Source organism: Podarcis melisellensis (assembly GCF_964234715.1).
Source record: "Podarcis melisellensis genome assembly, chromosome: 13".
Classification (NCBI taxonomy): Eukaryota; Metazoa; Chordata; class Lepidosauria; order Squamata; family Lacertidae; genus Podarcis; species Podarcis melisellensis.
In genome coordinates, this window is record NC_138545.1 from 13726852 (window position 1) to 13869730 (window position 142879).

General features: G+C 41.4%; 8 protein-coding genes and 1 long non-coding RNA gene across 33 annotated transcripts; 8 read left to right on the forward strand and 1 right to left on the reverse strand.

Moving 5' to 3' along the window:
* The first annotated feature begins 356 nt into the window (after positions 1-356).
* Positions 357-59513, forward strand: LOC309354528 (vomeronasal type-2 receptor 26-like). The gene is made up of 7 exons (XM_081884714.1): positions 357-480; positions 9124-9174; positions 39213-39339; positions 44182-45039; positions 46382-46609; positions 57970-58096; positions 58220-59513. Exons 1-7 carry the CDS (start codon positions 449-451, stop codon positions 59119-59121), a joined length of 2325 nt encoding a protein of 774 aa, XP_081740840.1. The 5' UTR covers positions 357-448; the 3' UTR covers positions 59122-59513.
* Positions 1919-4510, forward strand: LOC309354522 (vomeronasal type-2 receptor 26-like). Its single transcript, XM_081884701.1, has one exon. It carries the CDS (start codon positions 2573-2575, stop codon positions 3473-3475), a length of 903 nt encoding a protein of 300 aa, XP_081740827.1. The 5' UTR covers positions 1919-2572; the 3' UTR covers positions 3476-4510.
* LOC309354495 (vomeronasal type-2 receptor 26-like) lies at positions 10855-31705 on the forward strand. Its single transcript, XM_081884651.1, has 6 exons — positions 10855-10985; positions 25288-25579; positions 26540-27400; positions 28391-28618; positions 29975-30101; positions 30584-31705. The coding sequence occupies exons 1-6, from the start codon at positions 10954-10956 to the stop codon at positions 31483-31485; spliced, it is 2442 nt and encodes an 813-aa protein (XP_081740777.1). The 5' UTR covers positions 10855-10953; the 3' UTR covers positions 31486-31705.
* On the reverse strand, positions 55444-58535 carry LOC309354535. 2 transcript variants are annotated; one of them, XR_014162345.1, is made up of 4 exons: positions 58440-58535; positions 57924-58049; positions 57536-57651; positions 55444-55902 (listed from the first exon to the last, which is right to left on the reverse strand). It is a non-coding gene; the product is annotated as an uncharacterized lncRNA (long non-coding RNA). The 2 variants fall into 2 exon arrangements; XR_014162346.1 differs by lacking the exon at positions 57924-58049 and having other exon boundaries at positions 57536-57655; positions 58440-58534.
* A 1371-nt stretch (positions 59514-60884) lies between the features above and the next one.
* Positions 60885-84998, forward strand: LOC309354494 (vomeronasal type-2 receptor 26-like; the record flags this gene model as incomplete). Of its 10 annotated transcripts, none has more annotated exons than XM_081884642.1 (7): positions 60885-62002; positions 65739-65789; positions 67118-67244; positions 73209-74069; positions 75071-75298; positions 77681-77807; positions 81066-81967. In XM_081884642.1, the coding sequence occupies exons 1-7, from the start codon at positions 61788-61790 to the stop codon at positions 81965-81967; spliced, it is 2511 nt and encodes an 836-aa protein (XP_081740768.1). In that variant the 5' UTR covers positions 60885-61787. The 10 variants fall into 10 exon arrangements, 9 of the variants coding, with proteins under 9 accessions (XP_081740768.1, XP_081740770.1, XP_081740774.1 ...); XM_081884644.1 differs by lacking the exon at positions 65739-65789 and adding an exon at positions 71995-72286 and having other exon boundaries at positions 60885-61617; XM_081884648.1 differs by lacking the exon at positions 65739-65789 and adding an exon at positions 65862-65966 and having other exon boundaries at positions 60886-61617.
* A 1623-nt stretch (positions 84999-86621) lies between these two features.
* Positions 86622-94826, forward strand: LOC309354499 (vomeronasal type-2 receptor 26-like). The gene is made up of 4 exons (XM_081884669.1): positions 86622-87535; positions 88284-88511; positions 91273-91399; positions 93865-94826. Exons 1-4 carry the CDS (start codon positions 86699-86701, stop codon positions 94764-94766), a joined length of 2094 nt encoding a protein of 697 aa, XP_081740795.1. The 5' UTR covers positions 86622-86698; the 3' UTR covers positions 94767-94826.
* A 2222-nt stretch (positions 94827-97048) lies between these two features.
* LOC309354497 (vomeronasal type-2 receptor 26-like) lies at positions 97049-108159 on the forward strand. The gene is made up of 5 exons (XM_081884667.1): positions 97049-97473; positions 98149-100509; positions 101258-101485; positions 105897-106023; positions 106506-108159. The coding sequence occupies exons 2-5, from the start codon at positions 99577-99579 to the stop codon at positions 107405-107407; spliced, it is 2190 nt and encodes a 729-aa protein (XP_081740793.1). The 5' UTR covers positions 97049-97473; positions 98149-99576; the 3' UTR covers positions 107408-108159.
* Positions 108160-111055: 2896 nt separating this feature from the next.
* Positions 111056-125887, forward strand: LOC309354496 (vomeronasal type-2 receptor 26-like). Of its 15 annotated transcripts, XM_081884660.1 has the most exons (8): positions 111056-111491; positions 112467-112672; positions 114177-114270; positions 114589-114715; positions 120488-121348; positions 122493-122720; positions 124245-124371; positions 124823-125887. In XM_081884660.1, the coding sequence occupies exons 2-8, from the start codon at positions 112666-112668 to the stop codon at positions 125722-125724; spliced, it is 2346 nt and encodes a 781-aa protein (XP_081740786.1). In that variant the 5' UTR covers positions 111056-111491; positions 112467-112665; the 3' UTR covers positions 125725-125887. The 15 variants fall into 15 exon arrangements, with proteins under 15 accessions (XP_081740786.1, XP_081740785.1, XP_081740790.1 ...); XM_081884659.1 differs by lacking the exons at positions 111056-111491; positions 112467-112672 and adding an exon at positions 112718-113435; XM_081884664.1 differs by lacking the exons at positions 111056-111491; positions 112467-112672 and adding an exon at positions 112718-113314.
* A 5448-nt stretch (positions 125888-131335) lies between these two features.
* LOC309354512 (vomeronasal type-2 receptor 26-like) lies at positions 131336-136717 on the forward strand. The gene is made up of 4 exons (XM_081884684.1): positions 131336-131907; positions 133186-133413; positions 133999-134125; positions 135412-136717. The coding sequence occupies exons 1-4, from the start codon at positions 131350-131352 to the stop codon at positions 135525-135527; spliced, it is 1029 nt and encodes a 342-aa protein (XP_081740810.1). The 5' UTR covers positions 131336-131349; the 3' UTR covers positions 135528-136717.
* Positions 136718-142879: the final 6162 nt, after the last annotated feature.

Here is a 142879-nt window from a genome sequence, read left to right on the forward strand (position 1 = left end):
AAACAGGTAGTAACTGTGCATATTTTGGGATCTATTGAATAATTTCCCTCAATGTTCAAAAAATCACATTGTCTCCAGATTTTGAAGTGGATGTTAGAATGCTGGAGACAAATGTACAGAATTCAAGCGACACTGTCATAATGCAAATTTTGTCTCATGTTTTCTTAATGTGGGTAAAGGACTCCAGTTATAGGGAAGTTCACCACATAAACACGATGTGCACTCAAGAATTCATTATATTTCCTTATGACAGTATCAAGCCATTCGTTCACTGCAGAGAAATAATAATGAAATAAAAGCTCCACAACCTATTTTTGGATTTTTTTAAAAACTACTTTATCATTTACTAACAGATATGCCCCATTTCCATATGCAATGATCACTGCAGTTCAGGTTATAGAAGAGCTAAAAAAGAAGGGAAGGCATTTTGCTGCTATGATTGCTTTCCATGTCCAGAAGGGAAGATTTCAAACCAGAAAGGTAAGGAAATGTTGTATGGTAAGGAATGTTGTATGTAGATGTGTTCTGTTTAACAGTTGCCACCTATTTAACAGATGGATACTATGTGGGTGGTGCTGTGGGTTAAACCACAGAGCCTAGGACTTGCTGATCAGAAGGTCGGCAGTTTGAATCCCCACAGCGGGGTGAGCTCCTGTTACTCGGCCTTCTCCTTCCAACCTAGCAGTTCAAAAGCACATCAAAGTGCAAGTAGATAAAAAGGTACCACTCCGGCGGGAAGGTAAACGGCAATTCCATGTGCTGCTCTGGTTTGCCAGAAGCAGCTTAGTCATGCTATCCACATGACCTGGAAGCTGTACCCTGGCTCCCTCAGCCAATAAAGCAAGATGAGCACCGCAACCCCAGAGTCTATCACGACTGGACCTAATGGTCAGGGGTCCCTTTACCTTACTATTTATTTTATAAATATATCAGCTACAATCCAGCTTGCTCCCATCAGCATTTTAAATGCTTAAACTAATTGCTCTAACATTCAAAATTGTGAAATGTTAGCACACACAAAGCATATGTAAAGGGTTAATGGCAAGAACCATAGAACTCTGTGATGTCTTACACTCTGTGGCAGTTATGGCAGTTAGCTGAACAGTCTTAACAGTTAGAACAGGTTTGTTGTGTGCTGCTGCTGTCTGCCTAAGAGTTATCTGAAGAAGTGTGCATGCACACAAAATCTTATACCCAGAACAAACTTAGTTGGTTTCTAAAGTGCTACTGGACAATTTTCTTATTATCTTATTTTACATAGATCAAACTGTTACAGTCTGTAACAGTTTAACCTATGTAAAAGCTATTAGCAATTTAAGTAGTTCCTACCGGCATTGTTTTTATAGGAGGGAAAGTAGAAATAATAAAAGGGTCAAACAATCCAGGGTTGTCTTCCACATATTTCACATGAGGTAACTTGGGTGACTGAAGAGAATATCAGACAAATACATAGATGATAAGAATATTAGTGGGTTGGATCAGTTGAAACAAAAAGACTGTGCAAGCTCCAGTCCCGAACACACAAATCACAATGTGTGACACCTTCAGCCGCTAGTGGGATGGCTGAGATTTGTTTATATTTCTGGATTTCTTGGGACCCATGAGAAAGCAGAATTTCTATTATAATTACAGTGATACCTCAGGTTAAGTACTTAATTGGTTCGGGAAGTCCGTTCTTAACCTGAAGTGTTCTTAACCTGAAGTGCACTTTCCCATTGAAAGTAATGGAAAAGTGGATTGATTCGTTCCAGACAATAAAAAACACCCCCTAAAACAGCAATTTAAGACGAATTTTAGTGTCTAACAAGACCATTGATCCATAAAATGAGGCAATAATCAATGTACTGTACTATAAAATAAATAAGACAGTATTGTAGATAAAAAAAAAATTCTTACATGCACTGATGATAGTCATTGTTTGGATGGGGGCTTTTATCCATTTCTGAAGTCACACAATCAACCAGTGGCTGAATTGGGCTCCACATGATCCTCAAAACAATGGCAGAAGGCAGAGTCCCCCAGAAGTCCCCCAAACAAAGGAACAAAGCAGAGACAAAGGCACAGGGCAGACTCACGTAAAAAAAACCCCAAACCTGGCTAGGTGCTACACCTGGGGATGGGGCAAGGGTTGGTAAAGGACTTTTCGGCCCAGACTCATCTTTCTTTTCTTAGCAGCTTCACTGTTCTTGGTCTTCATTAGGTAAGTGCTTCTTACCTAACTTTGGGGCTGGGATGCGACCTCCTGGGCATCCTCCTGATGTCAGGGCCTGGCTCCGGGCATTCGCAGAGGCCTCAGAGAGCTCTTGCTGCTGGAGCTCCAGTCACAGAGCCTCCGTAGGCCCCACGGATGTCTGGGCTTGCTCTGGGTGAGGCCTCCAAGAGCTTGGAACACTTACTTCTGGGTTAAAAACGTTCATAACCCAAAAAACCGTAACTCAAGGCATTTGTAACCAGAGGTACCACTGTACTACAAAATTAACATTTGATATTTCAAGTTCACTACCCACATTCAGGAACATAATGCCATACTTAAATATCATATTATATCTATTTTTCATATTTGATTTCAGACATGGATGATTGTTTTCAATGTTCAGAAGATCATTATCCAAACATTGGCCAAGATGGATGCCTCCCAAAATACATAAGCTTCCTGACTTACAATGAGCCTTTGGGGATTATATTGACCACATTTGCAGTTTTATTTTCTTTAATCACAACTTTGGTTCTTGGAATATTCCTCAAGCACCAGGACAGTCCCATAGTCAAAGCCAATAATCGGAACCTCACCTATGTTCTCCTGTCCTCTCTCCTCCTCTCCTTTCTTTGTGCTTTGCTATTCATTGGCAAACCAGATGAAGTGACATGTCTCCTACGACAAACTACTTTTGGTGCAATCTTCTCAGTGGCAGTTTCCTCTGTGTTAGCCAAAACCACAATAGTAGTTCTAGCTTTCAAGGCTATCAAGCCAGGCTCTAGGATGAGGAGATGGGTGGGAAAACAACTGGCAACCTTTATTGTTCTTTCCAGCTTCCTTGTTCAGACTGTTTTTATTACTGTGTGGCTGGCAACCTGTCCCCCATTCCCAGATGTTGACATGCACTCAATCAATGAAGAAATTGTACTAGAATGCAATGAAGGGTCAAATACCATGTTTTACTCTGTTTTGAGCTTCATGGGTTTCCTGGCCATTGCCAGCTTAACTTTGGCTTTCCTAGCTAGGAAGTTGCCCGATAGTTTTAATGAAGCCAAGTTTCTCACTTTCAGCATGTTGGTCTTCTGCAGTGTGTGGTTGTCTTTTGTCCCAACTTACTTGAGCACAAAAGGGAAACACATGGTGGCTGTGGAGATCTTCTCCATCTTGGCCTCTAGTGGTGGCTTACTGTGCTGCATCTTTTTCCCAAAATGCTTTGTCATTTTGCTGAGGCCAGAACTGAACAGCAGGGGACAACTAACAAGAAGAAATAAAGAATAATCAAGTACCTCATCAAGTCAACCAACACACCTGTAATTAAATCGTATTGATTTCAATTGCATCAAAATAATTGATGATTGACAGATACATTCCAATTCACAAATGATGTTTCTTGAGTTGCAACGAGTGATATAAATATGCAGTTCTCAACACACTGGGTGATAACCGTTGTTATTCATACTCAGAGTGCATCCACATAAATATAACCCATAACTTCCTTGAATTTAATGGGCATGCTCTGAGTATGACTTGGCTTAGACATTACCCTTTCAGAATAATATGGGAGTACATTATAATTATTATTGCTTTGAAGTACTTCCGTTTTCTAAAGTTTTCTAAATATCAATAGCTCACTAAAAAGAATAAAAGAAGGGGCCTAGCATCTGTCTCTCCCACTTAAGAAAAGGCTTTGGCTGAGATATGATAAACATGTTTTCTTTAAAATATTGCACAGCATCTGTGATTCAAAGCAAGTGATTACCTCTCCTGTAATTATTCAGAATTACATCTTCTATCCTGCCCTAGGGTCCTCTTCTGCCCACATGCAAACGATTAAACTAAGACTGGAGGGTCTTATTAATAACTATGAACTCTATTTGGTTGGGTCTATAGACATACAGAGACTCATGAGTCTGTCTTTGAATCAGCTGTGTGAGTGACTATTCAAGTTAGGCTTTGCTGCTCAGTATCACGGGAATGGCAGTAACAGAAGAGGTGAACTTGTGCCTAAATAAAGAGTACCTTTCAAGATGGTAGTGTTTCAATTGCTAGTGCTCTTACTGTTGGTGCATGGGATGTGCAAGTTTCATCATATTCCTCAATGTTCCATCAGGGTACCCGTCCCTATTCTTCACAAATATTATCAGTCAGGAGACCTCATCATTGCTGGCATTATTTCTCAGATCTACATATTTTCAGATACCCTATCCTTTGAGAAACACCCATCTCAGGAATTTTCAGATGACCATATGTAAGTAGGTTCACGTTTCATCCAGATTTACTAGAAGTCAGAATAAATAAAAACACCTTATTGAATTTTGTCTTCCGTAGTTGTATTTAAAAAAATGATTTACCCATTTCAAACACTCATTTCTTTTAATCCAAATTTTATTGAAGAATTTTAAAACATTTACGAAGCATAAAATATTGGCTTACAGGGCAAACACTTGTACAAATGTCAAGTCTTGCCTGCAGACATCCACATGGCATCAAAACAGGCTTGAAACATGTTTTACATTACAAATTAAAATTCAAAAATTCATGAACCAGTTTACTTTTACAGATCTGTGAGATGTGAGATTACAACCTGTTTTTGTACAGTATCTGAAATATCTGAACTGATAAGTAGTCAATGTTCTAATCTGAAGTAGATTACCTTTGATGCAGCATCTAACTCTCAATACAGGGTGCTGACTCACCTCTACCAGCACATCCTGGCCTTGCCATTTGCTGTAAAGGAGATCAATGAAATGCCCCAGATCTTGCCCAACGTCACCCTGGGCTTCCACATTTATAACAGCCATTTCAGTGCAAGCTGGACCTGTGAAGCCTCAATGGAGCTTCTCTCAAGAAGGGCCAAGGTCATCCCTAACTATAAATGTGATGCTGAGAGCACTCCAATAGCAGTCATTGGGGGACCTAACTCTAATGTCTGTCTTCACATGGCACCCATCCTGTCTACCTACAAGATACCACAAGTAAGATCTGAATACATTCACACCTGAATTTCACCAAATTCATGCTTTCAGAAGCAATACATGAAATGCAGCCATTCTTTGAAAGTCCCACTTCTCCGGATTTTGCAAAGCAGTTCTCAAATCAAAAAATGTGTCCAAAAATGCACAGATTAAGGTAAAGTGTGCATAAAAATGCACATTAGTAAAAATATCCTTCAAATGCATTGTATTAGTGAATATTGCTTTGCAAAGATGTGCCTATTACGCAAAATTTGCATACAACAAGTTTTGTGTTTTAGAAAAAATTTTCATGAAGCTTTTAAATAAACGCCTAATTCATGCGGTTAAATAACTTAAATAGGACTCACCAGCCCTAGAAAGAGGTGTGAAGGCCACTCCCTGCTAGGCCCTACTGAAGAGACTCCTCATGAGGCCAGAGGAACATTGCCTGGCTGTTGTTTTATTCATTTGATATGCTGTAAACCGCTTTGAGATTCTTATTAAAAATATAAAGCGGTATAGAAATAAATAAATAAGAAACTGAAGAGAAATATTGAGAAATATTGACAAATCCTCCCAATCTTAAAACACATACACAGGGAAAGGGAAAGGTAAAGGTAAAGGTACCCCTGCCCGTATGGGCCAGTCTTGCCAGACTCTGGGGTTGTGCGCCCATCTCACTCAAGAGGCCAGGGGCCAGCGCTGTCCGGAGACACTTCCGGGTCACCTGGCCAGCGTGACATCGCTGCTCTGGCGAGCCAGAGCTGCACACGGAAACGCCGTTTACCTTCCCGCTAGAAAGCGGTCCCTATTTATCTACTTGCACCCGGAGGTGCTTTCGAACTGCTAGGTTGGCAGGCGCTGGGACCGAGCAGCGGGAGCGCACCCCGCAGCAGGGATTCGAACCGCCGACCTTTAGATCGGCAAGTCCTAGGCGCTGAGGCTTTAACCCACAGCGCCACCTGTGTCCCATTCACACAGGGAAAGAGAAATCAGTAAAAAGCTGCAAGGGTTGGGGGTCAGATTTTGCAAAAGCTCAAATCCTGAGTTGGACAAATTTGGGTGGAACTAGATGAATTAGTTAGAAACAGTCCCAGATTTGGTCTGGCCTGCAGGAGTGATCTGGGGTTGTTGGGGCGCGGTCTTGATAGGAAGAATGAGATTTGTTTTCACATGGCTGTACAAACCAGCGGATTGAAGCACACTGTAAAACTGAGCAATTATATACCCGAGACTCAGTATCTGGTGAGTTGAGGTTTCAATCCTGCTAGTTGCAGGGGCCTGCTTCCTCAGAGTGTTCTTTGCAGTAAATGCACAGGGAAAGTAGACTCCAATAGGTGAACAGATAATTCAATCCTACTATCTGCAGGATCTACTTAACCGTTATGGTCCCAGCCAGAAATGTGCAGAAGAAAGAAAACACAAGTACATACAATTATTTCATATTGAAAACCATTCTTCTTTTTCTCTCTCTTTTTAATATAAAAAAAACCCTTAGCTCATATATGGCTCTTCCCCAGTCATGAATAAAAAGTCTCAAGGAGTTTTCTTCCAGAAGATGTTCCCGAATGGGGACCATCAATATAGAGGAATTATCCAGTTACTGCTGCATCTCCAGTGGACATGGATTGGAGTGGTTTCTCAAGATGGGGAAAATACAGAAGGTTTTATAGACAATGTACTTCCAATGTTTTCCCAGAGTGGCATCTGCTTTGATTTCATAGAAACATTCCCAAAGCTAACATCTTCCAGTGGTGTCACGGACATGGTGGGGGAGGGCTTTCACTGTGTCAGTGTTATTATGGGAAGCACTACGAATGTTGTGGTTGTACATGAAGAAATTCAGACGATGATGGTATTGAAAATGGTGCCCCAGATTGTAAAATTTGAGCATATACCAATGAGGACTAAGGGTAAAGTCTGGTTCATGACAGCCCAGATGGATATCACATCATTTCCATTCCAAAGAAATTGGGACATAAGTTTCCTTCATGGTTCTCTGTCCCTTGGAATTCACTCAGTGGATCTGTTAGCTTTCCAGAAGTTCCTTCAGATCAAGAACCCAAGCACAGAAAAAGAAGATGGTTTTATCAAGGACTTCTGGGAAGAGTCATTTAACTGTTCATTCCCCAGTTCAGTGGCAGATAATATAGGTGGGTAAATCTGCACTGGGGTAGAGGAGTTGGAGGCACTTCCTGTGTCTGTTTTTGAAATGAGAATGACAGCTCATAGCTACACCATCTACAATGCAGTCTATGCCGTGGCACATGCTTTGCACATCAGACATCCATCCCAATTAAAGCTCAGGGGAATGGCAGAGGGAGCAAGATGGGAGCTTCCAAAACCACAACCGTGGCAGGTAATGTCCTGAAGATACCTCCATGTATTTTGGTGAGGAAATATGGGCAAGCTTTCTCAACCTTCCATGAGATTAACAAGAAATTTATTTTTGGAGAAAAACTTTACAATATATCTAGCATTTGGTTTTCTCCCCTCTGCAGCACCCCACCCCAGAGATTGACAAATCTCCCCGTAGTTTGTTAAAGAATTTTTTACCATCCCTTCACTTGTGGACCTGTGCATTTTGGGGGGAAGGAGTTTCATAACTTGGTGCTGCTCTGAAATTTTGTCCAGTATTTAATTCAACCATTCATTGAGGGGAATGGGAATGGTACCATTTATCTGATCAAATCTTTGATTAGCTATAAATTAATCTGTTCTTTGGTAGAGAAGGGCATGACTGACATATTGGATCTGTTTGACTTTTGTTGTTGGTTTTTTAATGTTTTATTCAGCTATTTCATGTAGGTCTGATTATGTATTGCACTTCACGCTAGGATTTTGAAGTGTAGAGTGGGCTTGAAATACATTTTTTTAAAGCAAAAGAAAAGAAATAACCAAGATGGGGCTAGGGTTTCAAAGGTTTATTTAGAGTGTCTTATATTACAAAGAAAATCAGCTTCTACCGAGTACTGACATACAGTCCATGCAGATCAGTGTTGTCTACACTAACTGGCAATACTTCCACAGGATATCAGGCAAAAGCCCTTCCCAGCCCTACTTGGAGTTGCCCAGGATTGAACCTGGGATCTTTTGCATTCAAAGCATGTACCATCAGTCTCAGAGCAACATGCTCTGGCACCGGGAGTGGCGAACAGGTGGGGGATGACTGTTGGAGGTCGCGAGGGCGTAGTGCATGTCACGGTGTGTGCACAATGAGCTTCAGGGGGGTTGGTGAGCGGCACACGTTCCCAGGGGTGGCGCGAATGGCAGCCAGGGCAGCCCGCTGCCCCTGCCCATGTCCCACCTTCGTCCTCAGGTGTGTACCATACCACTGAGCCAAAGCTCTTCCCAAGGTGCCTTACTGGTTAAGTATCTCCTTCTACAGTGGTACCTCGGGTTAAGTACTTAATTTGTTCTGGAGGTCCGTTCTTAACCTGAAACTGTTCTTAGCCTGAAGCACCACTTTAGCTAATGGGGCCTCCTGCTGCCGCCGCGCCGCCTGAGCACGATTTCTGTTCTCATCCTGAAGCAAAGTTCTTAACCCGAGGCACTGTTTCTGGGTTAGCGGAGTCTGTAACCTGAAGCGTATGTAACCCAAGGTACCACTGTATTCTCATTAGCTTTGCCAATATCACAAGCAGCAACAGCATCAGAATTGCTAATCTATAATCAATTAAAAACAGCAAATCACAATGCATAAAAGTGTTCCTGAACTCTTCTCTTTCCTGCTGCTGCTCTCAAAGTCATGTTCTGGGAAAGACTCCCAGGGCTGGAAGGTGATAGTGCTGCAGATGTAGACAATATTCCTTGATGTTTTAAGTTTTAAGTGACCTTTTGCTTTTTCTAACATTAGCTTGCAAAAAGCTTTCATGGAATCATAATCCCGTGCCTTTGTTGTACTTTCACCCTGTCTATGATAACATAGCTTGAACTTTTATATGTGTCTTCCATCTTATTTTCATTATTTAGCTCCATCAGATTCTCAGAAGTATTTCATTTAACAACAGTGCAGGAGAAAAGGTGCATTTTGACGCATATGGTGAATTAATTGCTGGCTTTGATATTATAAACTGGCTCATGTTTCCAAATCAGTCCTTTTGTAGAGTCAAAGTTGGGAAGATAGACTCCCTGGGTATCCAGGAAAAACCGTTGACCATTCATGAGGATGTCATTGTATGGCCCAACCCATTTAACCAGGTGGGTTCTATGCACCTTTCAGAGTTTTTCCATCACTTGTCCCATAGTTGTTTCTCAGCATTCTGTAAATTTATTGACCCAATTCAAACTATGGCTTTCAATCTGAACATTCACATTGTAGTTGAATAATAATGTGCCACTTTATGTTCATTCTGGGGGTGGCAGGGGAGACTTTTGCAATTCCACCTACCATTGAATTCCATGTGTTCTCACTATATGCAAAATGTATATATGTATGTATCCCCAAAATGTAACCCTCTCATAATTTGAGTGTGGACTTCATACATATCAATGAAACAGGTGAAGACACACTTCTTCCAGGATGCTTTGACTTTTCTAATTAAATTTTGTAATTAAATTAATTTATTTTTTATTAAATAATCATTTTAAGTGTTTGAGTCACACAGTTACAGTTTTGTGTTATTTATAAGATTATTTAGGTTCAACATATCTTGACTCTTTCCATACATAAGCTTTTAATTATTAATATTCCCTCTTGGTACTTCTGCCACCCTCAGAAACCTGGCGGATGGTAGTCTAGGAAAGGGAATTATCTGTGGCAGTTCCCAAAATAATAATAATAATAATAATAATAATAATAATAATAATAATAATAATATCTTTATTGTCATTGCCCCCTCTCAGGGACAACGAAATTACTTGGCTGCTCCATCCACCCAGATAGGGCACTCCACTCAAAATCAGAACAACTATAAAAACACTAATTAAAACAATATAATATAATACAGCAAGGAAGATTAGATGACTTTCAAAGTCCAGGTTTCCCATTCAGGGCCGAGATCACTCTGGAGAAGAAGCTGTTCTTGAGACGGCTCGTTCTTGTCATCATCGTCCCGACGGCAGGAGCTCAAAGAGACAGTGACCAGGATGCGATGGATCTTTTACTATGTCCAGTGCCTTCCTATGGCACCTTGTGGCATAAATCTGCTCTAAGGTGGAGAGTGGGCAGCCAACAATGCTCTCTGCTGCCTTAACAACTCTGCACAACGCCATCCTGTCCTGGGTAGTACAGCTTCCGTACCACACACATAAGCCATAAGTGAGCACGCTCTCAATGGCACAGTGATAGAAGGCAAGCAGCAGTTTCTGTGGAAGATGGTTTTATGTCCCCTTCCCCACAGTGGGATGTCAAACAACCTCATTTATAGTTACTATGGATTGGTGAAGATGCACTGCTTTACCCTGGCCACTGTTAACAATTTTTGAGTCAAACCACTTCTATTGTTCGACGCACATTCCTTTGTTTTGTTTTTAAATATTTTATTGATTTTAATGACTTTTATGTTTTGATTTAATGACATATATATGGACTATATATATGTTGCTCACTGTTTTTTGGCCTTTGATCTAAAAAGTGTTATATAAATAAACCATACCATACCATAATATGAGCCAAGGACCCAAGTTCTAAAAGCCCACTGCATTTGTAATACTTTCTAGTGTTTGCGATATTTCCTAAAACATTATATTTTAATATTATGGACAGACTCGGCCCGTTTCTATATGTAATGATCATTGCGGTTCAGGTTATAGTCAGACCAAGAAGGAAGGGAAGCCATTTTGTTGCTATGATTGCATTCCATGTGCAGAAGGAAAGATTTCCAACCAGGAAGGTAAGAAAGGTTAAAAAATGCACACAGATTCACCCTTAAAATGAGCTGAGTAACAGCTGCAGAATCAGAAAGTGTGGAACCACCCATTTGGGTCAGCGGTTATTCTATTGAATTCCATCAAAATACTGAAGTAGTTAACAAAGTGCACAAGTATTTGCATTATTTCACAGAAATGACATTGAGTCAGAAATGATAAAATGTGTGTGGGGGGGGAGCGGTGTGGCCTTGTCTTTGTGAGCCAACAGAGACTTTGGCGAGTCAAATAAAAAAGAGGGATATAAAGCAAAAAGTCTGTGGAAGCCTTCCGACCACCTCTGACTCTCTTTAAGAGCATGTAATTAATATCTTCCTTCCTTCCCTCCCTCCCTCCCTCCTTCCTTCCTTCCTTCCTTCCTTCCTTCCTTCCTTCCTTCCTTCCTTCCTTCCTTCCTTCCTTTCTTCAGACATGGATGACTGTTTTCAATGTCCAGAAGATCAGTATTCAAACATTGGCCAGGATAAATGTCTGCCAAAAGATATAAGTTTCCTGTCTTACGGGGAACCTCTGGGAATCAGTTTAGTCACGTTTGCTCTTTTACTGACTTTCACTACAACTTTGGTGCTTAGGATCTTCATCAAGCACAGAGAGACTCCTATCGTGAAAGCCAACAATTAGACCCTCACCTATGTTCTCCTCATAGCCCTCATTCTCTCCTTCCTTTGTCCTTTGCTATTCATTGGCCAGCCCACAAAAATAACCTGCCTCCTTCGACAAACTGCTTTTGCAGTGATCTTCTCAGTAGCAGTGTCTTGCATCTTGGCAAAAACAGCTATAGTGGTTCTAGCTTTCATGGCTATCAAGCCAGGCTCCAGAATGAGGAGATGGGTGGGGGGAAATCTGGCCATCTCCATTGTTCTTTTCAGCTTCCTCATTCAAATGATGATGTGTAGTGCCTGTGAAATATACTCAGTCGCAAAGTGATTTCATGCTCTTTATTCAGCTCATAGTGGTGAGGAGGAATGAATGAAAGTCCCCTCAAAGTATCTGCTTTATATACATTATTTACACAATGGGCTGCACATGATTGGCTAATTCTGGAATTCTACTGTAAGCCAATCAGGTTGTGGATTCACTTCTATCTGGAGCATGATTGGGTGGTTCCTGCCAACCAATCATATTGCTGCATTGTTCTAGGACCAATCAGACTGCTGCATTCTGAATCCTATTGTTCTAGGACCAATCAGACTGCTGCCTTTTGGATCCTATTGTTCTAGGACCAATCAGACTGTTGCAGTTTGGATTCTATTCAACACAGTACATAACACCCCTCCTCTCTAAGTTCCAGTCCTGCCCGGGAGGTCGCATTCATAGTTCTCAAGGTACCCCAGCGGCCTACGTGTGCGTTGTGGCCTGGGGTGTTCCCTGGTCCGGGGTTCAGGTTCTGGCTCGTGTTCCAAGGATGCTGGCTGTGATGGGGCTGTTTGGTCTGGTGCAACCTGCTCGCTCAGTCGTAGTTCTGGTTCTGGTGTCCTTTCGGCCTCACGGGTCCTCTCTGTATTTACTGATTCTGCCTCTCCTGCTTGCCCTTGCTGCTCTATGGGCCTCACTGCCCCACTGTTCCCTTGGGACTCCCTTGACCTGTCCTCCTCCTCCTGGTTTTCTCCCGGGAATCGTCGCCGTATCTGGTCTCAGTGGCGGCGCCAGCATTGCCCCCCATCTGTTAGCACCTCGTACGACACGGGGCCAGTGACCCTGGTGACTGTGGCGGGTACCCATGCAGGGCCTGCCCCAAAATTCTTTGCATACACTGGGTCCTGGGCCTCGAAGGTCCGGGGGTTCCTGCCTTCCCCCAGCCCTACCTCATCCTGAGCTCTATCGGGGTGAAGGCGGTCCAATCTGATTGCAAGGCGCCGACCCATTAGTAGTTCAGCGGGGCTCCGGCCAGTCGTTGAGCTGGGGGTGCTGTGCTGTGCTAGAAGGAATGTGGCAAGGCGGTACTCCCAATCCCCTTGCGTCATGCGGCGAAGGGTGTCCTTGGTGGTCCGCACCATGCGTTCTGCTTGGCCATTGGTGGCTGGGTAGAATGGCGCCGAACGGATGTGGCGGATGGCGTTCTGCGCTGTGAAGGTTTGGAATTCTCCTGATGTAAATGCAGTCCCGTTGTCTGAGACGAGAGTGTCAGGGAGCCCGTGGGTTGCAAACAGCCTGCGTAGTACCCGGATGGCTGCGGACGTAGAAGTGAACGGTACCAGTGCGACTTCCAGCCATTTGGTGTAGGAGTCCACCACTATGAAGAATGTTTTCCCCTGAAAGGGGCCAGCGAAGTCCACATGCAGGCGTGACCATGGTGCTCGGGTGGACTCCCAGGACTGGATTGGGGCCCTTGGGGGATCCGGGTGGGATTCTTGGCAGGCCTGGCAGTGTTTGACCCAGGCCTCTATCTCTCCGTCGATCCCCGGCCACCACACATAACTCCTGGCAAGGGCTTTCATTCTTACTACCCCTGGGTGTGTCTCGTGTAGGGCTGTGAGGACCCTTTTGCGGAGGGGCTGGGGAACAACGACCCTGCTTCCCCATAACAGGCACCCCTTGTGGGCTGACAGTTCATGTTTGCGGGTTGTGTAGCCGGCGAATTCTGGCCCGGGGCTGCTGCTGGGCCATCCCCTCCACACCTAGTCCAGGACCCGGGAGATGACCCTATCTTTCTTGGAATGGTGTGCAACTTCTTGTGCCTGAATGGGGCAGTCGGGAAGCAGCTACAGGCTCATAACCTCTTGTGCAGGTGCTGGGTCGGGGCCTGTTTCCGGTAGTGGTAGCCTGCTGAGGGCGTCCGCATGGCCCATCGCCTTCCCAGGGCGGTGAATCAGTGCATACTGGTAGCTGGCAAGGAAAATTGACCACCTGAGGACGCGAGGAGACAGCACGTGGGGGGTCTGCTTTTCGGGGGCAAACAAGCCCAGCAACGGCTTGTGGTCAGTCACCACAGTGAAGGGCCGCCCGTACAAGAAATCATGGAATTTTTTTACTCCCTTCACGATTGCCAGACCCTCCTTGTCGATTTGCGAGTAGTTCCGCTCGGTTTCGTTGAGTGTCTGGGAAAAGTATGCCACCAGTACCTCTCTTCCATCCGGGAGTTGGTGTCCCAGGACAGTGCCAATGCCATAGGGTGAGGCGTCGCATGCTAGCACAACTGGCAGCCTCTCGTCGAAGTGTGCCAAGACCGAGTTTGAGACAAGCAAGTCCTTGACTGCCTGGAATGCGGCCTCCTGGCGCTGGCCCCACACCCAAGGAGCCCACTTGTCCAGGAGTCTGTGTAGGGGCTCCGCTACCGCCGCCTTGTGGGGAAGGAAGGAATGGTAAAAGTTCAATAGTCCCAAGAAGGCCTGAAGTTCAGTCTTGTTCTTGGGCGCTGGGGCATCACAAATGGCCCGTACCTTGTCCCCAGTTGGGTGGACCCCTTCTGCATCCACCATAAATCCCAGAAAGTCCACCTGAGGCACTCCTAGTAGACATTGTTCCCGCTTCACCTTGAGACCCGCCGTCTGGAAATGGTGCAGAACGGTGCGGAGGCGGTCCTCAAACTCCTCGGGTGTGGGCCCGGCAATCAACACATCATCGAAGAAGGGGGTGACACCAGGAATCCCTCTAAGGAGAGAGTCCATTAGATTCTGGAATATGCCTGGTGCCACGCTGACCCCGAATTGCAGCCGCTTTACCCTGAACGCTCCTCTGTGCGTCACAATCATCTGTGCCTCTGCTGTAGCCTCATCTACTGGCAGCTTTTGATATGCTTGGGCCAAGCCCAGCTTGCCAAAAATTTTCGACCCAGCCAGGGTGGCAAGGACATGGCTGACCACTGGCACTGGGTATTCATGGGCCGTGAGGGCCTTGTTTATGGTACATTTGTAGTCTGCACAGATGCGGACCGAACCATTAGGCTTGACAGGTGTGATGATTGGGGTTTCCCAGGGGGCATTAGGCACCGGCTCCAGCACTCCTTGCTCCACGAGTCGATCCAAACCATGCCAATCCCAGTAAGCTAATGTAGGGGCCCTTGACCACAAGCAAGTCCAGTTGCCGCGTCCGCCCTCTGTATTGCACCCTGAAGGTCCCCACCCCCATTGTGGGGACCTTACGTTTCTGGAAGTCCCGGAGGGTGAATGGGGCCGGCCTGAGTTTGGGACCCCCAGTAGGGCACAGTTTCCTTAAGGTCCTTGCCGAGATTATGGATAGAGTTGAACCCGTGTCAAGCTCCATGCGGCATGGGGCCCCCTCTATCTGTGCCTCTACATAAATTTTCTCTACGTTGGGGTGGGGCAACTGGTATACCTGGAAGTCCATGAGCTCCATTGAGTTGCCTTGGTGCGTTGGGCCCCGGGACCTGGGGCTCTTGGATTGGTCATCTGATGCCTGGTGTCGGGTGGGCCGAGCCCGACACACCCGTGCGATGTGTCCCAATTTTCTGCACTGCCTGCACTCTGCGTTGTGGAAATGGCAGGTCCTCCTCTCGTGACTTTCTCCACAGCTTGCGCAGTTCCCTCCTCATCGAGGCAGCTGTGGTATGTGGGCTGCTTGAGTGCGCTGCTGTACTCGGTGCACCTCCTCCCTGTCGGATCCTGAGTCGTTGGTGAGGTCTTCGTGGTGGACCCTCGGTTGGGACGGCTGGCTCGGCCGTGCCTCTTGCGTCGACCTCTCGGCAGCTTCCATTGCCAGGGCCTCCTCCAGAGCGACCCGGAACGTTAGGTTCTTCTTAGCGTAGAGGCGTCGTTGCAGCTTCTCATCCTTCAGGCCACCGACGAGGCGGTCACGAAGCATGTTCTCCAGCTCTGAGAAGTTGCAGAACCGGGCAGCTTGGCGGAGAGAGGTCACAAACACAGTTATGGTTTCCCCAGGGGCTTGCCGCTTTGTGTAGAAGGCATTTCGACGAGCCACCACTGAGGGCTGTGGTGAAAAGTGCCCCTTCAGCTGTTCCATTATTGTTTTGTATGGAACAGTAGCGACGTCTTCAGGTGCAAGGAGAGCCCGGGCGATTTCAAACGTCTCCTCTCCGCAGACGCTGAAGAATATTGCCCTCTTCTTGGCGTCTTCTTCCTCGGTGACCCCTTTGGCTTCTAGGAGGAAGGTGAAACGGGAGGCGTACGCTTCCCAGTCTCCAGATGCTGGGTTGAACGGCGAGAAGCTGCTGTCGGTTGCCATTCTGAGTTCCTTGGGTCCCGGAGCTGAACCTTGATACATGGTGCGAGGCAGCGGTGCGGCAGGTGGCGGTGCTGCGGTGCTGTGTGTGGCAGTCAGCTCAGCGGGATCCCACCTTCGTCGCCAGTGAAATATACTCAGAGTCGCAAAGTGATTTCATGCTCTTTATTCAGCTCATAGTGGACTTCCGGAGGCGGCGCGAACGGCAATGGCTGCCAGCTCCTGAACGGGAGAGGGTAGCTCCGTTGAAACGGGTCGCCCGCTACGGCGAAGCGGGGACCCATCCAGAAAAACCACAGGCAGCAGAAGCCTGTGGTCCTGAGACCCGGCGGGCGCCAAAAGCAGCCCCTAAAACGAAGAAGGGACCCCGTAAGGGGCTCCGGACCGCGGAGGGGGTAGCGGCGCTGTGGGTCGTTGCGCGATCAACGGAGCGAAGCCGCGTCGCTGTTGCCGGTGAGCGCTGACCTTTCTTCTTGAAACTGCTAACTTTGGAAAACAACAACCCGTGAGTAATCTGGACAATATACTTCTAAAGCCTCTAAAAATTGTGAATTTGGCTGAAAGCGGAGTGACGAAAAACAGGAAGTCCGTCTTCCGCTGACACTGAACTTGAAAGTAAAGAGCAGGAGGAGTGGAGACAAAGAGTAACGTTTTGCATTGACTGATCTGGCATCTATTTAAACTGTTGTTTCTGGCTGATTTAAAGACTTTAAGTGGCTGATTTTTGGACCTTCATTGAGACAAGGGTACCTGTCTTCTGTTGATCTATTGGATTACAAATAAAAGTAAGAAACCCAGGTACTGGAGCTGCCTGAGCAACTGAGCAGTCAGTCTGCAGGCTTTGGATACTTTGAATCTGAACTTTGGAACATACTGAGTTTGAATTTGTTACTTTGAAACACTTGTGGTCTAAGCACTTTTGGAAACAATGTTTGGCTTTAAGTTTTAACTCTGCTAAAATTTATCTTTGTGAAGATCTTTGGAGATCAATTCAGACTTACTAATTTTAATTGGATTGGACTTCCTCCCCAAAGACATTCTAAGCTCCACCTAGAGGATTTTTGGATTTACAGCAGTGACTTTGTTTTACTTTCTCTTTCCCGGCCTCCTGTTTGAGTGTTACCATCTGGGCTCTTACTTTCTCATGGGAACAATTCAGTTTGACCTTGGTTTTTAGATAACTTTGGAATGAGTGGAACAAGAAAAAGGGGAAGAACCAGACAAACAACGTTAACTTTACCGACAGTCTCACAGCGTAGATCATCTGTGCCTGCTTTGCCTACTACTTTGCCTCCTGAGGCAGAAGCGGCCTCCCTGCTACAATCAGGGGAGGGAGAAACTGAGGAATTACAACTGGAAGATATGGCCTCAGGAGCAAGTGGCACTATTTTGGAGAAAATTTTTGAAAAATTGGAGGCTCTGGACAGAAAGGCTGACCAGCAATCAGCTAAAATTGACTTAAACACAGAAAGTTTAAATAGACTAACTGGACAAGTTGCACAGAATGTTCAATCTATTGGAGAATTGAAGGAGGCTGTAGGTGAAAATCGGAAACTGGCGGAAGACACTAGCCAAAGATTGGGACAGCTTGAAAAAGAAGTAAGACCACTCAGCAAACAAGTAGGAGAACACCAGATCTACTTTTCCATGACAGAACTTCGGAACAGGGAGGCCAATTTAAGGATACGCTCAATTCCAGAAGTGGAAGAAGGTAACTTAACTGAGTTCCTTACCAAAGAATTTTCCAAGTTTTGGAACTTAGAAGAAAAAGACTTTAAAATACTATCTGCTTTTAGGCTTGGAAGACTTATAAAGAAGGAGAAGCCCAGAGACTGTTTGATAATATTGAGATCAAAGGAGGAAAGGGACAAGATTCTAGGCCTGCACTACGGAAAGTCACTGGATATTTTGGACAAAAGAATTGAAATTTATAAGGATATTCCTAAACAGCTGTTGGATCTTCGAGCAGACTACTCGGAATTAGTAAAATTGCTAAGGAGCAACTCAATCATCTTCAGGTGGGAGTTTCCCCAAGGTTTATCGTTTACTTTCAGAGGGAGGAAGATCAAAATTAGAACGCCGGAGGATAGAGACAAGTTTTTGGTGGCACACGGAGAAGATCTCCATAAGGGACTTGGATTACCCCCAGGGCCTGAACCTCCGGGGGTTCCTGCACCCTCGGACCCCCAAAAATCTGAGAATAAGGTACCCCCACAGCAAGAATAACCAGATATATTCAGGATGTCTCTGCAACTTTTGAGCTGGAACATAAATGGCTGTAACATTCCAGGAAAAAGGAGAAAAATCTTTCACATTTTAAAAAAGGAACATTTGGACATTATTTGCTTACAGGAAACACATGTGACCAGGCTCCACAGAAAAGTGTTAACAAACAAAAGACTTGGTCAGGAATTTATATCTTCGGATACAGTTAAAAAGAGAGGTGTGGTAATTTATGCAAAAGAGAGCCTTTCACCTAAATTTCTGTTTAAAGATGAGCATGGAAGAATTTTGGCGATAGAAATACAACATCAAGGGGAAAAAATACTGATATTAGGAATTTATGCTCCAAATGAAGGAAAATCGGAATTCTATAAGAAGTTGCATGAGACTATGCTGGACTATCTGGACTACAACAACATCATTATGATGGGAGATATGAATGGAGTTGTATCAACCAACATGGATAAGTCACAGAGCCAAAAAATTTCTAAAGATGGGAGACTACCAAAGACCTTCTTTGAAATGACAGACAATATGGACTGGATTGACATTTGGAGAGTGAGAAACCCCTTGGGAAGGGAAGGAACATTTTTCTCTGAAGCCCAACTGACTTGGACAAGAATCGACCAGATATGGATAACTAGAGGTCTGGCACCTAAGATCAGAAAGGTGGAAATCTGCCCAAAGACATGCTCCGACCATAACGCACTGAGAATGGACATGACATTGATTCCAACCGGTTCCTTCAGATGGAAGATGAATGATGGCCTGTTTAGAGATCAGGAGATTACTAAGAAGGCCCAAAAAGCCCTAAAGGATTATTTTGAGATCAATATGAACACCACAGTGGAAAAAAGAACTATCTGGGACGCAAGTAAGGCCGTGATGAGGGGGTTCCTGATACAACAGAACACAGTAAAGAAAAGGAAACAAAACGAAAGGAAAGATAAAATTTTGGAAAAAATCAAGGAGTTGGAGAAGAAGTTAAGACTTAATCCGAAGTCCCAGCCGATTCTGAGAGAAATCAAACTTTACCAAGCACAATATTGTAAACTGATAAATCAGGAAATAGAATGGAAAATCAAACTAATGAAACAAAAAACTTTTGAGTCGGCTAATAAATGTGGAAAACTGCTAGCTTGGCAGTTGAAGAGGAGACAAAAGTTAAACACAGTGACAAACTTAGAGATTGAAGGAAGATGTATCCAGAACCCCGGAGAGATTAGAAAGTGTTTCCAGAGATATTTCAAAAAATTATACACTCAAGGGCCACAAGATGAAGCAGCGATTAAACAATTTTTAAAGACAAATGGACTGGCAAAGTTGTTAGAAGAAAATAGATCAATTCTGAATGGCAAAATAACACGACAAGAGATTGAGCAGGCCATCCAAAACATGAAACAGGGCAAATCACCAGGACCAGATGGGCTGACCTCCAAGTACTATAAGACATTGAAAGACTATTTGATACAACCACTGATGGAGGTCAGCAATGAAATTTTAGAGGGGAAGAAGGCGCCAGAATCGTGGAAAGAAGCTTTCATCACATTGATACCAAAATCGGAAACTGAAAAGACACAGCTTAAGAACTACCGTCCCATCTCCCTTTTAAATGTGGATTACAAAATATTTGCAGACGTTTTGGCAAGTAGATTCAAGAGGGTTTTAAACAAAGTAATCCATAAAGACCAGGCAGGCTTTCTCCCAGGTAGACATATGTCTGCCAATACAAGGAACATTATAGATATATTGGAGCTTTTACAAACAGACATAAATACTAAAGCTGTTTTAATTTTTATAGACGCGGAGAAGGCCTTTGATAACATATCCTGGAAGTTTATGAAAGGGAATTTAAAAGAAATGGGAGTGGGCCGGGGGTTTGAGAATGGGATTGATGCAATATATTCAGAACAAAAGGCTAAACTGATAGTTAACAATGTGGTTACAGAAGAGTTTAAAATTGAAAAAGGAACACGACAAGGCTGTCCGATTTCCCCGTTATTATTTATCTCGGTCCTGGAGGTGCTCTTGAACACGATTAGAGGGGACAGGTTGGTGGAAGGGATACAGGTCGGAGCGAAACAATACAAACTTAAAGCGTTTGCAGATGACTTAGTTCTGACATTACAGGAGCCAGAATCCAGTACGAAAAGAGTACTACAACTAATCCAAGATTTTGGTCGGGTGGCGGGATTTAAACTAAATAAGCAAAAAACCAAGGTGTTGGGAAAAAACTTGACAGATATTGAGTCGGAACGGTTTCAGAGAGAGACAGAGTTAACTGTGGTTAAGAAAGTTAAATACCTAGGGGTAAACATAACAGCAAAGAATTTGAGTCTGTTTAAAGATAATTATGAAAAATGTTGGTCTGAAATTAAGAGAGACTTGGATAGCTGGTCAAAATTGAAACTTTCATTGTTAGGTCGAATAGCTGCTATTAAGATGAATGTATTGCCAAAAATGTTATTTTTGTTTCAGACATTGCAGATTGTAGATAAAACGGAGTGCTTCCGGAAGTGGCAGAAAGATATCTCTAAATTTGTCTGGCAGGGCAAAAAGCCTAGAATTAAGTTTAAGATATTAACGGACGCAAAAGAAAGAGGGGGCTTTGCCCTGCCAGACTTAAAGTTGTATTATGAAGCCGCAGCTTTCTGCTGGCTAAAAGACTGGCTACTTCTGGAGGACACGGATGTGCTGGATTTGGAAGGTTTTAACAATGCATTTGGATGGCATGCATATTTATGGTACGACAAGGTTAAGATCAACAAGGTTTTTAAGAACCATATTGTCAGAAAAGCAATTTTTAATGTCTGGACAAGATACAAAGACTTATTAGAAAACAAAACACCGAGGTGGCTGTCACCTTTGGAGGCTAAGGCCCGAAAAAGACCCAATATGGAGGCCAATTGGCCAAAATATTGGGAAATACTAGAAAGGGATGGAGACAATTGGAAACTGCAGAGTTTAGAGAAAATGAAAGATAAAGTGCGAGACTGGTTACACTATGCTCAGCTTAAGGAAGTGTTTAAGATTGATAAAAAGTTAGGATTCCAGGTGGAGAAATCGAAACTGGAGACAGAACTGCTAGAACTTAAGACCAAGGTACTTTCAAAAATGTATAACTTGCTGCTGAAATGGAACACACAAGACGAATTGGTTAAATCGGCTATGATAAAGTGGGCCCAGGATATTGGGCACAACATTATGTTTGAGGACTGGGAAAGGTTATGGACCACCGGGCTGAACTTCACAGCATGTAATGCTCTGAAGGAAAATGTAATGAAAATGATATATAGATGGTACATGACCCCAGTGAAATTGGCTAAAATATACCATTCGTCTGATAACAAATGTTGGAAATGTAAGGAAAATGAAGGAACATTCTTTCACCTCTGGTGGACCTGCCCTAAAGTGAAGGCCTTTTGGGAAATGATATACAATGAGTTAAAAAAGGTATTTAAGTATACCTTCACCAAGAAACCAGAGGCCTTCCTTCTGGGCATGGTCGGCCAGAACGTGTTAAAGAAGGACAGAACATTTTTTATGTACGCTACAACGGCGGCAAGGATACTTATTGCTAAGAGCTGGAAAACCCAAGATCTACCAACACTGGAAGAATGGCAGATGCAGCTGATGGACTATATGCAACTGGCTGAGATGACTGGCAGAATCCGCGACCTGGGAGAGGAGAGGGTTGAAGAAGACTGGAAGAAATTTAAGATTTATTTACAAAAGTACTGTAATTTGGTTGAATCCTAACAAGGAAGCCAGAGCAGAAATAACTGTCTACCATTAAATTATAATTTTTTATTTGAGTTTAACCTAAATATTGTATTTAAGAGCATAAACAAGATGATAATTTGCTTGGAAAAATTCGTTTTTAATGATGAAAGTGGGAGCGGGAGATGTGAGGGAGTCCGCAATAGAATGAAAGGATGTTATGAAACCTATTCTGTTTGTTAAATATGTATCTGTAAAAAATCTTAATAAAAATTTTTATATAAAAAAAAAAAAAAATATTCAGCTCATAGTGGTGAGGAGGAATGAATGAAAGTCCCCTCAAAGTATCTGCTTTATATACATTATTTACACAATGGGCTGCACATAATTGGCTAATTCTGGAATTCTACTGTAAGCCAATCAGGTTGTGGATTCACTTCTATCTGGAGCATGATTGGGTGGTTCCTGCCAACCAATCATATTGCTGCATTGTTCTAGGACCAATCAGACTGCTGCATTCTGAATCCTATTGTTCTAGGACCAATCAGACTGCTGCCTTTTGGATCCTATTGTTCTAGGACCAATCAGACTGTTGCAGTTTGGATCCTATTCAACACAGTACATAACAGCCTGGCTGATAGTTGCTCCCCCACTCCCTGATTTAGACAAGCACTCAATGACTAAAGAAATTGTACTGCAATGTAATGAAGGATCAGTCACCATGTTCTACTGTGTCCTAGGCTTCATGGGAATGCTGGCCATGGTCAGTTTCACTGTGGCTTTCCTAACTAGGAAGTTACCAGACAGTTTTAATGAAGCCAAGTTTATCACTTTCAGCATGTTGGTCTTTTGCAGTGTGTGGCTGTCCTTTGTTCCTACCAACCTGAGTACCAAGGGAAAGTACATGGTGGCTGTGGAGATCTTTTCTATTTTGGCCTCTAGTTTTGGATTACTGGGCTGCATCTTCTTCCCGAAATGTTATATTGTTTTTCTGAGGCCAGAGTTAAACAGCAGGGGAAAGCTTATTATAAGAAAGAATTAAGCATGAACAAGTCTATTTCACAAAACTGTTCCCCAAAGCCAACAGAGGAGCCCATGTAGCTGTTCTCCCTGGACTTTCCCCTGACAAAGTACTTTGATTAAGGGAAGCAGTGGTTCATGTATTCTAGACTCATAGAGCTGGAAGGGACCCTAATTCCAGGATGCTGACTACACATTTTGGAAACTACATTGGTTACATTGGTCTTCCATAATCAGCTTCTAACGTCTTCCTTCCCCAATACAACAGTGGTCCCTTATTATCAAGTGAAAGGGAAATTAAAATAACAGTTCTGAATATGGGACAAATACATTTTCTTCAACCATTCCAGAGGGAATTCTAAGCACTGAATGAATAATTACATTGCTTCTTGATCATTAACAGGGCTATAATTTGAGCAGCTGCTTCTCAAAAAACAATGGGGACTTACAGTGGCCACTGGTAAACCTAATGCAAAGTATATTAAAATTAATCAGAATTAAACAGACTTGTGATCCACAAGTCTGATTTTGGATCCTCCGACATTGCATCGTCTCAGGAAAATAAACTACCATTCAAATAAGACAATTTTTATCTTAGAGAAGATAAAACAAAGTTTTTGCATAGAACAACCAGTTGCCTTTGTATTGAGAATGGTGGTTTTAGTATTCTTGCTGATGGAACTGATTTCTTACAATGTATGTGAGGCTCACATAGCAAAATGCAAGCTCCAAAGTCCACACCGTCCACTTCACATGTATCATCAGCCAGGAGAGTTCCTCATTGGTGGCATTGTTTCCCATGGTGGCTTCATCTCCTCTCCAGCAAAATTCACTGAGGAACCCCCACCAGCGCTGCCTGAAGAGCTTGTGTAAGAACTAAGCCACTCATTTATCACAGTACAGGAATGATCAAACCAAGAGTTTCAGCCTCAGGATATTGACTGAGGCTGCAAACCTCTACCCATTTACCTACAGATAACCACTTTTCATTTCAGTGGGGCATAAGTTGATGTAAAATCCATAAGAATCTCGTGTGAATTAAAAGAATACTGTAGAAGCTCCCATTTCTCAACAGGGAAATGAATATACCGGTAAATGTATTGAAATGTGTGTGTGTGAGAGAGAGAGGGGGGGGAGAGAGAGAGAGAGAGAGAGAGAGAGAGCCCTTTTGAACAGCTGATTTTGATAGACTTTATCTGAATAGGAGTGTTAGTGAGAATGCATTAAAAAAACTTGTTCTGAACCTAAATGCTCATATGGTTTCATTTCCTGATCTTAGGCTAAATTTTTTTTTTCACAATAATGGCATATAATATTAAGTATAGAATTCTGTGAATTACAACCACCATCTCTGCCTCATGAGTAAGGAAGGGGTCATTACAGGAGAGAGCTCAGAAACTTTTTAAATGTTACGAAAAGACTTCAGATGTTTCAGGGAAAGACCCCAGGGGTTCCAATGTTCCTATGGGCACCACATTAGCAATCCCCTGGTCTAGATACCATTGGCCTTAATAGAATGGCGAACTGAGGCAAAAAAAAATGCATTTCTATAGGGACAAATGTCAGGTTCTGCACTTAGGCAGGAAATACCAGCTGTACAAATATAAGATGGAGAACACCTGGATTGCCAGTGCTATGTCTGAAAAGGATCAAGGAGTCAAGAGAAGTATAGTGCCAGAATCAAAAGAAGTAATAGAACAGCTCTATTCTGCCATGCTCAAACCACACCTGGAGTACTGTGTTCAGTTATGTTCAGGATATTGACAAGCTGCAACATATGCGGAGGAGGGTGACACGTATTATCAAGGGTCTGGAAGCCAAACCTTATGAGGGAACATTGAGGGGGTTGGGTATTTTTAGCTATGAAAATAGAAGATTGAGGTGATGTAGGATAACCATTTTCAAATATCTCAAGGGCTGTCACCAGGAAGTTGGAGCAAGCTTGTTTTCTCTTGCTCCAGAGGGTAGGACCAGAACCAATGGATTCAAGTTGCAAGATAGGAGATTCTGTGTAAACATCTGGAAGAACCTGCTGATTATAAGAATTGTTTGGCAATAGAATGGACTGGACGTTAACTCCCCTGAAGTCAATATGATTAACTACTGTGTTGATATGTAAAATGATATATCAGTTCCTTCTGATATTGTTTGCAACTCTCATTCTAGGGTGGTGCCTAAGGGTTACCAGCACATCGTGACCTTGGCATTTGCTGTAAAGGAGATCAATGAAGACCCTCACATCCTACCCAATATCACCTTGGGCTTTCACTTATATGACAGCTATAACAATGCAAGAAACACATATTTTGCGACACTGCTGCTTTTATCCAGAGTGGAGAAATTTGTTCCTAACTATATATGTGATGTTGAAAATAATCTGGCTGGGGTCATAGGAGGACTTGATTCTGAAATCTCCTTTTATATGGCAACTGTTTTGGATATCTATAAGATTCCGCAGGTAGGGCACCCATGTACAATACCTCTCTTAGCTTGCATAGTGAAAGAGGGTGAATTCACAGCACTAGCAGAGTGTATCACTAGCTTAGGGCAAGGATGAAATTGGAAGCAGAACCATATTCACCACCTTCAGATCCTTGGGAAATAAAGGTGGTACAGAATTAATATAAAATATAATAACCTAAATGATGGGAAAGAAATTCTGCAATAGCAGAAAAAAATATGTCACCCCCCTCAATCTCTTACACACACCTCAAGGCAATCCCAAAGACCAATGATGGGAGAGTGGGTTTCTTCATCACCAGCCATGACACCATACCCAATATGTGAATGTTTAGGTGGAAAGACTTTCAGATTAAACACACTCTGAAGGTATGACAAATTGCAGATATAATCCACTTATGCAGGAGAACAGTAATAGTACTGAGAAACTGGTTCCAAAGTGAAATAAATGTTCATAAATAATGTCCGAGGAGTTTTGAAAAACAAGAGGCAGAAATGGCAGTTCTGCTGTGTCTTGGGGTATGAGCATCGTGAAGATGAAAGAAGCTAGAGAGAAGAAATATGCATCCAACCCAAGTTGCAATTCTGACATGGCTAAAGTAAATAATGTCCAATGCAGGGGTAGGCAATCCTCTGTTTGAGGCATGGTGTGTCCCTCTAATCAGTTTTGTTCATCGTAGAAGACGCTGCCAAATTTTGCAAGTATAAAAATAAACTTGGAACATTGCCCCTCTCTGGCCAACAGAACAAATGCTTAACAAACTGGAATGGGAGATGACCCCAATTTTCAGCTCATCTGCATTTGTGTCTTTAGTATAAATGAGAAAGGAATGCAACCCCTGGTGGGTGGCAAAGGGCATGTCTGACTAAGAGGATTCATCAAATAATGTATATGAAAAGTTCAAAAAAACTCTGCAAATATTACTTTGCCTCTTCTCTTCCTCCATTCCCTCTTTAGCTCATATATGGCTCTGCTCCAGTGATGAATGATAAAAGCCCAGGGCTTCCCTTCTACCAGATGGCAGTCCCGGAAGCCCTTCAGTATGAGGGAATTCTCTCTTTGCTTCTGCATTTCAGGTGGACATGGATTGGAGTCATTGCAACAGAAAATGACAATGGAGAAAGATTTGTGCAAACCATTTCCCCAATGTTTACCAAGAGTGGTGTCTGCTTTGCATTCATAGAAAGGATCCCCAATTTTAGTTTTATTTCTGAAGTTGATGACATGCTACGTCAGGGGGCAATAATAAGCCAGAAAATTTTTAGTAGCAAAGCTAACGTAGTGGTTGCCTCTGGAGAATCTTATTCTATGGCAACTTTGAGATTGCTTTCATACTTTTCAGAACATGATGACAAGACAAAGAATGTAGAAAGTAAAGTATGGATAATAACAGCCCAGGTTGAGTTTGCTTCATTTGTCTTTCAAAGGTACTGGGATGCAGGAATATTCAATGGCGCTTTAGCCTTTGAAATTCAGATTAGAAACCCACCAGGATTTCATCAGTATGTTCTGCACAGAAACCCTTCCAGCACAGATGGGGACAGATTTATCAGGGACTTCTGGCAACAGGCCTTTGAATGTGTGTTCCCAGATATCACTGCAGACAAGGCAGAGGGGGATATTTGCACCGGAGAAGAGAAGCTGGAGAACCTTCCTGGATCACTTTTTGAAGTGAGCATGACAGGCCACAGTTACAGCATCCACAGTGCTGTCTACGCCATGGCCCATGCTTTACATGCCATGTCCACATCCAGACTCAGACATAGAAGAATTGCATACAAAGAGAGAGGGAAGAATCCGAATCCACAGTTTTGGCAGGTAAAGACTGAACATCCTTAACTGCAAAAGCCCTGTTACTTCCTGACACTCTTTGGGTTGCCAAAATCCTATTAGCTTGCTCTTTTCTCTCAGAGTCCAAACTCTTGGGAAGGTGTATTAGGAAGAACCCAGAACTGAATTTATAATTCTGCTGACAGAGTAGGAGGTGGCAGGGATATGGTGGTATCCTAGATAATTCCCCACATATTGTGCTGCTGGCAAATGGCAGCAGACCCTATACAAAAGGGCCATGGTGGTTGTGTCTTTCTGTGAGTAGGTACCGCCCTTTGTTTCAGGAGAAAGTATTTGTATGATGGAAGCTTTGCAGCCAAATGAGATGCCACTGCATTTGTATATAGCAGGCACATCCAACAGATAGATCACGACCTACCAGTAGCTCACTGGCCGTCTGTGGCAGATCACTGGTAGATCAGTGGCTCCCCTCCAAAAAGCTCAACAACTTTGGCTCCCCTAACAAAAGATTAACATTTTTTACCTTATCTGCCAAAAATGGTCCTTCGTCCTCCCTAAAAATGCTCAACAACTTTTACCTGAACCCCCCAAAAGGGGGTAGATCACTGCCAGTTTTTAACTCTGTGAGTAGATATATAGGAAGCAGTGGTAATGGCTGGGAGAGATGTTCAGCATTCCCTCTATCCCATATCAACCAAATCCTTCCTTAGAACAGGTGGTTGCACACCCCTGCATGTCTTCTGAGATTTTCTGGGAGACCAGGGTTGGGGACAAACCTCTCTACTCATACATATTTACTTGTGGACATTCAGAGAGAGAAGGATTGTAAGAAAGATTGAGAGAGATGCATGTGTCTGAAAGAAAATAGGTTGGCTCTCTCCATGCTTAGACCTGAATCCACTGACAGCTGAATGAATCATCCCCACTATTTGTTGTAGGCTATTCTCATAGGGAAGCTTCACCATGCATTAGACTGCAGTCTTTTCCAAACTGCTGTCTTTTCTGTTTTCAATCTAGCTCCATCACTTTCTGAGAAGCATCTCATTTAACAATACAGCTGGAGATGTGGTCTTCATCAACCAGAATGGGGAGGCAGCATCTAGCTTGGATATTAACAACTGGATCATATTCGCCAACCAAAGTTTTCACAGAGTGAGAGTTGGGAGGATAGATCCTCAGGCTCCACCAGACCAATCATTCATCCTTGATGCAGATGCCATAACATGGCACAGTTGGTTTAACCAGGTAGGGTTGCATTTTTTGCTAATTCAAAAGAGATTCAGTAGTGAATAAGCAATCATTATCCACCTGCAGGTCTTCTCACTGCCTTTAGAGCTGCAAGTTACTGAGCTGTGTATGACCAAAGCATCCAGCTACCAGATTAAGAGCCAAAAGATTACTGCTAGAAGCCATGCAAGGAATGGAGGCAAATATTTTATTAAGGAGGTTACAAAACTATATTTTAACTATAAAATGAAGTTAAGCAAGGCTAAAAGTGTAAATATGGCTTCGGGGAATCTTACTTCAGACGAAAATAGCAAAAGTTCAGTTGTCTCAGCCTAATTCCAACCATTAACAGTCCCCACTGCAAGCTGCATCCATGCAAATGTGATTTTGCATCACACAATCCTTCATTTGAATGTCGGTCATTCAGCCAATTAGAGCCTCTGGGTACATTTCTCCACCACAAGAGGGTGTGCACACTCACAGACATGAGAGTAAATGTGTGAAGAGCAAGAGACAGAGCATTAGGAATAGATGAATCAATTTATAAAAAGATGGATCTCAAAATAAGTTTTCAAAGGTATGTTTTTTTTTCTTAACATGCTGAGAATTGTATTACAACATTCCAAGAATTCTCATAGGCATTGCATTGCTTCAATCCAGTTCATGTATTTGTCCAGAATATTTTTAATGGAATTCAAAAAGATTGAATTTAACAACAACAACAAACAATAGCCCCACCTGGGTGGGTTTTCCTAGCCACTCTGGGTGGCACATTCAAAACTCTTCCTTAGGCAGCATCTACCTAGTATCTACCTAGAGTTGTCTACCTAGTGGACAACATACTCAAAAGTAACAATTATAACAAAATTAACAAGGAAACTAGAGTAACTTCAAAGTGTACATTAATGGACAGAGCAATCTTTGCAGAACAGATGGTGTACTGCACATGCCATAGCAATGTCAAGGGAATATCACATAACTTCAAAAATTACTATTACTAATACCAGAAGAAGCAATTGCTCTCTGTATAGCCATTACATATTACAGTGGTACCTCGGGTTACAAACGCTTCAGGTTACAAATTCCGCTAACCTGGAAGTAGTACCTTTAAGGGTACTACTTTACTTTATTTCAAGATGAGAACAGAAATCTAGTGGCAGCCATGAGAGGCCCCATTAGCTAAAGTGGTCCTCAAGTTAAGAACGGTTTCTGGTTAAGAACGGACCTCTGGAATGAATGACATTCTTAACCAGAGGTACCACTGTACTGAAATGCTGTGTCAGTTTAGTAAAGTAGAGAAAGGCCCGATTACTTAAAGGATTCCAAACTCATTGTTCTCTTGCTGAGCCTTCTGTTCTTTCATTTACGGAATAGACTCAGCCTCTTTCTCTCTGTACTGAGAGATGTCTTCCAGGATCCAGCAAGAAAGTGAAGGAGGGACAGCCCCCTTGCTGCTACGATTGCATCCCGTGTCCAGAGGGGAAGATTGCAAACCAGGATGGTAGGAAAAATAAATAGATTAAATAGATCCAGACACAGTACTTAGGATTGACAGGTGTTGTAAGGATGGCTGAGTTAAATGTTCAAAGGAGGAGATGATCTACTGTGTGTGTGATCCTGCCTTTTTGTGATCATTGCTCTTCAGATAGTCTAAATATGCTAATCAAATGAGAATGACAATGATTTGACAGGAGCTGGGTGGTATGTGGTTCAACTTAAATCTACAAGGGGCCTTGTCACTCCTTCTGACTTACATAGACTGCACCTAGGCTAGTGTAATGATACGTTCCAAAATCATGAGGAACCATTTACAGACCAATAGCTCTGAACCAATTAAATTCAACAATACCAGACTACAGAGCATCAGACAGTATTAAACTTGTGTTTTCATTTGAACAGAGCTCTTTTCTTCTCAGACAGATAGTCAACATTTCAGGAAGCTGATGTAATATGAGCTAAAGGTCATTTCCTTATTTTTTCCAGATATGAATGACTGTTATAAATGCCCAGAAAAACAATATCCAAGCAAGTACCAGGATGCATGTCTACCCAAGGATATCAGCTTCTTGTCTTATGAAGAACCTTTGGGCATCAGTTTAGCCTGCTTCTCTCTTTTCCTTTCCCTGATCACAGCTCTGGTACTAGGTACATTTATGAAACACCACAACACACCCATTGTCATTGCAAACAACCGAAACCTCACCTACACTCTCCTCATCTGTCTCCTGCTCTGCTTCCTTTGTGCATTGCTTTTCATTGGCCAACCTGAGAAGGTGACGTGCCTCCTCCGACAAACAGCTTTTGGCATCATCTTCTCAACTGCTGTTTCTTGTGTCCTGGCAAAAACTTTCACAGTGGTTTTGGCCTTCATAGCTACAAAACCAGAATCCAGAATGAGGAAATGGGTGGGGAAAGGACTAGGCCACTCCATTCTTCTTTCCTGCTCCATTGTTCAAGCAGGGATATGTACTGTGTGGCTGGCAACCTCTCCCCCATACCCAGATGTGGACATGCACTCAATAACAGAAGAAATTATACTAGAATGCAATGAAGGATCTGTGACAATGTTTTACTGTGTCCTCATCTACATGAGTTGCCTGGCAACTATCAGTTTTGCTGTGGCTTTCCTCTCCAGGAAGTTACCAGACAGTTTCAACGAAGCCAAGTTTATCACTTTCAGCATGTTGGTCTTCTGCAGTGTTTGGCTGTCTTTTATTCCCTCCTATCTGAGCACCAAAGGAAAATATATGGTAGCTGTGGAGATCTTCTCCATCTTAGCCTCTGGTGTTGGGTTGCTGGGATGCATCTTTTCTCCCAAATGTTATATAATCATTCTGAGGCCTGAGCTGAACAATAGGGAACAGCTAATAAGGAAGAAAAATTAAAGAAATAATAACTGTCCTTTGTTGTATCTTGTGCTTTTTTCTTTGTGTACAGTAGAATATTTGCAAATACATGTTCAACAGCTGCCTTATATGGTTTTTTCTAGACGTGGTAACTAATGATTGCCCATCATAAATACAGGTATTGACTATTGAATTCACTCCAGAGAAAAGTGTGATCAGGGGAACTAACCTCTGATGCTCTGAAAAAGCTGCCTTAATGCTGTATTGTTTTTAACACTTGATTGGAAGCTGCCCAGAATGGCTGTGGAGACTCAGCCAGTTGGCAGAGTATAAATTATTATTATTATTATTATTATTATTATTATTATTATTATTATTATTATTATTTATGATGATGATGATGATGATGAGACCAAGAAGCTGTCAGCTCCCAGGAATCCAGACAAAGTTAAGTGACATGATTGGTTTGCAAAAGCCTCCCTTTTGTAATTATCTCAACTTTGGTTCTTGGAATATTCCTCAAGCACCAGGACACTCCCATAGTCAAAGCCAATAATCGGAACCTCACCTATGTTCTCCTGTCTTTCTCTCCTCCTCTCCTTTCTTTGTGCTTTGCTATTCATTGGCAAACCAGATGAAGTGACATGTCTCCTACGACAAAACTACTTTTGGTGCAATCTTCTCAGTGGCAGTTTCCTCTGTGTTAGCCAAAACCACAATAGTAGTTCTAGCTTTCACGGCTATCAAGCCAGGTTCTAGGATGAGGAGATGGGTGGGGAAACAACTGGCAACCTTTATTGTTCTTTCCAGCTTCCTTGTTCAGACTGTTTTTATTACTGTGTGGCTGGCAACCTGTCCCCCATTCCCAGATGTTGACTTGCACTCAATCAATGAAGAAATTGTACTAGAATGCAATGAAGGGTCAAATACCATGTTTTACTCTGTTTTGAGCTTCATGGGTTTCCTGGCCATTGCCAGCTTAACTTTGGCTTTCCTAGCTAGGAAGTTGCCCGATAGTTTTAATGAAGCCAAGTTTATCACTTTCAGCATGTTGGTCTTCTGCAGTGTGTGGTTGTCTTTTGTCCCCACTTACTTGAGCACAAAAGGGAAACACATGGTGGCTGTGGAGATCTTCTCCATCTTGGCCTCTAGTGGTGGCTTACTGTGCTGCATCTTTTCCCCAAAAATGTTTTGTCATATTGCTGAGGCCAGAATTGAACAGCAGGGGACAACTAATACTAAGAAATAAAGAATAATCAAGTACCTCATCAAGTCAATCCGCACAGATCTGCAATTAAATCATATTAATTTCAATTGCATCAAAATAATTGATGATTGAAAGATACATTACAATTCACAAATGTTGTGTTTGGAGTTGCAACAAGAGTGATATAAATATGGAGTTCTCAACACACTGGGTGCTAACTATTGTTATTCATACGCATTGTACATCCATATAAATATAGTCCATAGCACATTGATTTTAATGGAAAGAAAATTTTAAAAAATCATTCCAGTAGCACCTTAGAGACCAACTAAGTTTGTTATTGGTATGAGCTTTTGTGTGCATGCACACTTCTTCAGATACATGCACATGAAAGCTAATACCAATAATAAACTTAGTTGATCTCTAAGCTGGTACTGGAAGGAATTCTTTTATTTTGTTTCGACTACGGCAGACGAACACGGCTACCTAACTGTAACTGATTTTAATGGGCTTGCTCTGAGTATGACTTCGATTAGACATCACCCTTTAAGAATAAAATTTTCTAAAATTCAATATTACACTAAAAAGAAGAAAAGAAGAGGCCTAGCATCTATCTCTCCCACTTAAGAAATGACTTTGGCTGAGATATGATAAACATGTTTTCTTTAAAATATTGCACAGCATCTTTGATTCAAAGCAAATGATTACCTCACCTGTAATTACCAGATTATTCAGAATTACATCTTCTCCCCTTCCCCAGGGACCTCCTCTGCCCACATGCAGAATCATGAAACTAAGACTGGAGGCTCTTATTAATAACTATGAACTTCACTTGGTTGGGTCAATATACATACAGAGACTCATCTGTCTGGCTTTGAATCAGCTTATTGAGTCACCATTCAAGTTAGGCTTTCCTGCTTAGTATTGCTGGAAAGCGATACTAAGCAGAAGTGATAACAGAAGAGATGAACTTGTGCCTAAATGACCAATCACTTGCAAGATGGTAGTGTTTAGGTTGCTGGTGCTCTTACTGTCACTGCAGGGGATGTGCAAGTTTCTTCCTCTTCCTCAATGTTCCCTCAGGGAACCTGTCCCTATCCTTCACAAATATTATCAGTCAGGAGACCTCATCATTGCTGGCATTATTTCTCAGATCTACATATTTTCAGATACCCTATCCTTTGAGAAACACCCATCTCAGGAATTTTCAGATTACCATATGTAAGTAGTTGCATGTTTCTTTAGAAACATATTAGATGCTGATGAACTTCACAGTGAACCCAGCCCTGGGTGTTGGACTTAACTGCAGTGGACTGACAAATAATTGGAACTTCATTTCTTTACATCTACCCCATCTGACCTTGCGTTTACACAGGCAGTGATCGGATATCTAAACCCATCCTCTGCAGGATATGTAGACTCAAAACTGCAGTATACAGTGTACAGTGTATCCAAATCTTTAGGAGATTTGGCAGAATTCCTGGAACAGATTTAAATAGGGATATTGTAAACACTTCGTTGAATTTCAAGCTACTGTTCATATCCACATATAGAAGTTGGTATTTATTTATTTTTTCATGTCCTATTTCTTTGTTGTGAATGCAGTGAGAAACATTGCAAAGTACTTTTATTTGCTGCAAAATCAAGGAATGCACTGACTAAATGGCATTGCTTAATCAAATCTTTGGGGGGAAAGTGGGGGAATAAATCCAATTGCATCTTGTTTGATTTACTGCATTAAACAGGACAGAGGAGCCAAAACTTTTAAGTTGTTTCTATTAGAGAATGTTAGTAACCTGCTAAACCATGGGCCAAGTTCAACCATTATTTTCTTACCTGTCCCCCTTCACTAAAGCCTAATTAGTTGTAGCAGTGGATAAAAAGGCACATTCACTGCTGGGTAGAGTAATCCATTGAAGATTAAACAAAGATCATTTTTTCTTCTTCTTCTCGAGACAATGCAGGCTTGGTCACACTATACAGGTCAGTTGAAGAATGGGGAGAGGGCCTGTGCACATCTGCATGTGTGTGCATGATGTTTGTGGTGTGTGTGCATGTGCACACCTGCATGTGTAGGGTGCCCACATGTTCTTTATTAATGATCCACATACTGTTTTATGGCAAAACACACTGCTGATGCATAATGAAGTGATGCAGCCCTAAGTCTGAAAAGGGGTTAGCCACCCCTGTATCAGATATATGGGAACCAGTCTGTGTCTGGTCTGCTCACTTTTGCATTTGTTCACTCCTAAATCTCTTTTCTCCTGTTTCGGCATTAATCTGCTCCTTTGTTTTTCAAAAAGAACAAACATCCCACAAAGAAAAATAAATTTAAGATTATTTTGATTTACCCACTTCGAATACTCATTTTCTTTTTAAACTTTATCGAAGAATTTTAAAACATTTACCAAGCCTAAAATATTGGCTTCCAGGGCTAATGCTTGTACAGATGTCGAGTAAGGCATGCAGAAATCCACATGGCATCAAAACAGGCTTGAAACTTATTTTACATTACTAATTAAGACCGCATCTTGAAACTAAAGATACTTAAAACTAGAGCTTGAAGATAATTTCTCCATCTTGGCTGCTATGAAACTAGGCATTTTTTATCCATTGGAAGAAAAACTCAAAGAAAAATGCTACACTGGTATTTCCTTATTAGGGTGTGTATTCTGTGTGAAAGAAGAACATGCAGACTACAAATAACTTTTGACCAGCAAATATTAAACATACAAAACACCTCATCCAGATTTCCTAGAGGTCAGAATAAATGAAAACCCCTTATTGAATTATGTCTTTTCTACATGTATTAAAACTACTGATTCACATACTGTTTCATGATCTAGTCTTTTACACCTGGGAAATGTGAGATTACAAACTATTTTTGAATTGGATACTGAACTGAAAAGAAGTCAATGTTATGATCTGAAGCAGATGAACTGTAATGTGGCATGTAACTCTCAATACAGGGTGCTGACTCACGTCTACCAACACATCCTGGCCTTGGCATTTGCTGTAAAGGAGATCAATGAAACTCCCCAGATCTTGCCCAACATCACGGTGGGCTTCCAAATTTATAACAGTCATTTCAGTGCAAGCTGGACCTATGAAGCCTCAATGGAGCTTCTCTCAAGAAGGGCCAAGGCCATCCCTAACTATAAATGTGATGCTGAGAGCACTCCAATAGCAGTCATTGGGGGACCTAATTCTAATGTCTGTCTTCATATGACAATCATCCTGTGTACCTACAAGATACCACAAGTAAGATGCAAATTCATTCACATCTGAATTTCAACTAATTCACACAATACATGAAATGCAGCCATTCTTTGAAATTCCTTCTCCAGATTTTGCAAAGCAGTTCTCCAATAAAATAATGTGTCCAAAAATGCACAGATTACGGTAAAGTGCATTAAAAAATGCACATTAGTAAAAATATCCTTAAAATGCATTGTATTAGTGATAATGCTTTTTAAAAATGTGCATATTGGGCAAAATTTGCACACATGTTTTGTGTTTTAGAAGAAATTTTCATGAGGCTTAAAAAGAAATCTAATTGATGTGGTTAAATAAGAAACTTAAGAGAAATATTGACAGATCCTTCCATTCCTAACACACTGATGGGTCAGATTTAGCCAAAGCCCAAATCCTGAATTGGACAAATTTGGGTGGAACTAGATGAGTGAGGTAGAAACAGTCCCAGATTGGGTCTGGCCTGCTAGAGTGATCTGGGGCTGTTGGGGCGTGGTCTTGGTAGGAAGAATGATATTTGTCTTCACATGGCTGTAGCAAGCAGTGCATTGAAGCACACAGTAAAACTGAGCAATTATATATCCTAGGCTGAGCATCTGGTGAGTTGAGGTTTAAATCCTGCTAGTTGCAGGGGCCTACTTCCTCAGCATGTTCTTTGCATGAAATGCACAGGGAAAGTAGACTCCAGTAGTTGAACACATAATTCAATCCTGCAGGATCTACTTAACCATTATGCTCCCGGCCAGAAATGAACAGAAGAAAGAAAACAAAACTACACACAAGTAATTGTTTTATATTGAAAACCATTCTTCTCTTCTCATCTTTTTTTATATATAAAAAAACCTTAGCTTATATATGGCTCTTCCCCAGTCATGAATAAAGAATCTCAAGGAGTTTTCTTCTACCAGATGTTCCCAAATGGGGACCGTCAATATAGAGGAATTATCCAGTTACTGCTGCATTTCAAGTGGACATGGATTGGAGTGGTTTCTCAAGATGGGGATAATACAGAAGGTTTTATAGACAATGTACTTCCAATGTTTTCCCAGAGTGGCATCTGCTTTGACTTCATAGAAACATTTCCAAAGCTAACATCTTCCAGTGGTACCACTGACATGGTGCAGGAGGGCTTTCACTGTGTCAGTGTTATTATGGGAAGCACTACGAATGTTGTGGTTGTACATGGAGAAATTCAGACAATGATAGTATTGAAAATGGTGCCCCAGATTGTAAAATTTGAGCATATACCAATGAGGACCAAGGGTAAAGTCTGGTTCATGACAGCCCAAATGGATATCACATCATTTCCATTCCAAAGAAATTGGGACATAAGTTTCCTTCATGGTTCTCTGTCTCTTGGAATTCACTCAGTGGATCTGTTAGCTTTCCAGAAGTTCCTTCAGATCAAGAACCCAAGCACAGAAAAAGAAGATGGTTTTATCAAGGACTTCTGGGAAGAGTCATTTAACTGTTCATTCCCCAGTTCAGTGGCAGATAATATAGGTGGGCAAGCTTGCACTGGAGAGGAGAAGATGGAGGCACTTCCTGTGTCTGTTTTTGAAATGAGAATGACAGCTCATAGCTACACCATCTACAATGCAGTCTATGCGGTGGCACATGCTTTGCACATCAGACATTCATCCCAATTCAAGCAGAGGGGAATGGCAGAGGGTGTAAGATGGGAGCTTGCAAATCCACAACCATGGCAGGTAATGTCCTGGAGATACCTCCATATGTTTTGGTGGGGAAATATGGGCGAGTTTTCTCAACCTTCCATGAGATTAACAAGAAATTTATTTTCGGAGAAAAGCTTTACAATACGTCTAGCATTTGGTTTCCCCCCCCCTCTGCAGCACCCCATCCCAGAGATTGACAAATCTCCCCATAGTTTATTAAAGAACTTCTTACCATCCCTTCACCTGTGTACCTGTGCACTTTTGGGGGTATGGAGTTTCATAACTTGGTGCTGCTCTGATATTTTGTCCAGTATTTAATTCAACCATTCGTTGAGGGGAACAGGAGAGGCGAATGGCACCATTTATTTCATCAAGACTTTGATTTGTTTTAAATTAATCTGTTCTTTGTTTGAGAAGGGCATGCCTGACACATTAGCTCGCCCAAAGCTTTCAAGAGATCATAATCCTGTCCCTTGAATGTATTTTCACTATATTGTATGATAACATAGTTTGAGCATTTATATGTATCTTCCATCTTATTTTCATTATTTAGCTCCATCACATCCTCAGAAGTATTTTATTTAACAACAGTGCAGGAGAAAATGTGTGTTTTGACACAAATGGTGAATTAATTGCTGGCTTTGACATTATAAACTGGCTCATGTTTCCAAATCAGTCCTTTCGTAGAGTCAAAATTGGGAAGATAGACTCCCTGGGCATCCAGGAAAAACCGTTCACCATTCATGAGGATGCCATTGTATGGCCCAACCAATTTAACCAGGTGGGTTCTCTGAATTTTTCAGGGTTCATTCCATCACTTGTCCCATGGTTGTTTCTCAGTATTCTGTAAATTTATTTAGCCCAATTCAAACTATGGCTTTCAATCTGAACATTCATGTTGTAGTTCCATAATAATGTGCCACTTAATGTTCATTCTTGGGGTGGCAGGGAGGACCTTGGCAATTCCACCCACCATTCAATTACATGCATTCTAACTGTAGGCAATTTTGGCTTCACACACTAACCCCAAAATGTAACCCTCTCATAATTTGAGTGTGGACTTCATACATATCAATGAAACAGGTTCATTTCTTCCAGGACACTTTGACTTTTGTAATGAATTTGAGTCGCACAGTTTTGTGTTATTTATAAGATTATTTAGGTTCAACATATCTTGCCTCTTTCCATACATAACCTTTTGAGTATTAAGATTCCCTCTTGGTACTTCTGCCACCCTCAGAAACCTGAGGGATGGCAGTCTAGGAAAGGGGATTATCTGTGGCAGTTCCCAAAACATGTCCCTTTCCCCAAAGTGTCACGTTAAACATCCTCATTTATAGTTACTATGGATTGGTGAAGATGCACCTCTTTACCCTGGGCACAGTTAACAATTTTGGGGTCAGACCACCTCTATTGTTTGATGCACATTCCTTTAGTTTGTTTTAAAATATGTCATTGATTTTAATGCTCACTGTTTTGGTGGCATTTGCTCTAAAAAGTGTTATATAAATAAATAATAGCATACCATAATATGAGCCAAGGACTCAAGTTCTAACAGCCCACTGCATTTGCAATACTTTCTAGTGTTCGTGATATTACCTAAAACATTATATTTTAATATTTATGGACAGACTCGGCCCGTTTCTATATGTAATGATCATTGCGGTTCAGGTTATAGTCGGACCAAGAAGGAAGGGAACCCATTTTGTTGCTATGACTGCATTCCATGTCCAGAAGGAAAGATTTCCAACCAGGAAGGTAAGAAAGGTTAAAAAATGTTTTCTATAGATGTATGCATAGCACCTATTTCATAGATGATTTTGATCTCGTTATGTATATCAATAGGTTTGTTTTTTAACAGTGATTTCCTTGATGTTTAAAATATTGCCCCAATTCATGGGCAATTGATTTGAAATCCATTACAAGTGAACTACAAGCCTTGTTGTATCACTATTATGTTTAGAGAGAACCATTTGAATAAATGGGAAATCACATAAACAAGTATCACTGATTTCAGTGGATCTTCAGTAAGCATTTCTAAATCTGAATCAGATCCATTGGCACTTGAAGCTGATCAGCTTCACCATGCACACAGATTCACCCTTAACAGTAACAGCTGCAGAATCAGAAAGTGTGGAAGCACCCATTCTGGTCAGCTGATATTCTATTGAATTAGATCAAAATACTGAAGTAGTTTACAAAGTGCACAACTATTTGCATTATTCCAAAGAAATGACATTGAGTCAGAAATGATCAAATGTGGGTGGGGGGAGAGAGGTGTGGCCTTGTCTTTGTGAGCCAACAGAGCCCACCACCTCTGACTCTCTTAAGAGTGTGCAATTAATATCGTTCGTTCGTTCTTTCTTTCTTTCTTTCTTTCTTTCTTGCTTGCTTGCTTGCTTGCTTGCTTTCTTCTTTCTTTCTTCAGACATGGATGACTGTTTTCAATGCACAGAAGATCAGTATCCAAACATTGGCCAGGATATATGTCTTCCAAAAGATATAAGCTTCCTGTCTTACGATGAACCTCTGGGGATCAGTTTAGTCACGTTAGCTCTTTTATTGACTTTCATTACAGCTTTGGTGCTTAGGATCTTCATCAAGCACAAAGAGACTCCCATAGTCAAAGCCAACAATCGGACCCTCACCTATGTTCTCCTCATAGCCCTCATTCTCTCCTTCCTTTGTCCTTTGCTATTCATTGGCCAGCCCACAAAAATAACCTGTCTCCTTCGACAAACTGCTTTTGGAGTCATCTTCTCAGTAGCAGTGTCTTGCATCTTAGCAAAAACAACTATAGTGGTTCTAGCTTTCATGGCTACTAAACCAGGCTCCAGAATGAGGAGATGGGTGAGGGGAAATCTGGCCATCTCCATTGTTCTTTTCAGTTTCCTCATTCAAATGATGATTTGTAGTGCCTGGCTGATAGTTGCTCCCCCACTCCCTGATTTAGACAAGCACTCAGTGACTAAAGAAATTGTACTGCAATGTAATGAAGGATCAGTCACCATGTTCTACTGTGCCCTAGGCTTCATGGGAATGCTGGCCCTTGTCAGTTTCACTATGGCTTTCCTATCTAGGAAGTTACCAGACAGTTTTAATGAAGCCAAGTTTATCACTTTCAGCATGTTGGTCTTTTGTAGTGTATGGCTGTCCTTTGTTCCGACCTACTTAAGTACCAAAGGAAAGTACATGGTGGCTGTGGAGATCTTTTCTATTTTGGCCTCTAGTTTTGGATTACTTGGCTGCATCTTTTCCCCCAAATGTTATATCATTTTGCTGAGGCCAGAGTTAAACAGCAGGGGACAGCTAATCATAAGAAAGAATTAAAGCATGAACAAGTCTATTAGATGTAGCAAATCATTACTGGACTACATCTCTTTGTATTCATTTTGCTTCTTCTCAGAATGCCTCAACCCAACAAAGCCAACAGAGGAGCCCATGTAGCTGTTCTCCCTGGACTTTCCCCTGACAAAGTACTCTGATTAAGGGAAGCAGTGGATCATGTATCCTAGATTCATAGACTGGGGAGGGACCTTAATTCCACGATGAAGACTACACATTTTGGAAACTACATTGGTTACAATGAGCTTCTAATTTCTTCCTTCCCCAATACAACAGTGATCCCTTATTATCAAGTCAAAGGGTAATAAAAATAACAGTTCTGAATATGTGACAAACACATTTTCTTCAACAATTCCAGAGGGAATTCTTAGCACTGAATGAGTAATTACATTGCTTCTTGATTATTAACAGGGCTATAATTTGAGCTGCTGCTTCTCAAAAAAAACAATGGGGACTTACAGTGACCACTGAGTTGTGATCCACAAGTCTGGTTTTGGATACTCCGACGTTGCATTGTCTCGGGAAAATAAACTACCCTTTAAACAAGGCAATTTTTATCTTGGAAAAGATAAAATGTAGATTTTGCATAGAACAACCAGTTGCCCTTGTATTAAGGATGGTGGTTTTACTGTCCTTGCTGCTGGAACTGATTTCTTACAATGTATGTCAGGCTCACATAGCAAAATGCAGGCTCCAAAGTCCACACCGTCCACTTCAAACCTACCATCAGCCAGGAGAGTTCCTGATTGGTGCCATTGTTTTCCATGGTGGCTTCATCTCCTCTCCAGCAACATTCACTGAGGAACCCCCACCAGTGCTGCCTGAAGAACTTGTGTAAGAACTAAGCCATTCATTTATTATAGCACAGGAATGATCAAACTTAGAGTTTCAGCCTCAGAATAATGACTGAGGCTGCAAACTTATACCTATTTACCTAGGGATAACCACTTTTCATTTCAGTGGGACATATGCTGATGTACAATCCATAAGAATCTTGTGTGAATTAAAAGAATACTGTAGAAGCTCCCATTTATCAATAGGGAAATGAATATAAATGTATTGAAATGTGTATATATTTTTATGTCTGAGATAGCCCTTTTGAACAGCCGTTTTTGATAGACTTTATCTGAACAGGAGTGTGAGAATCAATTAAAAAAAACCTGTTCTGAACCAAAATGCCCATATCATTTCATTTTCTGATCTTAGTCTAAGATTTGTTTCACAATGATAGTATATATTATGAAGTATATAAATCTGTGAATTACAACCACTATCACTGCCTCATGAGCAAGGAAGCTGTCATTGCATGACAGAACTGAGAAATACTGTAAATGTCAGGGAAAGACTTCAGATGTTTCAGGGAAAGACCCCAGGGGTTCCAATGTTCCAATGAGCACCACATTAGCAACCCCTGGTCTAGATACCATTAGCCTTTACAAATTGGAGAACTGGGGCAAAACTAACAAAATGAACTTCAGTCACGGCAAACGGCGGGTTCGGATCTTAGGCAGGAAATATCAGCTCCACAAATCTAAGATATGGAAAACCTGGCATGCCAGTAGCACATGTGAACAGGATCAAGGAGTCTGCATCAACAGAAGTATAATGAGCCAATCAAAAGAAATAATAGAGGAGTGTTATTCTGCCATGCTCAGACCACACCTGGTGTACTTTATTCAGTGTGTTCAGCACTATTTAAGAAGGATATCGACAAGCTTCAACGTGTGCTGAGAAAGGTGACACATATGGAAACCAAACCTTGTGAGGGAACGTTGAGGGGGTTGGGTATTTTTAGCTATGAAAATAGAAGACTGAGGGGAAGTAGGATAGCTATTCTCAAGTATCTCAAGGGCTGTCACCAGGAAAATGGAGCAAGTTTGTTTTCTAAAAATCTGGAAGAACTTGCTGATTATAATAGCTGTTCAACAATGGAATTGACAGGTAGTTAAATCCACTGAACACAAAATGATTAACAACTGTGTTGACATGTAATATACCTGATATATCAGTTCCTCCTGATGCTATTTGCAACTTTCATTCTAGGGTGCTGCCTAAGATTTACCAGCACATCGTGGCCTTGGCATTTGCAGTCAAGGAGATCAATGAAGACCCTCACATCCTACCCAATATCACCTTGGGCTTCCACTTATATGACAGCTATAACAATGCAAGGAGCACATATCTCGCCACACTGCTGCTTTTATCCAGGGTGGAAAAATTTGTTCCTAACTATATATGTGATGTTGAAAATAATCTGGCAGGGGTCATTGGGGGACTTGATTCTGAAATCTCCTTTTATGTAGCAACTGTTTTGGATATCTATAAGATTCCACAGGTAGGACAATACCTCGATTAGCTTACATAGAGAAAGAGGCTGAATTCACAGCACCAGTTCAAGGTGTATCACCAATTCAGGGTGAGAAATTTGGAGCAGAACCAGTTCCTTGGAAAATATGGAAGGTACAGAATTACAATAAAAAGTAAAATAAAATAAAAATACCTGAATAAGGGGAAAGAAAGGCTCCAATACCAGAAAAAAATATGTCACACCCCCAATCTCTTACACACACCTCAAGACACTGATATCCCAAAGGCCACTGAATGTTTAGGGGGGAAAGGCTTTCAAATTAAACATACTCTGCAGGTATGGCAAATTGCAGATACAATCCAATTGTGCAGAAGAACAGTAATAATACTGAGCAGCTAGTTCCAATGTGAAATAAATGTTCATAAGTGAAGTCTGAGAAGCCTTGAAAAAGAAAAGGCAAAAATGGAAGTTGTGGTAGTTGGGATTTGTGCATTGTGAAGACAAAAGAAGCTTCAGAGAAGGAATGCGTATCCGAACCATGTTGCAATTCTGACATGGCTACAGTAAATAATGCCTCAAGTAGGAATGGAGAATCCTCTATTAGGGAGGTGTGTCCCTCCTATCAGTTTTAGACATCGTACAAGACCCTGCAAGTATGCATAAGTTTTTGTATTGTTGCTTTTTTTAAAAAAAAATAGGAACAATGCCCCCCCCTTGTCAACAGAACAATTTTTTAACAAGCAGGAATGGGAGATGACCCCATTTTTAGGCCATTTGCATGTGTATCTTTTGTATAAATGAGAGAGGGCATGCAACCCCTGATGGGTGGCAAAGTGCAAAGGGCATGTCTGACTAACAGGATTCATAACATGATGTATATGAAAAGTTTGAAAGAACTCTGCAAATATTACTTTGTCTCTTCTCTTCCTTCATTTACTTATTTATAGCTCATTTATGGCTCTGCTCCAGTGATGAATGATAAAAGCCCAGGGCTTCCCTTCTACCAGATGGCAGCCTCAGAAGCCCTTCAGTATGAGGGAATTCTCTCTTTGCTTCTGCATTTCAGGTGGACGTGGATTGGAGTCATTGCAACAGACAATGACAATGGAGAAAGATTTGTGCAAACCATTTCCCCAATGTTTACCAAGAGTGGTGTCTGTTTTGCATTCATAGAAAGAATCCCCAATTTTAGTTTTATTTCTGAAATATATGGCATGCTACAACAGGGTGCAACAATAAGCCAGAAAATTTTTAGCAGCAAAGCTAACGTAGTGCTTGCCTCTGGAGAATCTTACTCCATGGCAACTTTTAGATGGCTTCCATACCTATCAGAACACGATGACATAAAAAATAATGTAAAAAGTAAAGTATGGATAATATCAGCCCAGGTTGAGTTTGCTTCATTTGTCTTTCAAAGGAACTGGGATTCAAGAGTATTCAATGGTGCTATATCCTTTGAAATTCACTTCCGAAACCCACCAGGATTTCATCAGTATGTTCTGCACAGAAACCCTTCCAGCACAGATGGGGATGGTTTTATCAGGGAATTCTGGCAACAGGCCTTTGGATGTGTATTTCCAGATATCACTGTAGACAAGGTGGAGGGGAATATTTGCACCAGAGAAGAGAAGCTGGAGAACCTTCCTGGATCACTTTTTGAAGTGAGCATGACAGGCCACAGTTATAGCATCCACAGTGCTGCCTACACCGTGGCCCATGCTTTACATGCCATGTCTTCCAGACTCAAGCACAGAGGAATGGCATTCAGAGTGAGAGGGAAGAATCCAAATCAACAGTCTTGGCAGGTAAAGGCTAAACATTCTCAATTGGCAAAGCCCTGTTACTTCCTGACACTTTTTGCGTTCCCAAAATGCTTTCAGCTTGATCTTTCCTCTCAGAGTTCAAACATTTGTGGTAGTGTATTAGGAAGAAGCCTGGCGTGCTCTGGTCCATGGGGTCACAAAGAGTCGGACATGACTAAACAACTAAACAACAACAGTTAGGAAAAAGACAGATCTTAAAAAGTAGAGACATCACTTTGCCAACAAAGGTCAGTATAGTAAAAGCTACGGTTTTCCCAGTAGTGATGTATGGAAGTGAAAGCTGGACCATAAAAAAGGCTGATCGCCCAAGAATTGATGCTTTTCAATTATGGTGAATTTGAATTATGGAGAATTTGAACTATGGTGAATTATGGTGCTCTCCATTCTGAAGGAAATCAGCCTGACTTCTCACTGGAAGGACAGATCCTGAAGCTGAGGCTCCAGTATTTTGGCCACCTCATGAGAAGAGAAGATTCCCTGGAGAAGACCCTGATGTTGGGAAAGATGGAGAGCACAAGGAGAAGGGGACGACAGAGGACGAGATGGTTGGACAGCGTTCTCGAAGCTACCAGCATGAGTGTGACCAAACTGCGGGAGGCAGTGGAAGACAGAAGTGCCTGGTGTGCTCTGGTCCATGGGGTCACGAAGAGTCGGACATGACTAAACGACTAAACAACAACAACAAATTAGGAAGAAGAACCCAGACATGAATTTATAACTCTGCAGGCAGAACAGGAGGTGGTACGAATATGATATCCTAGATGATTCCCCACATATTGCGCTGCTTGCAAATGGCAGTAGACCCTATAGGAAAGGGAAGTGATGGCTGCGTCCTTCTCTGAGCAGCTATTGCCCTGCACTTGAGGAGAAAACATTTTTATGAGGGAAGCTTTGCAGCCTACTGAGATGCCACTGCATTCACAGATAGGAAGCAGTGGAATGGTTTAGAAAGATGTTCAGCATTCCCTCTATCCCATATTAACCAAATCTTTCCTTAGAGCAGGTGGTCACACACCACTGGTGTGTCTTCTGAGATGTTCAGGGAGACAAGGGAAGGAGGGAGGGAGTGAGAGAAACCTCTCTACTCATACATATTTAACTCATGGGCTAAATGAAGGGTTGTAAGAAAGACTGAGAAAGAGGTATGTGTGAAAAAGAAAACCGATTGGCTCTCTCCTTGATTCGACCTGAATCCACTGAGAGGTGACTGAGCCACCCCCCACCACTTGCTGTAGGTTCTGCCCACGGGGGGGGGGGGGAATGCTCCACCCTGCATTAGACTGCAGTCTTTTCCAAACCCCTGTCTTTTCTGTTTTCAATCTAGCTCCATAACTTTCTGAGAAATATCTCATTTAACAATACGGCAGGAGATGTGGTATTCATCAACCAGAATGGAGAGGCAGCATCTAGCTTGGATATTGTCAACTGGATTATATTCTCCAACCAAAGTTTGCACAGAGTGAGAGTTGGGAGGATAGATCCGCAGGCTCCTCCAGACCAATCATTACTCCTTGATGAAGATGCCATCACATGGCACAGTTGGTTTAACCAGGTAGGGTTGCATTGTTTTCTAATTCAAAAGAGTTTAAGTATTGAATAAGCAATCATTATCCACCTGCAGGTGTACTCACTGTTCTTTGAGCCTCAAGTTGAGGAGTGGTGTATGACCAAACTATTGAAGTACCAGACTAAGAGCCAGAGGTTTACTGCTAGAAGCCACACATGCATTTGGCAAGGTGGCCGGGTTTATATTAAATAAGAAAAAAACCAAAGTAATGATTAAGAATATGGACCAGAGTGTAATAGAAGCAATGCAACGAGAAACAGGGATTGAAGTGGCGAAGAAGGTAAAATATTTGGGAATATGGTTAACTTCAAAAAATATTGATTTATTTCAAAACAATTATACACCGGTGTGGAATGGAATTAAAAAAGATGTGGAGGTATGGGAAAGGATGAAACTCTATTTTGGGGGTAGAATCTCAACGATCAAAATGAGCGTGCTTCCAAAGATGTTATTCTTATTTCAAATGATTCCTATAATCAAAGGGACAACGATCTTTAAAGAGTGGCAAAGAGTAATTTCAAGATATATTTGGCAGGGTAAAAAGCCTAGAATACAATTTAAGTTATTAACAGATGCGAAGGAAAGAGGAGGCTTTGCCCTGCCAGACTTGAAATTATATTACGAAGCGTCTTTTTTTAAAAAAAATAATTTTTATTCATTTTTCAAACACATAATAAAAAACAAACAAAACACAAAACAAAAACATACAAAACATTTAAACATGTAAAATTTCATAATCTTATTTTCATACACCTTCTTTCCTCCGACTTCCCCATACCTCCCTTTTGCTGCATCCTTATTTTGCAATTCTTTAGCAACCCTTTAGTCAATTTTTCTATTAGTTCCCTTTCATTAAATTTCATTAAATTTATTAGTTACAGCTGTAATTCTCTGCTTCTTACCCCTTGACATCTTAACACTCCTCAATTTTACAACAATTTTTAAGATATATTTTATTTTATTTTTTAAATATTTTTTATTAGTTTTCACAAACATAACAAAACACACAAGATAAAAACAACTAAACAAGACGAACTAACACATAATATGACTTCCCCAAACCTCCCCTTCACTGCATCCTTAGTTTTAAAATATCATTTTTTAACAATCCTTCATTCAGATTCAAAGCTATTTTCCCTTAGATTTTCTCATATTTCAAATTTAGCAGCTATAATTCTGTATTTCATACCCTTTGACATTTTAACATTCCAAAATTTTACAGTTGTTCTTAAGATATATTTTAAACTTTCTCCAGTCCTCTTCCACCGTCTCTCTCCTCTGGTCACGGATTCTGCCGGTCATCTCTGCCAATCCCATAAATTCTGTCACCTTGGTTTGCCATTCTTCCAGAGTAGGTATTTCTTGAGTCTTCCAATACTTTGCCAATAGAATTCTTGCCGCCGTGGTTGCATACATGAAGAATGTTCTATCTTCCCTTAATATCGTTTGGCCGACCATGCCCAAGAGAAAAGCCTCCGGTTTCTTAGCAAATGTCCGCTTAAGAATTTTCTTAATTTCATTATAGATCATCTCCCAGTAGGCCTTAATCTTTGGGCAGGTCCACCAAAGGTGATAAAAAGTTCCTTCACATTCATTGCATTTCCAGCAATTATTATTGGGCAAATGATAAATCTTTGCTAGTCTGGTTGGGGTCATGTACCACCTATAGATCATTTTCATTATGTTCTCCTTTAAGGCACTACACGCCGTGAATTTAATACCTGTGGTCCATAACCATTCCCAGTCTGCAAACATGATGTCATGACCAATGTCTTGTGCCCATTTAATCATTGCTGATTTTACTGTTTCATCCTGTGTATTCCATTTCAGCAGCAAACTATACATTCTAGACAGATTCTTAGTATTGGGTTCCAATAATTCTGTTTCTAACTTTGACCTCTCCTTCTGAAATCCTACTTTCCTGTCTTGCTTGAACGTTTCATTGATCTGCTGGTAATGTAACCAGTCTCGAACCTTGGGTTTTAATTTCTCCATACTCTGTAATTTAATCTTTTCACCATCATATTCTATAATTTCACCATATTTTGGCCAATCTGAATCCATATTAAGTTTTTTTACCGCCTTGGCTTCCAGGGGTGACAACCACCTGGGGGTTTTATTCTCCAACAAGTCTTTATAACGATTCCATACGTTGAACAGTGCTTTCCTAACGATATGGTTTTTAAAACCTCTATGCACCTTTACCTTGTCATACCATAAATATGCATGCCAGCCGAAGTTGTTATCATACCCTTCTAAATCTAAGATGTCTGTATTCTCAAGAAGTAGCCACTGTTTCAGCCAGCAAAAAGCTGCTGCTTCATAGTAAAGTCTTAAGTCCGGCAGGGCGAAGCCCCCTCTTTCCTTTGCATCAGTTAAAATTTTAAACTTAATTCTGGGCTTTTTGCCCTGCCAGACGAAATTAGATATGTCTTTCTGCCACTTCTTGAAACAGTCCATCTTATCCAAAATTTGCAATGTCTGAAACAAAAACAACAGTCTCGGCAACACATTCATCTTAATAACAGCCATTCGGCCTAACAAGGAAAGTCTCAACCTAGTCCATATGTCAAGATCTTTCTTCACTTCCAACCAACATTTCTCATAATTATCTTTAAATAAATTCACATTTTTAGATGTTAAATTCACCCCCAGGTATTTAACTTTTTTTGTTATTTCCAAACCAGTTTCCCTTTGAAAGTTCTCTTTTTCCCCCAACGTCAGATTTTTCCCCAGCACCTTTGTTTTTTGCTTATTCAATTTAAAACCTGCCACTTGACCAAATTCTTCAATAAGTTCTAAAACTCTTTTTGTGCTGGCTTCGGGTCTTTGCAAAGTCAAGACTAAATCGTCTGCAAATGCCCTCAGCTTATAGTGCTTAGTTCCCAATCGTATTCCTTCTACCTGCTGGTCCCTTCTTACCATGTTCAACAATACCTCCAGGGCTGATATAAACAATAGAGGGGACATTGGGCATCCCTGTCGTGTCCCTTTTTCTATTGGAATTTCGTCCATAACCATACCATTCACAATTAATTTAGCTTTTTGTTCAGAATATATAGCGCCTATACCGTTTTCAAAGTTTTGGCCTACCCCCATCCCTTGGAGATTCCTCTTCATAAAACTCCAACAAATATTGTCAAAGGCTTTCTCCGCATCCACAAAAATCAAGACTGCTTTTCTGTTTATGTCAGTCTCCAACAATTCCAAAATGTCTATAATGTTCCTCACGTTATCTGACATATGTCTCCCTGGGAGAAAGCCTGTTTGATCTCTGTGAATCTCCTCTTGCAACACTTTTTTGAATCTTTTTGCTAAAATGTCTGCAAAAATTTTATAATCCACATTTAAAAGTGATATAGGGCGGTAGTTCTTAACTTGATGTTTCTCAGTTTCTGTCTTCGGTATAAGTGAGATGAATGCTTCTTTCCACGACTCGGGAGCCTTTTTCCCCTCCAAGATTTGGTTGCAAACTTCTTTCAGTGGTTGTATCAGCCATTCCTTCAATGCTTTATAATATCTTGCAGTCAGCCCGTCTGGTCCTGGTGATTTCCCCAATTGCATGTTTTGAATGGCACCCTCTAATTCTTGGTCTGTAATTCTCTCATTTAAGATCCTCCTGTTCTTTTCCGAGATCTTTGATAGACCATATTTTTTAATAAAATCTTCAATTTCTTGTTCCTTCTTTGGCCCTTGAGCATATAACTTCTTGAAAAAGCTTTGAAAACAATTACTAATCTCATTTGGCTTATTTATAAATTTACCTTCTACTTCAAGTGATGTCACCGTGTTCAGCTTTTGTCTCTTTTTCAATTGCCATGACAGGAGCTTCCCACATTTATCTGCTGATTCAAAAGTTTTTTGCCTCATTTGTTTTATTTTCCATTCTATCTCTTCATTTACCAATTCCATATATTGAGTCTGGTAATACTTTATTTCCCTTAGAATCTCTTGGGATTTAGGTTTAGACCTCAGTTTCTTTTCTCCTTCCTTTATTTGTTTCCAAATTTTCTCTTTCTTCGCATTCTGTTGTTTCCTCTTTATGGAGTTTTGCTGAATCAGGAAGCCTCGCATCACGGCCTTGCTTGCGTCCCATATTGTTCTTCTTTCGACATCTGATCTTAAATTTATCTCGAAATAGTCTTTCAATGTCTTTTGGGCCTTTTTATAAATTATTTCATCTTTAAACAGGGTGTCATTCATTCTCCATCTGAAGGTTCCAGCAGTGGTCAGTTTCATTTCCATCTTTACTGCATTGTGATCTGAACAGGTTTTCGGGCAGATTTCTATTTTCTTAACCCTTGGTGCCAGATTGCTAGAGATCCATATTTGGTCAATCCTAGCCCATGTCATATTTGCTTCAGAGAAGAAGGTCCCCTCTCTTTCCAGAGGGTTCCTTGTTCTCCAGATATCAATCAAGTCCATGGTGTCGGTCAGTTCAAAAAAGGTCTTCGGCAGTCTCCCATTGTTTGATATTGTTTGCCTTTGTGCTTTATCCATATTTGTGGAGACTACTCCATTCAAGTCGCCCATCAATATTATTTTTAAGTCCATGAAGTCCATTAAAGTCTCATGCAACTTCTTAAAAAACTCGGCCTTCCCCTCATTAGGTGCATAAACTCCTACAATCAAAATTCTTTCTCCATACATTTGAATTTCCACTGCCAGGAATCTTCCTTGTTCATCTTTGAAAATCAGTTTAGGTTCCAATTTTTCTTTAACATAGATCACCACACCTCTTTTCTTAACTTTGTCTGAAGAGATGAATTCCGATCCTAATCTTTTATTTATCAAAAGTTTCCTGTTTATCCTGGCAATGTGGGTTTCTTGCAGACATATTATATCCAAATTTTCTTTTTTTAAAATATGAAACACCTGTCTTCTTTTTCGAGGGTGGTTCAAACCATTACAGTTCCAGCTCACAAGTTGCAGAGACATTTTTGTTATTGGGCTGCTTTCCCACCGACTGCTCCAAGTTCTTGTTCCTCGTCTGTAGGTACTGGGGGTAATCCAAATGGAAGATTTGCTACATCCGTTATTTCTCTCTCACTTGCAGTTCCTTTTTCGAAGTCCTCAAAGTTTCTCTCCAAAAACTGATCTTTTTCTTTGGTTGTTTTGATCTTGATTTTTTTCCCTTTAAAGTTGAAAGACAATCCTTGAGGGTATTCCCACCTAAATGGGATCTCGTGTTTTTTCAGCAAATCCGTTAGAGTCTTAAATTGGGACCTCACCTCTAGAAAGTACTTAGGAACATCCTTGAAGATCTGTATCTGGGAATTCTTTACAATCAAAGCCTTCTGGTAATGTAGATTCAGTATTTTATCCCTTTCTTCCTTGGATCTTAAACTAATTAAACAGTCCCTTGGTTTCTTACCTTGTTTTCTGCCGATCCTGAAGGCCGAAGTGATTACAAATTCGTCTTCTTCCCCTTCTAATTCATCAGTCTAAAATTCTTGAAACTTGTCTGTAAGAAATTCTCCCAGGTTGCCTTCTTCCTCCTCTGGTACAGATCTCAGTTTCAGATTTTTATTTTTCCTCTCTAGTTCCATAAAGGCCAAAGCTGCGTCATGTTCATGAACTTTCTTTGCAATGGGTACAAATTTTCCCTTAGTGTCCTCAGCCGTGCACCTTGCGCTCTCAGCTATTTTCCTCGTTTCTGTGCTTTCTTGCACAAGGCGATTTATAGAATCTGTGTTACTTGCTATTGCTGTTGTGTTCAGGTCTAGTCTTGTTGTTAACTCTGTCAACTTCTTAGAGTTATCTGTCAATTTCTTGGAGTTCTCTGTGGACTGCTTAGTTAATGCTTCTAAAGATTTATTTATTCTGAGCAGTGCTTGTGTCATAGAATCCATTGATGCTGTTGTTCCTTTTTCCTGTGCAGCTGCAGCTCCTGTGGAGCCTCTTCTTTGAGTCTGCTTTTGAGCCTGTTTTGTTTTGCTTCTTGTTGCTATTTTCTCCAGTGGAGTACTCATAACTCAAGGTCGTTCACACAGGAAAATTGCAAGTGGAAAATCCCACTTCTCTGTTTCTAGCACAATGCAACTGTCTCTCTCTTTTAGTCCTCTAGAGGGTGAAATTGTATCCAAACATTGGCAACAGCAGTAACCATCCAAAAAACAGGGAAAAAGTAACCAATGCAAAGTTCCATAGATCAAAGTCCAGCCAAAGCCCTGTTTGTTACAATCCTATAGATATATTTTAAATTTCTTCCAATCCTCTTCCACTGTCTCTTTCCCCTGGTCGCGGATTCTGCCAGTCATCTCTGCCAGTCCCATAAAGTCCGTCACCTTTGTCTGCCATTCTTCCAGAGTAGGTAGTTCTTGCATCTTCCAATACTTTGCCAGAAGAATTCTTGCTGCTGTGGTAGCGTACATAAAAAAGGTCCTATCCTTCTTTGGCACCAATTGGCCAACCATGCCCAGGAGAAAAGCCTCAGGTTTTTTAGGAAAAGTCCACTTAAGGACTTTCTTAATTTCATTATAGATCATTTACGAAGCGTCTTGGCTGGTTGTCTCCATTAGAGGTTATGAGTGTAAAGAAAATTAATATGAAAGGGAATTGGATTACTTACGGTGATTTAATAATTAAAGAAGGGGGGAAATGGAAAATGAAGCCATATGAGCAAGTAAAAGAACATGTGTTTGATTGGTTGCATTATTTCCAGGTAAATAAAATATTTAAAAAGAATTTTAAAGAGAGTGGATATACAGAAAAAGAATTGAAATTTCAAACAGAGATAATAAATAATGATTATAAGATAATGTATAAAATGTATAAAATGTTGTTGGAATGGCAAACGATGGATGAGGAGGTAAAGTCGGTTATGATACATTGGGCCAGAGACTTTGGTTATAATATACAATTGGTTGATTGGGGAAAAGTATGGAATGAAAATATGAAATTTGCTGCATGTACTTGTTAGGGTGTGAAACCTAAGACGCTGGCAAGTTAGCAATGTCATGTGACTTTAAGTAGTCAAGCTCGTTAAGTTGTTAAGTTGCTCAGTATATAAAGAGTGTTTGTTTTCTCTGCCTGCGGGGCGTGAAGCAAAAATGTCTGAAATCTTCGGAGGTGTTTCTGTTATCTTTCTGCAATAAACCTGTCTTTGGAAAGTCAGGCTTCCCTGTGTCGTTATTTCTTTGCTGCTGAGACTCTGAAGCTTGTACTGCAACAAGAATCTCTGCACTGGACTTAATTAATGCTCTGCAAAGAGAACTGTTGCTGGTTGCGCAGCGGAAGCGTTTACTGGACCAGAACACAGACTCTCTTAGGTTATGGCTCCTTCTACGTTTCTACAGCTGTATTGTGTGCAGAGAAAGTGAAAGCAGCTTTCGGATGAGAGAAGACCGGCTTGGTCGTAAATCCAGCTCTTAAAGGAACTGAGAGTCTGCAGAAAGCTGAGAGAGCTGCGTAAGTGAAGATTTACAGCTTCATTAGCTGCAAAAGGCTAGCTTGACCTCCCGTTGTGTTTTTGTTTTGTTAATAAAAACAGAAGACGGTGGTAGGTTGCTAGTGAAGAGACGGAGGGAAAAAGTTTAAAAGGCTTCAGAGGAGGTTGGAGGCGTCTGAAAAGTGAGTAAAACAAATCCCAAGGGGAAAGAGAAGCAAGGGCACACAGAGGGAGTAGCAGCAGACCCCAAGAATGGCAGTGGAAAATTTCCAGGTTCCCTTTACAAAGTTGAACTCTGCTAATTACGTGCAGTGGTCTAAGAGGGCTCAAGTCTGGTTGGAAGCCAAAGAAGTGTGGGCTGACTATGTCCAGAGGCGAAAGCCGTTTGTGGCTGTTGCAGCAGATGCCACAGCAGAGCAACAGGCTGCTGCACATGCTCAGAACAGGGAACATGATAAAATGGACACGAAAGCTAGATGCATGTTGATGGTATCGATAGACGATTCCCAATTACCTCATGTGGAAAATTTAAGGTCTGCATTTGAAATTTGGGAAGCTCTTAGGCGAATTCACCATAGAGCCACGCCCGGAGAGAAGGTGAACATTATACGTGCTTTGTATGAGTTGAAACTGAAGCCAGGGGATAGTGTGGTTGAACACACGTCACAGATGACTGAGTACTTCAAAGGAGTTAAAGGAGAATATTATGAAAATGGTATATAGATGGTATATTACACCGGTTAAGTTAGCAAAAATGTTTAAAACATGTAATAAGTGTTGGAAATGTAAGGAAAAAGAAGGATCGTTTTTCCATATGTGGTGGGAATGTAAGAAGGTAAAGGGTTTCTGGGAAATGATATATAATGAGTTGAAGAAGATGTTTAAATACACAATTGTAAAGAAACCGGAAGCCTTTTTGTTAGGAATAATAGGAAGAGAGATAAATAGAAGGGACCACAAACTTTTTCAATACGCAGTAACAGCGGCAAGAATATTAATGGCCCAAAAATGGAAACAAGAGGAGTTACCGACCCTTGAAGCATGGAGAATGAAACATATGGATTATGCAGAATTGGACAAATTGACTGGGAAGATCAGATATCAACGGGATCACAAGTTCATCAAGGACTGGGGAAAGTGTACAGATTATCTGAAAAGCATATGTGACAAACAGACAATGCTAGTGGGTTTTAAAGAGGCTCTGTGAAGGTTAAAGATGTATTGTAAAAAAGAAATAGAATTGAAAGGATAATATTAAATGGCAATACAAAATATAGAGAATGCGTAAAAATGGAAAATATGGATGATTGGTGGAGAAGCCGGTGGAAGTCCCAAAAGTTGAAATTTGTGAATAATGTTTGAGATGGCGAATTTGTAAAAGGAAAAATTTAATAAAAATTATTATAAAAAAGAAGCCACACATGGATTAAAGGCAAATATTTTATTAAGGAGGTTACAAAACAGAAGATACAATGTAAATATGCCTTAGGGGGATCCAAATTCTGACAAAAATAACAACAGCTAAATTGTCTCAGCCTAATCCCAACCATTCACAGACCACACTACAAGCTGCATCCATGCAAATGTGGTTATTGCACCACAGAATCCTCCATCTGAATGTGGGTCATTAGGTCCAGATCAAATATCAGTTTTTCTATGGAAAGGCCGGGAGACAGGAAGGAGGTTTTCTTTGAGTGAAATAGAGCCTCTGGATACATTTCCTCAGCACAAGAGTGTATACATGCTTAGAGACCATGAAGCTACAAAGTGGATTTCTTCGCAGTCATTGTGATCTTGAAGCAACCTTACATCTAACATTGCAGACAAGTGGTGAGTTGGACTAATGAAATGGATTATTATTTTCCGTTGGAAGACTTCAACCACAATCCTAAGTAAAAAAGAAAACTATTGTAAATTAAACAAAAACAATTGGGATTTCTTTACACTTATTAAATACTGATTTAATAAGTATTGAAAGATGATGTAAGAATTGAATAGCCCCAGAGTTTTGTCTTTCTTGCTAGAAAGGTGGGGAAATGAGGTGGTTGAGGAAAGGAGGCATAATAATACTAAAGGAAGAAATCAAGGACAGCAGCAGATGCAGGAGACCACTAGTCTTCTAAGGGGGCCAGTGGAAGAAATGGAAGCAGGAGAAGTGGTGAAGATTGAGAGAGTGAAGGAAGGACTGGTAAAGCTGGTAAAATGCGGTCTTGACTATGCTACCACTCAGTGGATTTGTAACTGGCTGACTGACTGAACCCAAAGGTGCTCATCAATGGTTCCTCTTCATCCTGGAGAAGAGTGACTAGTGGTGCCACAGAGTTCTGTCTTGGGCCCGGTCTTATTCAACATCTTTATCAATGACTTGGATGATGGACTCAAGGGCATCCTGATCAAATTTGCAGATGACACCGAACTGGGAGGGGTGGCTAACACCCCAGAGGACAGGATCACACTTCAAAATGACCTTGACAGATTAGAGAACTAGGCCAAAACAAACAAGATGAATTTTAACAGGGAGAAATGTAAAGTATTGCACTTGGGCAAAAAAAATGAGAGGCACAAATACAAGATGGGTGACACCTGGCTTGAGAGCAGTACATGTGAAAAGGATCTAGGAGTCTTGGTTGACCACAAACTTGACATGAGCCAACAGTGTGACGCGGCAGCTAAAAAAGCCAATGCATTTCTGGGCTGCATCCATAGGAGTATAGCATCTAGATCAAGGGAAGTAATAGTGCCACTGTATTCTGCTCTGGTCAGACCTCACCTGGAGTACTGTGTCCAGTTCTGGGCACCACAGTTCAAGAAGGACACTGACAAACTGGAACGTGTCCAGAGGAGGGCAACCAAAATGGTCAAAGGCCTGGAAACAATGCCTTATGAGGAACGGCTAAGGGAGCTGGGCATGTTTAGCCTGGAGAAGAGGAGGTTAAAGGGTGATATGATAGCCATGTTCAAATATATAAAAGGATGTCACATAGAGGAGGGAGAAAGGTTGTTTTCTGCTGCTCCAGAGAAGCAGACACGGAGCAATGGATCCAAACTACAAGAAAGAAGATTCCACCTAAACATTAGGAAGAACTTCCTGACAGTAAGAGCTGTTCGACAGTGGAATTTGCTGCCAAGGAGTGTGGTGGAGTCTCCTTCTTTGGAGGTCTTTAAGCAGAGGCTTGACAACCATATGTCAGGAGTGCTCTGATGGTGTTTCCTGCCTGGCAGGGGGTTGGACTCGATGGACCTTGTGGTCTCTTCCAACTCTATGATTCTAAGGACAAAAGAAGAAAGGTGTGAAGAGCAAGACACAGAGCATTAGGAATGTATGCATCAAACTTTTTAAAAGAGTGATCTCAGAATATTTTTAAAGGTACATTTTGTTTATAGCATGCTGAGAAAAGTTTTACAGCATTCCAGGGAGTGTCATAGGACTTGGATAGCTTCATTCTAATTCATGTCCAGAATATTGAATAATAATAATAATAATAATAATAATAATAATAATAATAATAATACTCCACAACCTGAGTAGGTTTTCCCAGCCACTCTGGATGTCTTATTCTGAACTCTTCCCCAGGCAGCATCTGATGGGTCCAAGTATAGGTGTAGCAACAGGCACCAAAATCAGTTCTAGAGCTGTCTACCTAGTGGACAGCGTACTCAACATTAACAAAATTAACAGGGAAACTAGAGTAACTTCAAAGTGTACTTTAATTGACAGGACAATCTTTGCAGAACAGATGGGGTACTGCACATACCAGAGCATTATCAAGGGCATATCACATAACTTCAAACATTACTACTAATAATACAAAAAGAAACAATTGCTCTCTGTATAGTGATTACATATTACTGAAGTGCTGTGTCAGATTAGTAACAGAGAAAGGCCCGAGAACATAAAGGATTTCAAACTCAGTAGACTCTTTATGAACCTTCTGTTCTTTCATTTATGGATTAGACTCAGGCTCTTTCAGTCTGTACTGAGAGATGCCTTCCAGGATCCAGCAAGAAAGTGAAGGAGGGACAGCCACCTTGCTGCTACGATTGCATCCCATGTGCTGAGGGGAAGATTGCAAACCAGGAAGGTAGGAGAAATAAATAGATTAAATAGATCTAAACTTAGTACTCAGATTAAATAGAACAATAAACATTTCAGTAAGCTGACATGATATGAGCTAAAGGTCTTTTCCTTAATATTATTTCCCCAGATATGAATGACTGTAATAAATGCCCAGACAAAGACTATCCAAGCAGAAACCGGGATGCATGTAAACCCAAGGATATCAGCTTCTTGTCTTATGAAGAACCTTTGGGCATCAGTTTAGCCTGCTGCTCTCTTTCCCTTTCCTTGATCACAGCTCTGGTACTAGGTACATTTATAAAACACCATGACACACCCATTGTCATTGCAAACAACCGAAACCTCACCTACACTCTCCTCATCTCTCTCCTGCTCTGCTTCCTTTGTGCATTGCTCTTCATTGGCCGACCTGAGAAGGTCACATGTCTCCTCCGGCAAACAGCTTTTGGCATCATCTTCTCAACTGCTGTTTCTTGTGTCCTGGCAAAAACCTTCACGGTGGTTTTGGCCTTCATGGCTACAAAACCAGAATCCAGGATGAGGAAATGGGTGGGGAAAGGACTTGGCCACTCCATTCTCCTTTCCTGCTCCATAGTCCAAGTAGGCATATGTACTGTGTGGCTGGCAACCTCTCCCCCATACCCAGATGTGGACATGCACTCAGTGACGGAAGAAATTATACTAGAATGTAATGAAGGGTCTGTAACAATGTTTTATTGTGTCCTCATATACATGAGCTGCCTGGCCACTGTAAGTTTTGCTGTGGCTTTCCTCGCCAGGAAGTTACCAGACAGTTTCAATGAAGCCAAGTTTATCACTTTCAGCATGTTGGTTTTCTGCTGTGTTTGGCTGTCCTTTATTCCTTCCTACCTGAGCACCAAAGGAAAATATATGGTAGCTGTGGAGATCTTCTCTATCTTAGGCTCCGGTGTTGGGTTGCTGGTTTGCATCTTCTTCCCCAAATGTTACATAATCACTCTGAGGCCTGAGCTGAACAATAGGGAACAGCTAATAAGGAAGAAAAGTTAAAGAAATAATACACTTGTCCTTTTCTGTATTTTGTGCTTTGCTCTGTGTGTACAGTGGAATATTTGCAAACACGTGTTCAGCAGCTGCCTTATATAATTTTTCCTAGACCTGGTGATTTTGACAGCTGTCCCTTTTCCATATGTAATGATCACTGCAGTTCAGGTTATAGAAGAGCTAAAAAAGAAGGGAAGGCATTTTGCTGCTATGATTGCTTTCCATGTCCAGAGGGGAAGATTTCAAACAAGAAAATTAAGGAATGTCATATGTAGATGTTTTCTATTTAACAGTTGCCGCCTATTTAATAGATGGATACCATTTATTTTATAAATCGATTGACTGCAATCCAGCTGGTTCCCATCAGTGTTTTAAATGCTTGAACTAATTTCTTTAACATTCAAGCAAATCCAGAAATATAAACAAATCAAAACCATCCTGCTAGCAGCTGAAAGTGTCAGAGGCCTCTGTGTCTATTGATTTGTGTGTTTGGGGGGTGGGCTCGCACAGTCTTTTTGTTTCAGCTGATCCAACCCACTAATATTCGAATCAGAAGTGTCGAATCATGACCCGCGCGTGCACAGACGCGGTGCTTTGGGTTGCGAACGCTGCGGGTTGCGAACGTGTCTCCAGTACGGATCACATTTGCAACCTGTGGTTCCACTGTACGTTTTACATAGATTAAACTGTTACAGACTGACTAACTCTTAGGCAGACGGCAGCAGCACAAAACAAACCTGCTGCTCTAAATTTTAAGACTGTTCAGCTAACTGCCATAACTGCCACAGAGGTTATGACATCCCAGAGTTCTACAGTCCTTGCCATTAACCCTTTACATATGTTTTGTGGATGCTAACATTTCACCATTCTGTGCAGGTTGCCAGAGGAGGGAGTCAGGCTGCGCCCTGACCAAAGGCCTGGTGGAACAACTCTGTCTTGCAGGCCCTGCAGAAAGATGTCAGGTCCCGCAGGGCCCTAGTCTCTTGTGACAGAGCGTTCCACCAGATTGGAGCCGCAGCCGAGAAGGCCCTGGCTTTAGTTGAGGCTAGCCTAACCTCTCTGAGGCCTGGGACCTTGAGGATGTTATTATTTGCAGACCGTAGGTTTCTCTGTGGGGCATACCAGGAGAGGCGGTCTCATAGGTACGAGGGTCCTAGGCCGTATAGGGCTTTAAAGGTTAAAACCAGCACCTTAAACCTGATCCTGTACTCTACCAGGAGCCAGTGCAGCTGGTATAGTACCGGATGAATGTGATCTCGCAGCGAAGACCCCATAAGGAGTCTTGCAGCGGCATTCTGCACCCGCTGGAGTTTCTGGGTCAGTCTCAAGGGCAGCCAATAATCAGAACCTATGTTCTCCCATCCTCTCTCCTCCTCTCCTTTCTTTGTGCTTCCTGCTTCTTGGGAGAAAAGCAATGACAAACCTAGACAGCATCTTAAAAAGTAGAGACATCACCTTGCCAACAAAGGTCCGTATAGTAAAAGCCATGGTCTTCCCAGTAGTGATATATGGAAGTGAAAGCTGGACCATAAAGAAGGCTGATCGCTGAAGAATTGATGCTTTTGAATTATGGTGCTGGAGGAGACTCTTGAGAGTCCCATGGACTGCAAGAAGATCAAACCTCTCCATTCTGAAGGAAATCAGCCCTAAGTGCTCACTGGAAGGTCAGATTGTGAAGCTGAGGCTCCAAGACTTTGGCCACCTCATGACAAGAGAAGACTCCCTGGAAAAGACCCTGATGTTGGGAAAGATAGAGGGCACAAGGAGAAGGGGACAACAGAGTACGAGATGGTTGGACAGTGTTCTCGAAGCTACCAGCATGAGTTTGACCAAACTGCGGGAGGCAGTGGAAGACAGAAGTGCCTGGCGTGCTCTGGTCCATGGGATCACGAAGAGTCGGACACGACTAAATGACTAAACAACAACAACATTCATTGGCAAACCAGATGAAGGGACATGTCTCCTACGACAAACTACTTTTGGTGCAATCTTCTCAGTGGCAGTTTCCTGTATATTAGCCAAAACCACAATAGTAGTTCTAGCTTTCATGGCTATCAAGGCAGGCTCTAGAATGAGGAGATGGGTGGGGGAAAAACTGGCAACCTTTATTGTTCTTTCCAGCTTCCTTGTTCAGACTCTTTTTATTACTGTGTGGCTGGCAACCTGTCCTCCATTTCCCAGGTGTTGACACGCACTCAATCACTGAAGAAATTGTACTAGAATGCAATGACATATCATGTTTTGCTCTATTTTGAGCTTCATGGGTTTCCTGCCCATTGCCAGCTTAACTTTGGCTTTCCTAGCTAGGAAGTTGCCTGATATTTTGCATGAGATATGATAATCCTGTTTTCCTTTAAATATTACACAGAATCCGTAATTCAAAGCAAGTGATTACCTCGCCTGTAATTACCAGATTATTCAGAATTACATCTTCTCCCCTTCCCTAGGGACCTCCTCTGCCCACATACAGAATGATGAAACTAAGACTGGAGGCTCTTATTAGTAAGTATGAAGTGAACATGGTTGGGTCTATAGATATACAGAGGCTCATCAGTATGGCTTTGAATCACCTAAGTGGGTCACCATTCAAGTTAGTCTCTACTGCTCACAGTCACTTGAATAACAGTAACAGAATAGGTGAAGTTGTGCCTAAATGAATAATCCCTTGCAAGATGGTAGTGTTTAGGTTGCTGGTGCTCTTACTGCCACTGCAGGGGATGTGTAAGTTTCTTCCTCAGTGTTCCATCAGAGAACCTGTCCCTATTCTTCACAAATATTATCAGTCAGGAGATCTCATCCTTGCTGGCATTATATCTCAGATCTACATATTTTCAGATACCCTATCCTTTGAAAAACAACCATCTCAGGAATTTTCAGATGACCATATGTAAGTAGCTGAATGTTTCTTTAAAAAAAAAGCATAGTATATGCTGATGAAATATGTCCTAAATCTCTTTCCCCCTCTTTCTGCATTAATCTGTTTCTTTGCTTTTCAAGAAGAACAAACATTCCACAAACAAAAATAAATAAAAAATTGTTTTAATTTCACCATTTCCAATACTCTTTTCTTCACACAAACTTTATTGAAGAATTTAAAAACATTTACCGAGCATAAAATATTGGCTTCCAGGACAACTGGCTTGAAACATATTTTACATTATAAATTAAGCTCACATCAAATGGTTATAGATAAAATTGGAGCATTAAGATAATTTCTCCATAGTGGCTGCTGTGACCCTATGTATTTTTTCACCCCTTCTAAGAAAAACCCAAACAAAAACGCTACATTGGTATTTGCTTATTAGGATGTGTATCCTGTGTGAATGAAGAACATGCAAACTACAAGTAACTATTGACCAGCAGATATTAAACATACAAAATACCTCATCCAGATTCCCTATAGGCCACAATAAATAAAAACACCTTATTGAATTATGTCTTCTGTAGATATATTAAGAGACTCTCTAAGAAGTCCTGGAATTTGAGATGCTTTTAAGAGACGTCATAGATTCGTGAGCCAGTTTACTTTTACACGCCTGTGAAATGTTAGATTACAACCTGTTTTTGTACAATATCTGAACTGATACTGAACTGAAAAGCAGTCTATGTTATGGTCTGAAGCAGATGAACCTTGATGCAGCATGTAACTCTCAATACAGGGTGCTGACTCACCTCTACCAGCACATCTTGGCCTTGGCATTTGCTGTAAAGGAGATCAATGAAACTCCCCAGATCTTGCCCAACGTCACCCTGGGCTTCCACATTTATAACAGCCATTTCAGTGCAAGCTGGACCTATGAAGCCTCAATGGAGCTTCTCTCAAGAAGGGCCAAGGCCATCCCTAACTATAAATGTGATGCTGAGAGCACTCCAATAGCAGTCATTGGGGGACCTAACTCTAATGTCTGTCTTCACATGACACCCATCCTGTCTACATACAAGATACCGCAAGTAAGATCTAAATACATTCACACCTCAATTTCACTGAATTCACACTTTCAGAACCAATACATGAAATGCAGCCATTCTTTGAAATCCCCCCTTTTCCGGATTTTGCAAAGCAGTTCTCCAGTCAAATAATGTGTCCAAAAATGCATAGATTAAGGTAAAGTGTGCATTAAAAATGCATGTTAGTAAAAATATACTTAAAATGCATTGTATTAGCAAATATTGCTTTGCAAAGATGTGCATATTAGGCAAAATTTGCATAAAGTTTTGTATTTTAGGAGAAATTTTCATGAGGCTTAAAAAGAAATCTAATTGATGTGGTTAAATAAGAAACTTAAGAGAAATATTGACAGATCCTCCCATTCCTAACATGCACAGTGAAAGAGCAATCAATAAGGAGCTGTAAGGGTTGTGGGTCAGATTTAGCCAAAGTCCAAATTCTGAATTGGGTGGAACTAGATGAATTAGGTGGAAACTAGGTGGAAGTAGATGAATTAGGTGGAAACATTCCCAGATTCGGTCTGGCCCGCAGGAGTGATCTGGGGCTGTTGGGGCATGGTCTTGGTAGGAAGAATGAGATTGTCTTCACATGGCTGTAACAAGCACACAGTAAAACTAAGCCATTATATACGCTAGGCTGACCATCTGGTGAGTTGAGGTTTCAGTCCTGCTAGTTGCAGGGACCTGCTTCCTCAGCGTGTTCTTTGCATGAAATGCACAGGGAAAGTAGACTCCAGTAGTTGAACACATAATTCAATCCTGCAGGATCTACTTAAACATTATGCTCCCGGCCAGAAATGAACAGAAGAAAGAAAACAAAACTACACACAAGTAATTGTTTTATATTGAAAACCATTCTTCTCATCTTTTTTTTTTTAAAAAAATCATAGCTCATATATGGCTCTTCCCCAGTCATGAATAAAGAGTCTCAAGGAGTCTTCTTCTACCAAATGTTCCCAAATGGGGACCATCAATATAGAGGAATCATCAAGTTACTGCTGCATTTCCAGTGGACGTGGATTGGAGTGGTTTCTCAAGTTAGGGAAAATACAGAAGGTTTTATAGAGAATGTACTTCCAGTGTTTTCCCAGAGTGGCATCTGCTTTGACTTCATAGAAACATTCCCAAAGCTAACATCTTCCAGTGGAATCACAGACATGGTGGGGGAGGGCTTTCACGCTATCAGTGTTATTATGAGGAGCACTACCAATGTTGTGGTTGTACATGGAGAAATTCATTCCATGATGGCATTGAAAATGGTGCCCCAGGTTTTAAACTTTGAGCATATACCAATGAGGACCAAGAGTAAAATCTGGTTCCTGACAGCCCAGATGGATATCACATCATTTCCATTCCAAAGAAATTGGGACATAAGTTTCCTTCATGGTTCTGTTTCCCTTGCCATTCACTCAGTGGATCTGTTAGCTTTCCAGAAGTTCCTTCAGATCAAGAACCCAAGCACAGAAAAAGAAGATGGTTTTATCAAGGACTTCTGGGAAGAGTCATTTAACTGTTCATTCTCCAGTTCTGTGGCAGATAATATAGGTGGGCAAATTTGCACAGGGGAGGAGAAGATGGAGACACTCACCGTGTCTGTTTTTGAAATGACATTGACAGCTCATAGCTACACCATCTACAATGCAGTCTATGCGGTGGCACATGCTTTGCACATCAGACATTCATCCCAATTCAAGCACAAAGGAATGGCAGAGGGAGTAAGATGGGAGCTTCCAAATCCACAACCATGGCAGGTAATGTCTTGGTCAGATGTAAGCTGAAGGTACCTACGTATCTTTTGGTGCAAAAATGATGGTCGAGCTTTATCAACCTTCCATGAAATTAACAAGAAAGTTAATCTCATAGGATAACTTTACCATACTTCAAGCCTTTTATTTTGCCTCCACAGCAGAGATGAACAGAACTCCTCTCAGTTTGTAAAATAATTTCTTTCCATCCCTTCACAATCAAGGTAGCAGGTGCAGCATTTTTAAAGCAAAACAAAATAAATGACCAAGTTCGGGCTAGGGTATCAAAGATTTCTTCAGAGTGTCTCACATTGCGTAGAATGCTGCTTTATACCATGTAGAGAACACTGGCAGCAACTCCCCAGTGTTTCAGGCAAAAGCCTTTCCCAGCCCTACATGGAGCTGTTGGGGATTGAACCTGGAACCTTCTGCATTTAAAGCATGAGTCACCACTGAGCCAAAGCCCTTCCCCAGCTGCCTTACTGGAGAAGCAGAAGAGGGTATCACTGCCCCTTTCCTTGCAGTTTTGAAAACATCAGAAGCAGCAACAGGGCTGGCAACCATATCGCTGGCAGTCGTGATATCTCACTCCACAATAGATACATCCATACCACAGACTTAAACCATGGGGATTGTGGTCTTTTAAAGATAGTAGAGGTCTCTTGATGGAAAAATCTTAGCCTCTATTGATAAGCCTACAATGCGGAAAGTTCTTTAGTGTAACACAAAAGAGTGAAAGTTAAAGTAGTGATGCAGATGTGGCCAATATTCCATGGTGTGGGATTTTAAGTGACCTTTAGCTGTTTCTAACATTAGCTTGCACAAAGATTTCATGGGATCATAATCCTGAGCTTTTGATGTATTTTCACCGTGTTGTATTATAACATAATAAGAGCATTTATATAAACCTTTCTTATTTTTATTATTTAGCTCCATCACATTCTCAGAAGTATTTCGTTTAACAACAGTGCAGGAGAAAAGGTGTGTTTTGACGCAAATGGTGAATTAATTGCTGGCTTTGACATTATAAACTGGCTCATGTTTCCAAATCAGTCCTTTCTTAGAGTCAAAGTTGGGAAGGTAGACTCTCTGGGTGCCCAGGAAAAATCGTTCACCATTCATGAGGATGCCATTGTATGGCCCAAACAATTTAACCAGGTGGGTTCTCTACATTTTTCAGGGTTCGTTCCATCACCTGCCCCATGGTCAGGAAGAAGATAGTTACTCAAATGGCTGTTTCTCAGTATTCTGTAAATACAGTGAGACTTGTTCAAACTTTCATGTGCCACTTAATGTTCCTTCTGCAATTACAAGGAATCATTCATTCAGAGCGGTAGCACCAACACTCTAGAACCCACTCCTGATTAATATTAAGCATGCTCCTTCACCTTTTTTTGTTTTTTGCTAAAACCCCTTTTCATTCGTTAAGCATGTGGTGGCAGGATAGGTAAGTATCAATATCTCTCCACATTGAACACTACTGTCAGCTGATTGAAGCGGGTGGTGCTGTGGTCTAAACCACTGAAACTCTTGGGCTTGCCGATCAAAACATCAGCGGTTCAAATCTGTGCAACGGGTGAGCTCCCATTGCTCTGTCCCAGCTTCTGCCAACCTAGCAGTTTGAAAGCATACCAGTGCAAGTAGATAAATAGTTACCACTGTGGTGGGAAGGTAAACAGCATTTTTGTGCGTTCTGGCTTCCGTCACGGTGTTACGTTGCACCAGAAGCGGTTTAGTCATGTAGGCCTAATAATAATAATAATAATAATACATTAAATACATACACATTGCCCGGAAAGCTGTCTGTGGAAAAGCGGCGGCTCCCTCGGCCTGAAGAGAGATGAGCACCACACCCCATAGTCACCTTTGACTGGATTTAACCACCCAGGGGTCATTTACCTTTACCTTTTTATCTACACAGATACATACGGGGGGAGAGAAAGAGATGGAGGGGGAGAGAGAGGCGGGGGGAGAGAGAGAGGAAGGGAGAGAGAGAACATTCAACTTGTGGGTACAGTGGTACCTTGGCTTACAGAAGCTTCAAGTTACAGATGCTTCAGTTTACAGACTCCGCTAACCCAGAAATAGTACCTCGGGTTAAGAACTTTGCTTCAGGATGAGAACAGAAATCGTGCTCCGGTGGTGCAGCGGCAGCGGGAGGCCCCATTAGCTAAGAACAGTTTCAGGTTAAAAACGGACATCCAGAACGAATTAAGTTCTTAACCTGAGGTACCACTGTACTGCATTCGTAATACACTCTAGTGTTCATGATATTACCTAAAACATTCTATTCTGATATTTATGGACAGACCCGGCCCATTTCTATATGCAATGATCATTGCAGTTCAGGTTACAGTCGAACCAAGAAGGAAGGGAAGCCATTTTGTTGCTATGATTGCTTTACATGTCCAGAAGGAAAGATTTCCAACCAGAAAGGTAAGAAAGGTTTTAAAATGTTATATATAGATGTATGTATGCCACCTATTTCAAAGATGATTTTGACCCTCCCTAGGGTATATAAATGTTCGAGAGGGCCACTCTGGGCTACTAATGAATTTTGTGTTTTATTTAATCTGTATATGCTCTCAGCTCAGCTAAAGCCTTACCAAGCAAACAGAGCCCTTTCTGTCATCAAAACATGCTTTCCAATCTGCTTAAACCATGAGCCAGAACTTTCTTGTCAAAATCTCTCCTCTATTTCACTGATCACCTTCATCATAACAGCTGCAGTAACAGCTGCAGTTCAGAAAGTGTAGAAACACCAATTCTAGTCTCATACCCTCCAACATTTCTCTGATCAAAATAGGGATGTCCTATACCATAATAGTAATAATAATAACTTTACTATTTATACCCCATCCATCTGACTGGGTTGCCACCCTGGGTGGCTTCTAACATATATAAAGCATGATAAAACATTAGACATTAAAAAAAACCTCCACACCCTACAACATTTCTCTGATGAAAATAGGGACATCTCACCATACCCTCCAACATTTCTCCTATGAAAATCGGGATGTCCTAAGGGAAAGTGGGGCATTCTGGGATCAAATCAGAAACCAGGATGGTGTTAAAAGGTAAAGGTACCCCTGCCCGTACGGGCCAGTCTTGACAGACTCTGGGGTTGTGCGCCTATCTCACTTAAGAGGCCAGGGGCCAGCGCTGTCCGGAGACACTTCCGGGTCACATGGCCAGCGTGACATCGCTGCTCTGGCGAGCCAGAGCTGCACACGGAAACGCTGTTTACCTTCCCGCTGGTAAGCGGTCCCTATTTATCTACTTGCACCCGGAGGTGCTTTCAAACTGCTAGGTTGGCAGGCGCTGGGACCAAGCGGCGGGAGCGCACCCCGCAGCAGGGATTCGAACCGCCGACCTTTCGATCAGCAAGTCCTAGGCGCTGAGGCTTTAACCCACAGCGCCACCTGAGTCCCCTAGGATGGTGTTAGGAATGTGTAAATTGATCTCTCTACGCACAGAGAAGCCTTGACAATGTGATGGTTTTATGGTCCTTATTTATTGCTGTTTATACAACCCGGGTGGGAACCCGAGTAAATCAGTCTTCCTTGGAGCTGTCAGTTGGGAGCACTGACTTCCTCTTCCGTCTAAAACACAGAAAGCGTGGAATCTTTATGACATTTTTCCTGCATTTCCAAAGTCTCCCAAGATGCCTTGAGTGCAGAGATTCATGCATCTGCTCCGCCTCTGACCCTGAACTTAACCCTTGCAACACCTGTAAATCTGCCTGTTCTCTCTCCTGTGTCTCTTCTTCCTGCGTTCCCTCCCAGACCAAGTCCTCCTCCGCCTGCATGGGCTGGGAATACCAGTAACCCCTGCTTACTCCATTGCCTCCTTCAGCTTCAGAAACTCCATCTTCAATCCCATCCTCCTGCCTCTCATACAGCTCAGTCTCACGGGTGTAGCTTATGTCAGAGTGCTCTGAGGGCACCCTGACAGATGGCTTCTGTAAAGCGAGGACATCCATGGAAAATAGAAACACTTGGAGGAACTGTAGCCTGCTGAAATTTAGTTGTATTCCACCAAAATACTGAAGTAGTTTATGAAGTGTGCAGCTATTTGCATTATTTCCACAAATATGACACTGAATCAGAGATGGTCAGATGTGAGGGGAGCAATATGGCCTAGTCTATATGAGCCAACAGACACTTACCTTTTGGGAAGAAAGGACAGAACAAGAAAGGCAATCAAAGACAACATCAGGGCCTAGTTCAGTTGGCTAAAGACAGGGCTAACTGAAGAAACAAACATCAGGTGTCTGCTGCTGGCTGGTTCAAGAGGCTGGTTGTTTGGCTTTGTGATTTGCTGTGTTTTCTAAATGTTGTTGACTGCTTTGAAGAGTCAAGTAAAGAAGTGGGATATAAAACAAAAGGTTGTGGAAGCCTTTCCCCCTAACACCAATGAACTCCAAAAGTCTGCAGTAAACATATTCTTTGTTTTGTTTTTTGTTTTTAGACATGGATGACTGTTTTCAATGTCCAGAAGATCAGTACCCAAACCTTGGCCAGGTTATATGTCTTCCAAAAGACATAAGCTTCCTGTTTTACGATGAACCTCTGGGGATCAGTTTGGTCACGCTTGCTCTTTTATTGACTTTCACTACAGCTTTGGTGCTTAGGATCTTCATCAAGCACAAAGAGACTCCCCTAGTCAAAGCCAACAATCAGACCCTCACCTATGTTCTCCTCCTAGCCCTCGTTCTCTCCTTCCTTTGTCCTTTGCTATTCATTGGCCAGCCCACAAAAATAACCTGTCTCCTTCGACAAACTGCTTTTGGAGTCATCTTCTCAGTAGCAGTGTCTTGCATCTTAGCAAAAACAACTATAGTGGTTCTAGCTTTCATGGCTACCAAGCCAGGCTCCAGAATGAGGAGATGGGTGGGGAAACAACAGGCTACCTCCATTGTTCTTTTCTGCTCCCTGATTCAAGCCATTATTTGTAGTGTGTGGCTGGCAACGTCTCCCCCATTCCCAGATTTGGATATGCACTCTGTGACTAAAGAAATTGTTTTGGAATGTAATGAAGGGTCAGTCACCATGTTCTACAGTGTCTTGGCTTTCATGGGCTTGCTAGCCATTGTCAGCTTCAGTGTAGCCTTCCTAGCCAGGAAGTTACCAGACAGTTTTAATGAAGCCAAGTTCATCACCTTCAGCATGTTGGTTTTTTGCATTGTGTGGCTGTCCTTTGTTCCAACCTACCTGAGTACCAAGGGAAAGTACATGGTGGCTGTGGAGATCTTTTCTATTTTGGCCTCTAGTTTTGGGTTACTGGGCTGCATCTTCTTCCCCAAATGTTATATCATTTTGCTGAGGCCAGAGTTAAACAGCAGGGGACAGCTTATTATAAGAAAGAGTTAAAGCATAAATAAGTCTATTTGATGTAGCAAATCATAACTGGACTAAATCTCCTTGAATTCATTTTTCTTCATCTCAGAATGCCTCAAGCCAACAAAACTGTTCTCCAAAGCCAGCAGAACAGCCCTGACAAATTAGAGTGGTACCTCGGTTGTCGAATGTAATCCGTTCTGGAAGACCTTTGACTTCCATTACACTAGACAACAAAGGTGCGGCTTCCAATTGCTTACAAGAGCTTCTAGCACTCAGCGGAAGCCACGTCAGACGTTAGACTTCTGAGGTACATTCAATAATGGAAAAAATTACTTCTGGGTTTTTGGCATTCGAGAACTGAAACAGTCAACAACAGAGGCATTTGGGAACCAAGGTACCACAGTACCTCATGTATCCTGGACTGAGAGAGCTGACTACATATTTTGGAAACTCCATTATTTACAAGGTCTTCTATTTCTTACTTCTAACTTCACCAATACACTACTGGTCCATTTTTATCTAATGAAAGGAAATTTAAAATTGCACTTCTGAGTATGTGACAAATACATTTTCTTCAGCAATTCCAGAGGGAATTCTTAGCACTGGATAAATAATTACATTGCTCCTTGATGATTAACAGGGCTATAATTTGAGTCTGATTTTGGATACTCCCAGATTGCGTCATTTTGGGAAAATAAACTACCATTTAAACAAGACAATTTTAACTCAGAAAAGAGAAAATGTGGTTTCTGCATAGAACAGTTGCCTTTATATTGAGAATGGTGGTTTTAGTGTCCTTGCTGCTGGAACTGATTTCTTACAATGTATGTCAGGCTCACATAGCAAAATGCAAGCTCCAAAGTCCACACCGTCCACTTCACACGTATCATCAGCCAGGAGATTTCCTCATTGGTGGCATTGTTTCCCATGGTGGTTTCATCTCCTCTCCAGCAAAATTCACTGAGGAACCCCCACCAGCACTGCCTGAAGAGCTTGTGTGAGAACTAAGTCAGTCATTCATTACAGGACAGGAATGATCAAACCAAGAGCTTCAGCCTCAGAATAATGACTGAGGCTGCAAACTTCAACCCATTTACCTTGAGATAACCACTTTTGATTTCAGTGGGACATATGCTGATGCAAAAATCCATAGGAATCTCTTGTGAATTAAGAGAATCCTGTTGAAGCTTCCATTTCTCAATAGGGAAATGAATATAAATGTATTGAAATGTATACATGTGTGTGTGTGTGTGTGTGTGTGTGTGTGAGAGAGAGAGAGAGAGAGAGAGAGAGAGAGAGAGAGAGAGAGAGAGAGAGAGAGAGAGAGAGAGAGAACCCTTTTGAAAAGCCAGTTTTGATAGACTTTATCTGAACAGGAGTGTTAGTGAGAATGAATTAAAAGAACCTGTTCTGAACCTGAATGCTCATATCATTTCATTTTCTGATCTTAGGCAAAAGTTTGTTTCACAATGATGGTATATATTATGAAGCATAGAATTCTGTGAATTACAACAACCATCACTGCTTCATGAATAGGAAAGGGGTCATTGCAGGAGAGAGCCATGGCAGCAGTGGGAGGCCCCATTAGCTAAAGTGGTACCTCAGATTAAGAACAGTTTCAGGTTAAGAACAGACCTCCAGGACAAATTAAGTTATTAACCTGAGGTACCACTGTACCTCAAGGGCTGTCACCAGGAAGATTAACTATTGTGCTGATATGTAAAATTATATATCCGTTCCTTCTGATATTGTTTGCAACTCTCATTCTAGGGTGGTGACTAAGATATGTAAAATGATATACCGGTATATCTTCCTTCTGATGCCATTTGCAACTCTCATTCTAGGGTGGTGCCTAAGGGTTACCAGCACATCGTGGCCTTGGCATTTGCAGTCAAGGAGATCAATGAAGACCCTCACATCTTACCCAATATCACCTTGGGCTTTCACTTATATGACAGCTATAACAATGCAAGGAGCACATATCTCGCCACACTGCTGCTTTTATCCAGGGTGGAAAAATTTGTTCCTAACTATATATGTGATGTTGAAAATAATCTGGTAGGGGTCATTGGAGGACTGGATTCTGAAATCTCTTTTTATGTGGCAACTGTTTTGGATATCTATAAGAGCCCGCAGGTAGGACACCCATGTACAATACCTCTATTAGCTTGCATAGAGAAAGAGCCTGAATTAACAGCACAATTTCAGGGAGCATCATGAGTTCAGGCTGAGGATAAAATTGGGGCAGAACCATGTACACCACTTTGAAATCCTTGAAAACTAAAGGTGGAACAGAATTAAAATAAAATAAAATAAAATGACCTTAATAAGGGGAAATAAAGGCTGCAATACCCCAAAAAAACTGTCACACCCCCAATCTCTTAAACACACCTCAAGGACACTGATATCCCAAAGGCCAGTGAATGTTTAGGGGGAAAGGGTTTTCAAATTAAACATACTCTGGAGGTATGACAAATTGCAAATACAGTTCAATTCTGCAGGAGAACAGTAATAGTATTGAGCAGCTGGTTCCAATGTGAAATAAATGTTCATAAGTGAAGTCTGAAAAGCCTTGAAAAGGAAAAGGCAGAAATGGAAGTTGTGGCAGTTGGGGTATGTGCATCGTAAAGACAAAAGCAGCTTCAGAGAAGGAATGTGTATCCGACCCATGTTGCAATTCTGACATGGCTCCATAAATAATGCCTCAAGTAGGGGTGGAGAATCCTCTATTTAGGGCATGGTGTGTCCCTCCAATTAGTTTCATACATGGTACAAGAACCTGCAAGTATGCATAATATGTTTTTGTTTTTTTTAAAAAGCAACAATTGCCCCCCCCCCCCATCAACAGAACAAATATTTAACAAGCAGGAATGGGAGATGGTCCCAGTTTAGGCCATTTGCATGTGTGTCTTTAGTATAATGAGAAATGAATGCAACACCTGGTGGGTGGCAAAAGGCATATCTGACTAACAGGATTCATCACATGATGTATATGAATAGTTTGAAAGAACTCTGCAAATATTACTTTGTCTCTTCCCTTCCTCCATTCCCTCTTCAGCTCATTTATGGCTCTGCTCCAGTGATGAATGATAAAAGCCCAGGGCTTCCCTTCTACCAGATGGCAGCCTCAGAAGCCCTTCAGTATGAGGGAATTCTCTCTTTGCTTCTGCATTTCAGGTGGACGTGGATTGGAGTCATTGCAATGGACAATGAAAATGGAGAAAGATTTGTGCAAACCATTTCCCCAATGTTTACCAAGAGTGGTGTCTGTTTTGCATTCATAGAAAGAATCCCCAATTTTAGTTTTATTTCTGAAATGTATGGCATGCTACAACAAGCAGCCCATATACAAGATCAAATTTTTAGCAGCAAAGCTAACGTAGTCATTGCCTCTGGAGAATCTTATTCCATGGCAACTTTTAGATGGCTTTCATACCTATCAGAACATGATGACATGACAAAGAAAGTAAAAAGTAAAGTATGGATAACAACAGCCCAGGTTGAGTTTGCTTCATTTGTCTTTCAAAGGAACTGGGATGCAGGAATATTCAATGGTGCTATAGCCTTTGAAATTCACTTCAGAAACCCACCAGGATTTCATCAGTATGTTGTGCACAGAAACCCTTCCAGCACAGATGGGGACGGTTTTATCAGGGACTTCTGGCAACAAGCCTTTGAATGTGTACTCCCAGATATCACTGCAGACAAGGCAGAGGGGAATATTTGCACAGGAAAAGAGAAGCTGGAGATCCTTCCTGGATCATTTTTTGAAGTGAGCATGACAGGCCACAGTTATAGCATCCACAGCGCTGTCTATGCCATGGCCCATGCTTTACATGCCATGTCCACTTCCAGATTCAGACATAGAAGAATGCCATACAAAGAGAGAGGGAAGAATCTGAATCAACAGTCTTGGCAGGTAAAGGCTGAATATTCTCAATTGGCAAAGCCCTGTTGCTTCCTGACACTTTTTGCATTCCCTAAAGCCTATCAACTTGTTCTTTCCTCTCAGAGTTCAAACGTTTGAGCAGGTGTATTAGAAAGAAGAACACAGAACTGAATTTATAATTCTGCAGGCAGAGTAGGAGGTGGCACTGATATGATAGTATCCTAGATAATTCCCCACATATTCTGCTGCTGCAAATGACAGTAGGCCCTATAGAAAAGGGAAATGATAGTGGTGTCCTTCCTTGAGTAGGTACTGCCCTGTGTTTGAGCAGAAAGCATTTGTATGAGAGAAGCTTTGCAGTCCACTGATATCCCATTCCATTCAAAGATTGGTTTCAGATCATCTCCGTTGCCAAATGTTTCGGCTCCGAAATGTCGAAAACCCAGAAATAAGTGTTCCGGTTTTCAAACTGGTATTGAAAGAGGTAACCGGAAGCCACACCTTGGAAATTGAACGTTTTAGAAGTCAAAAGTCCTTCCAGAATGGATTAAATTTTAATTCCAAGGTTTGACTGTACTGTCCTATGTTTGAAGAAAAAGCATTTGTATGAGGGAAGCTTTACAGCCCAGTGAGGTACCGCTGCATTCATATATAGGAAACTATGGTAACGGTTGAGAGAGATGTTCAGCATTCCCTCTATCCCATATCAACCAAATCCTTCCTTAGAACAGGTGTTCGCACACCACTGCCGTGTCTTCTGAGATGTTCAGGGGGACAAGGGAGGGGAGGGGAGGGGAGAGAGAGACCTCACTACATACACAGATTGGACTTATGGGCTAAATAAAGGGTTGTTAGAAAGATTGAGAGAGAGGCATGTGTGTGAAAGAAAACTGATAGGCTCTCTCCATGCTTGGACCTGAATCCACTGACAGTTCATTGAATCACCCCCCACCACTTGCTGTAGGTTCTGCTCCTAGGGGAAAATGGTGCAGTCTTTTCCAAAACCCCTGTCTTTTCTGTTTTCAATCTAGCTCCATCACTTTCTGAGAAGCATCTCATTTAACAATACTGCAGGAGATGTGGTCTTCATCAACCAGAATGGAGAGGCAGCATCTAGCTTGGATATTGTCAACTGGATTATATTCTCCAACCAAAGTTTGCACAGAGTGAGAGTTGGGAGGATAAATCCACAGGCTCCTCCAGACCAAAAATTAACCCTTGATGAAGATGCCATCACATGGCACAGTTGGTTTAACCAGGTAGGGTTGCATTGTTTGCTAATTCAAAAGAGATTCAGTATTGAATAAGCAATAATTATCCACCTGCAAGTCTACTCACTATCTTTTGAGTCGTAAATTGATGAGTGGTGTATGACCAAAGCATCCAGGTACCAGATTAAGAGCCAAAGGTTTGCTGCTAGAAGACCAATATTTTATTAAGCAGGTTACAAAACAGAACCCTTTTACTACAAAATAAAGTTAAGCATGGCTAACAGTGTAAATATGCCTTAGGGGGTTGCTAGTTCAGATGAAAATAACAAAAGCTAGGTTGTCTAAGCCTGATCCCAACCATTCACAGACCACACTACAAGCTGCATCCATGCAAATGTGGGTTTTGCACCACGCAATCCTTCACCTGAATGTGGGTCATTAGGTCCAGATCAAATATCAGTTTTTCTATGAAAGGGCCTGGAGACAGGAGGGCAAGTTTTATTTCAGTCAAATAGAGCCTCTCAGTACATTTCCCCAGCACAAGAGGGGATACATGCTCAGAGACCACGAAGCTACAAAGTGGATTTCTTCACAATCATTGTGACCTTGAAGCAACAATATATCAAACAATGCAGACAAGTGTTAAGTTGGACTAATTAAATGGATTATTTTTTCCACTGGAAGACTTCAACTAGAATCCTAAGTAGAAAAAGAAAATTATTGTAAAATAAACCAAAGCATTTTGGATTTCTTTACGCGTATTAAATACTGATTTCTGACAGAGTGAAACATGATGTAAAATTTGATAAGTCCCAGGATTTGGTCTTTATTGATAGAAAGGTGGGAAAAGGAGGCATAATAATACCAGAGGAAGAAACTGAGAGCAGACAGCAGCAGGTGCAGGAGAACACACAGGGTGTTCTCTAGCACCTCAGGGTGCAGGTGGAAGAGTGAAGGACTGATATGAGAAGAAAGGTATGAAGAGCAAGAGAGCATTAGGAATGGAAGCATCAATCTTTAAAAAAGGAGTGATCTCAAAATTAGTTTTTAAATGTATTATCAGGGACTGGGTAGAGGAGGAATGGTGGAGACCTCTTCCCCAGCCTGACCCTTCCAGAGAAGAAGAAGACAGTTCAGAATTACAACAGGGGTTTAATGGAGGTCACAGCTCAAAGGAAGATTGGGGGGGGAGTTGGGAAATATTGGGGGAAGAGGAGGAGGCAGAGCTGGAGCAGCTGGCTGACACTTTATCACCAGAAAGCATTCCAGGCCCACCATCTCCCAGATCCCGGCAAGCCTTAAAAGTATGAGAGCAAAGGGCTTGAAGACAGATGGCCCTAAGCGGCAACCATAGTCGGGGTGCTGTTGACAAAGGAGGATGTGGGAGAGAAGTGGCTGGAGATTTACTGAGGACAACGCCATTATCCCAAGAGGCTGCATTCCCAAGCCTCTCTCTGTAAATATTGAATAACAAGTAGATGGTAGGGACTTTTCCTTTTCTTATCCATTCCTGGCAACCTGCAGTGGGAGTTGGTTTCCCTGCTGCCTGACAGGTATATTTTGTTCTTAACATACTGAGAATTGTTTTGCAGCATTCCAGGGAGTGTCATAGGTTTTGGATATCTTCATTCCAATTCACGTATTTGTCCAGAATATTTTTGTATTGGAATTCACAATGATTGCATTCCTCAAAAATAATAATTATTATTGTTATGTTTATTCATTATTATTATTATTATTATTATTATTATTATTCATTCATTCATTCATTTTCCGTCCATCTGACTGGGTTTCCCCAGCCACTTTGGGCGGCTTCCAACAAAATCTTAAAACTTAATAGTCCGTTAAACATTAAAAGCATTTAATAATAATAACAATAACCACCCCCAATCTGGGTGGGTTTCCCCAGCCATTCTGCTTTCCTCAAAAAAAAATGATGATGATGATGATGATGATGATGATGATGATGATGATATCCCCTATCTGGGTAGGTTTTCCCAACCACTCTGGGTGGCATATTCAGAACTTTTCCCCAGGCAGCATCTGATGGCTCCAAGTATAGGTGTAGCAACAGGCACAAAAATCAGTTCTAGAGCTGTATGCCTAGTGGACAGCATACTCAAAAGTAAGAATTATAACAAAATTGCCAAGGAAATTAAAGTGACTTCAAAGTGTACTTTAATGGACAGGGCAATCTTTGCAGAACAAATGGGATACCGCACATCCCAGAACAATATTAAGGGAATATCACATAACTCCAAACATTACTACTACTACGAATATGAAAAAAGTAGTTGCTCTCTGTATGGCCATTACATATTACTGAAATTCTGTGCCAGTTTAGTAACATAGGGAAAGGCCCCAAAACATAAAGGATTCCAGAGTCATTAGTTTCTTGATGAACCTTCTGTTCTTTCATTTACGGAATAGACTCAGCCTCTTTCTGTCTGTACTGAGCGTTGTCTTCCAGGATCCAGCAAGAAAGTGAAGGAGGGACAGCCCCCTTGCTGCTACAATTGCATCCCATGTCCAGAGGGGAAGATTGCAAACCAGGATGGTAGGAGAAATAAATAGATTCAATAGATCCAGACTCAGTACTTGGGATTGAATGGTCCTGTAAGGAAGGCTGAGTTTAAGTTTCAAAAGAGGAGATGATCTGCTGTGTGTGTGATCCTACCTCTTTGTAATCATAGCCCTTCAGATAGTCTAAATATGCTAATCAAATGAGCATGACTATGCATTGAGAGTAGTTGGGTGGTATGTGTTTCGAATCATATCTAGATTGCCACTCCTTCATAGCTGTCAACCATCCCTTATTTGGCGGGAAACTCCGTTATACCAGCACCATGTCCCGCTGCTGTCCCAGATTGATAAGGTAAAGGGTAAAGGTACCCCTGCCCATACGGGCCAGTCGTGTCCGACTCTAGGGTTGGGCGCCCATCTCACTTAAGAGGCCGGGGGCCAGCGCTGTCTGGAGACACTTCTGGGTCATGTGGCCAGCGTGACGAAGCTGCTCTGGCGAGCCAGCACCAGTGCAGCACACGGAAACTCCGTTTACCTTCCCGCTAGAAAGCGGTACCTATTTATCTACTTGCACGTAAGGGTGCTTTCGAACTGCTAGGTGGGCAGGAGCTGGGACCGAAAGACGGGAGCTCACCCCGCCGTGGGGATTCGAACCGCCGACCATGTGATCGGCAAGCCCTAGGCGCTGAGGTTTTACCCACAGCGCCACCCGCGTCCTCCCAGATTGATAATGTCCCTTAAATTTCCTGGGTTTAAAAGGAAGCAGCTCCTCCCCCTCCCTCCCTCCCTGCCAGCCAGGGAGGAGGGAGGCTCCAGCTGTGTTGCTTGGCTGCGTTGCTCACCTCAGCTCAACTCACCTGAATTATCTAGAAGAGGTTGTTGGCCTCCACTCCGGGCGCCGGCTCAGAGGAGAAGGAGCGAGGCTGGCGCCACAACTGCTTGGGCCGCGAAGGGCTGTGCTAGCCCACCAGCACGGCAGCGAGGGTGGCCGCCAAGAGCCCGGCGGCTAAGCACAGCATTTTCCACCAGCTCGCTGTCATCCACGCGAGCACAAACCTCCACCGGTCCCTGCTGAGGCGAAGCGGGGCTGGAAATCCATCCGCTTCCGCCTCAGCCCACTTGAAGGGTAGGGCAGCTGCCCACCAGCTCCGCCGTGTTTGGTTAGGCCCTCCCTTCTTCAGCTCCATTGGAGAACTGCCTCCGCTGTCAGAGCTCGCGAGGTGAAGCAACAAGCGCCTGGCCAGGCCATGCAGAAGCCATAGTGGATGAATGGGCGCGCTTCCCGCACAGGTGCCTTCTTTCCTAAGCCAAGTGTCTCCCATACCTGACATCAGGACTCAACCCTCACTTGGGGGACGTGCTGCTGCTGCTGCTTAAGCAGCAACATACAGCAGGGGCGTAGCGAGGATTTGGGGAGGGGGCAGGACACCCACCTGCCATCATCCTGTGCAAATTCAGAAAGAAATTCCTCAGCAACAGTTGTTTAAAATTACTTCCTTTTGACCCTCAGTGCTCAGACAAATCTGTCAAAATCTTTCTACAATTTCTTTTAGTTAAATATTTGTATTTATTTACTTGATTTAGGGTTAGGCAGCTGCTGAGCCCCTGAGCTATAGCATACCTCTGAAAAACAAGCAAAAAAAACCATTTTCCGTTGTAGAAACGGTTTGCTTGCTTTTTTTATTATCTCGCTGTACACTGCTTTGATGGCTTCAGGCTGTGAATCAGTTTAAATTAAAGGAATAGCAGTAAATGTTGCAAGAGGAGAAGGCTTGAGGATATGGTGCCAAAGTGGCTGGAATCTGGAAAGCTTCTTGAAGGGTACCTGGTATTTGAATTTGAATAGCAGACCTCATCACAAATTAGTTTTGATATCTCTGTGAGCTTCAATACCAGGGAGGTGGGCAAAGTTCTCATTGCTCCTAGATTGTAGCTGGTAACTTCAATTTGAGTTGCTGGATAGACCAGTCACAAAACTCTTGACAGCACAATCTGGTCTATCACAAGTCCATCATAGTTAAGATTTATTTGGCAGAAAGACCCAATAAGCTCAATAAAGCCTACTTCCATGTAAATGGGTATAAGATTGCAGCTTCCAAGTTGAAGCCTCCAGAAAGGTGCCATTGAGGTTCCCAGCCTGTGTGTGTGCAGGCACACAAATGTGAATAATAATAATAATAATAATAATAATAATAATAATAATAATAATAATAATTTATACCCTGCTCATCTGGCTGGGTTTCCCCAGCCACTCTGGGCAGCTCCCAACAGAATATTAAAACACGATAAAACATCAGACATTAAAAACTTCCCTAAACAGGGTTGCCTTCAGATCTCTTCTAAAAGTCGGGTAGTTGTAGACATTTGATGGGAGGGCATTCTACAGAGTGAGCGCCACTACCGAGAAGGCCCTCTGCCTGGTTCCCTGTAACCTCACTTATAATAATAATATGCATAATAATAAATAGTTTATTATTTATACCACACCCATCTGACTGGGTTTCCCCAGCCACTCTGGGTGGCTTCCAACCGAATATTAAAAACACAATACAGCATTAAACATTAAAAACTTCCCTAAACAGGGCTGTCTTTTAAAAGTAAGACATGGGGGGGCGGGGTGCCAAACTGGGTCTTTGCCCCAGGTGAAAAAAAGGCTAGTTTCACTCCTGGGTTGGAGTAGGTGGCCCTTGAGGTCACTTCCCAACGCTGCAGATTCTATGATTCTAAGTTCAGTTGGCCTTTTCCCTTCAAACATAGGCAACTCCTAGGGACACTGGCCCCCTTCCAGGGCTGGATTCAGGTTTGATGAGGCCCTAAGCTACAGAAGGTAATGGGGCCCTTTCTATGTCCAGCTGTCCTTTGGCAACAACAAATTGTTGCTGTTTTTTGTGTTGAATATATGCTATATGGTAATTTATGGACCTAATACGTATCTAAAGCCATTTGAACAAAACAAAATATGTATTTTATCCAAGTAATTCTTGATCCCTTATTTTAACTGCTGATCCCTTATTTTCGAGGCTGCTGGACTCTTATTTTCAAATCTGTAAGTTGACAACTATGCACTCCTTCTGACTTGCGCAGGCTGCACCCAGGCTAGTGTGAATAAACATTCAGATGTCAGCCGCTCTGGCTGAACACATAGCTCTTCAACAACGCCACATTACAGAGTATCAGGCAGTATTCAACATGTGTTTTGATATGAGCAGAGCTCTTTTCTTCTGAGACAGAAAGTCAACATTGGACCCAACAAGGTGATATGAGCTAAAGGTCATTTCCTTATTTTCCCCAGATATGAATGACTGTAATAAATGTCCAGACAAAGACTATCCGAGCAAGAACCGGGATGCATGTCTACCCAAGGATATCAGCTTCTTGTCCTATGAAGAACCTTTGGGCATCAGTTTAGCCTGCTGCTCTCTTTCCCTTTCCCTGATCACAGCTCTGGTACTAGGTACATTTATAAAACACCACGATACACCCATTGTCATTGCAAACAACCGAAACATCACCTATGCTCTCCTCATCTCTCTCCTGCTCTGCTTCCTTTGTGCATTGCTCTTCATTGGCCGACCTGAGAAGGTGACGTGCCTCCTCCGACAAACAGCTTTTGGCATCATCTTCTCAACTGCTGTTTCTTGTGTCCTGGCAAAAACCTTCACGGTGGTTTTGGCCTTCATGGCTACAAAACCAGAGTCCAGGATGAGGAAATGGGTGGGGAAAGGACTAGGCCACTCCATTCTCCTTTCCTGCTCCATTGTTCAAGCAGGCATATGTACTGTGTGGCTGGCAACCTCTCCCCCATACCCAGATGTGGACATGCACTCAACGACTGAAGAAATTATACTAGAATGTAATGAAGGGTCTGTGGCAATGTTTTTCTGTGTCCTCATCTACATGAGTTGCCTGGCAACTGTAAGTTTTGCTGTGGCTTTCCTCGCCAGGAAGTTACCAGACAGTTTCAACGAAGCCAAGTTTATCACTTTTAGCATGTTGGTCTTCTGCAGTGTTTGGCTCTCCTTTATTCCTTCCTACCTGAGCACCAAGGGAAAATACATGGTGGCAGTGGAGGTCTTCTCTATCTTAGCCTCCGGTGTTGGGTTGCTGGTTTGCATCTTTTCCCCCAAATGTTACATAATCATTCTGAGGCCTGAACTGAACAATAGGGAACAGCTAATAAGGAAGAAAAATTAAAGACTTAAGAAACCTGTCTTTTCTGCATTTTGTGCTTTTCTCTGTCTGTACAAAAGAATATTTGCAAAGATGTTTTCAGCAGCTACCTTATATAATTTTTCCTAGAAATGGTGATTCATGATAGTTAGTCTTGTGTAGTTTTTTATAGGAGGCAAAATAGATAAGGTTACCAGACGTCCTCGTTTCCCGGGGACAGTTCCCAGATTTACAAATCAGTCCCCATACAAAATCCATTGAAGTTGAAAAGTGTCTCTGGATTAATCTGGAAAAAAATCTGGTAACCTTAAAGAAATAATAAAAGGGTCAAACGATCCAGGGCTGTCTTCCACATACTTCACATGAGGTAACCTGGGGGCTGAACAGAATATCAATTAAATTCATAGGGGATATGAATATCAGTAGTTTGGATCAGCTGAAACAAAAATATTGTGCAAGGTCCAACCCCAAACAAAGAAATGAATAGACACAGAGGCCTCTGACACCTTCAGCCGCTAGCAGGATGGTTTCAATTTGTTTATTTTTCTGGATTTCCTTGGAACCCATGAGAAAGCATGCTCTTGATGCCATTGAGCTCAGATTATGCAAGAGGTTGAAATTCCTACTATTCTTACTATAAGATCAACTTTTGATATTTCAAGTTCACTACGCTCATTCAGGAACAGAAAGCCATACTTAAAAACCATTTTATCTTTATTTTTCAATTTAATTTCAGTCATGGATGATTGTTTTCAATGTCCAGAAGATCAGTATCCAAATACTGGCCAGGATACATGTCTTCCAAAAGAAATAAGCTTCCTGACTTAAAATGAGCCTCTGGGAATCAGTTTGGTCACTTTTGCTCTTTTATTGACCTTCACTACAACTTTGGTGCTTAGGATCTTCATCAAGCACAAAGAAACTCCTATACTCAAAGCCAACAATCGGACCCTCACCTACGCTCTCCTACTAGCCCTCGTTCTCTCCTTCCTTTGTCCTTTGCTTTTCATTGGCGAGCCCACAAAAATAACCTGCCTCCTTCGAAAAACTGCTTTTGCAGTGATCTCATTGGCGAGCCCACAAAAATAACCTGCCTCCTTCGAAAAACTGCTTTTGCAGTGATCTTCTCAGTAGCAGTGTCTTGCATCTTAGCAAAAACAACTATAGTGGTTCTAGCTTTCATGGCTACCATGCCAGGCTCCAGAATGAGGAGATGGGTGGGGAAACATGTGGCCATCTCCATTGTTCTTTTCAGTTTCCTCATTCAAATGATTTGTAATGCCTTGCTGATAGTTGCTCCCCCACTCCCTGATTTAGACAAGCACTCAATGACTAAAGAAATTGTACTGGAATGTAACGAAGGATCAGTCACCATGTTCTACTGTGTCCTAGGCTTCATGGGAATGCTGGCCATGGTCAGTTTCACTGTGGCTTTCCTAGCTAGGAAGTTACCAGAAAGTTTTAATGAAGCCAAGTTTATCACCTTCAGCAGGTTGGTCTTTTGCAGTGTGTGGCTGTCCTTTGTTCCTTCCTACCTGAGTACCAAGGGAGAGTACATGGTGGCTGTGGAGATCTTTTCTGTTGTGGCCTCTAGTTTTGGGTTACTAGGCTGTATCTTCTTCCCTAAATGTTATATCATTTTGGTGAGGCCAGATTTAAACAGCAGGGGACAGCTTATCATAAGAAAGAAATAAAGCATGACCAAGTGTATTTGATGTGGCATATAACAGATGGACAAAATCTCCTTATATTCATTTTGCCACAACCCAACTAAACAGTCCTCCATAGCTCATAGAGCAGACCACGAAGCTCTTCTCCCTGGACTTTCCTCTTACATAATACTGTTATTAAGGGAAGCAGTGGCTCATGTAACCTAGACTCATGGAGCTGGAAGGGACCCCAATTCCAAGATGCTGACTACATATTTTGGAAACCCAATTGGTTACAAGGTCTTCTTTAATGAGCTTCTAACTTCTAACTTCATCAATACACTACTGGTCTTTTATTATCTAATGAAAGGGTAATAAAAATAACAGTTCTGAATAGGTGACAAAAACATTTTCTTCAGCAATTCCAGAGGGAATTCTTAGCATTGGGTGAATAACTACATTCCTGCTTGATAATTAACAGGGCTATAATTTGAGTCTGGTTTTGGATACTCCCAGATTACGTCGTTTTGGGAAAATAAACTACCATTTAAACAAGACAATTTTAACTCAGAAAAGAGAAAATGTAGTTTCTGCATAGAACAAACAGTTGTCTTTGTGTTCAGAATGGTGGTTTTAATGTTCTTGTTGCTGGAACTGATTTCTTACATTGTATGTCAGGCTCAAATAGCAAAATGTAAGCTCCAAAGTCCACACCGTCCACTTCACATGTATCATCAGCCAGGAGACTTCCTCATTGGTGGCATTGTTTTCCATAGTGGCTTCATCTCGTCTGCAGCAACATTCACTGAGGAACCCCCACCAGCGCTGCCTGAAGAACTTGTGTAAGAACTAAGCCACTCATTTATTACAGAACAGGAATGATCAAACCTACAGATGCAGCCTCGGAATAATGGTGGTATATATTATGAAACATAGATTTTTGTGAATTACAAAATGAATTTCAGTAGGGGCAAATGTCAGGTTCTGCACTTAGGCAGAAATTACCTGCTACACAAATCTAAGACAGGGAACACCCGGCATGCCAGTAGTACATGTGAAAAGGTGTCTGCATCAACAGAGGTATAGTGCCCCAATCAAAAGAAGTAATAGAGCAGCTCTATTCTGCCATGCTCAGACCACACCTGGAGTACTGTGCTCAGTTGTGTACAGCACTATTTAAGGAGGATATTGACAAGCTGCAACATTGCAGAAGAGGGTAACACATATGATCAAGGGTCTGGAAGTCAAGTTGAGGGGGTTGAGTATGTTTAGCTATGAAAATAGAAGACTGAGTGGATGTAGGATAGCTATTTTCAATTATCTCAAGGACTGTCACCAGGAAGATGGAGCAAGCTTGTTTTCTCTTGCTCCAGAGGGAAGGACCCAAACCAATGGATTCAAGTTGCAAGAGAGGAAATTCTGTCTAAACATCAGGAAGAACTTCCTAATTATAGGAACTGTTCATCAATGGAATAGACAGGGAGTTAACTCCACTGAAGTCTATATGATTAACTACTTTGTTGATACGTAAAACGATATACCGGTATATGTTCCTTCCGAAACTGTTTGCAACTCTCATTCTAGGGTGGTGCCTAAGCTTTACCAGCACATCGTGGCCTTGGCATTTGCAGTCAAGGAGATCAATGAAGACCCTCACATCTTACCCAATATCACCTTGGGCTTCCACTTATATGACAGCTATAACAATGCTAGGAGCACATATCTCGCCACACTGCTACTTTTATCCAGGGTGGAGAAATTTGTTCCTAACTATATATGTGATGTTGAAAATAATCTGGCAGGGGTCATTGGGGGATTGGATTCTGAAATCTCCTTTTATGTGGCAACTGTTTTGGATATCTATAAGATTCCGCAGGTAGGACACCTATGTACTATACCTCTGTTAGCTTGAGTCTTAGGTAGGTAGCCGTGTTGCTTTGATGCAGTAGAAATATATAAAATAAAAAAAATAGTTCACCAACACCTTAGAGACCAACTAAGTTTGTTCTTGGTATGAGCTTTCATGTGCATGCACACTTTCACAGCACCTCTTCAGGGTGTATTACCAGTTCTGAGTTGGGATGAAATTGGAGCAGAACCAGTTCTTTGGAATGTAAAGGTGGTACAGAATTAAAATAAAATAAAATTACCTGAATTAGGGGAAAGAAAGGCTTCAATACCAGAAAAAAATATGTCACACACCCAATCTCTTACACACATTAAGTATCTGAAGAAGTGTACATGCACACAAAAGCTCATACCAATAACAAACTTAGTTGGTCTATAAGGTGCTACTGGAAGGCATTTTGTTATTTTGTTTCGACTATGGTAGAACAGCACGGCTACCTACCTGTAACACATATTAAGGACATCCCAAAGACAATTGGTGGGAGAGTGGGCTTCTCCCTCACCAGCCATGGCTCCACACACGATATGTGTATGTTTAGGGGGAAAGCACTTTCAAATTAAACACACTCTGAAGGTATGACAAATTGCAGATATAATCCAGTTATGCAGGAAAACAGTAATAGCACTGAGCAGCTGGTTTCAAAGTGAAATAAATGTTCATAAATGATGTCTGAGAAGTCTTGAAAAAAAAAGAAGAGGGAGAAATGGCAGTTCTGCTGTGTCTTGGGGTATGTGCATCATGAATACGAAAGAAGTTCCAGAGAAGGAATGTGTATGCGACCCAAGTTGCAATTCTGACATGGCTACAGTAAATAATGTCTTACGCAGTGTTAGGCAATCCTCTGTTTAGGGCATTATGTGTCCCTCCAATCAGTTTCATCCATCGTACAAGACCCTGCCAAATTTTGCAAGTATGCGTAAGTTAAAAAAATATAAGATAATACAAGAACAATGCCCCTGCCTGGTCAACATAACAAATGTGTAACAAGCAGGAATAGGAGATGATCACAATTTCCAGACCATCTCCATGTGTGTCTTTGGTATAAGTGAGAAAGGAATGCAACCCCTGGTGGGTGGCAAAGGGCATGTCTGACTAACAGGATTCACCACATAATGTTTGAAAGAACTCTGCAAATATTACTTTGTCTCTTCTCTTCCTCCATTCCCTCTTCAGCTCATTTATGGCTCTGCTCCAGTGATGAATGATAAAAGCCCAGGGCTTCCCTTCTACCAGATGGCAGCTACAGAAGCCCTTCAGTATGAGGGAATTCTCTCTTTGCTTCTGCATTTCAGGTGGACGTGGATTGGAATTATTGCTACAGACAATGACAATGGAGAAAGATTTGTGCAAACTATTTCCCCAATGTTTACCAAGAGTGGTGTCTGCTTTGCATTCCTAGAAAGAATCCCCAGTTTTAGTTTTATTTCTGAAGTTGCTGACATGCTACGTCAGGGGGCAACAATAAACGAGAAAATTTTTAGCAGCAATGCTAAAGTAGTGGTTGCCTCTGGAGAATCTTACTCCATGACAACTTTTAGGTTGCTTTCATACCTATCAGAAAATGATGACATGACAAAGAAAGTAAAAAGTAAAGTATGGATAACAACAGCCCAGGTTGAGTTTGCTTCATTTGTCTTTCAAAGGTACTGGGATGCAGGAATATTCAATGGTGCTATATCCTTTGAAATTCACTTCAGAAACCCACCAGGATTTCATCAGTATGTTGTGCACAGAAATCCTTCCAGGACAGATGGGGACGGTTTTATCAGGGACTTCTGGCAACAGGCCTTTGAATGTGTATTCCCAGATATCACTTCAGACAAGGTGGAGGGGAATATTTGCACCGGAGAAGAGAAGCTGGAGAGCCTTCCCGGATCACTTTTTGAAATGAGCATGACAGGCCACAGTTATAGCATCCACAGTGCTGTCTACGTCATGGCCCATGCCTTACATGCCATGTCCACTTCCAGATTCAGACATAGAAGAATGACATACAGAGAGAGAGGGAAGAATCTGAATCAACAGATTTGGCAGGTAAAGGCTGAACATCCTCAACTGTGAAAGTCCTCTTCCTTCCTGACACTTTTTGGGTTCCCAAAAGCCTATCGACTTGTTCTTTCCTCTCAGAGTTCAAACATTTGAGCGGGTGTGTTAGGAAGAAGAACAAAGAACTGAATTTATTATTCTACAGACATAGTAGGAGGTGGCAGGTACATGATGGTATCCTAGATGATTCCCCACATATTGTGCTGCTTGCAATTGACAGCAGGCTCTATAGGAAAGGGAAATGATGGTCGTGTTCATCCTTGAGCAGGTACTGCCTTGTGTTTGAAGAGAAAGCATTTGTATGAGGGAAGCATTACAGCCCAGTGAAGTGCCACTGCATTCATATATAGGAAGCTGTGGTAATGGTTGAGAGATGTTCAGCATTCCCTCTATCCCATATCAACCAAATCCTTCCTTAGAACACGTGTTCGCACACCACTGCTGTGTCTTCCAAGATGTTCAGTGACAGTGAGGAGTAAGAGAGAGAGAGAAACCTCTCTACTCACACATATTTAACTTGCGGGCATTCAGAGAGAGACGGGTTGTAAGGAACTTTCAGAGAGAGGCATACGTGTGAAAGAAAACTGGTTGACTCTCTCCATGCTTGGGCCTGAATCCACTGACAGTTGCTGTCACTGACCATTTGCTGTAGGTTCTGCTCAAAGGGAAAAAATACTCCTCCCTGCATTAGACTGATGTCTTTTCCAAACCCCTGTCTTTTCTGTTTTCAATCTAGCTCCATCACTTTATGAGAAGCATCTCATTTAACAATACTGTGGGAGATGTGGTCTTCATCAACCAGAATGGAGAGGCAGCATCTAGCTTGGATATTGTCAATTGGATTATATTCTCCAACCAAAGTTTGCACCGAGTGAGAGTTGGGAGGATAGATCCACAGGCTCCTCCAGACCTATCATTACTCCTTGATGAAGATGCCATCACATGGCACAGTTGGTTTAACCAGGTAGGGTTTCATTGTTTGCTAATTGAAAAGAGATTCAGTATTGAATAAGCAATCATTATCTTTTGAGTTGTAAATTGATGAGTGGTGTATAACCAAAGCATCCAGGTACCAAATTAAGAGCCAAAAGGTCCCTGCTAGAAGACCAATATTTTATTAAGGAGGTTACAAAACAGAAGAACCCTTTTACTACAGACGAAAATAACAAAAGCTAGGTTGCCTCAGCCTGATCCCAACCATTCACAGACCACACTACTAGCTGCATCCATGCAAATGTGGGTTTTGCATCACGCAATCCTTCATCTGAATGTGGGTCATTAGGTCCAGATCAAATATTAGTTTTTGTTTGAAACGGCCTGGAGACAGGAGGGCAGGTTTTCTTTCAGTCAAATGGAGCCTCTGGGTACATTTCCCCAGCACAAGAGGGGATACATGCTCAGAGACCATGAAGCTACAAAGTGGATTTCTTCACGATCATTGTGACCTTGAAGCAACAATATATCAAACAATGCATACAAGTGTTAAGTTGGACTAATTAAATGGATTATTTTTTCCACTGGGGGACTTCAACTAGAATCCTAAGTAGAAAAGAAGAAAACTATTGTAAAATAAACCAAAGCATTTTGGATTTCTTTACACTTATTAAATACTGATTTCTGACAGAGTGAAGGATGAGGTATGAATTGATAGGCCCCAGGACATTGTCTTTCTTGCTAGAAAGGTGGGGAAAGGAGGCATAATAATACCAGAGGAAGAAACTGAGAACAGACAGCAGCAGGTGCAGGAGAACACACAACTTCTCAGGGTGCTCGTGAAAGAGATGAAAGGAGGAGACATGAGTGAAGGAGGGACATGAGAAGAAAGGTGTGAAGAGCAAGAGACCATTAGGAATGCAAGCATCAATCTTTAAAAAGGAGTGACCTCAAAATAAGTTTTAAAATCAGGGGCTGGGTAGAGGAGGAATGGTGGTGACCACTTCCCCAGCCTGACCCTTCCAGAGAAGAAGAAGACAGTTCAGAATTGTAAAGGGAATTGGGGTTGCTAGTGCGTAAGTGGCCGCTGCTTTTGGCAATCTTCCCTGGCTAAACTTTTCCCTGGCTGAACAGCCCTTTCTCTGTGGCTGTGTCAGTCACTGGCAGAATCCGTCAGTGGGCGTTTCCTGAATTTCTTCCAACATAAAAGCTGTTTGACACCAAGTCTCCGCCTAGCCTCCCTGCGTGGAAGTTTTCTGCGCAGAGTGGGTGTGGCCAGCGGAGGTCCTGGGCTCTCCCCACTGGTCTCTGTGGAAGAGTCTTGGAGCCATCTCTCCGACGTCCCTTCCGGCTCTCTTTTCTTCCTGGTGTCACGCTGATCTCCTTCCTCCGATGAAGTGTTCCCTCTGTCCCGGCTGGGCCCTTCTCCTGCATCGCTAGGGAGCCTCACCTCCACTCTTGGCTCCGATGGCAGTTCCCTGACAAGAATTACAACAGGGGTTTAATGGAGGTCACAGCTCAAAGGAAGATGGGGGGTGGAGTTGGGAAATATTGGGGGAAGAGGAGGAGGAAGAGCTGGAGCCGCTGGCTGACACTTTATCACTAGAAAGCATTCCAGACCCACCATCTCCCAGATCCCGGCAAGCCTTAAAAGTATGAGAGCAAAGGGCTTGAAGACAGATGGCCCTAAGCGGCAACCATAGTCGGGGTGCTGTTGACAAAGGAGGATGTGGGAGAGAAGTGGCTGGAGATTTACTGAGGACAACGCCATTATCCCAAGAGGCTGCATTCCCAAGCCTCTCTCTGTAAATATTGAATAACAAGTAGATGGTAGGGACTTTTCCTTTTCTTATCCATTCCTGGCAACCTGCAGTGGGAGTTGGTTCCTCTGCTACCTGACAGGTATATTTTGTTCTTAACATGCTGAGAATTGTGTTGTAGCAGGGGTCGCAGTAGGCCGGAATGAATATGCCGATGATCTGGTTTTAACGGTGGAAGAACCTTTGGAAAGTGTTAAAAACATACTTATAGAGGTGGAAATATTTGGTGAAGTGGCAGGATTTATATTGAATAAGAAAAAGACTAAAATAATTGCTAAGAACATGGATCAAGATACGATAGGAACAATGCAACAACAAATAGGTATAGAAGTGGTGAAGAAGGTGAAATATTTGGGTATTTGGATAACTCCTAAGAATATTGATTTGTATCAGAATAATTATATACCAGTGTGGAATGGAATAAAGAAAGATCTGGAGGTGTGGGGACGAATGAAGTTATCGCTGTGGGGAAGGATCTCAACAATAAAGATGAGCGTACTGCCAAAATCCTTATTTTTGTTTGAGACAATTCCAATAATCAAAGGGACTGTGAGTAATTTCAAGGTATATCTGGCAGGGTAAGAAGCCAAGTATTCAATTTAAGTTATTAACAGATGCTAAAGAAAGAGGAGGCTTCACCCTGCCAGACCTGAAATTATACTCAAAAGTAGGAATTATAACAAAATTGCCAAGGAAATTAAAGTGACTTCAAAGTGTACTTTAATGGACAGGGCAATCTTTGCAGAACAAATGGGATACTGCACATCCCAGAACAATATTAAGGGAATATCACATAACTCCAAATATTACTACTACTACGAATATGAAAAAAGTAGTTGCTCTCTGTATGGCCATTACATATTACTGAAATTCTGTGCCAGTTTAGTAACATAGGGAAAGGCCCCGAAACATAAAGGATTCCAGAGTCATTAGTCTCTTGATGAACCTTCTGCTCTTTCATTTATGGATTAGATTCAGCCGCTTTCTGTCTGTACTGAGAGCTGTCTTCCAGGATCCAGCAAGAAAGTGAAGGAGGGACAACCACCTTGCTGCTACAATTGCATCCCATGTTCAGAGGGGAAGATTGCAAACCAGGAGGGTAAGAGAAATAAATAGATTCAATAGATCCAGACTCAGTACTTGGGATTGAATGGTCCTGTAAGGAAGGCTGAGTTTAAGTTTCAAAAGAGGAGATGATCTGCTGTGTGTGTGATCCTACCTCTTTGTAATCATAGCCCTTCAGATAGTCTAAATATGCTAATCAAATGAGCATGACTATGCATTGAGAGTAGTTGGGTGGTATGTGCTTCAAATCATATCTAGAGAGGGCCTTGCCACTCCTTCATAGCTGTCAACCGTCCCTTATTTGGCGGGAATCTCCCTTATCCCAGTGCCGTGTCCCGCTGCTGTCCCAGATTGATAATGTCCCTTAAATTTCCTGGGTTTCAAGGGAAGCAGCTCCTCTCCCTCCCTGCCAGCCAGGGAGGAGGGAGGCTCCAGCTGTGTTGCTTGCCTGCGTTGCTCATCTCAGCTTGACTCTCCTGAATTATCCAGAAGAGGTTGTTGGCCTCCGCTCCGGGCGCCGGCTCAGAGGAGAAGGAGCGAGGCTGGCGCCACAACTGCTTGGGCCCCAAAGGGCTGTGCCAGCCCACCAAGAGCCCGGCAGCTAAGCGCAGCATTTTCCACCAGCTCGCTGTCATCCATGCGAGCACAAACCTCTGCCGGTCCCTGCTGAGGCGAAGCACGGCTGGGAAAGCTGTCCACTTCCGCCTCAGCCCACTTGAAGGGTAGGGCGGCTGCCCACCCCCGCCATGTTTGGTTAGGCCCTCCCTTCTTCGGCTCCATTGGAGAACTGCCTCCGCTGTCAGAGCTCGCGAGGTGAAGCAACAAGCGCCTGGCCAGGCCGTGCAGAAGCCATAGTAGACCGGTCCAAAGGGCTGTGTGCGGCATGGATGAATGGGCGCGCCTCCCGCACAGGTGCCTTCTTTCCTAAGCCAAGTGTCTCCCATACCTGACATCAGGACTCAACCCTCGCTTGGGGACTTGCTGCTTCTTAAGCAGCAACATACAGCAGGGGCATAGCGAGGATTTGGGGAGGGGGCAGGACACCCACCTGCCATCATCCTGTGCAAATTCAGAATGAAATGCCTCAGCAACAGTTGTTCAAAATTACTTCCTTTTGATCCTCAGTGCTCAGACAAATCTGTCAAAATCTTTCTACAATTTCTTTTAGTTAAATATTTGTATTTATTTACTTGATTTAGGGTTAGGCAGCTGCTGAGCCCCTGAGCTATAGCATACCTCTGAAAAACAAGCAAAAAAACCCCAAAACATTTTCCGTTGTAGAAACAGTTTGCTTGCCTTCCCGCTGGTAAGCGGTCCCTATTTATCTACTTGCACCCAGAGGTGCTTTCAAACTGCTAGGTTGGCAGGCGCTGGGACCGAGCAGCGGGAGCGCACCCCGCCGCAGGGATTCGAACCGCCGACCTTTTGATCGGCAAGTCCTAGGCGCTGAGGCTTTAACCCACAGCGCCACCTGCGTCCCTCAAGTCCATCATAGTTAAGATTTATTTGGCAGAAAGACCCAATAAGCTCAATAAAGCCTACTTCCATGTAAATGGGTATAGGATTGCAGCTTCCAAGTTGAAGCCTCCAGAAGGGTACCATTGAGGTTCCCAGCCTGTGTGTGTGCAGGCACACAAATGTGAATAATAATAATAATAATAATAATAATAATAATAATAATAATAATTTATACCCTGCTCATCTGGCTGGGTTTCCCCAGCCACTCTGGGTGGCTTGCAACCGAATATTAAAAACACAATACAGCATTAAACATTAAAAACTTCCCTAAACAGGGCTCTTTTAAAAGTAAGACATGGGGGGTGGGGTGCCAAACTGGGTCTTTGCCCCAGGTGAAAAAAGGCTAGTTTCACTCCTGAGTTGGAGTAGGTGGCCCTTGAGGTCACTTCCCAACGCTGCAGATTCTATGATTCTAAGTTCAGTTGGCCTTTTCCCTTCTAACATAGGCAACTCCTAGGGACACTGGCCCCCTTCCAGGGCTGGATTCAGGTTTGATGGAGCCCTAAGTTACAGAAGGTAATGGGGCCCTTTCTATGTCCAGCTGTCCTTTGGCAACAACAAATTGTTGCTGTTTTTTGTGTTGAATATATGCTATATGGTAATTTATGGACCTAATAGGTATCTAAAGCCATTTGCATGAAACAAAATATGTATTTTATCCTAGTAATTGTTGATCCCTTATTTTGACTGGTGATCCCTTATTTTCGAGGCTGCTGGACTCTTATTTTCAAATCTGTAAGTTGACAGCTATGAACTCCTTCTGACTTGCGCAGGCTGCACCCAGGCTAGTGTGAATAAACATTCAGATGTCAGTGGCTCTGGCTGACCACATAGCTCTTCAACAATACCACATTACAGAGTATCAGGCAGTATTCAACATGTGTTTTGATATGAGCAGAGCTCTTTTCTTCTGAGGCAGAAAGTCAACATTGGACCCAACAAGGTGATATGAGCTAAAGGTCATTTCCTTATTTTTCCCAGATATGAATGACTGTAATAAATGTCCAGCCAAAGAATATCCAAGCAAGAACCAGGATGCATGTCTACCCAAGGATATCAGCTTCTTGTCCTATGAAGAACCTTTGGGCATCAGTTTAGCCTGCTTCTCTCTTTTCCTTTCCCTGATCACAGCTCTGGTACTAGGTACATTTATAAAACACCACGACACACCCATTGTCATTGCAAACAACCGAAACCTCACCTATGCTCTCCTCATCTCTCTCCTGCTCTGTTTCCTGTGTGCATTGCTCTTCATTGGCCGACCTGAGAAGGTCACGTGCCTCCTCCGGCAAACAGCTTTTGGCATCATCTTCTCAACTGCTGTTTCTTGTGTCCTGGCAAAAACCTTCACGGTGGTTTTGGCCTTCATGGCTACAAAACCAGAATCCAGGATGAGGAAATGGGTGGGGAAAGGACTAGGCCACTCCATTCTCCTTTCCTGCTCCATTGTTCAAGCAGGCATATGTACTGTGTGGCTGGCAACCTCTCCCCCATACCCAGATGTGGACATGCACTCAATGACTGAAGAAATTATACTAGAATGTAATGAAGGGTCTGTGGCAATGTTTTTCTGTGTCCTCATCTACATGAGTTGCCTGGCCACTGTAAGTTTTGCTGTGGCTTTCCTCGCCAGGAAGTTACCAGACAGTTTCAACGAAGCCAAGTTTATCACTTTTAGCATGTTGGTCTTCTGCAGTGTTTGGCTGTCCTTTATTCCTTCCTACCTGAGCACCAAGGGAAAATATATGGTGGCAGTGGAGGTCTTCTCCATCTTAGCCTCCGGTGTTGGGTTGCTGGTTTGCATCTTTTCCCCCAAATGTTACATAATCATTCTGAGGCCTGAGCTGAACAACAGGGAACAGCTAATAAGGAAGAAAAATTAAAGACTTAAGAAACCTGTCCTTTCTGCATTTTGTGCTTTTCTCTGTGTGTACAAAAGAATATTTGCAAAGATGTTTTCAGCAGCTACCTTATATAATTTTTTCTAGAGCTGGTGATTCATGATATTTAGTCTTGTGTAGTTTTTTATAGGAGGGAAAATAGATAAGGTTACCAGATGTCCTCGTTTCCCGGGGACAGTCCCCGGATTTACAAATCAGTCCCCATACAAAATCCATTGAAGTTGAAAAGAAGAAGAAGAAGAAGAGTTTGGATTTGATATCCCGCCTTTCACTCCCCTTCAGGAGTCTCAAAGCGGCTAACATTCTCCTTTCCCTTCCTCCCCCACAACAAACACTCTGTGAGGTGAGTGGGGCTGAGAGACTTCAGAGAAGTGTGACTAGCCCAAGGTCACCCAGCAGCTGCATGTGGAGGAGCGGAGACGCGAACTCGGTTCCCCAGATTACGTGACTACCGCTCTTAACCACCACACCACACTGGCTCTGGATTAATCTGGAAAAAATCTGGTAACCTTAAAGAAATAATAAAAGGGTCAAATGATCCAGGGCTGTCTTCCACATACTTCACATGAGGTAACTTGGGGGTTGAACAGAATATCAATTAAATTCATAGGAGATATGAATATCAGTAGTTTGGATCAGCTGAAACAAAAATATTGTGCAAGCTCCAACCCCAAACAAAGAAATGAATAGACACAGAGGCCTCTGACACCTTCAGCCGCTAGCAGGATGGTTTCAATTTGTTTATTTTTCTGGATTTGCTTGGAACCCGTGCAGGCTCTTGATGCCATTGAGCTCAGATTATGCAAGAGGTTGAAATTCCTACTATTCTTACTGTAAGATCAACTTTTGATATTTCAGTTTAATACTCTCATTCAGGAACAGAAAGCCATACTTAAAAACCATTTTATCTTTATTTTTAATATTTAATTTCAGACATGGATGATTGTTTTCAATGTCCAGAAGATCAGTATCCAAACACTGGCCAGGATACATGTCTTCCAAAAGAAATAAGCTTCCTGACTTACAATGAGCTTCTGGGAATCAGTTTGGTCACTTTTGCTCTTTTATTGACCTTCACCACAACTTTGGTAATTAGGATCTTCATCAAGCACAAAGAAACTCCCATAGTCAAAGCCAACAATCGGACCCTACGCTCTCCTACTAGCCCTCGTTCTCTCCTTCCTTTGTCCTTTGCTTTTCATTGGCGAGCCCACAAAAATAACCTGCCTCCTTCGACAAACTGCTTTTGCAGTGATCTTCTCAGTAGCAGTGTCTTGCATCTTAGCAAAAACAACTATAGTGGTTCTAGCTTTCATGGCTACCAAGCCAGGCTCCAGAATGAAGAGATGGGTGGGGAAACATGTGGCCTTCTCCATTGTTCTTTTCAGTTTCCTCATTCAAATGATGATTTGTAATGCCTTGCTGATAGTTGCTCCCCCACTCCCTGATTTAGACAAGCACTCAATGACTAAAGAAATTGTACTGGAATGTAACGAAGGATAAGTTACTATGTTCTACTGTGCCCTAGGCTTCATGCGAATGCTGGCCATGGTCAGTTTCACTGTGGCTTTCCTATCTAGGAAGTTACCAGAAAGTTTTAATGAAGCCAAGTTCATCACATTCAGCAGGTTGGTCTTTTGCAGTGTGTGGCTGTCCTTTGTTCCTTCCTACCTGAGTACCAAGGGAGAGTACATGGTGGCTGCTATTGTGGCCTCTAGTTTTGGGTTACTAGGCTGTATCTTCTTCCCCAAATGTTATATCATTTTGGTGAGGCCAGAGTTAAACAGCAGGGGACAGCTTACAATAAGAAAGAAATAAAGCATGACCAAGTGTATTTGATGTGGCATATAATAGATGGACTAAATCTCCTTATATTCATTTTGCCACAACCCAAGAAAACAGTGCCCCATAGCTCATAGAGCAGACCATGTAGCTCTTCTCCCTGGACTTTCCTCTTACACCGTACTGTTATTAAGGGAAGCAGTGGTTCATGTAACCTAGACTCATAGAGCTGGAAGGGACCCCAATTCCAAGATGCGGACTACATATTTTGGAAACCCAATTGGTTACAAAGTCTTCTTTAATGAGCTTCTAACTTCTAACTTCATCAATACACCACTGGTCTTTTATTATCTAATGAAAGGGTAATAAAAATAACACTTCTGAATAGGTGACAAAAACATTTTCTTCAGCAATTCCAGAGGGAATTCTTAGCATTGGGTGAATAACTACATTCCCGCTTGATAATTAACAGGGCTATAATTTGAGTCTGGTTTTGGATACTCCCAGATTGCGTCATTTTGGGAAAATAAACTACCATTTAAACAAGACAATTTTAACTCAGAAAAGAGAAAATGTAGTTTCTGCATAGAACAAACAGTTGCCTTTGTGTTCAGAATGGAGGTTTTAATGTTCTTGTTGCTGGAACTGATTTCTTACATTGTATGTCAGGCTCAAATAGCAAAATGTAAGCTCCAAAGTCCACACCGTCCACTTCACATGTATCATCAGCCAGGAGACTTCCTCATTGGTGGCATTGTTTTCCATAGTGGCTTCATCTCGTCTGCAGCAACATTCACTGAGGAACCCCCACCAGCGCTGCCTGAAGAACTTGTGTAAGAACTAAGCCACTCATTTATTACAGAACAGGAATGATCAAACCTACAGATGCAGCCTCAGAATAATGACAGTATATATTATGAAACATAGAATTTTGTGAATTACAAAATGAATTTCAGTAGGGGCAAATGTCAGGTTCTGCACTTTGGCAGAAATTACCTGCTACACAAATCTACGATAGGGAACATCGGCTTGCCAGTAGCACACTTGAAAATGATCAAGGAGTCTGCATCCACAGAAGTATAGTGCCCCAATCAAAAGAAGTAATAGAGCAGCTCTATTCTGCCATGCTCAGACCACACCTGGAGTACTGTGCTCAGTTGTGTACAGCACTATTTAAGGAGGAAACTGACAAGCTGCAACATGTGCAGAGGAGGATGACACATATGGTCAAGGGTCTGGAAGTCAAGTTGAGGGGGTTGAGCATGTTTAGCTATGAAAATAGAAGACTGAGTGGATGTAGGATAGCCATTTTCAATTATCTCAAGGGCTGTCACCAGGAAGATGGAGCAAGCTTGTTTTCTCTTGCTCCAGAGGGAAGGACCCAAAGCAATGGATTCAAGTTGCAAGAGAGGAGATTCTGTCTAAACATCAGGAAGAACTTCCTAATTATAGGAACTGTTCATCAATGGAATAGACAGGGAGTTAACTCCACTGAAGTCTATATGATTAACTACTTTGTTGATACGTAAAACGATATACCGGTATATGTTCCTTCTGAAACTGTTTGCAACTCTCATTCTAGGGTGGTGCCTAAGGTTTACCAGCACATCGTGGCCTTGGCATTTGCAGTCAAGGAGATCAATGAAGACCCTCACATCTTACCCAATATCACCTTGGGCTTCCACTTATATGACAGCTATAACAATGCAAGGAGCACATATCTCGCCACACTGCTGCTTTTATCCAGGGTGGAGAAATTTGTTCCTAACTATATATGTGATGTTGAAAATAATCTGGCAGGGGTCATTGGGGGACTTGATTCTGAAATCTCCTTTTATGTGGCAACCGTTTTGGATATCTATAAGATTCCGCAGGTAGGACACCTATGTAATATACCTCTGTTAGCTTGAGTTTTAGGTAGGTAGCCGTGTTGCTCTGATGCAGTAGAAATATATAAAATAAAAAAATTGTCCACTAGCACCTTAGAGACCAACTAAGTTTGTTCTTGGTATGAGCTTTCATGTGCATGCACACTTTCACAGCACCTCTTCAGGGTGTATTACCAGTTCTGAGTTGGGATGAAATTGGAGCAGAATCAGTTCTTTGGAATGTAAAGGTGGTACAGAATTAAAATAAAATAAAATTACCTGAAGTAGGGGAAAGAAAGGCTGCAATACCAGAAAAAAATATGTCACACACCCAATCTCTTACACACACATTAAGTATCTGAAGAAGTGTATATGCACACAAAAGCTCATACCAATAACAAACTTAGTTGGTCTCTAAGGTGCTACTGGAAGGCATTTTTTAATTTTGTTTCGACTATGGTAGAACAGCACGGCTACCTACCTGTAACACATATTAAGGACATCCCAAAGGCAATTGGTGGGAGAGTGGGCTTCTCCCTCACCAGCCATGGCTCCACACACGATATGTGTATGTTTAGGGGGAAAGCACTTTCAAATTAAACACACTCTGAAGGTATGACAAATTGCAGATATAATCCAGTTATGCAGGAAAACAGTAATAGTACTGAGCAGCTGGTTTCAAAGTGAAATAAATGTTCATAAATGATGTCTGAGAAGTCTTGAAAAGAAGAGGGAGAAATGGCAGTTCTGCTGTGTCTTGGGGTATGTGCATCATGAATACGAAAGAAGTTCCAGAGAAGGAATGTGTATGTGACCCAAGTTGCAATTCTGACATGGCTACAGTAAATAATGTCTTACGCAGTGTTAGGCAATCCTCTGTTTAGGGCATTATGTGTCCCTCCAATCAGTTTCATCCATCGTACAAGACCCTGCCAAATTTTGCAAGTATGTGTAAGTTAAAAAATATAAGATAATATAAGAACAATGCCCCTGTCTGGTCAACATAACAAATGTGTAACAAGCAGGAATAGGAGATGATCACAATTTCCAGACCATCTGCATGTGTGTCTTTAGTATAAGTGAGAAAGGAATGCAACACCTGGTGCGTGGCAAAAGGCATATCTAACAGGATTCACCACATAATGTATTTTAATAGTTTGAAAGAACTCTGCAAATATTACTTTGTCTCTTCTCTTCCTCCATTCCCTCTTCAGCTTATTTATGGCTCTGCTCCAGTGATGAATGATAAAAGCCCAGGGCTTCCCTTCTACCAGATGGCAGCTACAGAAGCCCTTCAGTATGAGGGAATTCTCTCTTTGCTTCTGCATTTCAGGTGGACGTGGATTGGAATTATTGCAACAGACAATGACAATGGAGAAAGATTTGTGCAAACTATTTCCCCAATGTTTACCAAGAGTGGTGTCTGTTTTGCATTCCTAGAAAGAATCCCCAGTTTTAGTTTTATTTCTGAAGTTGCTGACATGCTACGTCAGGGGGCAACAATAAACGAGAAAATTTTTAGCAGCAATGCTAAAGTAGTGGTTGCCTCTGGAGAATCTTATTCCATGACAACTTTTAGGTTGCTTTCATACTTTTCAGAAAATGCTGACACGACAAAGAAAGTAAAAAGTAAAGTATGGATAATAACAGCCCAGGTTGAGTTTGCTTCATTTGTCTTTCAAAGGTACTGGGATGCAGGAATATTCAATGGTGCTATATCCTTTGAAATTCACTTCAGAAACCCACCAGGATTTCATCAGTATGTTGTGCACAGAAATCCTTCCAGGACAGATGGGGACGGTTTTATCAGGGACTTCTGGCAACAGGCCTTTGAATGTGTATTCCCAGATATCACTTCAGACAAGGTGGAGGGGAATATTTGCACCGGAGAAGAGAAGCTGGAGAGCCTTCCCGGATCACTTTTTGAAATGAGCATGACAGGTCACAGTTATAGCATCCACAGTGCTGTCTACGCCATGGCCCATGCCTTACATGCCATGTCCACTTCCAGATTCAGACATAGAAGAATGCCATACAAAGAGAGAGGGAAGAATCTGAATCAACAGATTTGGCAGGTAAAGGCTGAACATCCTCAACTGTGAAAGTCCTCTTCCTTCCTGACACTTTTTGGGTTCCCAAAAGCCTATCGACTTGTTCTTTCCTCTCAGAGTTCAAACATTTGAGCGGGTGTGTTAGGAAGAAGAACAAAGAACTGAATTTATTATTCTACAGACAGAGTAGGAGGTGGCAGGTACATGATGGTATCCTAGATGATTCCCCACATATTGTGCTGCTTGCAATTGACAGCAGGCTCTATAGGAAAGGGAAATGATGGTCGTGTTCATCCTTGAGCAGGTACTGCCTTGTGTTTGAAGAGAAAGCATTTGTATGAGGGAAGCATTACAGCCCAGTGAAGTGCCACTGCATTCATATATAGGAAGCTGTGGTAATGGTTGAGAGATGTTCAGCATTCCCTCTATCCCATAACAACCAAATCCTCCCTTAGAGCACGTGTTCGCACACCACTGCTGTGTCTTCCAAGATGTTCAGTGACAGTGAGGAGTAAGAGAGAGAGAGAAACCTCTCTACTCACACATATTTAACTTGCGGGCATTCAGAGAGAGACGGGTTGTAAGGAACTTTCAGAGAGAGGCATACGTGTGAAAGAAAACTGGGTGACTCTCTCCATGCTTGGGCCTGAATCCACTGACAGTTGCTGTCACTGACCATTTGCTGTAGGTTCTGCTCAAAGGGAAAAAATACTCCTCCCTGCATTAGACTGATGTCTTTTCCAAACCCCAGTCTTTTCTGTTTTCAATCTAGCTCCATCACTTTATGAGAAGCATCTCATTTAACAATACTGCGGGAGATGTGGTCTTCATCAACCAGAATGGTGAGGCAGCATCTAGCTTGGATATTGTCAATTGGATTATATTCGCCAACCAAAGTTTGCACCGAGTGAGAGTTGGGAGGATAGATCCACAGGCTCCTTCAGACCAATCATTACTCCTTGATGAAGATGCCATCACATGGCACAGTTGGTTTAACCAGGTAGGGTTTCATTGTTTGCTAATTGAAAAGAGATTCAGTATTGAATAAGCAATTTGGTGTCTGACCAAAGCATCCAGGTACCAAATTAAGAGCCAAAAGGTCCCTGCTAGAAGACCAATATTTTATTAAGGAGGTTACAAAACAGAAGAACCCTTTTACTACAGACGAAAATAACAAAAGCTAGGTTGCCTCAGCCTGATCCCAACCATTCACAGACCACACTACAAGCTGCATCCATGCAAATGTGGGTTTTGCATCACGCAATCCTTCATCTGAATGTGGGTCATTAGGTCCAGATCAAATATCAGTTTTTCTATGAAAGGTCCTGGAGACAGGAGGGCAGTTTTCTTTCAGTCAAATGGAGCCTCTGGGTACATTTCCCCAGCACAAGAGGGGATACATGCTCAGAGACCACGATGCTACAAAGTGGATTTCTTCACGATCATTGTGACCTTGAAGCAACAATATATCAAACAATGCAGACAAGTGTTATGTTGGACTAATCAAATGGATTATTTTTTCCGTTGGGGGACTTCAACTAGAATCCTAAGTAGAAAAGAAGAAAACTATTGTAAATAAACCAAAGCAATTGGGATTTCTTTACACTTATTAAATACTGATTTCTGACACAGTGAAGGATGAGGCACAAATTGATAGGCCCCAGGACATGGTCTTTCTTGCTAGAAAGGTGGGGAAAGGAGGCATAATAATACCAGAGGAAGAAACTGAGAACAGACAGCAGCAGGTGCAGGAGAACACACAACTTCTCAGGGTGCTCGTGAAAGAGATGAAAGGAGGAGACATGAGTGAAGGTGGGACATGAGAAGAAAGGTGTGAAGAGCAAGAGACCATTAGAAATGCAAGCATCAATCTTTAAAAAGGAGTGACCTCAATATTAGTTTTAAAATAGGGGCTGGGTAGAGGAGGAATGGTGGAGACCACTTGCCCAGCCTGACCCTTCCAGAGAAGAAGACAGTTTAGAATTACAACAGAGGTTTAATGGAGGTCACAGCTCAGAGGAAGATGGGGGGGAGTTGGGAAATATTGGGGGAAGAGGAGGAGGCAGAGCTGGAGCCGCTGGCTGACACTTAATCACTAGAAAGCATTCCAGACCCATCATCTCCCAGATCCCGGCAAGCCTTAAAAGTATGAGAGCAAAGGGCTTGAAGACAGATAGCCCTAAGCGGCAACCATAGTCGGGATGCTGTTGACAAAGGAGGATGTGGGAGAGAAGTGGCTGGAGATTTACTGAGGACAATGCCATTATCCCAAGAGGCTGCATTCCCAAGCCTCTCTCTGTAAATATTGAATAAGTAGATGGTAGGGACTTTTCCTTTTCCTTTTCTTATCCATTCCTGGAGACCTGCAGTGGGAGTTGGTTCCTCTGCCACCTGACAGGTATATTTTGTTCTTAACATACTGAGAATTGTGTTGTAGCAGGGGCCGGAATGAATATAAGGTTAAAGCCTTTGCCAATGATCTGATTTTAACGGTGGAAGAACTTTTGGAAAGTGTTAAAAACATTTGGTCAAGTGGCAGGATTTATATTGAATAACAAAAAGACTAAAATAATTGCTAAGAACATGGATCAAGATACGATAGGAACAATGCAACAACAAATAGGTATAGAAGTGGTGAAGAAGGTGAAATATTTGGATAACCCCTAAGAATATTGATTTGTATCAGAATAATTATATACCAGTGTGGAATGGAATAAAGAAAGATCTGGAGGTGTGGGGACGAATGAAGTTATTGCTGTATGGAAGGATATCAACGATAAAGATGAGCGTACTGCCAAAATCGTTATTTTTGTTTCAGACAATTCCAATAATCAAAGGGACTGTGACTTTTAAAGAATGGCAAAGAGTAATTTCAAGGTATATCTGGCAGGGTAAGAAGCCAAGAATTCAATTTAAGTTATTAACAGATGCTAAAGAAAGAGGAGGCTGCGCCCTGCCAGACCTGAAATTATATTATGAAGCTTCATGTCTCTGTTGGTTAAAGGAATGGGTAAAATTAGAAAATACAGAGTTGTTAGATATAGAAGGATTTGACAATAGATTTGGGTGGCACGCATATTTATGGTCTGAAAAGAAGAAAATCCACAAAGGTTTTGAGAACCACATTTTCTGAAGATCGTTGATATAAATATGGGATAGGTATAAAAGCCTACTTGAACCAAAAACTCCGCACTGGTTGTCTCCATTAGAGGTTATGAGTGTTAAAAAAATCAATATGAGAAGGAATTGGATTACATATGGAAATTTGATTGTTAAGGAAGGGGGGAAATGGAAAATGAAACCCTATGAAGAAGTAAAAGAGTATGTATATGGTTGCATTACTTTCAAATAAATGAAATGTTTAAAAAGGACCTTAAGGAATATGGATTTGTAGAGAAAGATTCAAAATTTCAAATAGAAATAATAAATAATGAATATAAAATGTTATCTAAAATGTATAAGATATTGCTGGAATGGCATACAAAGGATGAAGAAGTTAAATCTGTTATGATACAATGGGCCAGAGATTTTGGATATAATATACAATTTAATGATTGGATCGAACTATGGAACGAAAATATTAAATTTACTGCATGTACTGAATTAAAGGAAAATGTTATGAAAATGATTTACAGATTGTATATTACACCGGTAAAACTTGCAAAAATGTATAAAACATGCAAGAAATGTTGGAAATGTAAAGAAAAGGATGGTACTTTTTATCATATGTGGTGGGAATGTAAGAAAGTGAAGAGCTTCTGGGAATTGATATATAATGAACTGAAAAAAATGTTGAAATATACATTTGTTAAGAAACCAGAGGCCTTTCTCTTAGGAATTATAGGAAATGAAATAAATAGAAAAGATTGTAAACTTTTCCAATATGCAGTAACAGCGGCAAAAATACTACTGGCCCAGAAATGGAAACAGGAACAAGTACCAACATTGGAGGAGTGGAGAATGAAGCTGATGGACTATGCAGAACTTGATAAACTGACAGGGAAGATCAGATATCTACGAGATCAAAAGTTTATCGAGGACTGGGGAAAGTTAACGGAGTATTGGGAATGTATAAGTGATAATGAAATAACGTTAGTGGCATTTAAAGAAGCTCTGTAAAAACCTAAGAAGTATTGCAAAAAAAGAAAAACAGATGTGGAAGGGTATGTCAAAAGGCAATAGCAAATTTAGGAAATGTGTAACTAAAAAGTTTAATTCGGATGATTGTCAGAGAGGCTGAAGGAAGTCCAAAAATGAGAAAATTCATTAAAGTTGTAATGTGGTGCGATATGTATTTTTCTTGATGAAAATCAATAAAAAATATTTTTAAAAAAGAGAGAATTGTGTTGTAGCTTGCCAAGGAGTGTCCTAGGTTTTGGATAGCTTGATTCCAATTCACGAATTTGTCCAGAATATTTTTGTATTGGAATTTGCAAAGATTGTGTTGCTCAAAAATTATTATTATTATTATTATTATTATTATTATTATTATTATTATTATTATTATTATTATTATCCCCAACCTTGTCTACCTCGTGGACAGCATACTCAAAAGTAAGAATTATAACAAAATTAACAGGGAAACTAGAGTAACTTCAAAGTGTACTTTAATGGAAAGGGCAATCTTTGAAGAACAGATGGGGCACTGCACATCCCAGAACAATTTTTTTTTCATTTTTATTGCCTTAAAAAAGAAAAAAAATTATACAGACAGCAAAACAAAGAAGTCTAAATTCACATTGCCTTCTACCAATAAGAAATAGTAATAACAATTACAATGATGAAAATACTAAAAATACCTATACTTCGCCCTTTAAACTTCTATTCTGGTTACAATGTATTACTATTCTATAAGAATCTATTATATCCTTTGCTGTCCCATATATTATTTTATTTCCCAAATTCAACCTAACCCTCCCCTTCATCCCACTGCTTCCCTTCACCTGTGTGAGATCTTCCCATCATAATATATATATTTTCTAGTTTCTTTGATAAAATAGAGTAACTTGAAAACTGTTAAATTATAATTACTTCTTTTGTCCTTAGACGCTTAACAATTGCCTATTAAAAGTTCTGCTTTAACACCATATTTCTTCATATTCCCCTATGCATTCCCATTCTGTATAGAATTTTTGATTGGAGCAGCCCCTGATAGCTGCAGGCATTTTTGCCATCTTGGCTAACTCACGAATCTTAACTTGCCATCCCAGAACAATATTGAGGGAATATCGCATAATTTCAAACATTACTACTACTACGAATATGAAAAAAGCAATTGCTCTCTGTATGGCCATTACATACTACTGAAATTCTGTGTCAGTTTACTAACATAGAGAGGGTTCTGAAAACATAAAGGATTCCAAAGTCATTAGTCCCTTGCTGACCCTTCTGCTCTTTCATTTATGGATTAGATTCAGCCTCTTTCTGTCTGTACAGAGAGCTGTCTTCCAGGATCCAGCAAGAAAGTGAAGGAGGGAGAGCCCCCTTGCTGCTACAATTGCATCCCATGTCCAGAGGGGAAGATTGCAAACCAGGAGGGTAAGAGAAATAAATAGATTCAATAGATCCAGACTCAGTACTTAGGATTGAATGGTGCTGTAAGGAAGGCTGAGTTTAAGTTTCAAAAAAGGAGATCATCTACTGTGTGTGTGATCCTGCCTCTTTGTAATCATTGCCCTTCAGATAGTCTAAATATGCTAATCAAATGAGAATGACCATGCATTGAGAGTAGTTGGGTGGTATGTGGTTCAAATCATATCCAGAGGGGGCCTTGCCACTTCTTCTGACTTACACAGCCTGCACCCAGACTAGTGAGAATAAACATTCAGTTGTCATTGGCTCTGGCTGTGGCACCACATAGCTCTGAACCAATTAAATTCAAAAATACCACATTGCAGCACATTAGACAGTATTCAAAATGTGTTTTAATTTGAGCAGAGCTCTTTTCTTCTCAGACAGAAAGTCAACATCGGAACCAACAAGGTGATAAGAGCTCAAGGTCATTTCCTTATTTTTTCCAGATATGAATGACTGTGATAAATGCCCAGACAAAGACTATCCGAGTAAGAACCGGGATGCATGTCTACCCAAGGATATAAGCTTCTTGTCTTATGAAGAATCTTTGGGCATCAGTTTAGCCTGCTGCTCTCTTTCCCTTTCCCTGATCACAGCTCTGGTACTAGGTACATTTATAAAACACCACGATACACCCATTGTCATTGCAAACAACCGAAACCTCACCTACACTCTCCTCATCTCTCTCCTGCTCTGTTTCCTTTGTGCTTTGCTATTCATTGGCCGACCTGACAAGGTGACGTGCCTCCTCCGGCAAACAGCTTTTGGCATCATCTTCTCAACTGCTGTTTCTTGTGTCCTGGCAAAAACCTTCACGGTGGTTTTGGCCTTCATGGCTACAAAACCAGAATCCAGGATGAGGAAATGGGTGGGGAAAGGACTTGGCCACTCCATTCTCCTTTCCTGCTCCATTGTTCAAGCAGGCATATGTACTGTGTGGCTGGCAACCTCTCCCCCATATCCAGATGTGGACATGAACTCAATGACAGAAGAAATCATACTAGAATGTAATGAGGGGTCTGTGGCCATGTTTTACTGTGTCCTCATGTACATGAGCTGCCTGGCAATTGTAAGTTTTGCTGTGGCTTTCCTCGCCAGAAAGTTACCAGACAGTTTCAATGAAGCCAAGTTTATCACTTTCAGCATGTTGGTCTTCTGCAGTGTTTGGCTCTCCTTTATTCCTTCCTACCTGAGCACCAAGGGAAAATATATGGTGGCAGTGGAGATCTTTTCTATCTTAGCCTCCGGTATTGGGCTGCTGGGCTGCATCTTTTCCCCCAAATGTTACATAATAATTCTGAGGCCTGAGCTGAACAACAGGGAACAGCTAATAAGGAAGAAAATTTAAAGACTTGAGAAACCTGTCCTTTCTGCATTTTTGTACTTTTCTCTGTGTGTACAATAGAATATTTGCAAAGACGTGTTCAGCAGCTACCTTATATATTTTTTTCTAGACCTGGTGATTCATGATAGTTAGTCATAAATATTGACTATTGAATTCACTCGGAAGAAAAGAGTGAATAGGTGATTAACCTCTGTTGTTCTGAAAAAGCCATTTTTTATGTGTTGTGGAACCAAGATGCTGTCAGTTCCTAGGAATCCTGGCAAAGTTAAGAGACTTATCAGAAGAAGAATCAGCATCTTGCCCCAAAACCACATGTAAGTCCACAGTTTTCCACAGATTTCGGTTTCACTTTGCAGCCAGCACTTCCACAAAAAGGACCAAGAGTTAAAAGTAATATAAAATGAAAATTCTTAACAATCAAAACACCCTTCCCTGTTTATAATCTTTCTTACCTGGAAACAATAAAAAAGGCTTTTTGTTTTATTTTGCTAAAAATGGTGTCTTCTTATGCCAGCTGTCAGGTCACATTCCAAGTGAAATTTTCCATTAGCAGACAGATAACACCACTTGTAATTTATCAGAGTTTCAAAAGTAATTTAAATAATGGATATTTAGCTGACCTGATGCTCTGTTTGTTTATCTTTGGGGCTATTATGTGGTGTTTGGGCCATTTCTCTACATCACTCACCCCATCTGAAAATTTATTGGTCTTCCCTTTGTGAAGCAGCTTTTTTTTAGAGCACCATATCATTAACCAACACTCTCTTGGTCTCCCGTTCAGGATGCCTCCGAGTAGAATTTGGCTGAAAAGCAATAAACATGTTTTCTTTAGTCATATTGCAGAGACTCGACAACCCATATCAAGTGATTACCTCGCCTGTAATTATCCCATTATTCCTAATAGCATCCTTCCCACACCCTCAGGACTTATTCTGGCCACATGCAAAATGCTAAAATTAAGACTATTAATAAGGAAGGTCTTGTTAATAACTATGAACTATTCAGAGCTGGTTATATAGAAACACAGATAATCATCATTGTGGTCACCCTTTTTTATATATTGTACTATTCTGGCTTTGCATCATCTGATGTAATGACCATTCAATTTAGGCTTTGCTATTCAGGATCATTTGAATAGCAATGGCAAAATAGTTAAATTTGTGCCAAAAATAAATAATCCCTTGCAAGATGGTAGGGTTTTTATTGCAGGTGATATTACTGCCGATACAGAGCTTGTGCAAGCTTCTTCCTCTTCCTCTGTGTTCTGTCAGAGAGCCTGTCCCTATTCTTCACAAATATTATCAGTCAGGAGATCTCATCATTGCTGGCATTATTTCTCAGATCTACATGTTTTCAGATACCCTATCCTTTGAAAAACACCCATCTCAGGAATTTTCAGATGACCATATGTAAGTTGGAATTTTTAAAACCCATATTATAAAATGATGTTATTCACAGCTAACCTAGTCCTTGGTGTTGGACTTCCACTGGATATAGCCAGTGGGCTAAATTATAGGAGCTTCAGTTGTTCTACCAATTCATTAAGTAGCCCCCATTTGATCTTGTGTTTATATATGTATTTCTAATGATTGTCTTCACATGGCCATCCTGTGTCCCTATGGGATAGCATGAGTAAATTATAAATACATGCAGCATGGGAGCTAAACAAGCTATTTTTATTTCTCTTCCATTTTTGATGAGGCTGGCAGATTTAAAGTGGTTGGACTGCGATATAGAGTCACATTTTGAATGTCAAATTCACTTGGGGTTTTGAAAAATAATAATATTCCTATATTCATTAAACCTTAAACAAAGGAATAAGAATTCAGAACAAAATAGGTATATGTATTCGAGAAATCTGTGATTTCAATGCTAAGGGGCACTGCATACATCCAGTACATGAAGCCATAAGGATGTTCCTTGTTCATCCGCCTCTAGTCTACAGGATTATTCTCTAGTCTACAGGATTATTCCCCCTCTAGTCTACAGGATTATTCTACAGGACAGTTTCACCCTAGTATTCTGCCTGACAAGGTAGCTTTTCTAAAGATATGTATATCACTGCTGAATTTTCATGATGGTTTTTTTAATATAAATGCAACATGATGTGATCATGCAGAAAATTAAATTAGGAAAAAAGAAATGACAGATTCCTTCATCACTAACACACAAATACACACAAAGAGCAACCATGAAGGAGTTGCTAGGGCTGTGCAGCAGATTCAGACAATGCTTGAATCTTGAAATGAATCAGGCAAATTTGGGTGGACCTGGACTTTGACTGAGTTAGGTGGAAGCAGCCCCAGACTGCCCCAGGTTGGGTCTGGCCTCTGGGAAGCCTCTGGGACAGTCAGAGTCAAGGTGACAGGTGTCTTGCCCAACAAACTCTATCATAGAATATGATTTTGAGAACAGCAGCAGTAGCTGGGAAGAGAGGAGTTCAGGGATATTTAAAAAAAAATAGTTTCATACGTTGTGTGTCTTTGTTTCTCAATTTGATCCTTTTTCATGGTTTTGTATGTTTTGCGGTATTTTATGCATTGTGATTTGCTGTTAATTATATTATTATAGATTACTGTTTACTATTAGATGACGACGGATTGTTGCTTTGCTTGATGTAAATTGTTTATTTTAAAGTTATTGTGACTTTTATATTGGATCAGATTGTTACTATTAATGTTTGATGTTTTATTATGTTTTCATGTGTTGGAAGCCACTCAGAGTGGCTGTGGCAACCTAGCCAGATGCCCGGAGTATAAATAAAAATTATTATTACTATTATTATTATTATGCACCCCAAGTCTACTCCTATGACAATATATTATGGTGTACCCTTCAACTCTCAATACAGGATGATGACTCAGCTCTATCAACACATCCTGGCCTTGGCATTTGCTGTAAAGGAGATCAATGGTAATCCCTGGGTCTTGCCCAATGCTACTCTCGGATTCCACATGTATAACAGCCATTTTAGTGAAAAGTGGACCTTTCAAGCTTCAATAGAGCTTCTCTCAAGAAGCGTCAAGGTTATCCCTAACTATAAATGTGATGCTGAAAGCACTCCAATAGCAGTATACATCTCCAATTTTTTGTATACATCACAAATCCATAGTGAGGGTGGAGAAGAGGATCTAGCTGGTGGGTCACACCTTGAGTTTCCCCATTCCATACACCACCTTCAGAGGGACAGAGGTGCCCATATGTCGGTCATCTGATACTTAGCTTGTGGTTTCAAGCAGTTTCTTGAACTATCCCATCCCTGATATAGTCTATAACGTGAAACCTTGGAAATATGCTTATGGCTTGTCCAAGATGGCATGTTGGGCCAATCTCCAAGGCCTGGTAGAACAGAGGTTTCCCACTACAGATCTGTAGTATGCAAAGTGAGAGTTTAACACAATTTAATGTATTGAAACCCATAGTTATACTCCATTCCAAGATATGTACCAAGCTCATTTGAATCTAAAGAGAATTCCCAACATAGGAAATTCCCCTCACATAAAATGTGTGTACTTTTAGCTTGGCGAGGTAAGAATAAGTAGATGTGCATTCAATGCATTCTATACAAGCTGTTAAACTAATGTAAAGCAGCATTCATGTATCCTGGGTGGAATACAAAGAAAAATGCATAACTTCACTTATAGAAATACTGTCACATTTTTGAACAATATTATTTCAATGAAAGGTTGGAGAATGTCTTCCACAGCTGATTCTACATATATTTGCACAGTGACATGAACTTAATCTTACTGGGTAAACTTTGAGGCAAGTATGTCATAGGCCAGATTCCTGATGATGAGAGAATGGCACAAGGCACATATGCAGAATTTCATACCGTTCTTGATTTTGTCACAATGAATAAGCAGCAGAACATCAGTAGAAAGCAGGGCCAGAATAGAAGCACTCAGCTCTTTTCTTGACATCATACGCCTCCCGCCTACTTCTGTGTGCACAGTACACTCTGCTAATTGCATGCCCTGGCTTCTGAAGTCCGGGCCACTGATTTATGTCAGAGCATGGGCTGATGGAAGGAGATGTCCAAGCTGGGCTTGCCAGCTGGCCTCCCAGCCCCTCTACATGTCGACAGGTATGTGATGCTCTTTGTAAGTCTGTGCTTCTCCTTGTAGTAAGGTTGATACCACTAATTCTATTTGTCTTGAAGATGCAAAAGAACAAAAGTGGGGAGGAAAGAGTGGTAGGAAGACTGCCATGACTGAGGTATGTTTTGAGTAAACAACCACAGCTGGCTGCACCTTGTTATCGTGCTTATTAGGCATATTTTCTAAGCCTGCATCACATTTGCAAACTCAAATTAGGAGTGGATATAAATTGATGTTCAGATGTAATCACAGTTTTTCAAATCTAACCCAAATCACTCTCTCTCATATCCTTTAATATTTTTGAAATATTATTTAGCTCATATATGGCTCTGCTCCAGTCATTAATAAAAAAGCTGAAGGGATTTTCTTCTACCAAATGTTCCCAAATGTGAACCACCTATACAAAGGGATTCTCCACTTACTGTTGCATTTCGCATGGACATGGATTGGGATGCTGTCTCAGGATGATGACACTATAGAGAAGTTTAAAGAGGACATGTTCCCATTGTTTTCCAAAAGGGGCATCTGCTTTGACTTCATAGAGAAATTCCCCAAACAAACTTCTTCCAGTGATTTTGGTGACATGCTAGAAGAGGGCTTGAAATCTATCAAAGTTGTTATGGAAAGCACTGCCAAAGTTGTGGTTGTATATGGAGAAATTCAGAGTATAATGGCAATGAGATCAATGCACCAGCTTTTACACTTTGCAAATATATCAATGAACATCCAGACAAAAGTCTGGATTATGACAGCTCAGATGGATTTCACATCATTTCCGTTCCAAAGAAGTTCAGACATAAATTTCCTCCATGGTGCTGTATCTCTTGCAATTCACTCAAAGGAGGTGTCAGGATTCCATAAATTTATTCAGCATAGGAACCCTTACTCAGAAAACAATGATGGTTTCATAAAGGACTTCTGGGAGGAATCATTCAGCTGTACATACCCCAATTCTTTTGTAGACAAGATGAACAAGAAAGTCTGCACTGGGGAGGAGAAGCTAGAGACCCTTCCCTCATCTGTTTTTGAAATGTCTATGACAGGAAATAGCTACAGCATCTACAATGCGGTCTATGCAGTGGCACATGCATTCAGTACAAGGCATTCATCTCAAGTCAAACACAGAGCAATGGCAGATGGAGTAAGCCTGGACCTACAACCATGGCAGGTAATGTCCTGCTCACACTTTTAAAGATTGAGGTATACTCCCATATTTGTAGGTGCAAAAACTTCCCATTGCATGCATCTCCATCCAAGACCTTTAGCAACTATTCATTGATTTTATGGCAATTTCTACTCTATGGTAGAAAAAGGGAGGAAAGACCTGATGTGAGAGCTAGGAAAAAGTATCATTTCCTTTCTCCAGTTCATTTTGGGTTTTATATTATAAAAAAATAATGTGGGGGGGGGGGCAGCTCTGGTTTAGGGTGACCTAAGCTTAAGCTTGAGCTCTGGCTCTGGCTCTGGAGTGGTTGGCTATCGGACGGTGTAGGGTCTATCGGGCAATTGCCCTAAAAAAGTTCAACAACTCTTTCATCCAAATTTTTACCTCTTGAAATGTGGCATAAGGAATCAAGTGGTGGAATGGGAAAGGGGAAGAGAGGAGAGAGAAAGGAAATGGGCAGCTTCTGACTAGGCACTGGGCCTTGGAGTTTGAAGAAGCCATTCCAGATTAGCCTAGAATGGTGGTTGTGCTGGGGGTGGATGTGTTTAAACTGTCTCTTCAAGCCTAAAAGCCAAGACAAACTCAAAGCTTCCTCTCCTCATTTTAGTCAGCCCCCTTTTATTTCATTGATTATGGGGTAAGTGGGTAGGTGTGGATTCTTCCATTTTTTTTCTAGAGGAGGGATTACTGGAAACACAAAGGTGAAAGCACATTTTCATGGATGCCAAAGTTTCTCCACTGTGCTGTATTTGGAACAAGGGAGCAGGTGGGGCTGTCATCTAAACCACGGGTTTTCTTGAGTTTGCCAATTGTAAGGACAGCAGTTTGAATCCATGTAATGGGTGAGCTCCTGTTCCTCAGTCCCAGCTCCTGCCAACCTAGCAGTTCAAAAGCATAACAGCGCAAGTAAATAAATAGGTACTGCTGTGGCAGGAAGGTAAACAGTGTTTCCATGTGTCCTATCACTCATCACCGTGTCCTGTTGTGCCAGAAGCACGTTAATCATGCTGGCCATGACCCAAAAAGCTGTTTGTGGACAAAGACCGGCTCCCTTGGCCTGAAGCGAGATGAGCGCCGCACCACATAGTCAAGTTTTACTTAATCATCCAGGTGTCCTTTACCTTTACCTTTACCTTTACCGTTACCTTTACCTTTACTTAGAAGGGTATATGTCAAGCACTATCTCAGGGGCATTGTGGTGGAGGAAACACATCTCCTGACATTTTAGGTCATTTACTATCATTTCTACTAGGATTCCTTTCAAGGAAACATAATCCAAAATCTTCATGTCTGATAGATTATAACCTTGATGTGCATTTGCGTCCTTTGCAACTTTTAAGTACAGCCTTCTATTTTCCCCCCTCATAAATTAGCTCCATCATGTTCTCAGAAGTATTTCTTTTAACAACAGTGTGGATGAAACAGTTTCCTTTGATCAACATGGGGAAATAATTGCTGGATTTGATATTATAAACTGGATCACATTTCCAAACCACTCCTTCCTCAGGGTCAAAGTTGGAAAGATTGACCCAATGGTTTACCAGGACAATGTCCTCATCATTAATGAGGATGTCATCGTATGGCCCAACCAGTTTAAACAGGTAGTGACTGTGCACATTTTGGGATCTATTGAATAATTTCCTCAGTGTTTAAAAAGTCACATTGCCTCCAGATTTTGAAGTGGATGTTAGAATGCTAAAGACAAATGTATGGAGTTCAAACAACACTGTCATAATGTGTATTTTGTCTCATGTTTTCTTGATGTGGGTAAAGGACTCCAGTTATAGGGACGTTCACCACATAAATATGATGCACACTCAAGAATTCATTATATTTCCTTATGACAGTATCAACCCAAATAAAAGCCCCACAACTTATTTTTGGATTTTTAAAAAAACTATTTTATCATTTACTAACAGATGTGTCCCATTTCCATATGCAATGATCACTGAAGTTCAGGTTATAGAAGAGCTAAAAAAGAAGGGAAGGCATTTTGCTGCTATGATTGCTTTCCATGTCCAGAAGGGAAGATATCAAACCAGAAAGGTAATGAATGTCATATGTAGATGTGTTCTGTTTAACAGTTGCCATCTATGCCCCACAGAGAAACTTACGGTCTTCAAATAAAAACATCTTGAAGGTCCCAGGCCACAGAGAAGTTAGGCTGGCCTCAACTAGAGCCAGGGCTTTTTCGGCTGTGGCTCCGATCTGGTGGAACGCTCTGTCACTAGAGACTAGGGCCCTGCGGGACTTGACATCTTTCCGCAGGGGCTGCAAGACAGAGCTGTTCCACCAGGCCTTTGGCCAGGGCACAGCCTGACTCCCTCCCTCGGCAATCTTCGTGGAGCTCTGGCACAATGGTTGCCAGTGGCCTGATTTGAATCAATTTTATAATGAATGATTTTAGAGTGTTGTTTGTACTGTACTTTTGTACTGTTTTATTTTTGTTAGCCGCCCTGAGCCCGGCTTTGGCTGGGGAGGGCGGGATATAAATAAAATTTATTATTATTATTATTATTATTATTATTATTATTATTATTATTATTATTTAACAGATGGATACCATTTATTTTATAAATAGATAAAATAGATTTATTTTATAAATAGATTTATTTATAAATAAATCCAGCTTGCTCCCATCAGCCTTTTAAATGCTTAAACTAATTGCTCTAACATTCGAAATTGTGAAATGTTAGCATCCACAAAGCATATGTAAATAGTTAATGGCAAGAACTGTTGAACTCTGTGGTGTCATACACTCTGTGGCAGTTATGGCAGTTAGTTGAACAGTCTTAACAGTTAGAACAGGAGGTTTGTTGTGTGCTGCTCCTGTCTGCCTAAGAGATATCTGAAGAAGTGTGCATGCACACAAAAGCTTATACCCTGAACTAACTTAGTTGGTTTCTAAGCTGCTACTGGACAATTTTCTTATTATCTTATTTTACATAGATCAAACTGTTACAGTCTGTAACAGTTTAATCTATGTAAAAGCTATTAGCAATTTAAGTATCACCTACCTGCATTGAACATAATAATCTGCAACTGCAAGAATACTAAGTCAAAGTTATTTGTTCTTTAAACTTTAAACAGAGAGTGTCTTGTGTAGTTACTATAGGAGGGAAAATAGAAATAATAAAAGGGTCAAACGATCCAGGGCTGTCTTCCACATATTTCACATGAGGTAACTTGGGTGGCTGAACAAAATACAGTCATACCTTGAGTTGAATGTGCTTCGGGTTGAGCGCATTCTAGTTGCGCTCCACTGCAACCCGGAGGTAATGGATCGTGTTACTTCCGGGTTTCGCTGCTCCCACATGCACAGACGCTAAAAATTACGTCACGTGTATGCACGGAAGTGGCGAAACGCGACCCATGCACACACAGATGCGCCGTCGCATCTCGCGTACTATTTGGCATGCGAATGGGGCTCCGGAACAGATCCCATTCACATTACGAGGTACCACTGTATAGGAAAAATTCATAGGGCATAAGAATATTAGTGGGTTGGAATAGCTGAAACAAAAAGACTATGTAAGCCCCAGCCCCAAACACACAAATCAATAGACATAGAGGCCTCTGATATCTTCAGCCGCTAGCAGGATGGCTGAGATTTGTTTATATTTCTGGATTTGCTTGGAACACATGAGAAAGCAGGCCGCTAATGCCACTGAACTCAGATTATGCAGGAGGTAGAACTTCCTATTATTCTTACTGCAAAATCAACTTTTGATATTTCAAGTTCACTACCCTTATTCAGGAACAGAAAACCATATTTAGATAGCCTTTTATGTTTATTTTTCATATTTGATTTCAGACATGGATGATTGTTTTCAATGTTCAGAAGATCAGTATCCAAATATTGGCCAAGATATATGTCTTCCAAAAGAAATAAGCTTCCTGACTTACAATGAGCCTCTGGGGATCAGTTTCGTCACACTTGCTCTTTTATTGACCTTCACTACAACTTTGGTGCTTAGGATCTTCATCAAGCACAAAGAAACTCCCATAGTCAAAGCCAACAATCGGAGCCTCACCTATGTTCTCCTACTAGCCCTCGTTCTCTCCTTCCTTTGTCCTTTACTATTCATTGGCCAGCCCACAAAAATAACCTGTCTCCTTCAACAAACTGCTTTTGCAGTGATCTTCTCAGTAGCAGTGTCTTGCATCTTAGCAAAAACAACTATAGTGCTTCTAGCTTTCATGGCTACCAAGCCAGGCTCCAGAATGAGGAGATGGGTGGGGAAACATCTGGCCATCTCCATTGTTCTTTTCAGTTTCCTCATTCAAATGATGATGTGTAGTGCCTGGCTGATAGTTGCTCCCCCACTCCCTGATTTAGACAAGCACTCAATGACTAAAGAAATTGTACTGGAATGTAATGAAGGATCAGTCACCATGTTCTACTGTGCCCTAGGCTTCATGGGAATGCTGGCCATGGTCAGTTTCACTGTGGCTTTCCTAGCAAGGAAGTTACCAGACAGTTTTAATGAAGCCAAGTTCATCACCTTCAGCATGTTGGTCTTTTGCAGTGTGTGGCTGTCCTTTGTTCCTACCTACCTGAGTACCAAGGGAAAGTACATGGTGGCTGTGGAGATCTTTTCTATTATGGCCTCTAGTTTTGGGTTACTAGGCTGTATCTTCTTCCCTAAATGTTATATCATTTTGGTAAGGCCAGAGTTAAACAGCAGGGGACAGCTTACAATAAGAAAGAAATAAACCATGAACAAGTGTATTTGATGTAGCATATAATAGCTGGACTGAATCCCCATGTATTCATTTTGCCTCAATCCAACAAAACTCTCCCCAAATTCCCATAGAGCAGTCCATGTAGCTGTTCTCCCTGGACTTTCCTCTTACACAGTACCATTATTAAGGGAAGCAGTGGCTCATGTAACCTAGACTCATAGAGCTGGAAGGGACCCCAATTCCAAGATGATGATTACATATTTTGAAAATTCAGTTGGTTACAAGGTCTTCTGTAATGTGCTTCTAACTTCTAACTTCATCAATGCACCACTGGTCTTTTATTATCTAATGAAAGGGTAATAAAAATAACAGTTCTGAATAGGTGACAAACACATTTTCTTCAGCAATTCCAGAGGGAATTCTTAGCATTGGGTGAATAACTACATCCCTGCTTGATAATTAACAGGGCTATAATTTGAGTCTGATTTTGGATACTCCCAGATTGCGTCATTTTGGGAAAATAAACTACCATTTAAATGAGACATTTTTCATCTTGGAGAAGAGAAAATATGGTTTCTGCATAGAACAAACAGTTGCCGTCATACTAAGAATGGTGGTCTTAGTGTTATTGTTGCTGGAACTGCTTTCTTACAATGTATGTCAGGCTCAAATAGCAAAATGCAAGCTCCAAAGTCCACACCGTCCACTTCACACGTATCATCAGCCAGGAGATTTCCTCATTGGTGGCATTGTTTCCCATGGTGGCTTCATCTCCTCTCCAGCAACATTCACTGAGGAACCCCCACCAGCGCTGCCTGAAGAGCTTGTGTAAGTACTAAGCCACTCATTTATTACAGCACAGGAATGATCAAACCTAGAGATGCAGCCTCAGAATAATGGCTGTGGCTACAAACTTATCCCCATTTACCCTGGGACATATGCTGATGTAAAAATGCATAGGAATCTCTTGTGAATTAAGAGAATACTATAGAATCTCCCATTTCTTGATAGGGAAATGAATATAAATGTATTGAAATGTGTATATATTTGTAATTCTGAGGTAGCCCTTTTGAAAAGCCATTTTTGATAGAATTTTTCTGAACAGGAGTGTTAGTGAGAATGAATTAAAAAAAAACTGTTCTGAACCTGAATGCTCATATTGTTTCATTTTCTGATCTTAGGCTAATATTTGTTTCAAAATGATGGTATATATTATGAAACATAGAATTCTGTGAATCACAAATGAGTTTCAGCAGGGACAAATGTCAGGTTCTGCACTTAGGCAAGAATTACCAGCTGCACAAAGCTAAGACAGGGAACACCCGGCATGGCAGTAGTACATGTGAAAAGGTGTCTGCATCAACAGAGGTATAGTGCCCCAATCAAAAGAAGTAATAGAGCAGCTCTATTCTGCCATGCTCAGACCACACCCAGTGTACTGTGCTCAGTTGTGTACAGCACTATTTAAGAAGGAAACTGACAAGCTGCAACATGTGCAGAGAAGGATGACACATATGGTCAAGGGTCTGGAAGCCAAAATTATGAGGGGGTTGGGTATGTTTAGCTATGAAAATAGAAGACTGATGGGATGTAGGATAGCTATTTTCAATTATCTCAAGGGCTGTCACCAGGAAGATGGTGCAAGCTTGTTTTCTCTTGCTCCAGAGGGAAGGACCCAAACCAATGGATTCAAGTTGCAAGAGAGGAGATTCTGTCTAAACATCAGGAAGAACTGGCTGATTATACAGTAAGAACTGTTCAGCAGTGGAATGGACAGGGAGTTAACTCCACTGAATTCGATATGAATAACTACAGTGTTGATATGTAAAAAGATATATCTGTTCCTTCTATTGCCATTTGCAACTCTCATTCTAGGGTGGTGCCTAAGGTTTACCAGCACATCGTGGCCTTGGCATTTGCAGTCAAGGAGATCAATGAAGACCCTCACATCTTACCCAATATCACCTTGGGCCTCCACTTATATGACAGCTATATCAATGCAAGGAGCACATATCTCGCAACACTGCTGCTTTTATCCAGGATGGAGAAATTTGTTCCTAACTATATATGTGATGTTGAAAATAATCTGGCAGGGGTCATTGGGGGACTTGATTCTGAAATCTCCTTTTATGTGGCAACTGTTTTGGATATCTATAAGATTCCACAGGTAGGACGCCTATGTACAATACCTAAATTAGCTTGCATAGATAAAGAGGATGATTTCACAGCACCTGTTCAGGGTGTATTACCAGTTCAGGGCGAGGATGAAATTGTTTTTGTTTGTTTTGTTTGTTTTTTGTGGAAGCAGAATCAGTTCTTTGGAAAGTAAAGGTGGTACAGAATTAAAATAAAATAAAATTACCTGAATAAGGGGAAAGAAAGGCTGCAATACCAGAAAAAATATGTGGTACCCCCAATCTCTTACACACACAACAAGGACATCCCAGAGGCCACTAGTGGGAGAGTGGGCTTCTCCCTCACCAGCCATGGCTCCACACACAATATGTGTATGTTTAGGGGAAGAGCACTTTCAAATTAAACACACTCTGAAGGTATGACAAATTGCAGATATAATCCAGTTATGCAGGAAAACAATAATGGTGCTGAGCTGCTGGTTCCAAAGTGAAATAAATGTTCATAAATGATGTCTGAGAAGTCTCAAAAAAAAGAAGAGGGAGAAATGGCAGTTCTGCTGTGTCTTGGGGTATGTGCATCATGAATACGAAAGAAGTTCCAGAGAAGGAATGTGTATCCGACCCAAGTTGCAATTCTGACATGGCTACAGTAAATAATGTCTAATGCAGTGTTAGGCAATCCTCTGTTTAGGGCATGGTGCGTCCCTCCAATCATTTTTGTCCATCATACAAGATGCTGCCAAATTTTGCAAGTATGCATAAGTTTAAAAAAAAAGAAAAAGAAAAGAAATGTTTAACAAACAGAAATGGGAGATGTCCCCAATTTTCAGGCCATCTGTGTGTGTATTTTTGTATGAATGAGAGAGGGCGTGCAACCCATGATGGGAGGCAAAGGGCATATCTGACTAACAGGATTCGCCACATGATGTATATGAATAGTTTGAAAGAACGCTACAAATATTACTTGGTCTCTTCTCTTCCTCCATTTACTTTTTAGCTCATTTATGGCTCTGCTCCAGTGATGAATGATAAAAGCCCAGGGCTTCCCTTCTATCAGATGGCAGCCTCAGAAGCCCTTCAGTATGAGGGAATTCTCTCTTTGCTTCTGCATTTCAGGTGGACGTGGATTGGAGTCATTGCAACAGACAATGAGAATGGAGAAAGATTTGTGCAAACTATTTCCCCAATGTTTACTAAGAGTGGTGTCTGTTTTGCATTCCTAGGAAGGATGCCCAATTTTAGTTTTATTTCTGAAGTTGCTGACATGCTACGTCAGGGGGCAATAATAAACGAGAAAATTTTTAGCAGCAAAGCTAACGTAGTGATTGCCTCTGGAGAATCTTATTCCATGGCATCTTTAAGATTGCTTTCATACTTTTCAGATCATGATGACATGACAAAGAATGTAGAAAGTAAAGTATGGATAATAACAGCACAGGTTGAGTTCGCTTCATTTGTCTTTCAAAGGAACTGGGATTCAGGAGTATTCAATGGTGCTATATCCTTTGAAATTCACTTCAGAAACCCACCAGGATTTCACCAGTATGTTTTGTACAGAAACCCTTCCAGCACAGATGGGGACGGTTTTATCAGGGACTTCTGGCAACAGACCTTTGAATGTGTATTCCCAGATATCGCTGCAGACAAGGTGGAGGGGAATATTTGCACCGGAGAAGAGAAGCTGGAAAGCCTTCCCGGATCACTTTTTGAAATGAGCATGACAGGCCACAGCTACAGCATCCACAGTGCTGTCTACACCATGGCCCATGCTTTACATACCATGTCCACATCCAGACTCAGACATAGAAGAATGGCGTACGGACAGAGAGGGAAGAATCTGAATCAACAGTTTTGGCAGGTTATGGCAAAGCCCTGTTACTTTCTGACACTGTATGGGTTCAAACATTTGCGCAGGTGTATTAGGAAGAAAACCCAGAACTGAATTTATAATTCTGCAGACAGAGTAGGAGGTGGCACTGATATGATAGTATCCTAGATGATTCCCCACATATTCTGCTGCTTGCAAATGACAGTAGGCCCTATAGGAAAGGGAAATGATATTCATGTCCTTCCTTGAGCAGGTAGGTAAAGGTACCCCTGCCCGTACAGGCCAGTCATGTCCGACTCTAGGGTTGTGCACCCATCTCACTTAAGAGGCCGGGGGCCAGCGCTGTCTGGAGACACTTCCAGGTCACGTGGCCAGCATGACGAAGCTGCTCTGGCAAGCCAGCAGCAGCGCAGCACACAGAAACGCCGTTTACCTTCCTGCTATAAAGCGGTACCTATTTATCTACATGTACTTAGAGGTGCTTTCGAACTGCTAGGTGGGCAGGAGCTGGGACCGAAAGACAGGAGCTCACCCCGCCATGGGGATTCGAACCGCCAACCATACGATCAGCAAGTCCTAGGCACTGAGGTTTTACCCACAGTGCCACCCGCGTCCCCATATTTGAGGTACTGCCCCATATTTGAGCAGAAAGCATTTGTATGAGGGAAGCTTTGCAGACCAATGATATGCCATTCCATTCAAAGATCAGTTTCAGATCATCTCCGTTGCCGAACGTTTCAGCTCTGAAACGTCGAAAACCGGGAAGTAAGTGTTCCGGTTTTCAAACTCTAATTGAAAGAGCCAATATGAAGCAACGCCTTGGAAATCAAATGTTTTGGAAGTTGAAAGTCCTTCCAGAATGGATTACATTTGAATTCCAAGGTTTGACTGTACTGTCCTGTGTTTGAAGAGAAAGCATTTGTATGAGGGAAGCCTTACAGCCCAGTGAGGTGCTGCTGCATTCATATATAGGAAGCTGTGGTAACGGTTAAGAGAGATGATCAGCATTCCCTCTATCCCATCCCAACCAAATTCTTCCTTAGAGCAGGTGGTCGCACACCACTGCCATGTCTTCTGAGATGTTCAGCGATGGGGAAGAGGAGGAGGAGAGAAACCTCGCTACTCACACATATTTAACTTTTCCAAACAATTGTCTTTTCTGCTTTCAATCTAGCTCCATCACTTTCTGAGAAGCATCTCATTTAACAATACGGCAGGAGATGTGGTCTTCATCAACGAGAATGGAGAGGCAACATCTAGCTTGGATATTGTCAATTGGATTATATTCGCCAACCAAAGTTTGCACAGAGTGAGAGTTGGGAGGATAGATCCACAGGCTCCTCCAAACCTATCATTACTCCTTGATGAAGATGCCATCACATGGCACAATTGGTTTAACCAGGTAGGGTTGCATTGTTTGCTAATTCAAAAGAGATTCAGTATTGAATAAGCAATCATTATCCACCTACAAGTCTACTCACTGTCTTTTGAGCTGCAAGTTGATGAGTGGTGTATGGCCAAAGCATTCAGGTACTAGATTATGAACCAAAAGCTTACTGGAAGAAGTCACACATGGATTAAAGGCAAATATTTTATTAAGGGGATTACAAAACAATATCCCAGCCATTCAGATACCCCACTACAAGATACATCTTCATCTGAATGTGGGTAATTAGGTTCAGGTCAAATATTAGTTTTCATATGAAAAGGCCTGGATACAGGAGGGAAGGTTTTATTTCAGTCAAATAGAGTCTCTGAGTACATTTCCCCAGTGCTAAAGGGTTTGTGTGCTGAAAGACCATGAAGCTATGAAGTGGATTTCTGCAAGACCATTATGCTGTTGAAGCAACCTTACATCAAACAGTGCAGAAAAGTGGTAACTCGGACTGATTAAATGGATTATTATTTTCCAGTGGAAGACTTCAACCATAATCCTAAGTAGAAAAAGAAAACTATTGTAAAATAAACCAAAGAAATTGGGATTTCTTTAAACTTATTAAATACTGGTTTTTACCTGAGTGAAATATGATGTACAAATTGATAACCCCCAGGATTTTGTCTTTCTTGCAAGAAAGGTGAGGAAATGAAGTGGGTGGGGAAAGGAGGCATAATAATACCAGAGAAAGAAACTGAGGACAGCAGCAGATGCAGCAGACTTCTTCTAAGGGGGGCACTGGAAGAGGTGGAAGCAGAAGTGGTGAAGATTGAGAGAGAGAAGGAGGGAAAGAAGAAGAAAGGTATGAAGAGCAAGAGACAGAGCATTAGGAATGGATGCATCAATCTTTTAAAAAGAGTGATCTCAAAACATGTTTTCAAAGGTATATATTGTTCTTACCATGCTGAGAATTGTGTTGCAGCATTCCAAGGAGTGTCATGGGCACTAGATAGCTGCATTCCAATTCATGTATTTGTCCAGAATATTTTTGTATTGGAATTCACAAATACCGCATTTCTCAAAATAATAATACCCACCAATCTGGATGGGTTTTCCCAGCCGCTCTGGATGTCTTATTTGGAATTCTTCCCCAGGCAGCATCTGATGGGTCCAAGTATAGGTATAGCCACCGGCACCAAAAACAGTTCTAGAGCTGTCTACCTAGTGGAGAGCATACTCAACATTAACAATTATAACAAAATTAATAGGGAAACTAGAGTAACTTCAAACTGTACCTTAATGGATAAAGCAATCTTTGCAGAACAGATGGGGCACTACACATCCCAGAGCAATATAGATGGAATATCACATAATTCCAAACATTGCTAGTAATAATAATAAGAATAATAAGAATAATAAGAAAAGGAGCAATGGCCCATATTGCTGATATGCTGTGTCAGTTTAGTAACATAGAGAAAGAACCAAGAACATAAAGAATTCCAAACTCATTGTTCTCTTGCTGATCCTTCTGCTCTTTCATTTACGAAATAGACTCGGCCTCTTTCTCTCTGTACTGAGCGTTGTCTTCCAGGATCCAGCAAGAAAGTAAAGGAGGGACAGCCACCTTGCTGCTACGATTGCATCCCATGTGCTGAGGGGAAGATTGCAAACCAGTATGGTAAGAGAAATAAATAGTTTCAATAGATCCAGACTCAGTACTTCAGATTGAAAGGTGTTGTAATGATGGCTGAGTTAAAGGTTCAAAAGAGGTGTTGATTCGGCCTTTTTGTGATCACTGCCCTTCAGATAGTCTAAATATGCTAATCAAATGAGAATGACTATGCATTGAGAGTACTTGGGTGGTATGTGGTTCAACTCATATCAAGAGGCGGCTTGTCACTGCACCAAGGCTACTGGAATGATGCATTCCAATTTCATGAGCAGCAATAGCCCTGGCTGTGCCATTTACATACCACATAGCTCTGAACTGATTGAATTCAACAGTACCACATTACAGACAGAGTTCAACATGTGTTTTGATTTAAACAGAGCTTCGTTTCTTCTCAGACAGAAAGTAAACATTTCAGCAAGCTAATATGATATGAGCTAATTTCTTTATTTCCCCCCAGATATGAATGACTGTAACAAATGCCCAGACAAAGACTATCCAAGCAAGAACCGGGATGCATGTCTACCCAAGGATATAAGCTTCTTGTCTTATGAAGAACCTTTGGGCATAAGTTTAGCCTGCTGCTCTCTTTCCCTTTCCCTGATCACAGCTCTGGTACTAGGTACATTTATAAAACACCACGATACACCCATTGTCATTGCAAACAACCGAAACCTCACCTACACTCTCCTCATCTCTCTCCTGCTCTGTTTCCTTTGTGCTTTGCTATTCATTGGCCGACCTGACAAGGTGACGTGCCTCCTCCGGCAAACAGCTTTTGGCATCATCTTCTCAACTGCTGTTTCTTGTGTCCTGGCAAAAACCTTCACGGTGGTTTTGGCCTTCATGGCTACAAAACCAGAATCCAGGATGAGGAAATGGGTGGGGAAAGGACTAGGCCACTCCATTCTCCTTTTCTGCTCCATAATCCAAGTAGAAATATGTACTGTGTGGCTGGCAACCTCTCCCCCATACCCAGATGTGGACATGCACTCAATGACAGAAGAAATTATACTAGAATGTAATGAAGGGTCTGTAACAATGTTTTACTGTGTCCTCATCTACATGAGCTGCCTGGCAACTGTAAGTTTTGTTGTGGCTTTCCTCGCCAGGAAGTTACCAGACAGTTTCAACGAAGCCAAGTTTATCACTTTCAGCATGTTGGTCTTCTGCAGTGTTTGGCTGTCCTTTATTCCCTCCTACCTGAGCACCAAGGGGAAATATATGGTAGCTGTGGAGATCTTCTCCATCTTAGCCTCCAGTATTGGGTTGCTGGTTTGCATCTTTTCCCCAAAATGTTACATAATCATTCTGAGGCCTGAGATGAACAATAGGGAACAGCTAATAAGGAAGAAAAATTAAAGAAATAAGAAACCTGTCCTTTGCTTTAATTTGTGCTTTTCTTTGTGTGTACAGTAGAATATTTCTTCTTCTTCTTCTTCTTCTTCTTCTTCTTCTTCTTCTTCTTCTTCTTCTGTTGTGAAAGTGTTGCCAATAAATTGAAAGTAACTTTTCCACTTCATGATTCCACTGTGTGAAATAGATGTGTTTAATTTTGTTAAGAGTTAACACTGTGAAAATCTTAAGGTGGAGAAGGCAGATTTAATCAATTTTTATTCACCATTTTATACATCTCAGCACTGATGTCGGCAGATGAATGGGGGGTAGGGTCTGACTACGAGAATGAGAGAACACAGGCACAGTCAGAGTGGGCAAATTTAGAACCCCACCCCCACCCCCGCGTTGCACTGTTAAAGCAACAGACACAGGAAACGAGCAATCTGGGAACGAAGGAGGAGATTACCTTGAGCGTGTTGCTAGGCAACCAGAGGGAAGGCAGTGAACGGCGTATACTTCGTTAGATAGTGCAGATGAAGTCTGTCCTACTTCTCTTTGAAGCAGACAAGAGGAAAGGGTTAAGAGTCATCAGAAGGACAGGCGGGGAAGGACCGGATATTGCCGGGCTCCGTGTTGCTTGTGAGGCGGGGACTCAGATTGAGCACCTCACAGCCAAGAAATGGCAGGCTTTTGCCGCTCTCTGAATATTAATTGTAAATAAACATACCATAAATCTGCAGAGTCTAATTACTTCTTATTGGAGCTTGCTGCCTGCCTGAGATCATTACATCTGAGCTCTTTCTGTTGCTCATCCAGTAATTGCTGCATGATACCAACACTCAATGGAGTGTTCAACATTTTTGCCACCCTAACAGTCTCTGCCTTGAACACTTGTGTCGCTCTTCTTAGAGAGGAGCACATTCGCCCTGTGGAATGCTCTACCATCAGATGTCAAAGAAATAAACAACTATCTGACTTTTAGAAGACACCTGAAGGCAGCCCTGTTTAGGGAAACTGTTAATATTTGATGAATTATTGTATTTTGCTGGAAGCCGCCGAAAGTGGCTGGGACAACCCAGTCAGATGGGTGGAGTATTTTGAATTATTTTGAGTTTTGCGTAAGGAATTAAGTGGTGGAATGGGAAAGGGAAAGAGAAGAGAGAGAAAGGAAATGGGCAGCTTCTGACTAGGCACTGGGCCTTGATGTTTGAAGAAGCCATCCACATTAACCTAGAATAGTGGTTGTGCTGTGGGTAGATGTGTTTAAACTATCTCTTCAAGCCTAAAAACCAGGACAAACTCAAAGCTTCCTCACCTCAAGGGCAGAAATTACTGGAAATACAGAGGCAAAAGCACATTTTCATAGATGCCAAAGTTTCTCCACTGTGCTATACTTGGAACAAGGGAGTGGGTGGGGCTGTTGTCTAAACCACCGGTTCTCTTGGGTTTGCCAATTGTAAGGACAGCAGTTTAAATCCGTGTAATGGGTGAGCTCCTGTTCCTCAGTCCCAGCTCCTGCCAACCTAGCAGTTCAAAAGCATACCAGCACAAGTAGAACAGCATTTCCATGACCCCTATCACTCATCCCAGCATCCAGTTGTGCCAGAAGCACTTTAGTCATGCTGGCCATGACCCAAAAAGCTGTCTGTGGACAAACACCGGCTCCCTCGGCCTGAATCAAGATGAGTGCCGCACCACATAGTCAAGTTTTACTTAACCATCCAGGTGTCCTTTACCTTTGCCTTTACTTGGAAGAGCATATGTCAAAATCAAGCACTATCTCAGGGGCATTGTGGGAAAGGATAGGTGGGGTATAAATAAGTTGTTGTTGTTTCCCACAGTTTCCCACAGATTTTGGTTTCATTTTGCAGCCAGAACTTCCACAAAAGGGACAAAGAGTTAAAAGTAATATAAAATGAAAATTCTTAACAATTTAATTTCAATTAGCAGACAAATCACATCAGTTGTAATTTGTCGCAGTCTCAAAAGAAAATTAAAGAATGCAGATTTAGCTGACCAATGCTCTGTTAATCTTTGGGGCTATTACATGGCGTTTGGGCACAATGGAGGATCCACGCACTACATCATTCACCCCATTTGAAAATCCATAACTCCCTTGATTTTAATGGGCCTTCTCTGGTTATGACTTGGATTAGACATCAACGTTTCAGAAACATGTGAGTATAATTAATCATTTTTATTGATTTAAAGTCCTTCTGTTTCCTATTTTCTTTCTAAAATCTAGTGGTACATGAAAGACAAGAAAAGAAGAAGGGACTTAGAAAAGGCTTTGGCTGAGATAAACATGTTTGCCTTAAAATATTACACAGAATCTGTAATTCAAAGCAAGTGATTACCTCTCCTGTAATTATTCAGAATTACATCTTCTCCCCTTCCCTAGGGACCTCCTCTGCCCACATGAAAAACAATGAAACTAAGACTGGAAGGTCTTATTAATAACTATGAACTATACAGAGTTGGGTCTATAGACATACGGAGATTGATCAGTCTGACTTTGAATCAGCTGTGTGAGTGACCATTCGAGTTAGCCTTTGCTGCTCAGGATATCAGGAATGGCAGTAACAGATGATGTGAACTTGTGCCTAAATGAAGAATCCCTTTCAAGATGGTAGTGTTTCGGTTGCTAGTGCTCTTACTGTTGGTGCAGGGGATGTGCACATTGCTGCATATTTCTCAATGTTCCATCAGAGAACCTGTCCCTGTTCTTCACAAATATTATCAGTCAGGAGATCTCATCATTGCCGGCATTATTTCTCAGATCTACATATTTTCAGATACCTTAACCTTTGAAAAACACCCATCTCAGGAATTTTCAGATGACCATATGTGAGTAGCTGGATTTGGAGGGAGGCGGGGACATAGTATCTCATAAATAAATTTACAGCCAACCCAGCATGCCTGTTGGGATTTGCCTTCACCTGGATTTGCCTCCAATGGAATGAGAAATAGTTGGACCTCATTTCTTAACATCCACCACATTTGATCTTACATTTATACAGGCAGGAATGTGATACCTACACCCATTCTCTGGAGGTTATGTAAACACAAAATGGCAATAAACAGTGTATTGGGAAAGACAATATTTGTGCTCTCTCTCCATTTCGCTTTGTAAAATACATTTATTTGCTGTGAAATGAAGGTATACCCTGACTAATTGGCATTGCTTACTCAAATTCATGAAGGAATAAATCAGATTTTATCTTGCAAGATTTACTGTATTTCACAGAACACAGCAGTCAAAACTGCTAAACCATTGGCCAAGTTCAACCATTATTATTTTTTAGCCTTCTCCCTTTACTAAAGCCTAAGCAGTTGATTAAGAAAGCACGTACACTGCTGGGGATAATAATCATTTGAAGAATAGACAGCGAGTGATTTTCCTACACATAGCAATGCTGGCTTGGTCACACATTAGTCTATACAGGTCAGTCAAAAAATTTAAATTCATATTTTGATTTACCCATTTCAAATACTCATTTTTCTATTACAAGCTTTATTTAATTTTTAAAAACATTTACCAAGGATAAATATTGGCTTCCAGAACAAATGCTTATACAGATGTTGAGTCTTGCACGCAGACATCCACATGGCATCAAAACAGGCTTGAAACATAATTTACATTAGAAAGTAAACACACCCACAGGGTATACTTAAAACTAGAGGATGAAGATAATTTCTCCAAAGTGGCTGCTGTGAGCCTACATAATTTTTAACCCATTCTTAGAAAAACCCAAACAAAAATGCTACATTGGTATTTGCTTATTAGGCTGTGTATTCTGTGGGAATGAAGAACATGCAAACTACAAGTAACTTTTGACAGGCAGATATTAAACAAACAAAACACCTCATCCAGATTCCCTAGAGGCCAGAATAAATAAAAACACCTTATTGAATTATGTCTTCTATACACTAAGAGACTCTCTAAGAAGTCCTGGAAGTTGAGATGGTTTTAAGAGACATCATAGATTCATGAGCCAGTTTACTTTTACAAGCCTGTGAAAAGTTAGATTACAACCTGTTTTTGTACAATATCTGAACTGGATACTGAACTGAAAAGTAATCAATGTTACGATCTGAAGCAGATGAACCTTGATGCAGCATGTAACTCTCAATACAGGGTGCTGACTCACCTCTACCAGCACATCCTGGCCTTGGCATTTGCTGTAAAGGAGATCAATGAAACTCCCCAGATCTTGCCCAACGTCACCCTGGGCTTCCACATTTATAACAGCCATTTCAGTGCAAGCTGGACCTATGAAGCCTCAATGGAGCTTCTCTCAAGAAGGGCCAAGGCCATCCCTAACTATAAATGTGATGCTGCGAGCACTCCAGCAGCAGTCATTGGGGGACCTAACTCTAATGTCTGTCTTCACATGACACCCATCCTGTCTACCTACAAGATACCGCAAGTAAGATCTAAATACATTCACACCTGAATTTCACTGAATTCACGCTTTCAGAAGCAATACATGCAATGCAGCCATTCTTTGAAAGTCCCACTTCTCTTGATTTTGCAAAGCAGTTCTCCAGTCAAATAATGTGTCCAAAAAAGCACTGATTAAGGTAAAGTGTGCATAAAAAAAATCACATTTGTAAAAAATATCCTTCAAATGCATTGTATTCATGAAATTGCTTTGCAGAAATGTGCATGTTAGGTAAAATTTACATCCAGGTTTTGTATTTTAGGAGAAATTTAATCCTGCATCTGTAGGATCTACTTAACCAGCATGGTCCCTGTCAGAAATGAAAAGAATAGGGAGACTAGCATGATGGTATCATGGTATCATCTACTCATCACTGGAGAATTCACTCCTGCAGAGTTCAGGGGTCTGCTAAGCAACTAGTTCTGAGATTTTGAATCACTTGAGTTTGCACTGAAATAGTGATTGCAATATTTTTTAAAAAAAATTAATGCTGTCATTATTGTGAGCAGTTTTGAGGTCAGTTTTGTTGTTTGGAAAGCAAATGTAAATATTACTTAGAAATCACAACTCAAATAAAATATGTTCCCTCCAGGGAATGTACTGGCAAAAAAGTATCCTACAGGATTGAATCTACTCATCTCTGCAGTATTATGGTAGTGGTTCAGCCATACGTTTATGTTATATTGCCTCCCACTGATAGAAGCGATTGGCCTTCATTCACATTAATGCCTCCGAATATAAACATTGAAGGATGGATTGGGTTTCTGATGATGTTTGAGTATAATCACCACAATATGGCAAGCCTCTCACTAAAAATTCACAGAGAACACAAATACACACAAGCAAATGTTTTATATTGATAATAACTTTTCCTCTCTCACTTCTTTTTTAAAACCTTTAGGTCATATATGGTTCTTCACCAGTCATGAATAAACAATCTCAAGGAGTTTTCTTCCACCAGATGTTTCCAAATGGGGACCATCAATATAGAGGAATCATCAAGTTACTGCTGCATTTCCAGTGGACGTGGATTGGAGTGGTTTCTGAGGCTGATGAAAATACAGAAGGTTTTATAGAGAATGTACTTCCACTGTTTTCCCAGAGTGGCATTTGCTTTGACTTCATAGAAACTTTACCTAAGCTAACATCTTCCAGTGGTGTCACAGACATGGTGGGGGAGGGCTTTCACGGTGTCAGTGTTATTATGGAGAGCACTACCAATGTTGTGGTTGTACATGGAGAAATTCAGACGATGATGGTAATGAAAATGATTCCCCAGGTTGTAAACTTTGAGCATATACCAATAAGAACCAAGGGTAAAGTCTGGTTCCTGACAGCCCAGATGGATATCACATCATTTCCATTCCAAAGAAATTGGGACATAAGTTTCCTTCATGGTTCTCTTTCCCTTGCCATTCACTCAGTGAATCTGTTAGCTTTCCAGAAGTTCCTTCAGATCAAGAACCCAACCACAGAAAAAGAAGATGGTTTTGTCAAGGACTTCTGGGAAGAGTCATTTAACTGTTCATTCTCCAGTTCTGTTTCAGATAATATAGGTAGGCAAATTTGCACTGCGGAGGAAAAGATGGAGGCACTTCCTGTGTCTGTTTTTGAAATGAGAATGACTGCCCATAGCTACAATATCTACAATGCAGTCTATGCCGTGGCACATGCTTTGCACATCAGACATTCATCCCAATTCAAGAATAGGGGAATGGCAGTGGAAGTAAGATGGGAGCTTGCAAATCAACAACCATGGCAGGTAATGTCCTGAAGATACTTCCATATATTTGGGGGTGGGGAAATGGGCAAGCTCTCTCAACCTTCTCTGGGATGAACAAGTTGTTGGACTTTTATTGTTTTATTCATCTAAATAATTTAGGTCTGATTGTGTATTGCAATTCACTCTGGGATTTAATAGCGTAGAGTGAGTAAAAAAAAAAGATTTTGTTTTTTAAAAAACAAATAACCACATTGGGGTTAGGATATCAAAAATTTCTTAAGCATTTCTGTCATTGCATAGAAACCTGTCTTATATCAAGTACAGACCACTGGTCCATGTAGATCAGTATTATCTACACTGACTGACAGAAACTCCCCAGGATTTCAGGCAAAAACCTTTCCCAGGCCTACTTGGAGATGCCTGGGATTGAACCTGGAACCTTCTGCATTCAAGCATGTAAAGGTAAAGGTACCCCTGCCTGTATGGGCCAGTCGTGACCGACTCTAGGGTTGCACGCTCATCTCGCTCAAGAGGCCGGGAGCCGGCGCCATCCGAAGACACTTCCAGGCCACATGGCCAGCGTGACGAAGCTGCAACTGGCGAGCCAGCACCAGTGCCGCACACGGAAACGCCATTTACCTTCCCACTATAAAGCGGTACCTATTTATCTACTTGCACTTAGGGGTGCTTTTGAACTGCTAGGTGGGCAGGAGCTGGGACCAAACGACGGGAGCTCACCCCGCCGTGGGGATTCGAACCGCCGACCTTACGATCAGCAAGTCCTAGGCACTGAGGTTTTACCCACAGCACCACCCGCGCTGTACTCTACCGCTAAACCAAAGCCCTTCCACAGCTGCCTTAATGGAAAAAGCAGAGGAGGGTATAACTCTTTATTTTCTTGGTAGTTTTGCCCATACTAGAAACAGCAACAGGACTGCCATCAGTAGCATTGCCAGCCATGATATCTCACCTCATAATAGTTGCATCCATACCACAGACTTAAATCATGGACACTGCAGTCTAAAGGTGGTAGAGGTATTTTGATAGAAAGACCTAAAGCTCTCTTGATAAGCCTACAATGTGCAAGGTTCTTTAGTGTAAGCCAAAACAGTGGAAGTTAAAGTAGTGGTGCAGTTGTGGCCAATATTCCATGATGTAGGATTTTATGTGACCTTTTCCTGCTTCTAACATTAGCTTGCACAAAGCTTTCAAGAGATCGTAATCCCAAGCCTTCCTGTTGCATATATTTTCACCACATTGTATGATAGCATAGTTTGAACTTTTATATGTATCTTCCTTCTTATTTTCATTATTTAGCTCCATCACATTCTCAGAAGTATTTCATTTAACAACAGTGCAGGAGAAAAGGTGCATTTTGACCCAAATGGTGAATTAATTGCTGGCTTTGACATTATAAACTGGCTCACATTTCCAAATCAGTCCTTTCTTAGAGTCAAAATTGGGAAGATAGACTCCCTGGGTACCCAGCAGAAATCATTCACCATTCATGAGGATGCCATTGTATGGCCCAACCAATTTAACCAGGTGGGTTCTCTGCATTATTCAGGATTCATTCCATCACTTGACCAATGATCAGGAGGAAGATAGTTCCCTATGTGGCTGTTTCTCAATATTCTGTAAATATAGTGAGCCCTATTCAAACTACAGCTTTCAATCTGAACATTCATGTTGTAGTTACATACTAATGTGCCACATAATGTTCATTCTGCACTTTCAAGAAATCATTCATTCAGAGTGGTAGCACTCTGAAACTCCTTTACCATTATATTAGGCATCTTCTTTCACTGTTATTTGGGGGTTGGTTGGTTGGTTGGTTGGCTAAAACCCATTTTTCATTTGTGAAACCTACTCAGCAATGCCAGTGATGGCAGGACAAGTAAGTACCATTATATCTCCACATCAACCATTACCACCATCTGGTACAAGAACTGATGTGATTGATAAACACACACACACACACACACACACACACACACGTGTGTGTGTGTGTGTGTGTGTGTGTGTGTGTGTGTGTGTTATGGTGGAGGATCTAAAAGCCCACTGCATTTGCAATACTCTCTAGTGTTCATGATATTACCTAAAACATTATATTCTGCCATTTTTTAACAGACCCAGCCCATTTCTATATGTAATGATCATTGCCATTCAGGTTATAGTCGGACAAAGAAGGAAGGGAAGCCATTTTGTTGCTATGATTGCTTCCCATGTACAGAAGAAAAGATTTCCAACCAGAAAGGTAAGAAAGGTTAAAACATGTTATATATTGGCGTATGTATTCCACCTATTTCATAGTTGATTTTGATCTGGTTATGTACATCAATGTGTCTGGTTTTTTTTTTACATTGATTTCCTTGATGTTCAAAACATTGCCCCAATTCACTTGATTAGAAATATATTATAATTTAATTACAAACCTGTTTTTTTATACACTGCTGTATCACTATTTAGTTATGTTTTGAGAGATACATTTGAATACATAGGAATTCATGTAAACAATGAATCTTCATCTAAATCTGATCCATTGGCAATTGACTGAAACAAATACTATAGCCTCAGTGGAGAGAAGCGAAGTAATGTTAAGTGGCACTGTGTAATATCTAGGAAGAAAAGACAAGTTAACAATGTGGCTATCTTTACCCACAGGAAATGGTCACCAGACCTAGATTTTTTGTGAAACTACCGTTATTAGCTACATGGTGAGGCTGTTGAAAATGAGTTTCTTAATTTTCCCGAATGGGTGAGATGGTAGTGACCAAACAGGGGCAGTGAGATTAAAATGTGTTTGGGAAAGTGTATTTTAAAACATCAGCAGAACGATGATTATATTTCAGCTTATTAAAGTGTGGACATTTTAATAACAAAAAGAAGTCAACAACATTAGTTCTGTAGTAATAAATTATGGGTTAAGCACCTGTAGAAAATGTTTTCCATTGTTTTGGGGGTTAATGTGATCCCAAGTCTCCTAGGGTATAGAGAGATACAAGAAAGTCACTCAGAGCTGCTAATGAGTCTTGAATTCTTTTTATCTGTACACGTTCTCATCTCAGCTAAAGCACCAAGCACCAGGCCCAGGAAACAGAGCCTTTCTATCTTCTGCTTAAACCATGAGCCAGAACTTTCTTGTCAAAATCTTTCTTCTGTTCCATTCCACAGCTGATCACCTTTACCATTCGCATAGATTCACCGTTAAAATGAGCTGAGTAACAGCTGCAGATTCAGAAAGTGTGGAACCACCAATTCTAGTCTGCTAAGATTTAATTTGATTCCAACTACTGAAATAGTCTACAAAGCACACAGTTATTTCCATTATTTCCACAGATAAGACATTGAGTCAGGAATGGTCAGGTGTGGGGGATGCAGGGTGGGGGCGGTGGGGCCTAGTCTGTGTGGGCCAACAGACACTTTGATGAGTCAAGTAGAAAAGTAGAATATAAAGCAAAAGGACTGGGGAAACCTTCCCTCTTACCACCACTAACACTTAAGAGTGTACAATTAATATGTTTTCTTTATTTCTTTTCCCAGACATGGATGACTGTGTTCAATGTCCCGAAGATCAGTACCCAAACATTGGCCAGGATATATGTCTTCCAAAAGATATAAGCTTCCTGTCTTACGATGAACCTCTGGGGATCAGTTAGGTCACTTTTGCTCTTTTATTGACTTTCATTACAGCTTTGGTGCTTAGGATCTTCATCAAGCACAAAGAGACTCCCATAGTCAAAGCCAACAATCGGACCCTCACCTACGTTCTCCTCATAGCCCTCATTCTCTCCTTCCTCTGTCCTTTGCTATTCATTGGCCAGCCCACAAAAATAACCTGTCTCCTTCAACAAACTGCTTTTGCAGTGATCTTCTCAGTAGCAGTGTCTTGTATCTTAGCAAAAACAACTATAGTGGTTCTAGCTTTCATGGCTACCAAGCCAGGCTCCAGAATGAGGAGATGGGTGGAGGGAAATCTGGCCATCTCCATTGTTCTTTTCAGTTTCCTCATTCAAGTGATGATGTGTAGTGCCTGGCTGATAGTTGCTCCCCCACTCCCTGATTTAGACAAGCACTCGGTGACTAAAGAAATTGTACTTCAATGCAGTGAAGGATCAGTCACCATGTTCTACTGTGTCCTAGGCTTCATGGGAATGCTGGCCCTTGTCAGTTTCACTGTGGCTTTCCTAGCTAGGAAGTTACCAGACAGTTTTAATGAAGCCAAGTTTATCACCTTCAGCATGTTGGTCTTTTGTAGTGTATGGCTGTCCTTTGTTCCGACCTACTTAAGTACCAAAGGAAAGTACATGGTGGCTGTGGAGATCTTTTCTATTTTGGCCTCTAGTTTTGGGTTACTGGGCTGCATCTTCTTCCCCAAATGTTATATCATTTTGGTGAGGCCAGAGTTAAACAGTAGGGGACAGCTTATTATAAGAAAGAATTAAAGCATGAACAAGTCTTTTTGATGTAGCAAATCATAGCTGGATTAAATCTCCTTGTATTCATTTCATCTTCTTCTCAGAATGCCTGAACCCAACAAAACTGTCCCCCAAAGCCAATACAGCAGCCTATGTAGCTTTTCTGCCCACAAAGTACTCTGATTAAGGGAAACAGTGTCATACGACTTCTGGTCTGGTGGTTGCCAAGATGTGTTTAGTCCTCTTATGCTATGGTCACTTCCAGATTATTCTGAGAATGACCAAAAGGGTCAATTTCTTATTTGGGAGACTGTTAATCCATTAGTTCATAGATGAGGTCCCTGTTGCTGCTGGAATCCTCCACCCTATCTAGCACACAAAACATTGAGCAATGAATGGTGAATCAGAAGGTCAGCTGTGCTTGAAAAAAATTCCAGGATGTTTTAAATAATAAAATCTCAGAAAGTATTTGCAGCAATTCCCCACTAGCATGGGCTAGTGGAATGAGGAGCTTGATCCTAGTGCCAGTACCATGCCAACCCCACCTTTCACAGTAGTCAGTAAAGAGTTGGACTGATTTCATCCAACCCCAGTATCTGTCTTATTTTCACCACTTTCACTGCACCAGAGAATGTGTCTGCCTGGGCAATTTTATTTGATTCATTAATCGGGTCCAAATCTCATTTCTTTGGCCACATTGACTGTAATGGGGAATCTAAAAATAAAAATTCATTTCTGCATAACTGGATGGAATTTGCAGGGAAGCAAGCTTTCAGTCAGGCTAAACCCTAACCTGAGTTTTGGTGTGCTATAGCTAACCCTCCATCCCAATCCCCTTATAGCTCCACTTTTATGCTTATCTTGCCCAATACCATTTCCGGGGAAACCAATTCAGTAACTAATTGAGGTTTTGTTAGAGACTAGACTGAAGAGGAATGGTGGAGACCATCCTCCCCTCCTCCTGAATCTTCCTGAGAAGAGGAGGGCAGTATAGATTTACAACAGTAGTTTGCAGAAGGTCATAGTACAGAGGCCGCAGAGGGGAGAAGCTGGAAAATATTGGGAGAGCAGCAGGAGGAAGCAGAAGTACCAGAGGAGAGACAGCTGACAGACTCACTGTCTTTAGAAAGAATTCCTGACCCCCCTCCCTCCCAGGACCCAGCAGACATTGAGAATAGGAGAACAGAAAGCACAGAGACAGAAAGAACATATCAGCCGACACAGGGGTGACATATAATACGAGAGATGGAGGGGGTGGGACTTTACTTAGAGCAACACCATTACTGAAATAGAGGTGCCTTTACTAAGCCTTCCGCTGTGAATATTGAATAAAAGACTTGTTAAGAGCTCTTCTTGTTTATCTGCTTCTTGGCTGCCACCATGGGAGGGATCGGATTCCCTGAAGCTTGACAGGTTTGGACGGAGGCAATCCTTTGTGGCCCTGTTAATCAGAAATCAAGTATCTCAGTGAGACTTTAACATGGAGACTGGGTGGGCAGCTCACAAGGGGCAAAAAGTAAACTGTATTCATTCGTCCCCCGTACTTAATTTATTTCCTGCCTGAAATGAAGGTGCTGGTTTTGACCTTCAAAGGGACAAGGTTCAAATGCATATGTGGAAGGTCATTCTTGTTCAAGTGAAGCACCTTGTCAACATCATGCCTCCACAACTGGAATTAATCTACCCAATGGTACATTTGATACTTCCATGAATCAGATGCTGTATTATTTCATTGAAACCCGAGTTAATCAGCAAAGTGCCAACTATTACTATTACTACTACTAATACTAAAAATATGATACAATACTAACCACACATACCTGGGAGTCACCCCCACTTAATTCAGTAGCGCTTACTTCTACATAGACATGGTTTGGATTCACAGTTAATATCACGAACCATACAACATCACATACAATGCAGCACTCTCTGTTACAGATCTTGCAGGCTCTATTCCTATCTCCATTCCCCTATCAAATGAGGGATCTAGGATGGAGCACTGTTGTGAAAAATCCCACCAACAGTTTCATAGGTTTCATTCATAAAACCTCACCACTGTTTGATTGTTTTGAACACAGTTAGAACTGTCCATTTTTTTCTTTGAGGCTTTTTGAAGACAATGCCTCTTGAACTGCTGAAGTTCTATAACCTTCCCTGATATCACCTCATCCACTAGGATTGGAACAGCAACTGGGCAGCTTCCAACCATTATCAGAGGGGAGAAGTGAAAAGTGAAACTGGGAGATAATTTTTTGAAAATTTGGAAAGAGGGAAGGCTTGTACAGTGGTACCTCAAGTTACAAATGCTTCAGGTTACAAACTCTGCTAACCTGGAAGAGTTGCCTCGAGTTGAGAACTTTGCCCCAGGATGAGAACAGAAATCAGGGGCTGGCGACACAGCAGCAGCAAGAGGCCCCCTTAGTGAAAGCATGCCTCTAGTTAAGAACAGCTTCAGGTTAAGAATGGACCTCCAGAACGAATTAAGTTCGTAACTAGAGATACCACTGTACTTTACCAGGAAAGCAATCATGAATAGTCTCTCCCCCACCTCCCTTTTCAATAGTTCCATTTATGTAAAATCGGTGACCAATGAAGTTTTCCATCTGGGTTCCTTCGGAGATTTCTTTTTCATTATTTATTAAAGATTTCTTAGTTTACAAAAATACATGCATTGTCTCTTTTTTCAAGTTGTGTTTTCTACAGATCAGTTTCATTTGTTGTGAGACATTAATGTGGCTTTCTGAGTTCCTTTCAGCCACATTCTTCTTCCCATTCCAGATTATTATACAAACAATGCTATGTAGAAATAAATATTCATGATATTATGTATACTTTGATCTTTCCTCTAAGAGATTTCACATTCTTGCTCTTCATCTGAGTAGGACAAGAAAAGACTTTGGCTGAGATGTGATAAACTTGTTTTCTTTTGCAGTATTCCAGAGAATCTGCAAGCCACAACAGGAGATTACCTCTCGTATAATTATCAAATTAGTCATTATATTTCTTTGCCCCACCCCTAAGGAGTTCCAGTGGCCATATGCAAAACAATGAATCATGTTATTAATAACCCTTGAGCCATTCAGAACTGGTCCTATAGGAACAGAGAGCTCTGTCAGTCTGATCACTGATTCTTTGCAATGCACTGTTCCAGATTTGCATCAGCTGAGCAAAGCTTGAATGATGGTGCTTGAAAGATGAACTGTTGTGTGCTATGATTTGCTTGCAAGATGGTATTATCTATGGTGCTGGTGTTAGTGTTGCTGCCCCAGCTGTCATGCAAGGTTTCTATTGTTCAGTGTTCACTCAGGGACCCCCTTCCAATTCTTCACCAATATTATCAGTCTGGAGACTATATAATTGCTGCCATTATGTCACAGATCTATATATTTCCAAATACCATAAACTTTGATATGCATCCATCCCAAGACATCTCTGATGCTGACTTTATGTATGTAAGCAGTTTTGTGTTTCTTTAACCATATCATACACATGTAAGGAATATATTCCCCTTTGACCTCCTCCCCAGCCTCCTCTCTCATACGTTTTGGGGCAGATATCAGTGCTATTTTTTTCTAGAAAAAAGGGGTGCTGGAACTCACCATGAACACTCCCTTATTCTCGTATAATGGCAATGGCACCCACCTGAGAGGTGCCGGAACTGAGTTCTGGTGAGTTTTGGCTGGAAAAAAGCCCTGGCAGATCTGATATCTCAGCACTGCTTTTGCAGGGTAGTCTAGGTGTGTATTCTTTCGTTTCCACAAACTTCCCTGGACAGTGGCCATATGATCTATTTTTGTACAATTTCATACATAGATATAGAAAGATCCTGATCTGTAGAAGATGTCCTTTGATGCAGTTTGTAGCTCTCATTGCAGGCTAATGACACAGCTCTATCAACACATCCTGGCCTTGGTATTTGCTATAAAGGAGATAAACGAAAATCCCCAGATCTTACCTAATGCCACATTGGGATTCCACATCTATAATAGCCATTTCAGAGCATGCCGGACCTATCAAGCCTCATTGCAACTACTCTCTAGAAGGGGCAGATTCATCCCTAATTACAAGTGCGATGTTGAGAACATTCCAGTAGCAGTCATTGGGGGACCTAACTATGAATTCTCTTTCCACATGGCAAATATACTGTGCATGTACAAGATGCCACAAGTAAGATGTATGCATGGAGCATGGATTATTGTTCTCCTGGACTTTGTATCTTTTGGCTTCAAGGTGGTGTTTGAACACATGTGTGATCCAAAATTCATTTCATAAAATGAATATAAAAAAATCAATCTCCCTGAACATAATACACTAAAATGTCAGTTCATTTTTGTATCCAGCCTGACACGCTTTCTTTGTAGCCACAAAGTTGATTTCTAAGGTGCTACTGGAAGGAATTTTTTTATTTTGTTTCAACTATGGCAGACCAACACAGCTACCTACCTGTAACTAGATCTTTGTAGCCACAGTTCCATATAGGTCTTTGCACGGACCAAAAAATTGCCTTGTATATGCACATTTTATTTTATTTTTTAAAACTGATCTATTTCTGAGTTGCTCTGTGCTCTCGTTTCCAAGTTGCTCTCTGTAAAGAAAAGCTGTAGTTATTCTATTAATTATAATAGGGAATCTAAAAATGGCTAAAAAACATTGTTTTCCACTTTGGGTGAAAGTGGATGAAATTTGCATATACAGGAGCCCTTTTAGAGTGGATTAAGCCTGTCACATTATAGGCAGAGAAATCTGAGATGGGGGTGAGGTGATGCAGGACATCTTTAAATCATGTTTTTTTAAATAACAAATGAAAAGTCTGTGGCTTTTAATTTTTCTCCCAGAATTTGATGCAATGTCAGAGTGGCCATTCAGAGGAGATGGAACCTGCCCGGTTTCAAAGTAATAGGTGCAGTGTGGCATCCTTCCCTGAATCACCCTATTTCATCCCACATGTTGGGATATCAACAAAGCCGATGTACATTCCTAGCTCCAAATATCCTTAAAAATTCTCCTGGTCTGTATTTTGGCATTAAAAAAGAGGAGAAATCTCTCATTTGGTTTTACACTTTAAATTAATATAGATTATTCAAAAATTCCATAAGCTAAAATATGCCAGTCTTGAAATGAAGTTGCAACTTTTCCTTCTCAGCCCTTCCTAAATTTAAATTCACCTACTCAATGCCACATGGGAAAATGCTGAACCTGGTGCCAATTTTAAATGAAGATAGATGGTTCATCATTGGTATCTGTCTCTATCTATCTATCTATCTATCTATCTATCTATCTATTGAGACAGTGGAATCCTTTGTCATGCAAGTTGCAAATTGTTGTTGTTGGCATTATTAATTAAATTGATTTGTTGCCTAATACAAAATGTATATAAGTTACTTTCAAGCACAGTTCAAATAAGAAACTATTAAGTTTAACAGAAAGAAAGGAAGGAAGAAAGGAAGAAAGGAAGAAAGAGCCCCTGACTATATGTAATACAGAATCAACAGTAAGCAAGAGAACTACCGGTATATTCCCTCAAATGTCTTGGAGAAGACAAACATATTAAACTGAGACCAAAAGGATCCTAATGTTGGTGCCAGGTAGGCATCTCTATGGAAAAAGGACTACAACCAAAACAACCTTTTTCTTGTCAGCACCCTCTAAACCTCCAGGGCTTCAGGAGACGACTATAGGGGACAAGTAAGCTAAAATCAGGAGAAGTGTACCATTAGGTCTTGAGGATATAGCTGTATGCCTTTCATATGTGTATTTTTTTCCAAAAAATGCACATTTATAAATAATTGTTTAATCCCCTTGGTTAACAAGAATCGAAGCTAATTGAAATCTGGATTCAATTTTATTTAGTGTTTGTTTCACACCAACTCTTCCTTCCTTCCTTCCTTCCTTCCTTCCTTCCTTCCTTCCTTCCTTTTTTTAAAAAAAACCCTGCACCTTAAGCTCCTCTATGGCTCTTCTCCTGTGATGAATAACAAAGCTCAAAACGTCTTCTTCCATCGAATATTCCCTGTTGTGGCTCTTCAGTATCAGGGTATTCTCCAGTTACTGCTGCATTTCAGCTGGATGTGGATTGGGCTGATTTCGCAAGATGACGACAGCTCAGAGAGATTTGTCCAAAACGTTCTCCCCATGTTTGCCGAAAGAGGTATCTGCTTTGACTTTATAGAAAGATTCCCTAAACTTACGTTTTCTGCTCATTTCTCTGAGATGGTGGATGAAGGTTCTGAAGTTATCAGTGTTGTTCTGGGGAGCACTGCAAATGTTGTGGTTGTAGATGGTGAAGTTCATGCCATTATGGCAATGAGAATGATGCCTGCGCTTGCAGAAATCGAGGGCATACAAGTGCAATTCAAGGCAAAAGTCTGGATTATGACAGCCCAGATGGATTTCACTTCGTTCTCTTTCCAAAGGGATCGGGACATAAATTTACTACATGGTGCTCTGTCCTTTGCAATTCACTCAAGGGATCTTCTAGCATTCCAGAAATTTCTTCAGAGGAGAAACCCCATTACAGAAAAAGAAGATGGCTTTATCAGGGTCTTCTGGGAAGAGGCATTTATCTGTTCTTTTCCCCAGGGATATTTAGATGA

Excerpts from the sequence above, each read along its gene's own strand:
- LOC309354495 (XM_081884651.1), top strand. The coding sequence starts at position 10,954 with ATGTGCAGAAGGAAAGATTTCCAACCAGGAAG. Across the intron at positions 27,401-28,390 it reads CGAATCCACAGTTTTGGCAG|CTCCATCACTTTCTGAGAAG; the intron begins GTAAAGACTGAA and ends TTTTCAATCTAG. Across the intron at positions 28,619-29,974 it reads GGCACAGTTGGTTTAACCAG|ACTCAGCCTCTTTCTCTCTG; the intron begins GTAGGGTTGCAT and ends TTTACGGAATAG.
- LOC309354496 (XM_081884652.1), top strand. The coding sequence starts at position 117,966 with ATGGTGGTCTTAGTGTTATTGTTGCTGGAACTGCTTTCTTACAATGTA. Across the intron at positions 122,721-124,244 it reads GGCACAATTGGTTTAACCAG|ACTCGGCCTCTTTCTCTCTG; the intron begins GTAGGGTTGCAT and ends TTTACGAAATAG. Across the intron at positions 124,372-124,822 it reads GAAGATTGCAAACCAGTATG|ATATGAATGACTGTAACAAA; the intron begins GTAAGAGAAATA and ends ATTTCCCCCCAG.
- LOC309354522 (XM_081884701.1), top strand. The coding sequence starts at position 2,573 with ATGGATGATTGTTTTCAATGTTCAGAAGATCATTATCCAAACATTGGC.
- LOC309354497 (XM_081884667.1), top strand. The coding sequence starts at position 99,577 with ATGTATTTTAATAGTTTGAAAGAACTCTGCAAATATTACTTTGTCTCT. Across the intron at positions 100,510-101,257 it reads TGAATCAACAGATTTGGCAG|CTCCATCACTTTATGAGAAG; the intron begins GTAAAGGCTGAA and ends TTTTCAATCTAG. Across the intron at positions 106,024-106,505 it reads GAAGATTGCAAACCAGGAGG|ATATGAATGACTGTGATAAA; the intron begins GTAAGAGAAATA and ends TATTTTTTCCAG.
- LOC309354528 (XM_081884714.1), top strand. The coding sequence starts at position 449 with ATGTCCAGAAGGGAAGATTTCAAACCAGAAAG. Across the intron at positions 481-9,123 it reads GAAGATTTCAAACCAGAAAG|CTCCATCAGATTCTCAGAAG; the intron begins GTAAGGAAATGT and ends TTCATTATTTAG. Across the intron at positions 39,340-44,181 it reads AAAGATTTCCAACCAGGAAG|CTCATTTATGGCTCTGCTCC; the intron begins GTAAGAAAGGTT and ends ACTTATTTATAG.
- LOC309354512 (XM_081884684.1), top strand. The coding sequence starts at position 131,350 with ATGGAGAGCACTACCAATGTTGTGGTTGTACATGGAGAAATTCAGACG. Across the intron at positions 131,908-133,185 it reads CAAATCAACAACCATGGCAG|CTCCATCACATTCTCAGAAG; the intron begins GTAATGTCCTGA and ends TTCATTATTTAG. Across the intron at positions 133,414-133,998 it reads GGCCCAACCAATTTAACCAG|ACCCAGCCCATTTCTATATG; the intron begins GTGGGTTCTCTG and ends ATTTTTTAACAG.
- LOC309354499 (XM_081884669.1), top strand. The coding sequence starts at position 86,699 with ATGAATGATAAAAGCCCAGGGCTTCCCTTCTACCAGATGGCAGCTACA. Across the intron at positions 87,536-88,283 it reads TGAATCAACAGATTTGGCAG|CTCCATCACTTTATGAGAAG; the intron begins GTAAAGGCTGAA and ends TTTTCAATCTAG. Across the intron at positions 88,512-91,272 it reads GGCACAGTTGGTTTAACCAG|ATTCAGCCGCTTTCTGTCTG; the intron begins GTAGGGTTTCAT and ends TTTATGGATTAG.